Raw genomic sequence first — 144,179 nt, forward strand, 5'->3', positions numbered from 1 at the left:
AACCTTCCCCAGTCAAGTTAATTCATTGCACATGAAGATATACTACTATGCGGCATAGTAGTTTGAGGGCTGGATTGTGGCTTGGGAAATCCAGAGTCTAGAGTCCACTGAATTGCAGAACATATCTTGGGCCAAGGAGTCTCAGCCCAAACTATCTCACAATGTTGCTCTGGACATAATGTGGGGAGGAGAGCCACCTCCTGCAGCTCACTAGAGGAAAGGTAGGAAAGAGATCTAAAAAGTAAACAAATAGAACAGAATATTGTTTCTTACAGTATATGATTCAGAAATGGATTAAGTCATATCCTCATACTAATTTAAATCTTGCAGAGCCCTTAGGCTAAAAGGCATACTATTGAAGAAGAGGAAGTGTACCTTGATCATCTTAATTTTTAGTAACTTCTGTTACTGTAATCTCTGTCCTTATTTGAATTTACTGTAGTATGATCCATCACAACATTCTTTGGCACTGAACTGCCCAAATCAGAATATATAGTATAAACTATCTGTAGCCCAGATTCTTGGAATCTGAGTGAACGATTGGTCCCATATTTGCCCTTCAGCTCTTTGTACATCCCCTGTAATCACCTGATTCTTACTGCCAGTGGAGACAGGAAGCTGATCTCAGTGTACCACTGGTGTGACCCAGTTATTATGGCATGCTATATTATCCATTTCCTTTCCCATGGATCGGAGCATATGGCATGATATCCTGCATGCCCTGATGTGGCTCAGTGTGTGGCTGTATACAATCCGCTACTAATAAAACCTAGAAGACTACAACAATTCATAGATGCACACACCACTTACTAGGCAGTAAACTGTGCTGAATTCAGGAGGACTCACTTCTTGTCAGACATGATAGGATTGCATTGTAAATGAATTTTTTTCAGGTTTATTAGATAGGTTATGAACAAGAAATGATGAAAGCAAAATGCAACTATAGTGAATATCAAAGGATGTAAGCTGACTGTTCTAGTGCTATTTTTCTGTTGTTTAAGTGTTTAGGTTTGCTTCTTTTAATGTTTTGTGTTAAAGAACTGAAGTTTCCATGGACTGATACCTGTCTTAGATGCCTTAACATTTTTACATTGAGTAGAAGAATATGAATATTTAAATAAAATATCTCACCCCAAAAGTCTTTAATAGCTGGACGGGCTTTACATATAATATGTTCATTATGACACTAAGACCTAGGATTCCAAGTGATTCATTTTCAAACATGCAGTTTTGCTACTCCTACTTTATGATTCTGTGAAATCTGTTTTGCCTTATTCTTCAAGATGGCATTTAGTTGCCCAGTTAAAGATAACAGTGGCAAGCACCAAAACTTTACTCATGTGCTGGCTTTAAAAATTGTTCTTAGCTTATTCTAATGTTGCCTAATTAATTTTTTAAAAAATAATTAAAATAATACAGTGGCCAAAACCCTGTTGCTTATCAAATTGCACTGTAGTAAGCCTATTGAATCAATGAGGATTTGGCGAGTCAACCCCTCCAGAAGATCCATTGATTCAAATGGCCTTACTTTAGCTGCAATTTCCTGTGACAGATCAGTGACTATTAGATTAATAATAGCACTTTGAAATAAATTGTATATATCTAGTTCTTTGAAGTTATGATGCTTTAGATCAAGAAACAAGAAGAAAGAAGACTGAAGCCCATGTGGGAACTACTTAGCTCTCAAGGGTGATTCCACCACTTACAGTGCTTGGATTTTCAGTTCTGTACATATACTGTAGGTCTCGTAGGCTGAATGCTATCAAATCATGAAACATTGGGCATATTTAAAACATCTTTTAGTGCAGAATAAAAGGAAATATACCACTAAGCCTGAGTCAAAGGGTTGAAAGCGCAAAGGTTGCAATGCTGGGCACACATACTTAAAGAGTAATATCTGCTGAATTTAGTGAGTCATATATCTTTATAGGCTGGACCAGCACAAAATCTCTTGGCAAGAGAATTACTGGTGCTCTTTCCTCTCTCCCTCATGTGGCAACATTCCAGTAAGGGAGAGATGGAGAGAGGAGGCAGGCAGCAGGGAAGGCCCACTTTGCTGCCTTGCCACTTTGATGCAGCCACATCTCTGCCAGGTACTTCAATAACGCCTGCCTCAAAGAGGGACCTTCGCAGCAAAGGCAATTTATTCTGATCACCTCTCCTACAACGTTTTGGCCTAGAGGATCCCTCAGAGCCAGGCATTATTCAGGTAGTCATTCAAGAAATGGCCCTCCCATGGAGGCAAGGCAGCAAAGAAAGGACTTTCTGGCTTGGGTGCTTGTTGACTGAGGGGATGATGAGTGAGGGGCAGTAGTGGCTCTGCTGTCACTAAAGCACACTGCTGTTTAAGGCAGCCACCTCACTGGGGGATATGGCAGGTACACAGAAGATTGGATTACATACCTTATAAACTCAAATCCCCAAGGTCATCCAGCTACCATAGTACGTACTTTAGAGGAGGCAAAGAACTGATCAGAATGGGGACAGTTGAAGTCCCCATGTAAATCAGTCTGAATGTAGAATGGTAGATAAATAAAATAACTAAACAATATCGGATATTGACCGTCTTACGATGGTACTAACTCATTTTATTCCATTTAAGAAATGTTGTTGTTGTTGTTGTTTAGTCCTTTATTCATGTCCGACTCTTCGTGACCCCATGGACCAGAGCACACCAGGCCCTCCTGTCTTCCACTTCCTCCCAGAGTTGGGTCAAATTCATGTTGGTAGCTTCGATGACACTGTCCAACCATCTCATCCTCTGTCGTCCCCTTCTCCTCTTGCCTTCACACTTTCCTAACATCAGGGTCTTTTCCAGGGAGTCTTATCAGATGGCCAAAGTATTGGAGCCTCAGCTTCAGGATCTGTCTTTCCAGTAAGCACTCACGGTTGATTTCCTTCAAAATGGATACGTTTGTTCTCCTCGCAGCCTCCTCCAGCACCACAATTCAAAAGCACCAGTTCTTCTGTTGTCAGCTTTCTTCATGGTCCAGCTCTCACTTCCATACATCACTACTGGAAAAACCATAGCTTTGACTATGTGGACTTTTGTCGGTAAGGTGATATCTCTGCTTTTTAAGATGCTGTCAAGGTTTGTCATCTCTTCCCTCCCAAGAAGTAGGTATCTTTTAATTTGTGGCTGCTGTCTCCATCTGCAGTGATCATGGCGCCCAAGAAAGTAAAATCTGTCACTGCCTCCATATCTTCCCCTTCTATTTGCCAGGAAGTGATGGGACCAGTGGCCGTGATCTTAGTTTTTTTTGATGTTGAGCTTCAGACCATTTTTTGCACTCTCCTCTTTCACTCTCATTACAAGGTTCTTTAATTTCTCCTCACTTTCTGCCATCAGAGTGGTGTCTTCTGCATATCTGAGGTTGTTGATATTTCTTCCGGCAATCTTAATTCCGGTTTGGGATTCCTCCAGTCCGGCCTTTCGCATGATGTATTCTGCATATAAGTTAAGTAAGCAGGGAGACAATATACAGCCTTGCCGTGCTCCTTTCCCAATTTTGAACCAATCAGTTGTTCCATATCCAGTTCTAACTGTTGCTTCCTGTTCGACGTATAGGTTTCTCAGGAGATAGATAAAGTGGTCAGGCACTCCCATTTCTTTAAGGACTTGCCGTAGTTTGCTGTGGTCCACACAGTCAAAAGATTTTGCATAGTCAATGAAACAGAAGTAAATGTTTTTCTGGAACTCTCTGGGTTTCTCTATAATCCAGCACATGTTAGCAATTTGGTCTCTAGTTCCTCTGCCCCATTGAAATCCAGCTTGTACTTCTGGGAGTTCTTGGTCCACATGCTGCTGAAGCCTACCTTGTAAGATTTGGAGCATAACCTTGCAAGTGTGTGGAATGAGTGCAATTGTACGGTACAGTGGACCCTCGACTTATAGATGGCTCAACTTACAGACTTTTCGAGTTACAGACTTCTCTGGCTACAAAATTTAGGTTCGACTTGCAGCCGGAGAATGGACCTACAGGCCAGAAAAAAAGCAAAATGGAACAAAAATCGAACAAAAATGGCCGGTTATGGGATTAATCGGTTTTCAATGCATTTTAGGTCAATGGAGACTCGACCTACAGACTTTTCGACCTGCAGCCACCATTCCAATACGGATTAATTCTGTAAGTAAAGGGTCCACTTGTAGTTGGAGCATTCTTTGGCACTGCCCTTCTTTGGGATTGGGATGCAGACTGATCTTTTCCAGTCCTCTGGCCACTATTGCATTTTCCAAACTTGCTTCCATATTGAATGTAGCACTTTAACAGTGTCATCTTTTAAGATTTTAAATAGTTCCACTGGAATGCCATCACCTCCAGTGGCCTTGTTGTTAGCCATGCTTTCTAAGGCCCACTTGACTTCACTCTCTAGGATGTCTGGCTCAAAGTCAGCAACCACACTATCTGGGTTGTCCGGGACATCCAGATATTTCTGGTATAACTCTTCTGTGTATCCTTGCCACCTCTTCTTGATATCTTCTGCTTCTGTTAGGTCCCTACCATTTTTGTCTTTTATCATGTCCATCTTTGCACAAAATGTTCCTTTAATATCTCCAATTTTCCTTTTCTATTATTTTCCTCTATTACTTTGCATTGTTCATTTAAGAAGGCCCTCTTGTCTCTCCTTGCTATTCTTTGGAAGTCTGCATTCAATTTTCTGTAACTTTCCCTATCCCCCTTGCATTTTGTTTCCCTTCTCTTCTCTGCTATTTGTAAGGCCTCGTTGGACCGCCACTTTGCTTTCTTGCATTTCCTTTTCTTTGGGATGGTTTTTGTTGCTGCCTCCTGTACAATGTTACGAGCCTCTATCCAAAGTTCTTCAGGCACTCTGTCCACCAAATCTAGTTCCTTAATGAAAGAAATAGACTTGAGGAAATTTACCTTTTGAACTATAATTTGCTCTGATTCTGGATTCTGGGAGCCACAATCCAAAAAAGTGACTTTGCCAAGGTCCAGAGTGGGCAGGCAGGCAGGCAGGATGAATTGCCTCTGTAGCCTCATTATCTGTTCCAGCACCCTGCTGGACCAAGTGTAAACTCCCCTAAAATGGGTGCCATTGTGCAGAAGCCAGGATCAAGTGCAAGCCCTACCATCAGCAGGAGTGAAACCTCAGGCAAACAGATTTATTTTAAGTCCTCATCTCTGGAGGAGAGCTTTGTGGGTACTCTGGTCCACCAGAAAGACAAGCAGGTGGGTCCCTAAAGTAAATCATGCCTGAAATATCTCCAGAGGCAAAATTGATGAAATTGAAGTTGTCATCCTTTGGGCACATAATAAAAAGTAAGGATACTCTGTAAAAGACATCAATGCTAAAAGAAAGAAAGAAAGAAAGAAAGAAAGAAAGAAAGAAAGAAAGAAAGAAAGAAAGAAAGAAAGAAAGAAAGAAAGAAAGAAAGAAAGAAAGAAAGAAAGAAAGAAAGAAAGAAAGAAAGAAAGAAAGAAAGAAAGTTGAATACAGCAAGACTTCAGCTATGAAGACTAATTATGAGCTGGATTGACACCCTCCCCCCAAGGGAAGCCACAGCCTTGAGTTAATGAGAGCTGAGCAGGACTGCTGAGGGCAGGACATTTTGCAGGTCACTCATTCGCAGGGCTGCCATAACTCAGAGGCAGGTTGACTGCACATAACAACAACATAGCTATACTTTGCAACTCTATAGTCACAAGCAGTACATTAATGGATGGAAGTTTTGCAGGAGTCCTGGAGGAAAGGAATATATTGCTGGATAATGGCTCTTCAGGGTTTTAGTCAGGTTTCTTTTCTGTGCCGTATCTAGAAATTCCTATTGCTCTCCCATCTAAGAACTGATCAAGCCCAACTCAGCTTAGGTTCCAAAAACTGATAAGATCAGTATATTCAAGATGAAGCAATTATATTGAGCATCACTTCCTCTTCTCCCACTAATAATCCTTTCCCTAAAACAAGCAAGGTAGAGCTGGATAGTTCTTGGTTTTGCTTGCTGGACACAACTCAAAATCCAGTAGCACTAGTTATTTAACGTGTTGATGTAGCTCTCAGTCAAACTGTTAGTCATCATAGCTGTCTGTGGTGAAGGATTATCCTGACTGGAATAAACAGCTCTGCATGGTGTGTGTGCTGCATCTTCATCACACAATCAAATGAAATCCACTCTTCATTACATCCTGCTTCCTGCTATTCATTTTTGTTTCAATCCTGGAAAATCTGGATGGAAGATCTTCCCCTCAACCAGCCCCCAAACCATTAATATCAATTTCCACCCCTCCTACAGTTGCTGAACTCTCACCCTTCCAGAATCCTACTCCCACATAATGCCTTTTCAAGCAGTCTAAGCTATCATTACTACTTTTCACTCTGGGGAACTCCCATTAATATGTTAAAGAAAGAAACCTTTCCCTGGGGAGGTTTTTACATACTGACTCCTCTGGGCAAAGCATAAACTAATTGCGTCTGGGAAACTATCAAATGTGGTACATCTTCTGTGAATAATTCCTTGAGATAACCACATTCGAACAATCCCAGACTAGGAGGCCCTAAGTGAGACTAGTACATAATATTGTACTCAATGATAAAAGAGCACATGTGAATTTGGACTTCAGCTATGAAGAGCAAAACCAGACAACTTTGACTTAAAATAAAACTTGCTTTCGTGTTTCTCTAATTTTGTCTGTACGGAACCTTGTCAGACTTTACTGCCTTGAATTTACATATCAAATGAATTTACCACTGCCTTATGCCAGAGAAGAAGCCTTCATGTAGGGTCAGAGAGTGTTTGAATTTCTGGGTGTTTGGAATTATGACTCCCACCCTCCCTTACTACTAACATGTAGGATGGGACTGATGGAGAGTTGTAGATTCAAACATCTGGACAGCCAACACCTTTGCCTTAAGTTTTCTTTAATGTAAAGCAAGAATGAGCAAACATTCTCCATATGTTCTTGTGCTACAACTCCAAGTCAGCTTAGTCAGCGCAGCCTGTGGTGAGGCAAGCCAGGAGTTGCAGTACCAAAAAATAGGTTCTAGAGTATGTACTCTGTTCATTTCTTTCATAAAATTTCTGCTCATGAATTTTTTTCCACCTCTTTTGGGATCTCCCTTTTCCTCTAGACAGCTATAAGCTTTTACAAGAATGAGGGGGCATTAATGCTTGCTCTGTACCAAATATACACTGTACTTCTGTGTGGATCACAAATATATATGGGAACAGTACATTCCTTGCACGAAGGCATATTCTTGAGCTAGTTTCCAAGAGAAACTCGTGGGCTGCTGGAAAGGAAATCTGCACACATACAGATCACAAATCTGTAGGGACATGAGAACAGAGAATGCAACATTTGCCATGGAAAATCTCTTCACATCCCATCCCACACTGTCTTTCCAGCACCCACCATACATCCAAAGCAGCATGATCAGTTAATTCAGTTTGGTACAATGCTAGAGGGGCTTTTTTCACAGAAGGAAAAAAGACGTTGTGATGCAAAGATAAATGCCAATCCAAATGATTAATGATAATCCTTGAAGCCAACTCAGTCTTGGAGTTTTGACTAGTGAATAAGCAGAATTCATTTCTCCAGCCAGCTTCTCCTCTGTATTTGCATAGACCATGCTCGTATCCCCAATCTCTGATCTCATGCACTTGTTCCTTTTATATAAAACTCAGCTCATCCTGCACTTAAGTACCTGTGCTGAAAATTGAGGACTTCTGGTCAGGAGCTAGTCTGACAGGAGGGCCTTTGTTCTGAAAGGATGGATGCTGGTGAACTCAGCCCCATTCCTACTTCTTCCCCAAAGTGATCTATTAGTAGTCCCTCCAGAAAATCATAACTCCCACCAGTCCTTATGCTCTAAGTGAGCAGACAGGAGCCAAGTGGCACGCCTCCAGTGGGTACTTGTTTATCAAGCATTGCAGGACAAGCATAAGGTTCAGCTTTGGAAATCCTTTCTTCAGTTTTTAAGAAGGGTTGGGTTCTCTGTGATTCATACCTGTGGGATGTGATTAAATGAAGAGAACTCTTACGTTGGAATGCAAAATATGTCTTCAGCAGCATACTAGGCAAGGCGTATCAATTCTGAGTGTTTGTGCAGTGTGTTACACAGCTACATTCATTTTGAAGAGTATATTGGATTTTACCTGATGAGCAATTATGAGGAGCAAGGAGTATGACTGCAATTTTCTTTTGTCTTTGTATGGATTTTTTCCTGCTGTCATGATGGCTTGTCCCAAAATTGCTCCTATGCTAGATGCTTGGTTTCATTTCAGTTCAGCCTCTACCAACAATCCAACCACCTCCCATCCCTTTTCCATCTAGCTCCATCCTGAAATATCCATCTGGCTCTCTTTCACTCGAGGATACAGCCTCTGGCGCTATTCCTCTGTGATAACTTGAACAGATACCTTTTGAGTCTCTTCTTTTCCAATAAATATATTATCTGATACCCAGACAGTGTAATGTGATTATCTGATACCCAGACATTGTAAAATACAGCCATAAACAAACAAAACCTGCACATCAGGGTTGGCAAAGCACAACCAATGATTGGGATTGCAACGTCTGGCTTTCCATGTCATCGGCTATATTATGTAGGGCCGATTAGAGTTGTCACCTAACATCTGGAGGGTTTTGAGATGCATACCACTGCATAACACTTTCTTCTTTTCCCTATATTGCATAACAGAGAAGCTATTTGTCTAAATGGTCTTAATGTGAAACAAATTAGATTACAGACAGTAGTATTTCTTCCTCTCTTAATATTAGCAGAGGGCTTATTCAACAACCATTTCCCATCTTTCTTTCCTCCAAAAACCCTAAATGCTTTGCTTTGCAAGGCATATGTAAGCAAAGTGAAGAGATGTTGGGAAAAAAGAGCTGAAACACATTGGAAACAGGGTTTCATGCAACAGAGCATCATTTTTTACATGATGTCAGCCACATCCAGAGTCAGGCAGAGAAATGAGAAAAAGACAAAGTGGGAGAGGAACAGGGAGAAGAAGAAAAGGAGAATGGTCTTCATTCTCTGAAAAGCCCCCAAGGTAGCGCTAGCAATTCTATTTTTCTATGCAGTGTGGCAGGGTTTGCTAGAAAGAGGAAGTGAGCAACAGGAATAATATAATATCCTGCCACAGCTGAGGTGACTCCTCTCCCTACTGTTAAGCCATATGTCTATATTTGAATTTATTGACCACTAGCCAAGTTGCCTTGAGGATTCCAAGACCTTTCCTCCAAAATGTAAATATTCCAAAATTTAGTACACGATCCAGATTATATTATTTGCAGTCTTGTTCATACTTTGCAGCAAGTATCAATATATTTCCTTTGGCCTTCTTTCAAAATGTAAATGTGTTGCATTTAGCTCTTGAGCATAAAAGAACATAGTTGAGACTTCTTTCTCAATAGCAACGGCTAGGAGTGCTGTGCACTGGGTTCCATGGGGCAGAAACACTCCAAATTCATATAAACTTCTTGAGGATTAACAATCCAATTCTTTTTAGTTACACAAACGTGTACCTGAGTTCAGACAGTTAATCTGAAAGACATATTCTTCTAGGCCTTTTGATTATTTTGTGCTACCAAGCAATAGAGACATTGAGAACTGGTTGAAAAGCAGCAATATAGCTAAGTAAGTTTTTATTTCCTTTTTGAAAGGCCTTTTTTGAGGATCAGTGTTTCAGCCCCTACAGCCGGGATTATTTCCAAAATTTTAAAAAAGCAGATGGGCCCAACCATTCTCTTCCAAGATAAGCAAAATAAGTATTTTTGATTTATATGTTAATTTAAATCTGAGGACATTTGGGCTTGCCTATTTTGGAAGCAGGGAGGGGAACAGTTTAACTTTAAAAAAAAGAAGTTGAAAAACCCTTGTCCACACTTCCTCAAATTTAGCACAGAGCAAGACTACAACTGTTCAAAAGTTGGTGCAGATCTGAAGTCCAGTGGAAAAGTTATATATACATGGGCTGCCCCCATTTTTACAATTGTCTTATAGAATGTTCATTTGCTCTGCCAGAACAAGCTAAAGAATGGACAAAAGCCATGGGAAAACATGTTATGTGCCTTCAAGCCATGCCCCAGCTATAATGACTCTAATAGGGTTTTCAAGGTGAGAGATTTGAGGAGTGGTTTTACCAGTGCCAATCCCCCTGGAGTTTCCATTGCCAAATAGGGACTGAGGGTGTAACTATATAGGAAGGAAAATTTGAGTGGATCTGCTGTGAAGTTGTACTCAGATTTCCCTGAGTGAATTCACTTCAGCTGACCACACAGGAGAGAAGCAAGGAAAATAGCACTCAGCCTTCTTTGCAGCTTGTTAAAATAGCTCTGTTACGTTAGCTCTGCTCTGCTTTAGCTCTCCAGATTTGCAGGAGGCATGTTTAGTGCAAGCTGGAAACAAGGTTAACTAATAACCTCCTCCACTCTCTCTCTCTCTCTCTGCCAATTCCTTACCCCTAACTGTCCTAGCACTACAACAGCAAGCCAAGAGAGAGAGAGAGAGAGAGAGAGACCTGGGCACTTGGCTTGGGGAGGAGAACATTCAAACAGCAATTATTTTCTCCTCTGCTCTGCCTCTCTCATTTCTGTGCAGCTGCATGGAATGTCTTGAAAAATAATGGCTACAAAATCCTCCACAACAGCTCAAATGATCACACTGCCCGAACTGATGTGAATGCATTCAATTCCAAAAAAAAAAAAATAATAATAATCAAAGCTGTAGCAGTGGAGGAAAAGTCCTATAGATTGGGGAAACAAAACTGATCATCCCAGTTCTGGAGCATTATTTGTTGATATTATCACCCCCTCAAACCCAGGTCTCCTGAATCCTAGTCTGTCACTCTATCCACTATACCAGTGGTCCCCAACCTTTTTCAGTCTGCAGACTGGCTGGGGAAGGCGGGGCACTCCCCACGCTCACGAGCATGTGCGAACAAGTGTGTGCTATTTCTCGCACAGGCATCCACATGCTCATGCACATGTGCAAATGGTGGCACAGTGCTTGACTGGGTGTGCATGCTCATGCACAAACGGCAGTGCTTGCATGGGCATGCTAGACTGTGTGCACAGCCACAAACAGGCTGTGTAGGGGTGAGTGTGTGCGGGGGCAGCGGGAGGTCTGTCTCGGTGGTCCGGTCCAGCTCAGGCTACGGATTGGCACCGGGCCATGGACCGGGGGTTGGGGACCTCTGCACTATACCACCGTGGGTACCTGGTGGGAAAACATGGCAAGGTTATACCTAGAAGATGGGGATATGTAGAAAGCCCTGGCTACTTGAATAAGGCAGGATGACTGTACAGAAAAAAACTTTTGAAGTGTCCACAGTGATCAAAATTCAAACATCTGTAATATCCATAGTAATTCTGTAGATGTCACTTCTCCTATTCTCATAGCCTACAGACTAAAAAGGTCACAGGTGCTCCCCCCCCCCCTTACATAGCTATTGAAAGCAAAGGAACTCTCTCTCTTAGGAAGAAATACCTCAGCATCAAATGGGGGTGGGAGGTGGGGAAGAATGGGGAATTTCCTATATCTATCAGGGTATTTTTCTTATGCAGTTTTTCTCTTTATGAAAAATCACCTCCCTTTTCACTTTTCAGTTTCGCAATCTTTTAGAAGTGAAACTTATTGAGTCATGTCAAAGAGAAAACATCTGTTACAACCCTGGCCCACCAATCTCTCTATATCTTCACTACACCCTTAAATCAACCCTTGAGTTGGAAAACAATACCCTAACTTTCTACAATATTTAATAAGAAAATAAGGTCATTTCCTAGAAACATAGTGTTGTTGATTTTCCCTCGAGTATAAACTTATAATAAGATTTGAGTTTCCTGATTTTAAAGGCTTAATGGATGGCTTTTAACTGAGAGTTTAGGGTGCAAGCCCAAACAGAACTTAGGAAAGTTACTTTTTTGTACTACAACTCCCAAAGTACTCTTTGTCATGATACTGGCCACCAGAAAGAGGATCCACTAACCATTTAGCCACACTACCCTGACTTGTATGGGTGCTTTCCAGAAGGGTCCAGTGTGCTAACGGTTGGGAAAAAGCTTGCAGTCTGGCTCCCTCCCACCACTTCTGAGCCTGGTTGCAACTTTAATGCTTCAGGGAGAGACGGGGAAATTACAAGTTTGTTGCTTGTGACTGCAAATCAATCCTGCAAAGTAGAAATGCCAAAACACCCACAAAGTACAGTACTCAAAATCCCGAGTGCAAGGCATCTTTTTCAGTAGTACTATCCCCTTGTTCTTCCAGAGTGACCACACAGCTGGAAAACAATTATTATTTATTGAAGGTATTTCAAAAAGACATAAGTGTTCAAAAGCCAATTTAAATCTTCCAAAAAGGATCAAAATGATGTGAAGCAAATCCATAATAAATCCAAAAAGCAAAACTATTTAGGACTAGACAATTTTGAGTAAGACCCACAGAAAATAATAAAGCTCCATCTACACTTACAATGTGATAAAGTTGTAGCATAGTTCCAGTACCTGTGCAGAGATTGGCAGAATAGCAGACAAAGATTACATTCTCCTGTGAGGTGAAGCTAAGGAAGCAGCAGCTTGGCAAAGGCCTGCTTGACCAAAGCCTGAGAGCTCTATCCTTCAGCTTTTACTTATATCCCATCATCAGCTCTTTTAAATGTTTCAATCCTTTCCACAATCATGTTGCTTTCCTCACCAAAACTTCTTGTTGGTAACTTTTACAAAAGTAACTTGTTTTACATATCTCCTCCTGCCCTCAAACAAATCAGGTGCTAACAATTAAGATACTGTGTGATACCATGGGGACAGGCTTCATAAAGCTTTCTCTGGCCTTGAAACTTTCAGATGATATTCCAAACAATTCTCTTCATTCCAGTATGCTTCTCCCCTTTCCCATCTGGCCAATTCTGTTACCAGGCACACATTTTTACAGACGATGGGGAATGAATTAACCCTCTCTTTGCCAGGCCCATCACATCCTTCACTTACAGTAAGTGCTTTCTGAGTTCACCCCATTTGATTGCTCTGTGATGAAACTGTACATTCCAGCCTTGAATGGCATGAATTTGGGTGCATAATCACCACCCAGGTAAGTGAATCACAGCTGTTGAGAGATGCAAAAGCAGAAAGTCTTCTCAGAAAGCTAATGGGAAGTGCCACACTTAGAGGAAGATGGAGCCTATGTGGGTACCTAATAAGATGCTTGCCCACAAATATCTGACTAAGCCATTACAAAAAAAAAATCTCCATTCCATAAATAATTTCTTGGAACACAGAAAACGATGGCAGTGGTGCTATATATCTCATTAAATTGGAGAAATAGCCAAAGACAGAAATGTAAATCATGGTAAACATTGTCAGACAATCAAGCTGCACATCATTGCTTAAGAGTGGCAAATGTTAGATCGGATGCGAGCAAAGTACTGTCCTCCAGATGTTGATGGGCTGCATCTCCCAGCACTCCTCACTGATGGAAATCCAGCATCATCTGGAGGTTTGCCCACCCCTGGGTTAGACCTCCAGCACTGGTGACTGGAGGACCAAAATTCATTCCTTGTATTTCCAGTTTTTTTCAAAACATTGTATTTTAAAATTATGGCCAAAATCTATTGCATAGTTACACTTATGGAAGAGAAATGGTGTAATTCATAGTAGCAAATTGCTGCTAATTAATGAGCTCTCGCTTGGATCCCTGGTTGTATGTCAAACTGTGCAACTGGCACTCAAAGAGGAAGCAAAAAAAGGAGTATTTAATTAGCAGCCATCTGCCACTATAAATTACACCGTTTCCCTCTCACCAATATCATTACACAACAGCATTATGGCCCATAAGTGCAGGGGGGGGGAGGGAGAAGAAAAGATAGAAAGAAGGAATTCCACCGCATACAAACATCCATTAGGTGTATACATTGACATAACTGTAGCATTCAAAGTGGTAGCTGTGTTTCCTATTTTACCTAAATATGAAATACTACAATAATTATGTTGTCATCTGCTGTCAGTTTCCAGAACCAAGTTCTTTCCCAACCACAGTGACCCTTACAATACAAGCTCCAAAGGTAACGTCTGTGATTCATACATTGTTTATGCTGTTGTTTTTTGTACCCTGGGGTTCCATTAGCCACTAATCATTTGTACTGTTTACAGAACAAAACTTTAAAAGAAAAGAACTGAATACCAAACACGGGTCTTAAGTCATTACTAGTTGTGAAATGCCACAATGATGCACAGTTTGGACTTTAGCCTAACAACCACCACTGTCTCTTTATCTTACAGCCATCCATGAATGTTTTGCCATGTAGTCTCTGTACTATCAGTCTTATGTGTGAAGAGGTGGACTTGTTCCATGAAAGCTCACCTTAAAATATAGCAGTTAAATCTTTAACTTGCCACAACATTTTTGTCTTTATTTTTATACTTTTACTTTGTCTTTCACATTGACATGTCACCTACCTGCCCTTCAAACAAAAATAGATTGATGGGAGCTGCTGTCAGTCAAATAGACATTCATAACTAAAGTAATAAAATTTTCTGACCTTTGAATGATGTTGAACATTTATCTTTCCAGCCTTGGAATACAGCTTTTTACTACCATGAGAACATGTAGGATTTAATCACACTGTCAACTTCCTGTGAACTTTCCATTCAAAGAAATAGTAAAAAAAAAATGTATATACATCTAAAAGATTCAAAAGACTTCATCAGCAGAAAATTGTTATGTGTAATCAAGTCACTTCTGACTTATGGTGATGCTAATAGGCTCTTTGAAGTACGTGAGACACCCAAGGGGTAGTTTACCTTCCTCATTTCATGGTGAGCTTCCATGGTCAAATGGGGACATGAATCCTGGCCTTCTGAGTCCTCGTCAGATATTCTCTTCACTGTACTACACTGACTCCTAATATAAAATCCATATACGGTTAGTTACAATGAGCCAGTAGGTAACAGAACCTCTGATAACAGGGCTGAGAAATACTTCTTCATGATTTCTTCTATTAGGCATGACTAAGACAAGATAGCTGAATTACAAGCTATGAGAAAGTTCAGCTCATTCATTTGGGTTTGAATAGAGATAATAGTTTTCTGTGCCACTCCCAGTACAGCTGTTAATCAGTGCAGCATTGCCAGACTGATGGTGTTACCATCTATGGTTGTTGTCCTAAAGTTTCCCAGTGCTCGTTTTTTTTAAAAAAATATATATATGCAAGTTCTAATTGAATTGGCACGATGGGTACTTTTTATTTTCATTTCCCTCTAACTCTGTTGTTTAAAACTCCATGGTTCTGCCGCCACCATCACGCTTGTGCGTTCATGTCAAATCTTCAGCCACCTGAAAAAGTGGCTTTGTACTCCAGTAATAAATAGCTTATGCTATAATAGGAAGCCTTTCAAGTGCTATAAGTCTCTTTCTATATAACTCTTAAGTCTGCTTCATATATTACTCTCACGGATGTTGATATAACATAAGAAAGTCCCAGGCAAGGCAAGCTCATAATTTCCTCTCCTTCATTACCAACTGTCAGATATCAGAAGGGAAATCATCCAGGAACTACAATACATTACAGCTTTTACACAGTTGACAACTTTGTGAGAAGGAAGAGTCTGAGGGCTGCTTCCTGCCATAGTTCAGGCATCCTGAATGTTTGCACAAGACTTTCCTGTGCTAACAGATGAGATTTAATATAATACTTGAAACAAGCAAAGTGATATTGAAATAAAATAAAATAAAAGCAGGGATGCAGCATGGTATGGACTGTAGATAGAGTGATGGACTGGGACTCAGGAGACCTCGGTTTGAATCCCCACTCAGCCATAGGAACTTATGGGGGGATAGAACTGATAAAACTACCAATTAATTCTCACTTACCTTGAAAACCCTGTTAGATTCACAACAAGTTGGTTCTGACTTACAGCACAAATCTCTCTCTCTCTCTTTGTCCTAGGACTTTGCCCAGTATCTCCCTTTATAGACCAGGTGTCACATGGGGCTCCTAAAGAGCTTTGAAACTGTCTTCTCCTGCTGGAGTTCATGCATGAAAGCCAGACATGTCATTTCAAATGCGCTTGCAATAAAGTTTTAAATCAGTTAATGGCTGACAGGAAGGTGGATTTACAATCCCTTTGCAGCCTCTCATTTTAATAACCACTAACAAATGGTTTCTGTTCAAAGTGTATCTTGAGTCCTTCCTTCCACCATCTCCCCCCATAAAACTGCATTTTGGGACAAGGTTTGCTTTTAAATTTTAACTTCTACTCTTTGAGAGGAAAGGCTAAGCTCTGAGTAACATTGTGTGTAGAAGGAATGTTTAGCTTGGGATTTTCCTTAAGCGCAGACAATGCATGAATTATGAAAGATATGAGACCAGATGATCGGGAAATGTCATCTTTTGTTGATTCTACGTGCATTCAAATGCTTATGTCCCCAAAATGGAAAACATCTTCTGTACAGTAGTTTTAACCACTCCTGCAGGTAGCCAAAAACCTCATCTACATCCTTCCTCCATATCCCCAAACGTTTTGAAGACATCTGTTTGTTTCTTCATTCATGTGTGTGCATCCTGCAAAATATCACAGAGACAAAACTGACATGAATGCTGGTTTACCTCAGGCACAAGGATGGGATGGGTGGATGGACAGCTCATGCAGAAAAGCATCCTAGGATGGGGCAGCAGCTGCCTTTGATTCTCCCTGAAGGGCACTTTGGGCCCAGAAATGCCATAGGGGAGTAGTGGAGGGCCTTCCTCTGAATGAGCTGGAGATGCATGTGGTGGGGATTTTCTCCAATTGAGAAAAGCAGAAACACTGGATTGTGGTACTACACATTAACTGAAGTGGGAGATTTCCAAACACCACTTAAAGGTCTTGAAAATGCAGAGGTGATTTCCACCAAACATATCTACACTTCCAGTAAGTACTTACGTCATACATAATAAATCCAGTATTTGGGGATGACTGATACCCTGTTTCCTTAAAAATAAGACCTAACCTGCAAATAAGCCCTAGTATGATTTTTCAGGATGGTCATAATATAAGCCCTACCCCCAAAATGAGCCCCAGTTAAGTGAAACCCAGCCCTCCACCATTGTGCAGCAACCAGAAGATGGCATGACTGTATTTGAATAAGGTACATGGTTGCACATGAAAAAAAAATCCCCTGAAAATAAGCCCTAATGCATTAAGACCCTGTCTTATTTTCGGAGAAGCATGGTACAGTATGTGTCTTTATATTAATTTAAACAGTTGTTTTGTTTTCTGTTTATTTCTATGGAGGCACAAAATGTTTTATCCTGCATTAGATTTATAACTGATCTGTTTTTGCTATCTAGAGGAAAATTTGAAATGTATTTAAATTACTCCTAAAGGAAGAAAAAACACAGAACTTTTCTGCACACAATTATTCCCCGAGGCGAACAGTTATCCTACTTCCCCTCAGCCCCCCCCCACCTCTTGCCACCGCCACCACTATCATCATATTTCCTCCCCGTTCATTACTGAGTGGACGGAAACAAATGATGGTCGAGTGCGTGTGAGGAGGGCTTTCTGATGACTCGAGAATTTTTGAGGCGTTCTTCAACTTCCTTCGCTTGAAGAAGTCTGACTAACGCTTCTCTTAAGCACTGCCTCCGCCTTTGCCTCTTCCTGGGGGAAGGAATCACCTCTACAGCTATACATACACACACAGTCGCGGCCGCGGTTTAGGACAAGAGGCGTGTCTACTACGGAATGTGAGCGTGACGTCAGTCGCCTTATATGGACACGGTCGCGCGGCTCTAGCTTTTCATTCAGATAAATTGCTGCTGCTTGTAAGCGGAATCCCCTGCTTGAGAGTCCCAGGGAGGGAAATGCCGAGGCCAGGAGCGCCGTAAACTCAGCCAGGAGGGGAATTAAGGAGCCTGGGCGGCAGCCCCTCCGGCTGCGTTTAAAAACCAGGGGTGCCTCTTGGCAATCCTCGGCAGCTGAATCGGTGGCTTTTCGAGGCCACTTGCGAGGAGCCGCCTCTGGGCTCGGAGGGAGCGGGCGAAGATGAAGGTAACCTCTCTCGCCTCCCGTCAGCTCAAGCAGCTGCTCCGTAAGGAGCCCGCCCGGTGCCTGGTGCTGGATTGCCGGCCGTACCTCGCCTACTCGGCCTCTTGCCTCGGAGGATCCCTCAACGTGAACCTCAACTCCGTGGTGATCCGCCGCGCCCACGGGCGCCCCGTGCCGCTCCATTTCGTGGTGCCCGACGAGACAGCTCGCGGGCGGCTGCTCTTGCCGCCGCCGGCTTGTCCGGAGGGAAGCGGCGGCGAAGAAGGAGGGGACCGGGACGGGGACGGGGTCTCGCCTCGGCTTCTGAAGGCGGTGGTCGTCCTGGACCAAAACACTCGCCACTGGCGGAAGCTGAAGAAGGACAGCACGGCTCAGATCGTGGTGAACACACTGCTGGCCAGCCTGCCGGAGACCGGAGCCAAAGTCTGCTTCCTGAAAGGTGAGAAGCCGGCGGCCGCGGCGGAGGCCGAGAGACCCGGGCTGGGAAGGAAATGGGAAGGGGAGGCCAGGACGCAAGAGGGAGGGAAGGAAGGAAGGAAGGAGGGAGAGCGCTCGGCCGGGGGGAAGCGCCAGCCTTCGACCTGAGGGCGCACCTTCGTGACCTTCCTGCTAGTCCCCTCCGGGAAAGAGAGACCCTGAGTCGGGCTGCTTCTCTCTGAGGGGAACAGGAAAAGCCCGATCCTTTGCAGTTCCTCCTTGATAATGTCCATCACTCTGGACCCTTGAGGGGGAGCACACGGGGCGAGAGAGGAGAGCGGAGGCGAGCAGCCACTCCGAAGTCCCTCCTTATCTTTATAAAGTGGGATCCGTCGACAGAAGCATTCTTCCGTTGAGGATCCTTGCTTGCTGATCCTTCCTGATCCTCGGCGCGTTTTCCTCGTTGTCCCTCGGCTAGAAATCTGGAGACCCAACTGCCGGGTTGAAAACGCGACCGCGTTCCGATCGAGCGGGTGGTTTGGGCCGCGTTGAATAAGTAACGCAAGTTTGTAGACGTTTTCCGGACCTTGGGCTGAGGCGGTGTTTTCTTCTCCCAGTCATCTATAATGTACGTGTCTTGTATATATACGTATATACAACTGGTAATGGATGTTAAAGCTGGGAAGAGGAGACTCAGCCTTGCTATAGTTAGTTGAGAATGGGCGGCTAAGCAGATTCGCCTTTTTTGGTAGACAACCCCCCCCCCGCGCGCCATCCAGAAAGAAAAAGAAAAGCGTCGATAACTGCCCAATAAAAGCGATGACCGGCAAGAAATTTAACGCCACGTAAAGGACATGCCGTAATATTTCACATATTCTTTGAAAATTACGCCCATCACAAATAATAGGAGAGGGGGACTGCACGACTCAATCGCGAGAAGTATTAACACGGGATTAAAAAACAGATTCTGGGCTGGTTTCGATCAGGAAGTTACGGTTTTCTAAAGAGAAGACTGTGGGCTGTTCCAGTTGGGTTGAGTGGAAAAATAAAGTAAAGCTTTGATACGAATGTGAACCTCAGTTAATTCTGAGAAGCCGCATTTCACTCTTGGTGTGCAATCTGGAGATTTGCGATACCGTTCGCCACGTAGCGGTGAGACGAAAGTGGTGGGGGGTAGGAGTGAAGGAGAAAAGATACCAGGATACCTCCACTCCCCGGTAAAAACAGCTTTCCCTGTAAAAACCCAGCAGTGCCCCCTATAGGGATGTTCCCTGTAAATTGCTAACGTAGGTAGCTTTGTAATGTTGTACACACCAGCCTCATTCCTGCATGAGTTACTAGTGCATTTGAAGTAATGAGTAAATAATTGCCTCTTTGTGTATGTGGCCTAGCAGAATACTTTCATTAGGAGCAAATTGAAGCCTAAGTTGATTTTACGAAAGATATGATGTGACTACATGCGTTGTTATGCAGTAAATAATTGGAGAGGCTGCTTTGCATTCCCACCCACCTACCCACCTGCAACTCCTGGCTGGAATATGCCCAGTCCCAGTGCATTCTGCATATCTTACCTGTACGGCTTTAAAGAACTTCTGTAAAACAGGATCACACAGATGCAGATAGAGATTCAGCACTTCATGGCTACCTAACTCAGATAATGGGTGGGAAATAGGATGGGAGCATATAATAATGGTGCTCTCCCCTTTAGGAGGAAACAGGTTGCATGCTCACGAGGTGGAACTGTTTGTTTAATTCATTGCAAAGCTCACTACCAGTCTAAAGTGTACCTGTTCCCAGCCTTGATTCAGATTGGGTTATTATGTATCTTTGGCTGTAGCTCTTCAACACAGTGTTTAACTCTTCTGGGTGCTATTTCGTCTCCTGTGGTTGCCCCTTCTTGATTCTGCCTTGAAGGAACTGCGTCACAAACAGCCCGCTTCTGTCCTCTTGGCTCACCACACGAGTATGGTGTGATGGCTGCTTCTGATTCATATTTTATCAAACCACACACCCCCCCATGCACAGCTTTCTGTGTGTTCCCCCAACCTGCATTTATAGATCTACATCCTGAGCCACTGATAGCAGGCTAACTTGGGAAGAATAATAATACCTGGCTTGAAAGTGTTAGTTGTTGTTTGGCCTAGTAGACATGTGCTGTCACTGTGAGAGATCATGTGTATGTATTTTGGTCTAGTCTGAAGGCAATTAATGCTGTATATCTAAAAATATAATATGGTATTACAGCCACAGGCTGTTTGTATCATCTAGCAACACTGATGAACTGTATTTCAGTCACCAACTATGACTGATCTTCACACTCTGACTATGTTATTTAGTTCTGCCTGAATGTTCACTATAAAATAATGGAAGAATCTTGGAGTTTATCCCAAGGGTTTTTTGTCTGTGTGGGAAAGTGAGAGAAAACTGACCATTGAAAGGAAAGAAATTCTTAAGTGGGGTTGGTCTCAGGCAATCATCATGTGATAAAGGCATGTGAGTCAGAATTCATGTCAACTAACAGCTACTAGGAGCACAATTCATCTCTTCAGGGAATTGCTCTTACTGATGAGTGACATGATGCTTGTTGGATTCATGGTCTTCCCCCATCCCCTCCTAAGCTTGAAGCTTTCCAGCATCTGTTAATTCAGTCTCTGATTTGCACTCATAGCGGTACAACATGTTTTGTTTTGACATATTGGCCTATAAAATGTCTATGGGACTGATGTTGATCTGTGGTCAGAAGCCTTCCTTCCCTATAGGCTTTTCTGTAGGTTTTATGCACACATTGACATGTATTGACCACAAGATAGTTTCCTTCCATGTCTCATAGACATGGCTGGCTGGACAGCTCATTGAGTTGGATACTTGGCTACAAAGCCAGATGTCAGGAGTTCGCCTCTGTGCTTCAGGGTGAAAACCTAGCCTTTGTCGCCTGGTGCAAGCTACCCTATCCCAGAAGAAGGGAATAGTAGGCCTCTTCTGCATACTCTGTATCTAGGAAGGTGTTGCCGTCCGTTGTAATCAACTTGATGGCATATTTTTAAAAAAGTCACGGGTACACCTGTGATACATGTTGGAGTGAAAATGCTATCAAATAGCAGCATACCCTTATGAGGGTAAGATATTTACTCTGAAATAAGCAATACTTTCCCATAAGAGAAGCTGCCCAAGTGTCTTTTTTTTCTGCTGCCGCTTTGCTAGGCCTAGAATTGTTATTATTAGCTATGAAAATGAAGCATCTTCCTCTGAAAAGCAGACACATGAGATGAGTAATGTAGTAAGAACAAAAAATAATAGCAGCATTCAGCTAGTGGCAGAGAACAAGACAAAACTGGGGATTTGATTTTTTTTTAAAGTGACTCATCTAAAGAATTGCCTGTAAAGCTCCTTATTCCTAAAGCTCCAGGTTGCTAGTTACCTGTTCAGCACAGATGCCATGTATGAGAGACATGAGTTGGTCTTTTTTCTGGGAAAACATGGATGTTTACAACTGATTGGACAGTTAAACTATATTTTTTAAAACCTCTGTTTTCTGAGAATTGTCAGGAGGAAAAAGGGATGCGACATGAAATGTAGAAGAGAGAGAGCAAGAGAAAAACATAGCTGGCTGTTCATTGGAAATTGTTTTGGGGTTGTTGCTTTTTTTTTAATTCTACAGAGGTTCCGTGATTCCATTTTGATTGTGTAAGTGCTCCAGAATGAGCTCTCACCTGAGATTTGCTGGGTCTTCTATTAGCCTATCAAGTTGTGGGGATGACTTAAAACATAAAGCATTGCTTTTATATGATGGAGTTACCCCATGGTCTCCTCATCTCAAGTTTATGAGCTTTACCAAATAATGTGTCTATTCATTCTGCAATGGGCTTGTGTATTAGCTTCTAGCAAAGACAAGCTGGAATTTAAAAGACAGCTATCTGGACCTTCTGCATTGTGGCTGCATCAAATATTGTCTGTTAAACAGCCTTACAGGAAGCTCATGAAACCTATACTAACTTCTCCTTGGGTATGATTCCTTGGGTGGAGAGTCAGACAGTCAAACTACCCAGCACAATTATTTTTATTTGGAAGGTATAGCAATAAGGCGCTTACGCTGACAAAGCTGTTTATGAACCAATTATAGTCAATCATATTCACAGTTTATGATTAGAGGTTTTGCAACTTATGTGAATATTCTTCATTTCAGTGCTATGTAAAAACAAAGAACACAGACATATGCTTTGTTTGTGTTGCATTGTGCATATTTTCCGGTTCTAGTCTGCAGAGTTCTGAGCTACAACAGCATGTATTTTCACCAACTGTGCCATAAGCTTTGCAAATCTTTTCTTTTATAGTGCAAAACCACTCATCTGGGGCTATTTAGCAGACTGAGCCCATCATAGAATTTCATTAACTTTCACAACTCTTAATGAATCCATTTCATTTGCCAGAAGGCAAGGGAATGGAAGTTAGATTAATCAATACACAACAGCCTCTCTGGATGTGCATTTTCTTAAATTTATATAAACATGAAGCTCTCCAATTTTTAAAAATCACAGAATAAATTATCTTTAGGCTTAGTCCTTTGGAACTGATCCATGTCATTTCCATTTGCAAAGAATTGTAACCACTTTGATGAACTCTTAAATGTGAGACATTTGTCTTCTGCTCTTTTTCTTTAACTGCTCTGTTATCATTCTGGCAGAGCTTTCCTTTTTTTATGCAGCTTCTCATGCAATGAACATTACCATGGTCTCAAAAATTAATTAGTGATCTGGTGCAAATGAGTGGCTTCCTCACCCCCTGTGCTCTGCTAATTTGTATTTCTTTGTCTGCTTCCTTCTTTCTCCAGGAGGTTATGAAACCTTCTATTCACAGTATCCTGAGTTCTGCGTGGATGCAAAACCTGTATCCCAGGAGAGGAGTGAAACAGAGAGAAGCAGCAACAGCCTCTGTGAGAAGCCGAGCATCCACCACAAACCAGCATATGATCAGGTGTGTTTAGGGGAAGATATGACTAATCCCACCCACACGCTGCCTCCTTGTGGGCTCTTCCTGTCATCATCCTGTTCATAACTGACTAGTTTGCTCTCTCATTCATGTCTGGCAATGTGACAAATGGAGTCAATCTGCACTTTTGCTACCTTTCAAGTAAGGGGTGGGGGGTGAGATGCACTTTTGTCAACTGGTGTGGCCTTAAGTGACTAAAGAGAAGAAGAGGGAGGAAATTGAAACCACATACACCAATAGCAACAGGGTATCTTTGCAGTTTTATTTCCTTGATTACATACTGTACACACATCTGAGAAACAGGTTATGAATCAGCAATGGGAAGCTTTGGCCTTCCATATGATGTTAGACTGTAACTCCCAGCGCCCCTAGCCAGGACAATCAACCATGAGGCAGCATGGGATTTGTAGTCCAAAACATTTAGAGTACTATAGTTGTCTGTCCCTGTTGTGTAAAAGGTGGGTGGTGTTTGGCCCTGCTTTTCTGGGTGCTGAAAATATAGCTGTGAAGGTTTCTGGGTGGCTCTTTTCTCATCTTCTACAGGAGCTGAGACTACCTTCCAAAATTTTTTTTTGGGGGGGGGGAGAGGCAAGAAAAGGTAAATCTTGTCAGGCGTCACAGGTTGCTGAGAGTTTCCCGGAAGGTAGTTGTGGGTCTGATGCAGCATGGCCGTGGGTCCTTTATGCTGGTAGCGCTTTGGGATACAAAGCCAGCTTGAAGTCAGAGCAGGCTCTGTGCAAACATATGGCAGCTGCTTCCCTGCATTTTTTAATTAGGAAGGGATAAAAGTGGTATCGTGCCAAGCCTGGTAATACGTTTATGTTTTTCCTTCAAACTGAACTTCAAATGAGAAGCACCTCCTAACATGATTCTTAGAAGCAGGTTCCTCCCCACCCTATATTTTAGTTGCATTTTAATGTTATAGAAGGGAATGAAGAATAGTGACCCTCTGGGGGTGGGTGGAGGGGATGGGGAAATATGTGGATGGAATAGCCGTGTCTTCACCCCTTGCAAATATCGATTAGGAATCTTTTGTTTTCTGTAAGGAGTTTTCTGCTCCAGCAATGTGACTAGAGCCTGTTGCTTCCTTGCACTAAAGGTTCCAGAATCCTTTGACCATGCAGGCCAACAGCAGTGGCAGCTGAGGGATTGTGGAAGCTGCATTCCAAAAGGGCAACTTTTTCAAGCTCTTGGTTTAATGGATGGATGAGTGGTGGTGGATCAGTGCTGTTGGTCAGAGTCCCTTTGGCCCTCATCTCTTTTTTTGCATGCAGCCCTCTTGCTCATGTCAAGAACAGTGGGATAGGCGTAGGAGGCAAAGTTGCTATTGTGCCGAAACTACCCGCAGTCGCTCTGAACTCCCACAACAGAAACTGCTGCATCTTACAAAGTACTTCCTGTCTGAGTGCATCAGTGTCTGGAAATGCTCCAAAATAGTTCACATAGGTCAGCTACAGTTTTTTTTTTCTGCCGAGAGTCCCTTAGCTTGAGGAAAAGAGAAGAACCAAGACAACCTCCCTATAATGATGCTGTCCTTTGCTTTCTAGGGTGGCCCAGTGGAGATTCTCCCTTTCTTGTACCTTGGCAGTGCCTACCATGCTTCCAAGTGTGAGTTCCTTGCCAACCTGAACATCACTGCCCTCTTGAATGTCTCCAGGAAAAGCTCAGAGCCCTGTACAGACCAATACAGCTATAAATGGATTCCGGTGGAGGACAGCCACACTGCTGACATCAGCTCCCACTTCCAGGAAGCCATTGAATTTATTGGTAGGTTTGGTTTCTCTGAAAGATGATATCATTTGGAATTTTCAGAATTGTTGGCTATTCAAGAGCAATCTCTCTGAAATAAATAGTAACAATAACAATGACCATTGAGATAATCATTAGGCATATCCCCAGAAATACATCTAGCTCTGATCAGAGGGGAAAAAAATTTCAATGCCTGCCTCAAATTTCCCTTTAGAAAGAGACTGTCTCTGTCTCTGTAATGGATCTTTTTAAAAAAATGGCACTTAAAACCTTCCTCCTCAGGTACATAATTTTGTCATTTCTGCTCTATTACAGAAGTGACTTTAAGCTGTCTGGTTAGGGCTGCAATTTGTATCCACCTGCCTAGACATAAGAATCACTGTATCCAGTGAAGCATATTTCTGAGCAGAGAATTAGTGGATTATACTGTAAATGCCTATTCAAGCAGCACTATATTCTAAACCCCTTGCAGCTTCTTTACTTTAAAATTTGGGAGTCTGATAAATTAGATTTCCTGAATCTGGTGCTCATTGCATGTTTAGACTACAAATCCCATCAACCCTAAACAATTTGGCCAATAGTCAGGGATTATAGGAGATGTAGCATAAAATATCTTTAGGGAACCAGTTTGGGGTTGGGAGAAGGCTACCACAGCTGCTTCAAGAAACAATTTTTAATGCAACAGTCACATAATACAATGTAAAAGTATATGAGCAAGAACAGAATACAGTTTGGCCTATACATTTAATAAGTATGCTTCAGAATCAGGCAAAAACTGAGAATTCATTTCTCAGGCCAGCCAAAGCAGAGCAAATTCTATTTTTAATCCATGCATTTTGCACAAGGAGCTTATTTTCAGCAATTTCTCTTTAATTTTATAACAATAATTGATTTGTGTGAGTAACCTTGGGGCCTCCTGTTGTGTAAAATGGTAGTTCTGCCTGAGCCATTTATAGTCTGACTTACGTCCAACCACCACTTACCAAGGGTTATAATCAGACATTTAAGGCTGGTTTATTGTGCACTTTCTCGTGGAAACCCCAGGAACCCACAACTTGACATCATTGCTGAAACTCCTATACTGAGTGTCTACTCAAAGAGCCCACAGGGTGGGAACAAAAGCATCACCTTTCCTGCTCTTTGCTAACTAGGAAAATAGGCACATCTCATCTAGTTGGAGAAAATATGAAGCATACCCACGCTTTTTATTACAACACTGTAATATTTATTAAAATAATCCAACTGTGTGTTCTGTTCTTTTGTGGCACCACAATACTTGTCTTACTACACAATTCTTGACGCTATGTGGTTAGATGAGGGGAAGGAAATACTCTCCTCATTGATTACATAGCCATTAAGCTTTGTTATTTGAATATATTGACAAAATTGACATTTATTTTCAGGCACTCTGAAATTGCTTCTCCCATCTCTGAAACACCTTTCTATCATATCTCCCCTCCCTTGTATACCCTTATGAAATGAATTGTGAAATAAGATTTGGGAAATGGGTTTTCATGAGATGTGCTATTATTAGAGATGTCCACCTGAAGTGACAGCAAACTCCTTCACTGTGTTGTTTATTTATTTCTCTCCCTAGACTGTACCAGACGGGCAGGGGGCAAAATCTTGGTGCATTGCGAAGCTGGGATTTCTCGCTCTCCCACGATCTGCATGGCTTATCTGATGAAAATGCGGAAGTTCCGCCTGGAGGAGGCTTTTGATTACATCAAGCAGCGGAGAAGCCTGATCTCGCCAAACTTTGGCTTCATGGGCCAGCTGCTACAATATGAGGCAGAAATATTGTCTTCGACTCCAAGCCCTCCCGTCACCTCTTGCAAAAGGGATGCTGTGTCCTTCTTTGCAGAAGAGCTGACTCGGAGCAAAAGCTTTGAAGGCTCTTGTTTTGCTTTTCCTACCTCAGTTTTGAATTCTGTGCCCATTCACTCACCTGTCCATCAGCTAAAGCTGAATCCAATTCCTGCAACATCATCCTGCTGGACTCTCCTAGGATCAAGAGACAATACAGTCCCATGACCCCAGAAAACAAAGACTGAGAAGGAGACATTTCATATCCACGCAATACAGAGGGCCTCAGAAATTTCATCTAAACTGAAATGCAGGATAACATTGACATGGAGTCATGATTTGATGCATTTCAATGGGGGCTATCTATGCACTTTGAAATTGTTCTTTTGTGTTGAGCCCACCTAACTCCTGCTTTTAGTTCAAATTACCCTAAAATTCATTATGGGTAAAAACATATTTTTACAGACACTGGCTAGATCAAGCTTTTCAAAAGAGTGAATGACTTTAGTACCAAAAAAAAGTACACCCTGAGCTTTGTAACATGACTTCTGGAATATTTGTGCATTCACTACTGTACCTCCAGGCCGTGTTGGAGCAGAGAGAACCATGTTAAAAGAGGTCACTCACTCAGACCTTTCTGACTGCTTCGTGCTTTCCCATCCCACTTCTCTCTTAATTATAGCCTTGTTTTAAAGTGTAAGCAATAAACAGCTGTGTCAGGAAAGCAGAGCTGTAATAAGAAGCACAATTTTACAAAAGAAGCAAACCCTGACATCTTTGGTGGTGATGAAAACTTGAACACTTGCTTTTTCCTGTTTGTGTGGGTTCTTTTCCAAATGTCCTGTGCTGGAGGGGTACAAGCAGGTTGGACAGTGGGAGAAGAAACCCTCTCTTGCTCACATCCACCAGTCCTCCGTTCCTTATAGCTGTACAACTGGAGTCAGGGTTTGAGGTCACCCTTCCCAAGAAGCCTCAGGTGCATTATTTTCTGGGTTGGGTAATAGAAGTACAGACAGCAGGCTAGAGGAGACATGCCTAGTATTGCAAGGTTGTAACCCTGTAGGGAAAGGGTGGGGAAACCATAGCCTTTGATGTTTTGGACTGCAAGCCCCATACTTCTTTACCATCTGATATGTTGTCTGCAACTTCTGAGAGGCAAAGTCCAAAATAAATAGAGGACCAAAGATCCCACCCCTTGTCATGGGACTCCGCTTATCCAACTGAATCTCACTTGCATTTCCAGATGTCCTTTATTTCACATCTCATTCTTTAAAAAATCATTTTGGTCCTATCCAGTTGCAATGGGTTGCAACATATTTAGTTAGAGGAGATCCATCCAAATCAGTGGGACTTTAGTTAGTCATTGGTTACTATGTTCCTTTAGTTTGAATGGATCACAAAGGTAAATGTGACTAAATCTGGAGTCAACCCATTACAGTAGTTTCATATGTTTCCTCAATCCATAGGATACTCGACAACTATGTCAAACTTGACCCAGATGCTTAAAACACAGATTATAGCACAGGTATAGATCCATTGCACATTTTAATAGAGCCATACGTAGGATATGCCTTTGAGTCAGCAGGCCACAAAAAATAAGCAGAAGGTGCTGCATATCATATGTGTGAGTAATATTTGCAGCGGACTGCAGCCTTGGGCCTCTGTTGGGAAGATGACAGCTTCTTTCTAGACAACATGCTTTCACTAAGAACAGGACCTGTAAATGAAGAGCAATTGGTTATACAAAAGAAGGTAATTAAATTCTTCCCCAAGGGAAATTAATTTACCTGAGTCCTTGCAGTTTGAATTGTGTGGGGGAAAATGAACTTAAAATTTAAAGTGTGTGTGGGGGAGATAATTGCAAATAATGCATCTCCCGTAGGAAGTGTTATCAATGATGTCTATATGATGTGGTCTTGTTGAGCAACATGTGGTTTGCTGATCCATGTGTTGATCTCTTCCATGTCATCTTTCTAAATGTGGAATAATTTATTTCCTAATCAATGGGGAACATATTTCTTTTTCTTACTGTAGATTGGTGTATCTAGTTCGTGTGTCTGTAGGTAGATTTTATGTGCTGCTGCTGTTCTGCCACAATTTATTTTCCTAAATATGAGAAATGGCAATAATTGCCTTGAAAACTTGTGAATGTGAAAACTTTTTTTAAAAAATAAAGTTGTAAAATAATTGAAGAGTGCATTCGGTGGATTAATTCAGTGGATAAGACTTGTAAAAATTTCTCATCAAGGTTCAGGATGCTACTTATGTAAAACTGCTAATATCTCTGCTGAACTGAAACAAAGCAAGAGGGCAAATCCAGAGCTGTGCTGGTGATAAGGATGAAACTGTCTTCTCTTTCTCTGGTCCCTGGTGCCATAAAACCAGCTCTGGAGGGCTTACTATCCTTCAAGAGATGGTTTGGGATGTTTCTTTGTTTGTTTAGCCTGCCTTTCTCCTTATGAAGGATCCAAGGTAGTTTGCATCATTAAAAAAGACAATATTTAAAGTTAAAAACAGTCATTATACAAATAATGTTTTAGAACAATTAAATATGTTAAACATGGCAAAAAATTTAAATCAATAGTAAGGGCACATTTGAAAGCAACAAGACACAACAATCCATTAAAAAAAAACTCTTCTCAGACTGCCAGTCAATAATGGAAAGCCTGCCTGAAGAGAAAAGTCTTCATCTGCTTGCGGAAGGACAGCAACGATGGTGCAAGCCTGGCCCCCTATGAGAGGGGTTCCAGAGTCTAGGAGCAGCAACAGAACCTCTGCCATGTCCTACCTAGCACACCTGTGAGGGTAATGGGACTAAGAGAAAGGTGTCTCCTGGTGATCCTTACACCTGGGCAGGCTCATAATAGGGGACACAGTCCTTGAGATATCTTGGACATAAACCTCCAGAGCAGAGAGTGGATCCTTACCCACAGATTCTCCTGGATTCTGCTGGTGGAAGTCCACTGTTGCACTATAACAAACAAATGGCAAATACGTTTAATTTGTTAGGACTCCTGAACCAGGAAGGAGGTGTCGTAACCTTCAAAGCAACACATAGCAGTCTCAAAGCTCTAATTGTAACTTTAAGAAGAAGAGATGGTTAGCGGCTATTATGCCACTTTGAAGCTGGCTTCAGAACAAATGATACGTTGGATTTTGTGGCTTCTATTGCATTTTCTTGAAAAAGGCAGGGAACTGACTATATGGGTAAGAAGTTTATTTCTTAATATGACCCATATTTCACTATGCTGCCCCTTTATGGATCACCAGCTGGAGCTGCGTGTTTTCTGCTACTTCAACTGGGCCAAATTAGGCACAAGGCCATTAGAAAATTAACCACCATGTGCCAAAGTGCTTAAAGATGGTACCTGGGAACTTTCCTTTCTTCTTTTGTTTGTATTAATAATTTTTTTTAAAAAAATTTGGCATTATAGGGATATAATTCTATGATTTGACTTTGGCAGAGAAGTATTATACCATTGGCAAAATAGCAGTTTTAATACTTACAATAAAAGAAAAAAAGATATTAAAACCTCTTCCAAATCACCCTCTGATCACCCACTTGCTAAAACAGTGGTGCTTGGAAATGGTGGAAATTCATAAATCCATAAGAACATAAGAAGAGCCCTGCTGGAACAGGCCAAGGGCCCATCTAGTCCAGCTTCCTGTATCACACAGTGGCCCCACCAGATGCCTCTGGGAGCAAATGAGACAATTAGATACTTGTCTCCTGATACCCCTCCCCTGCATCTGGTATTTTGAGCTACCTTCCTTTTAAGCCTGGAGGTGATACATGCCCCTCATGGCTTAGAACCTGCAAAGGACTTTTTCCTACAGAAATCTGCCCATCCACTTTTAAAGGCATCTAGGCCAGATGCCATCACCACATCCTGTGGCAAGGAGTTCCACAGACTAACAACACACTGGGTAAAGAAATATTTTCTTTTGTCTGTTCTCACTCTCCCAACACTCAATTTGAGTGGATGTCCCCTGGTTCTAGTATTACGTGAGAAGGAAAAGAGCTTCTCTCTATACACTTTATCCATCCCCTGCATAGTTTTATATGTCTCAATCATGTCCCCCCTCAGGTGCCTTTTCTCTAAAGAGCCTCAAACGCTGTAGCCTTTCCTCATAAGGGAGATGCCCCAAACCAAGTCATTATTTGAGTCGTTCTCTTCTGCACTTTTTCCAGTTCCACTATGTCTTTTTTGTGGTGCGGGGGCCAGAAATGTATGCAATAGTCCAGGTGCGGCCTTACCAGTGTTTTCTACAGTGGCATTATATTGGCTGTTTTATTTTCAGTCCTCTTTTTAATGATCCCTAGCATGGAATTGGCCTTCTTCACTACCACCGCACACTGGGTTGACACTTTCATCGAGCTGTCCACCAGCATACCAAGATCTCTTTCCTGATCCATCATGGACAGCTCAGAACCCATTAGCTGATGACTAAAGTTTTGATTTTTTTGCCCCAATGTGCATTACGTTACATTTTCTTATATTGAATCACATTTACCATCTTGCCACCCATTTTCCCAGTTTGGAGAGATCCTTCTGAAGCTCTTCAAAATCCCTTCTGGTCTTCACCACCCAGAAAAGTTTTGTGTCATCTGCAAACTTGGCTACCTCACTGCTTATCCCTGTTTCCAGGTCATTTATGAACAGGTTGAAAAGCACCAGTCCCAGGACAGATCCCTGGGGCACACTGCTCTTCACCTCTCTTCATTGTGAAAATTGTCCATTGACTCTCTCTTTCCTGGTTCTCAACCAATTCTCAATCCATAAGAGGACCTGCCCTCTTATCCGCTGACTGTTGCATTTATTAAGATATAGCTCTATAACACTCATTTAAGTGGTATTTTGCCAGGAAATGTTTTGGCATTACAGTACATAAAGTTTGACTTAAATAACTACAGTGTTTCCCTGAAAATAAGACAGGGTCTTATATTAATTTTTGCTCCAAAAACGCATTAGGGCTTATTTTTAGGGGATGCTTTTTTAATGTACAATCTACGTTATTCAAATACAGTCATGCCATATTCTTCTGGTTATTGCACAATGGTGGAGGGCCAGCTTTCACTTAACTAGGGTTTATTTTTGGGGTAGGGATTATATTACGAGCATCCTGAAAAATCATACTAGGGCTTATTTTCAGGTTAGGTCTTATTTTTAGGGAAACAGGGTAAGTGGGCGATTAAAAAATGTTACCTAGTACAAAGAATGCAGGGAATGTGTGTTGAGCTATGATAGGAAAAAATGCTCTGCAAGTCATTACTGACATCAAAATCATGTTCCTTAGAAAGGTAGAAGAGCACTATTAAAGCCACGGGGTACAGAGAATATGGTGGGAAAAGTACAATGCCCCCAAGAGCGAAGAAGGCATGTAGCAGTTCTAATTGTAGCTTAGACTGGAAAACAAATGATTTATTAAAGTCACAAACTGACTAGGAGTACCCAGAATCAATATCAAGAATTTAGGACCTTGCTCCTTGTTGGAATATCTCTCCCAGAAATAACTTGCTCCTTTCAATCCATATTGCTAAAAGTGGCCACACCAAGGAAGGCCAAAAAGGCAATGACAAAAAGGCCTTTTCGGCCATGGCCCCAAGTCTCTGGATATGCCAGGCTGCTTCCCTCTTTATGTTCAGGGAATCGGTAAAAACAGAATTATTCAAAGTTGCCTCCAACAACTGATCCTCCAAGATGATGTGATTTTTTTAAAATTTTCCTTTCCTTTCTTTCTTTTGTATGAATGTTACAATTTACAGTCGTGTGTTGCCATACTGTTTGAATGTATGTTATTGTGTGATGAATTGTGGGGTTTAGGTTTAACCTGTAAACTGCCCAGAGTAATGCTTGCACTAATAAGGTGGAATATATTGAGCAGTGTGTTTTTTTGGTATGGAAAATGCCTTCATTTATTTTTTTAAAAAAACTGTCCCACTGTCATTTTTGTATGAGTTTCTGTGACTACCTATGCCATCAAAGAGTAATGCTCTATGCCAGAAGCAGTGCTAGGCTTAGGTGAAATCTCAGAGCACAAGAGGAACAGTAGTGGTGACTGACACCTTTTTTTCCTCATTTCTTAAAAGATAAAGCCACATCCTTTCAACTCTGATCTAGGGACATCCTGACATTTAAGGTACTGATGAGATCCAAGATGTCTCGTCAATATCACATGAGAACAGAATGTGTGCCTAGAGCACTTCCTATTTTTTTCTGCAATACACAAACATTCCACTTTAGCTAAACTCATATGAGAAGCAAACCCTTCCTGCAGATCTTGTGGCATCTTAAGCACTAGCAAATATTTAAGGCAACACAAAACTCCCTCCTGCTTTTGCTGGAAAAAAAATATGCCTCTACCCTTCTTATACAACATAGCAGGCCAGAATGGATGTCTATAATTCAAACCTTATTTTAGCCATAGATGCAGCCAGTGGCCTTGGAGAAATCACATAAAAAGGGCTCCCTGGAGATAGAAACTTGAAAAGTTTCATTTTTCAAGTTTACCCTGAACAAGCACTGGGTATCTTGCAGAAAATGCTAAGACTTAGACAGAAGAACAGGGATGGCGTGAGGAATAATAATATGTGGAATGTACATAGAGATCTATAGGTGTGAAATAGAAATGGGCACAAATTAAAAAATGAATTTGTTCAACAATTTCTAATTCATCAATTCATATTCATACAAATTAATGCCCCCAATGAACACAAATCAATGAATTTTTAGCAATTTTTGAGTTGTTTATTCATTTGGCTATCACACACACACACACACACACACACACACACACAGAGAGAGAGAGAGAGAGAGAGAGAGAGAGGCACCTAGAGTCACCAAAATTGCCAAGAGGTTTTCTCTGATTCTCCTCTACAATATCTCCAAGATTGGTAAAGACTGAGTTTCAGACATCCGAGTTATACAGTCACAATCTGGGTCCCCACAAGAAAATGCCCTTTAACAATTGGCTTGGGAAAATTCAATCTTCACCAAACCTGGAGAGATTCCAGAGAAGAATCATTAGAAGCTTCTCTGTGATTTTGGTGCCTCTAGGTGCCTGCTAGGGGACTTTCCTGGGGGGCAGGCTCCTTGTGGGTGCATAACTCAGATGTCTGAAAGCCAAACTTCACCAAACTTCTGGGCTTGTAGAGGCGAGTCGGGGAAAGCTTTTCTGCCAGTTTGGTGTCTCTGAGTGCTTGGGGGCTGTTTTACAGGGTTTTAAATTAAAAAACAAATTGGCAAATCGATTCATCAGAAAAACTGTAAATTCACAATTCATAAACCTTGATGAATCACGAACCAAAACTAATCACCATTATTCTAATTCGTGCCCATCTCTAGTGTGAAACCATTGTACAAACATCACCATATATGTAGGGTATGTGGAAGCATTTTTAAAACATCAGTGACGCAATAGCCATGTAACCTTAGATGGCTAATGAATGGAACTGAGGGGGTGCTAAACGAGTAGAGTAAGGCACCAGTCTTATGTAGACCACAATCCCCAAACATTTGTAATATTGTATATTGTAGTGGCAATCTAGAAAATACCTCTGACTGAAAATCAGTAGCTTCCCCAAGGCCACTGACTGTATTTCTGTCTGTTGGTGGCCCTGGGGAACTGCAGCCATCCTGCTTTATCAAGGACAAGTTAGGCCTATCAATGTTCCTTTTTCTGCCTTCTTTTTATAGCATAATACTGGGGGTGGGGAGGAGATGACAACTCATTCTTTCTCCATTCCCCACAGCACATAAGTGAAGGAAGATAGAATTTGGGCAGAGGAGGTGTTACCATTACCCGCATGCACTTCACTTCTCTGACATTTTGTGCTCTCGCTGCCAGCTTCCATGGAAGCATGAGTAAATTCTCTAAATAAGGAACATGAATATGGTTTGGAATAAGGGTTGAGTCATCTGAGCGAATCAAAATGAGACGGCACAGGTAACGGGGGACTTGACGGCAGCATCCCATTTTGTTTTATGCCTGCATTTTTAAAATAATGGAGCCATTCTGCTATGGCTCTTTCAGCTTACCAAGAATATACTTAGCTATTCATAATGTATTAGAAGTATGAGATAAATTCCATTTTCCATTACCAGTAATGATGTGGTTGTCTGCCTTGTCTGCAGCCTGATGTACGCACAAAATGAGCAGATACTTCGCAATAGCTGCTATAAATTGGCTCCCTGGACACAATTTTCACCATGTGTCATGATCAGGAGAGTTTGCAGTGTACAAAAAACACATGTTTTAGATCAGGGGTGGGTGAAGTGCAGCCCTCCAGACGTCATTTGTGTTGATCAGATCCTAATAGCCCTAATCAATACAGCCAGTGCTAAGGAATGCTTGGAGTTTGTAGTTCAGCTATGTCTGCACTGCTGCACTTTACTCACCTCCCTTTTAAATCCACCTGTTTGCCAAAATAACATTTTTCATGTGAATATCTAGTTTTCTGTTTCCAAAGGCACTGGGCTATTTATTTTTCTATTTTAAAAAAATCAGCTGCAGTGTGTTAATTACTTCATTAAAAGAGTTCATTGCTTTTCCGCCCATGTTTTGCTGTGTTAGATGCTCTCAAAAAGTACACGACTTGTTCCAGGAGAGCTTTTCTACTGCCATCTCCCATGAGTTTGCACGGCTGAGCAAGCTAGGTCTTGTGAGCTCTAGCTGGACCATATTACACTGGCTTTCTGCCCATGAGAGCCCTAAAAGTGATGCAAACTATAAAAATCATTCTTTAAAGATAGATTAAAAGACCATGTTGAGAAATCAAGCAATGCAAAATATAAACATTGTTAAGTAACAACTATAAAAGTCATCTTTAGCCCCAATTTCACATGCCAACAAGCACAGAGAATAATTTTCAGGGCTGTTCTTTCATTTGAGCATCTTTAAACTGCAAGCCTATACTGATCTCAGGGAAACCTCAAAGAATTCCATAGGACTTATTTTTGTGCACTGCAAGTGATCTTTGGTATAGTATATATTTAAATGTCTCAAACGTGACTATGCATCATGTGACCAGGGAAAAAAAAAGCAATGAAATGGGGAGATAACTAGAGAACATTCCCCTCATGTGATCAGGGTCTCAGAGAAAGAAGAACGGGTAAAATTGCTTGAAACAGAAGATTAGGCACTGGCATCCTATGGTTGAGATCCACAGACATTCCCCTCGCCCATTGTCCTGGTGACCTTTTTTATATACACCAATGAGCCAGAAGCTTACTTTGAAAAATTTCCTAAGTTCCTGTCCACTTCCTGGCAGTCTATCTCTTTCTTCTCCCACTCCTTTTAGCAATTTCTCTAAGTCATCTCAGGCAAACATGTGGCTCAAAGAACAAAAAAAAACAAAAACGTAATAAATGCTCTTCCCAATTGTGTGGAGTAATCAGAACTGCCAGAAGCCCACTTGATGACTGCCAAAGCAGGCAGAACACGCTGTCTTCTTTCTTCACTAGGACTCCCCCCCCCCCCTGGCAAGTTGTTGAAGCATATCCCTCTGCACACGCTCTGCTGAAGACCAGAACACCAGCTGCTCTTCATGACTGGATTTCATAAGCTGAACCATGTCAACTCTTGAGTGCTCCGTAGCACAGTCACTTTTTACCTCCCACCTGGGGCTGCCATTGTTTACTTAACAGCAGAGTAGCTAACAACGTGCTCTGCATAGTCTATTAAGCCATTACAGGAAGTGCCTGGCACTTTTCTCATTTGAAACACACTATGTGTCACAAGGGATTGGAGAAGTCAGCCCACAACTTGCAAGTGTGTTGCTTCACACAGAGTGCAGGTTTATACCATATATAAAATGGAGTTGATGTGAGCTGAAGGGCTAATATGAATAAATAAAAGCCACTGCGCAGAAGCAGACATTGTGGGAAATGCATGTCTATTGGTAAGATGAAAAGAGAATTGCTTGTGTTGCTCGGTAGTCATACTAGATGATGTGAACATGTAGCAATGGGTGATGGTTATTTTACATGCATTGGCTGTTAAGTGTGCATACGTCCCAGGAACAGAACATTCATACTCACCAGGCAACAGGTGAATGACCATGAAGGTGGTTATTCACCAATGAGAAGGGGAGAGACTGCCCAACAAAGAAGAATTAAAGTGAATGAATAAAGACCAAGGAATCATAAAGCACAGAGGGTGCAGAAAGTTAAAATGCATAATGAGAAACAGAAAGTACAGACGTTGGGAGACTAACATGCAAAATCTTGAGTTGGCTGCTGTCCCCCGTAATGATATAATAGCAAATATGTCTAATGGATATTTATTAAGCCCATGCTTTATGCCACATACATTAACCACAACATTTGTTTTATACCATCTAAGCCTGATGAACAGTTCAGTTAGAACTTGGAAGCTTGCCTTATTTGTAAATTTTCAGCAAGTCCATTAAGGTACTGGATCACTACAATTAGCTGGAACTGTGTATCATTATGAACAGCTTCTCAAAGCAAAATAGCCTAAAGGTAAATGTTGCCCTAGATATTTAGTCCAGTCATGTCCAACTCTAGGGTGCGGTGCTCATCTCCAAGCCATACAGCGAGCGTTTTTGTCCAAAGACAGTTTCCGTGGTTACGTGGCCAGCACGACTAGACACGGAACACCGTTACCTTCCCACCGAGGTGGTACCTATTTATCTACTCACATTTACATGTTTTCAAACTGCTAGGTCGGCAGGAGCTGGGACAAGCAACGGGAGCTCCCTCCATCACGTGGATTCAGTCTTACGACTGCTTGGTCTTCTGATCTTGCAGCACAGAGACTTCTGCGGTTTAACCCGCAGCGCCACCATGTCCCACAAAATAGCCTAGGAGTCCTAAAAAGAGGTGAGGACTCATAGGGAGGAGAGGAGGACTGCAATTTCAAATATAATAAATGGACATCCATGTGGGAGAATGCAAGAGGAGGGGTCCTACCCCTCAAATCCTAACAGTATTCATTATGTTACTATATACAGACACATTGTGCTGCTGTACCACACTCACATGCCACTATATAGCAGCTCACCACCTCCTCTAGCTAGAAAAATTCCCGCAGACACTTCTGAATACAGTAAATCCATCCATTTTCAAGCTTTCTGTTTATTTAGTGATGAATTACTTAGGATCCAGCAGATAAAATTGGGTCATTATGTCAAAGATTAAATAGTAGAACACAAGTGGAGCACTAAGAGGCAAACTTCATAATTCACATTTCAAGATTCTGAACCTTCATACAAAACCATGCAGTTCTGTTTACACTTGCCACTTTTGTCTCTGCTTTAATAGCTGGCATATAGGGCAAGTCCCAGACCATGTGCAGGAACTTCCAAAGTAAACCTAATTCTGTTCTCAAAAGGTATGTAAATTGAGCATATTTGCATAGTTAAATCACAGAATAATCTGATAACAGCTTCACCTATCTACTATCTTGCTGAGAGCCATGACCAGCTGTCTTTAAATATCCTGTACCCCACTGGAATTTAACCAACTAAAAATAAATTAGCCTTTGTCATGTAAAGACCTGCAGTAATCTGGGATTTGACAGGATGCAGAAATCGTGTTTTTTTTTTGCAGGTACTGTAGATACATTCAGATAGCAAAACAATAGATGGAGCTACACAGCTGAGAGATAGAAACTGGAGAATCTGAAAGAAAGGCTCAGACTATGATATGGTATGTATACTGGTTCCTGAATCTTCACAAGAAATTAACTAGAGTTTTTAGCCTACTGTTTGGTTTGCTGCAGGAATGGGCTGGTCCGCTCGTAAAGGCAGTCAGTGATCAGATGTCTTTGTTGGAGATGCCCAGGCTGCTCCTCCTCCCCGAGCTGTCCTATGTGTACTTTTCTGAGTCCCTGCACTTTTTTTGGTGCAGGTAGCATTGTTCTGGTTTGGACTGGTTCCAGCTCACGTGATTGCTCTGTTTCTTGGCTGAGGGGCAGGGAAAGTGATTCCCCCCCCCCCCCCGTATAAAGGACTATGGATGTGCTGCATCAATTATGGTTTTTTTTTTCCTTTGCCTCGTCTCAAACAGCCAGTTGATACACCACTCAGTCAAATCCATAACAGCAGATTCAGCTGCAAGTAATTTCTCGAGTGGCCCTTAAAGAGAAGGTAAAGAGCAGATAGTCCATATACAGTTTTTTAAAAATCACAAAATCACCTCCCCTGCCCCTCTAGCCAAGCAGAGGAAGGGATTAATTTGTCAATGTCCTGAAGTGGCTTATTTACTAAACCATTTCCTTATCTTGGAAGGTATGATTTCTGTGTGAACCATCAGGCATGATTAGATCACTCTAATCAAGCCTGACTGTTCCAAAGCTGCCCACACTAGCTCCCAACTGCTACTGTAGCCACACTCTGACACCCTGGAAAGAAAACCATTAAAAAGTGGTGATTGTCAGCTGTGCATAGCTGTCTATCTATATTTACAATTTGGCAAGCATAAGACTTGGAACTTTTTGATGCAATCAATTCAAATTAAAGCCCTCTCAATTCACATGGAACATCTAGAGGAGAGCTTTCTGGGATGTTTGCCTTATCATAATGCATTCTGCTCTATCAAACTTTGCTCAGTTAAATCACTCTTAGGACTACTGCATGTTTGATATCAGGAAACACTTCAAAATATCAAGGCAAAGCAAAAAACAAAAGCAAAATGTGCTACTTATATACTGCACTATCGCACTTAAAGCACTCTCTGGGTGGTTTACAGTTTAATTATGCAGGCTACACATTATCCCTCCTCCCAATTTATTTATTTATTTATTTATTTATTTGTTTGTTTGTTTGTTTGTTTTATTTTATTTTATTTATATCCCGCCTATCTGGTCGGTTAAGACCACTCTAGGCGGCTGGTTACTCAATTATCAACCTTGATAGGATGGAAGTCTGAAGGGCTAGGCTACAATCCTGTGTCCAGTTCTCTGGAATAAATATTATTGAGATTAATTGTGATTGGGTTCTTGTTTCAAATTTAGCAGTTCCTCTTCCTTAACACAATTAATCACAGGATATCTTTAACAGAACCTTTACTATCTTCAGGAGGGGAAGGGTGTACAATACTTCTGTAGGTCCAACGGGATTGTTTAACATAGGTAAACCAGTCTACAACATAGATACTGTAATCCCATCTGGGTTGTCTTCTTCTTCTACGCGGTGACATACCAAACTTTTCTCAATCATTCGGCTTTCTCAAAGGGGCGCTCCTCACCACGCATATGGCCCCATGGCCTGGGTGACGCGACCATTCTCCTTCACGTGGAGTCTCTCCAGGGGGAATAGGTTCTGGACGCACCACCTTCCTCCAACGACCTTTCCCCCTCGGTTAAACATAGACCGTCCATTCTAACAGGTCTAACTCTCCTAGTTGCACCTCAATGCCCGTCGCTCCATGCTCACAGGGGGTCCTGCTGCCCCTATTACTATCCCTCTCTTCTCTCATGGGGAATGAGAATACATAGGGTCCTTCTCCCTTGTCAGGTTGTTCTCTCTCCTTCTCACCCTCTTCTTCTCTCGGCTCTCATCACTCTTCTGACCCCCAACTCTTCTTCTTTCCCGCCTTTTCATCCCACTCTGTCGTAATTAAGAATCCTTCAATTATTGGCTGCTCTCCTCCCTCCTTTTCCTTAACCTGTCCTCCCTCTAAAGATATCCTCTGTACCCCCATGGATAGGGTATTTAACTGACATGATAGAGGGGACGGCTCACTTCCCAGAACGACTGCTTTAATTGGTTCCTCTTCACATCAATGCACTTTACTTCTGCCTAGAAATGTATCAGATTGTGCTGGTAACTGCCAAGCAGAGTTCCAGATAGATAAGGCAAGGAACTATACTGTGTGAAGTTTGCTATATGCACCCTGGCCAAGAGGTGATCACTTGACCAGGAGGACAATAGAAGAATGGCCAGCTATTGTTGTTCTAAAAGAAGTTCCAAACATTACATAAAATTCTGCACAAAGCAAGCTTGACATAAGGCCATGTTCCTGTACTTTACTCAGGGCTTGTCAAGAGGGAGCATTTATTTTAGTAAAAGTACCCCCTTCATTACTGATGGTTGAGATGATGACAGGCTTGATCTGATTCATGCCTTCTGTGCTCTTTTGTTCTTCCTGAACAAGGTGGCTTAGTTTGTTCTGAGGTTTGTTCTGGGGGTAGGGGCATGGGGATTAGCACTTCCTACAGATAATTCATTTCAGCATCAAAACTCTGTATTGGAAATTTTTAATTAGCAATTTAAAAAAGCACACTCTTTTATGATTTCATCAAAAGAAATAACAAAGCTCCATAAGAGAAAAAGGATTTTTAGCTAGGGCTTCCAATATCACCCAAAGACAGATGGTTTCCAGATATATGGCTCTTTAAAATTCAGTGTAGACACAAATTCTGGTGATTCCTGTGACCAACCAGGACTGACTGGGGGTGAGGGCAGAACTCTTGCCCCCTCTGGTCAAGCCCTCAGTTAGAAATGCAAGAGGATGATCTGGACTATTGTGTTGTGAAATACTTTATAAATTACTTTGAATCTTGAAGGTTTAGATCAAAGATAGTTGATTTAGTAAAAAATTTAGTAAACTTTAGTTTTAAATGGTTATATATTTTAACTAACTACTGAAAAGCTTTAAAAAATTACATTTAAATTGGAGGATATGTTTTTACTAAGAAAGTTTAAATTGCTAGTTAAGTTTGTTGGATGCCTGCACTAAAAGCCTTAAACCTTAGAACAGTGGTTCCCAACCTTGGGTAGCTCAGGTTTTCTTGGACTTCAACTCCAGGAAACCCATCTGGTGGTGAAGACTTTTGGAAATTGCAATCCAAGAAACCTGGGTTACACAAGGTTGGAAACAACTGCCTTAAAACAAATTTACACAAAAAAAGTAGGAATATCCCATCTAACTTAAAATCCATCATCTCCTCTTATTTTTCAGATTTATTTATTTATTTATTTATTTATTTATTTATTTATTTATTTATTTATTTATTTATTTATTTATTTATTTATTTATTTATTTATTTATTTATTTATATCCCGCCCATCTGGTCTGGTCACCAATAGGATTCCAGTTAAGATTTTTTTTAAATATGCTTTTTAAATGATAGTTTTGTAACAGCAATAATGGGACTCTAGGGGGGAAATGCTGATCTGAAAATTAAAAGCATTTATGTGAAATGTGAAACTGAAGTTTAAAAAATAATCCAATAGGTAGTGCAATCCAAATAAGATGTACCAAATGTAGTGGGCTCGGAATGGGCAGAAATCTCTCGTGCCAACACAAATGCCGTTGCCATGAGCAGAATTCTCTTTCGGTCAGCTGATCTCAGATTTGCTAGAACAACTGACCTTACCAGCACAACTGCTATGCTGGCTGAGGTAGTCTAGCAGAAGAGCCAAAAAGGGATTTAAGAAGGAAAAGACTGGGGTAATGTCAGATCCAAACACTTCTCAGTTCAGGCTCACAGTCACTCTGCCAGCAAAAGTTAGGCCATGCTCAGAGTAATCTAAAGCGGGGGTCCCCAACCCCTGGTCTGCAGCCGGGTGCCACACACACACATGCACAGTGGGCTTGTTGCACTTGCGGAGGGGCGTGCCAAACTCGCGCTCACAATGAGTGAGCGTGCCTTCTTGCAACCTTCAGGAAAAGAAAGGACGCAAGAGGCACACAAAGTTATTTACTGACAGTATTACAATCATTACATGTCTTAATGCCTTAGTGACTGAACTCTGTGCAATTCAGATTTGCAGTATGTATTGGCAGGGTGTAGAAATTTAGCAGCTTAGAAACCTCTAACTACACAGCAAAAAGGTTCAGAGATCTACAGAGCAGAATTAACTTCAAGTCTCCCCACAGCTGTTGTTGTTGTTTAGTCGTTAAGTCATATCCAGCTCTTCATGACCCCATGGACCAGAGCAGGTCAGACCCTCCTGTCTTCCACTGCCTCTCGGAGTTGGGTCAAATTCATGTTGGTAGCTTTGATGACACTGTCCAACCATCTCGTTCTCTGTCATCCCCTTCTCCTCTTGCCCTCACAATTTCCCAACATCAGGGTCTTTTCCAGGGAGTCTTCTCTTCTCATGAGATGGCCAAAGTATTGGAGTCTCAGCTTCAGGATCTGTCCTTCCAGTGAGCACTCAGGGTTGATTTCCTTCAAACACAGTAGACCACAGTAGATGGTCTCCCCACAGTAGACTATCTTTTATCAATTAGTTATCCTCCACCAGCACTTACCATCTCAATAACTCACTCACACTGGTAAGAGAAAAGAATAACATGTTCCACTTACTCACAGTTCTTCATAGATCAGAAACAAACTGCATTCTGTAGAAAAATATTAATTGGGCATATGAACAGAGCTTAACTAATTAACTAACTTCATGACTGACTCACTGCATGGTTACACTCTGACTGACTATAGATGACTCATTACATTGCTAACTAACAGAACACTTCTGACTGACTTCTGACAGAAAAAAGAATGGGGAAAAGGAGCATTGAGTGGAGAGGCGAGACTCTCTTCAGATCTGAGGCGGAGAGGAAACAATTGCCACTGGTAGACAAATTGACATTCACCCCAGTCCAGAAAGATCCTTCTCAGCCAAAAACCTTTTAAAAGGCAACATACAAGGGTTCAGTAATTCGAACAGTATGCCCATGTGGAGAATTAGATACTTCCAGGTTTTCTTTGAACATCCTTAAAAGCATCAGTATGAGAGAAATAGCTACATAAGATTGAATCCTGCAAAAAGACTTAATGAACAACAGAGTTCCAATCACATATGGCTTGTTAACACTCAAATAAAAAAGAGAAAGGATTTTTTAAAAAAATGTTACAAAGAAACAGTAACAATCAGAAGTTTTCCAATTAGTCCTGACACTTGATAAAGTCTAAAAAAATACTTTCAGCAACTCATGCATTAAAGCCAAGCTTCACTCTTCAGCAAGCATATCAAACAAGAGCATAGGTCACCCTCTGGATATTTGGAAAACACATTTAGAAGGGAGACACAACAGACGTGGGCTAAATAATTATTTTGATCTCTGGAGATTCAAGATGGAGACTGTGGGAGGAAGAGAAGCATCCAGCCAATAAGGGGGAGAGTAGGCGTTACCTTGGGTGACCTAATATTCCTTAACCATCCTCTAATAATGACCCAACCAGGTGGACCAGAAGTGAGAGCAGGAGAAATCTTCTAAGGGGTTCCTTTGAGAAATGATTAACAAAACAAAGAAATTCCAAAATCCATATTGAAATAAAACCTTTTAAAATAAAAACAATTATTAGCTGTCAAGTCAATTCTGATTAATGGTGACCCTCCTAGGGTTTTCAAATACTCAGAAGTGGTTTCTCTGTCCCTTGTTCTGGTGGCCATCTAGGACCATGCAGATTGCCCTCCCCTCCCCCAAAAAACAGCATACATATTAGATTGTCACCAAGATCATGGAGACAGGGGTCCTTGTGCAGAAATGGGGGGGGTGGAGTAAGACTGAAACGGGTTTGGCAATGCCAGTCCTACCATTTGGCAAAATAAGGCACCTAAGGTGACAGATGGTGGTGGGTACAACAAAAAAGTATCTCATGACAAACAGGGATAAATCTGTCTAGGTATTATTCATCTGTTAATAGCTGAGAGAAAACACACACACACACACACACACACACACACACACACACACACACACACACACACACACACACACACACACACACACACACACACACACACACACACACACACACACACACACACAGAGCAAGTGGCTGAAATTTGGAAACATTATTTACAACTGTTCAGGTGGCAATGCTCTGGGATGCCCAGCTTGTAAATCTTCCAACAAAATGTGATTCTGGGAAACTAACAAGTCTCATCCTGGTGCTTGAGGCTTAAAGCCATTTAATTCTTGAACCGACTTGCTCTCTGTTTTATATTTTTCCTCAATACGTACAGGCAGGTAGCAAGGCAACAGAAATACCACTTTGCCTTAAAGCAGCATGGGAGAGTGAAGAACATATTTGTTACAAATGCATCTCAATGTGGAATGTGAGAAAAAAGTAAACCTACTGCATTTGGGTTTTCAGGTGCATGGGTACATTGAGGAGGTACATTGAGGTACCTCAATGTATCTGCTGGCAGGTACATTGAGGATTCTTCCAGCAGCAGAAGGAATCAATTGCCTTCTGGTTAATTAATACCATGAGTCTCAATCCCTAAGTATGTATGGATTTTGTACAGAATTTATACCAGCTCAAAATAGTTACAAGCATCCATCATACAACTTGTTGGAGCTGCTACTGCTTCCCCCTCCTCCATGCCTGAGGTAGGACATTACGTCACTATCTTGACTTCGGATGTGGCAGCTCTACATAATGAGTTTGTATCACATCAAAACTAGTCTCCATGGCCCTTCAGCTAATACATTTTTCTTGTTCTCCCATGTCTTTTCCAATTTATTTTCCATTGAATGGCCAGTTGTAGCAATCTTAACTTTTCATCTTTCATTATAGAACAAGTATTATTGCTTCCTATCTTCCATGTATTTTATTTATTTATTTGTCTTTATCCATTCTCCTTAGTATTTCTTCACTGGTCATTCTCTTGATCTAGGAATTTTTTGCTAATTAACAAATATGTGATCATTGGTATTTTCCAACAAACATCCTCCATTCAAACAGAAACCAAGGGAAGGGAATCTAATGAGGATTGATAGCGTGGCGGGAGAAGGATTTTTAACCTTTTGCTGTTGCCATGTTTCAACCAAGTCTCCATAGGTTAGATCAGATCAAGCAACCATGAAATATTGTGCATATAGGAAATTACTGGGGTTTTACAGTAATGTTACAGTAGTTTGAGACTGAGCTTGTGTCTGTATAAAATGGAATATGCACCTCTTTCCATTTCAATCAGGATTTGGAAGCAGAAAGATAAAGCAAAGGTCACTTACACTTTCTCCCTCTGTGAAAAGTGCAAAGAGGCCCCATCAAAGCAGTCAAGCCGGTAACAACAGAATGGCCTACAGATCACTGCAAAAATTATTGAGTCCCTCCAGGAAGGCATGGTTCCCCCTGCCCTCAAGGAGACACTCATTAGGCCAATTCAAAAGAAATCTAATTTGGCAGCAGACAAAATTGTTAATTATAGGCCCGTCACCAATGTTTGTTTCTTGAGTAAAGTGGTCAAGAGGGTGGTGGCCAATCAGCTCCAGGCACTCCTGGAGGAAACTGATGCCCTTGATCCATTCCAGTCAGGCTTCAGGCCACGGCATGGTACGGAAACAGCACTGGCCGCCCTGCAGGATGACCTCCTGAGGGAGGCCGACAGGGGCAATATGTCCTCCTTGGTCCTCCTTGATATCTCAGTGGCCTTTGATACCATCGACCACGGTATCCTCCTGGGGCAGCTCTCCAAGCTGGGGATCGGTGGCCTCGCATTAGTGTGGCTCCGTTCCTTCTTGGGGGACCATCCCCAGAGAGTGCAGCTTGGTGAGATGACTTCCACCCCATGGATCCTAAATTGTGGAGTTCCGCAGGGGTTGACCATCTTGCCAATGCTATTTAATATTTATATGAGGCCATTGGGTTAGATCATCTGGAGCTGTGGGGCTCTACCTCTCCTTTTCTCCAACTGCAGTGGATGCTGCTCTGTCCCTTGAACACTGCTTGGGGACTGTTCTGGGGTGTATGAGGGCAAATGGACTGATGTTGAATCCGGACAAGATGGAAATCTTGCGCGTGGTTGGCCCTGGTGTCAGCAGATTGGGAAACTCCCATTCTTATGGGGGAGTGACTCCTCCCACAAAGAATGAAGTTTGCAGCTTGGGCATCTGTCTGGACTCGGATCTCACCATGGAAATCCAGGTGACATCTGTGGTCCTGGCAGCTCATTTCCAGCTTTGGAGGATTGCCCAGCTGTGTCCCTATCTAGATGCAAGAGGACTCATGACTTTGATTCATGCACTCGTAATCTCAAGAATAGACTAGTGCAGTGCTCTCTCCGTGGGCTACCCTTGAGGTTTATGCAGAGAATTCAACTGGTCCACAATTCGGCAGCCAGATTAATAACTGGGGTGAAGAAATTTCAGCACATCTCCCCCATTTTGGCTGCCCTTCATTGGCTACCAGTTTGTTTCCACATTGACTTCAAGATTATGATAATAACATTCACAGCTCTAAACAGTTTAGGACCTCGGTACCTAGCAGAACGCCTGCTTCCAGTCAGATCTGTCCATGATACCCGTTCTTCACAGGCAGGGTGGTTGAGGGCCTTGACCCCAGAGGAGATCCAGAGAGAAAGAACAAGAAACTGGGCCTTCTCGGTGGTTGTCCGCCACCTGTGGAACAACCTGTCCATGGAGATCCGCCTGGCACCCTCTCTGGATGGGTTTAAATGAGTATTGAAGACTTGGCTCTTCTGCCAGGCTCTCCTGATTATTAAGTTTTTTATATCTCATCTTCCCTTTCATCATCCTTTTTATCATCTTCATAGCCATCTGTTTTAATTTATCCTATTAGTTATGGTATCTGTCAAATGTTTGTATTTTCTTATTTTTATCATGTTTTGATATTGTGTTGTTTGTCTTGTTGTTAGCCACCCAGAGTGGCCTAGTTGCCAGATGGTGCAGGATATAAATCCAATAAACAAACAAACACATCATTTCGAAGTCAAAGTGTTTCAGTTCTAGCAGTGTTGATTATCACCAACCACTAATCTTTGCAGTTTCTTGTATCCACAAAATGCATCAGTTCTGGATCATGCAATGGTTGGTTGATTTGATACAAGAGAACAACCAAAGTCTTATACAATGTGTAGGTAACTCAGACTGACATAGTACGGACCAGACAGACTAATAGGTCTAACTAAGAGCAGTACTTAAATTATGCAGGGAAAAATCAGGGGAGCTCTTAGTGAAAGTTATGGACCTTACTACAACTCCATCCTGCCTTCACTGTCACCCCTTCCCACAATATTCCAGAGAGTCTCCTAACCCTCCACAATAGATTTTATAAGGCTAGATAGACTAGGGGATGTATGGGGAAGAAGCCTTAATAAAGACGGTCTCCTCTCCTGTTCCATCAGTGGAAATGCTACACTGTATGAAAAGGCAAAAGGAGCAGTTCCGTCGATGGAACCAACACAGTACATAGTTATTGCTGAACAGACACAGAAATGTCCTATGCTCAGAACAGCTTTTGAAAGCCAGACATGTGTTGTATGAATCAGTGATGATGAGCAGATCTGAAAATTTCAGCAGACTATGTTTAAAGACAAGCGTTTGGGGCTTGTACTTATACAACTATAGAGAATAAACCTTCCTCCTCTTCTTCCTTTTTCCTCCCTTCTCTCTAGATTTCATCAGCACAGAGGCTTGTCAAACATTTTTCAATGGCACCACATTGAAAATGATTCACCCCTGAGATTTTAGAGGAGACACACACTGCTACTGTACATCTCTGGGCAGGACATGAGGATTGGGAACTATTAATAAAAATCCTCTGGATTTCCAACTGCCACTGGTTGGTCGATTTACAGTTCTCATCAGCAAAGACGCCCACAGTACCTGGAAGTGTGCCTCAGCTTCCCAGGGAGAATTTACTGACTTTCCACCAATCCCGCCTCCACCTCCCATCCTGCATAATGTCTTGTGATAATTCTTTTCCCAGACACAGTTCATAAACAAACCTCATGTTGCCTGAGATGTCTTCTACTGAAATTCTGTACAAGGAAGTGGTGTAGAGTTCTACCAGACCTCCAACATGATTCCAGCCTCCTTCCCACAAGCTTTACTGCAACGACTCTGTCATTATGCAGCATCAACAATCTTTTGCAGAGTCTAACCATCTCCTCCTAGGTCCTTTGATGAAAGATGACAGGAAGGGGCAGAAGGAAAATATCAACTTCAGATCACTAGTTAGTGTGTCACATCCATGTTCAGATGGCTATTAGCTCTCTCTTCCACATCTGGAGTGGTTTTTTTAAACTTGTAGTTTAACATGTCTGGTACAGTACAAACATATTCTTTGCAGCTGTATCATTATTCTCTTGAAGATAAAGGATATTCAGTCTCAAACCAGGGGATCAGAGAATGCTGAGCATGCTTAAAGATAATTACCAGGCACAGTTTTCAAAGGGGACCCTGTTTCAGTGGCCGTCCATGTCTCATGCAAATGTGCTAAACTAGTGGGAAAATGGAACAAACATGAATATAAGCCTACGTGGTCTCAGACCTCTTATGTCTAAACCACCCCACTTCCTGCATTCCCTTTTACTTAATTGTTTTTTCCTAATTGTGGTTCTTGTGATGTAATCTTATTGCTGTATTTCATTCACATACAGAAGCACACATCTAACATTTATCTTCTCTCCCATCTTCTGTGCCACCACCATTTTCTGTTTTATAACTCCATTACTGATACATGGGGGGATGGGGAGAATGAAACATAATTGTTTGTCAAAGAGATGGCAAAATCATTCAAGGATTATTGTATAAACAGTTTTACATTTTATGGATAGCCCCTGGAGTCTGCCCCTGTTGTCCTGATGCTAAACACACTTGCTAGGACATAAGAGAGGGGAATGGAGAGGTGATGGCAATATTTGAATAACTCGAATGAAGTCCATGAAAACCTCTGCCAAATAATCCTTGCTTTTAAGATGCCACAAGACTCTTTTGGTTTTATTGCAAGCAATCATTTCTGGAGAGAAAGAAATCTAAGGTAATAGAATGAACCTGTATATCATAAATATATGTTGTTGCTTTTTAATAGGAAGGAAAGAAGGATGCTGCAGCTATTAGTTCTGGAGTGCCAACCATGATTATGATTGATTGGGTCGTGAACATTATTCATTCATCACCGCTTAAAAGAAACCATTGTTTGACCCATCATCAAATGTCCCCAGTTAGCGTCAGACAATCTTAAGAATTTCCATCCAATCGCTAACATACCAGTCCTGGGCAAGGTTATCAAGAGGGTGGTAGTGAATCAGCTGCAGTCATACCTGGAGGAGCAGGATTGCTTGACCCATTCCAGTCTGGACTCAGGCCGCAACGGGGTACTGAGACAACATTGGTCACACTGCAGGATAACCTTTTAAAGGAGGCTGACAGGAGCAGATGCACCCTGTTGGTACTCCTAGATTTCTCTGAAGCTTTTGATACCACCGACCACAGTATCCTCCTGGACAGGCTCTCAGAGTTTGGGATTGGGGGCTTAGCACTGAGCTGGCTCAGATTCTTCCTTGAGGACTGTGTCCAGAGAGTTCAGCTAGAGGAGGAGGTGTCGACACCTTGGACCCTTTGGTGTGGCATTCCTCAGGGATTGGTACTATTCCCAATGCTGTTTAATATCTATGTTAAGCCTTTGGGGGAGATTATCAGGATCTCTCCATTACTACCTCTGCAGTGGATGCTGTCCAGCTGCTGGAGCATTGCCTAGTTGCATTACTGGAATGGACCCCTCCTTATGGACTTTTAGGAAGCAATTACATTGCTTTTCAGGGAGGCTTTCCACACCAACCCCAGCTGACCACCTCCTCCCCCTCTTTTTTTCTTTTCCCTCTTCTTCTTCTCTCCCCTCTCTTCCTCCATGCACTCTGGAATTGGTGCCATCTTTTTTTGTTTAGGGTTATTGCTATTGGTTTTAATATTTCTATTTTATTTTTGTTTTCTAGTTGATGAGTTAAATAAATGTCGTGTCACTGCCACCAGTTGATTACATCAACATTGTTTATTCTTAATGATAAGAGGTCCAAGCAATGTGTTATTTTAAAAAGAACCAAATATAAGTTGTTTATTATTACAGGCGATGAAGGTACAGTTGATGTTGTTAACACTTAACAAATCATCCTATTTCATACACCCTCAACCGGCAACCCTCTTTCTCCTCCCCAACTCCATATTCTCTGGGTAGAGTGGGCGGCATATAAATTAAATAAATAAATAAATATTCCCAAATCATCCTTTTCTCTCCCCCTCCTGCAGAGACTCTTATATCTGGTGACTCCACCTCTCCAGCACTCTCATTGGTACATGCAGATAGCTCATTAATATTAATATTCATGACCTGGGCAGACACCACATTAAGCACATGGGCCATGCTCTAATCTGGATTGAGATAACTAGGCAAGGAAATGTTTAGACTCGCCCTTCCCCAACAGCTGCTATTATTGATAACTGGGGGGGGAGGGTTAAACATTGTTCAGTCCTTTTTAAAAAAGAACGTTGGAGACTGAGTCTAGGATTCTTCTGTCCTGTGCAATTGAGCTCCTTCCCACACTATCTACTCGACTTCATGCTGAGTTTGCATGAAGAAGTTTGGTCTCAACTCTCCTCAAGTCATCATGACCTGGGCTGGATGACCTGGGCTGGTTGTTGTCCCTTGGCCCTATTGATTTCACTGTATTACTATGAGGATAACATGGCAGAACCTCATAAATGGCACTGTGTTCTCTTTGGTATTAAATATGTTGCTGTTATTATGAGCTGTCAAGTCGTCCTCAACATGACTTATGGCGACCTCACGAATGAGCAATCTCCAGAGTGTCCTGTCCTCAACAGCCCTGCTCAGCTCTTGCAAACTCAAGCCTGTGGCTTCCTTTAGGCCAGGGAATGAATTCATCTCATATTTGGTCTTCCTCTTTTCTTATTGCCTTTAACCTTTTCCAACATTACTGTCCTTTCCAGAGAATCCTATATTCTTTTGATGTAGAACAACCTACCTCAGTTTCAACATTTTTGCCTCCAGAGATAGTTCAGACTTGATTTGACAGCTTTCACACCCAAACATGGTGACTGGAAATATGACAGTGTGAATGATCTTGGTGACACATCTTTATGATAGTTTCTAGTTCCTTCATTGCTACCCTTCCTAGTCTCAGTCTTCTTCTGATTTCTTGGTTGCAGTCTCCATTTCAATTGATGGTTAAAATCTCTGACTATGCCAATTATTTCATTGTTAACATTAAAGTTGTGTAGTTCTTCTGCATTCATGATTTATTAAATATAATAAATAAAATGTGCTTCAGTCTACATAATATAACAGGTTATGTATGTTTGATTAAAACATTTATAGGCCAACTCTATATATTCTCTGGGCAGCTTCTCTTACTGGTGAAGTTTTGCTATCACAACAGGAATGTGACTCACACAGCTCTCATTTTGCTTTTAATTATATATTCTATCATAATAATATTATGCCCCCCCTTCTTGTGTTGTTCAAAGTATAGTGAATGGTATATGATCCAGAAACCTTACCGAAGCCAAGCAGATCCAAATATATCCAGTTTGAACCTTCAAATATACATAGGTACGTATGTATATAGAGTGAGCCTCATAAATCAAAGCTGGAGAACATTTTTCAATCCAAAGACTGAATTCCATTTCAGATAAGTTTGTGATGAGTGGATGAAATCCAAGGCAAAGGGTTCAGATAAAAACTATTTTAACCTACACTATTTTCATGCCAGTATGTACTGTATGCCTTAGCAGAGGCGTTTCAACCTTTATAATAAGAATAAGGTGGCGGCGGCGGGGATGTCCTATGAAACAATTAAATAATGGTGTCATTAGGAACATGGTATGGGGAACTTCAGAAAACTGAATCAGAGCTTCAGCAGGCCAGAGCATGAAATTCTGTACCTGTTATATATCTAGCAGAGAAAAAAAATATTGCAATATAATTTTAGCAGAAAAATTAATATATGGCAGTGACAATATTTGTGCATGGAATAAATATCCTGCTACTGCTGCTACAACTAGCTAACATATAATCACCTTAGATATTGTGTATTACAAAGGCGGAAGAAGTCCAAATAGTTAGGTGAAGACTTTTGAAGCCAAACTTGACCATATACTATTTTATTCTTTTAAACTGAACAAGGGCACAGAGAGTTCCATGTACTCACCTGTTAAATAAACAAAGCTAATCTCTAGAATGAAAGGAAAAGAATCTTTGATATGATGTTATAAGCTCTTTTTGGCCCATTGTGGGGAGAGGCAGTACCTCAATAGCAGTGCACTCATATATCTTTAGTTAAAGACATTAGGTAGCAGGTGGCTTCTATATGAGATCCTGGGAAGCTGTTGCTAATTGGCTTAGGCAGTACTGGGCTAAATGGATAAACAGTTCCACTGTACTTGGTATTAAGAGACAGTCCTGTTCCATGTTGTAAAAAAGGGTGGAGACTGCCACTTGCTGAAGGACTAGCACTACCTCTTATACATATCTTTCGACACAAGGCATGGTGAACCAGTGGCTCTCCAACTGTTGTTAAACTTCATCTCCCAATGAAGAGGACTGCAATTCAACAATATCTGAAGGGCCAAAAACTCTCTGTTCCTGACGTACTCTGAGATTCTGTGACTCTCCAGATTATAGCTAACAACTGGCTATGATGGATGGGAGCTTTAAGTTCAGTAACATCTAAAACAGCACAGGTTCCTCCATTCCATGGTAGATCTTGGCAAATCCAAGTAAAGTATGAATAAAAATTTACCAGTGCAAGGCTTTCAGAAAGAATGGGAAACAATAACTCTTGTACTGACCTATACTAAAACAAAGCAGCGTAAAGCTCAGAAAGCAAGATTTTATTGGGAAGCTTTTCTAATAGCAAACCATAAGTAGGAATGCCACACACTCCTCTACCTTCTCATATGAGAAGCCTGTGCCAAGCAAAAACAAAATCAACACATGATTTCCCTCTTCCTGAAATGTGATAATGGGAGAGCTTCAAATAATTAATCTCCCACTTGGCATACAAGTTCTTAAAGTCATAAGAGCCTACAGAATTCTAAAATGCCTGCCAACAGCAAATCTTTTTTTTTAAAGGTCACACGTATGTGGCTTAAACAGTGCTTACTTAATTAAAGATTTTTAATGGGCTTGCTGCTTTCTTCTGGGCATTGTACATGTGTTTAAGTATTACAACCACCTGGAGGTTTGGGGACTGGGTGAGATTAAAATATAAAGAAATATATATATGTTCCCAGCATAAACTGTTTCTTCAGGTATTATTAATTACTACTGCAATTTTTAAAGAGTGTAAAGAGCACCTTGTGATGTAGGAATGCTGATAATAAAGAGAAATAATTGGCCAGTATCTACAGTTCACACTCGAGAGGCAGGAACCAAGCAATTACATTCTGAACAAATGTGTGTTAATAGGATAAGGGGAAATTGGAAAAATTCTATTATACATACAAATTGATTTTTATAATAATTACATTTCTTACACAAGATACTGTAAGACTGAAAGTCCTATTTGCTCTTGAAAATTTTATTCCCCAGTTGGTACATGTTGTACCTGAAACTATAATTTACAGACACTAGAAATAACAATTACCTCATTATCTTTTGGGATTATTATCTGACTTTTATAGCACTTCGCATGTTATCTTTTCAGTATACTACTTCCAAGCAGTCAGCTTCAGTTTCTCATTGGCCAAACAAGAAAATTTGAGTCCTCTAAAGATTGACAAATGTGGTATTTTACAATATCTTCTATCTATATCTATTCTCCATTGACATGCCATATATCCAGCTATTATCTAAGGTCCTCAACCTTTTTGACACCACAGACCGGTTGGGAGAGGAGGGGGTACATGTGCGGGGAAGGCGGGGCATCCCCTACGCTCAAGATCACGCACAAAGGGGCAGGGGGCACTTGCATAGGCATGCTCACACAAATGTGCAAAGGGGCAGGGGGCGCTCGTGCAGGACCAGACTGGCCATGGAATGGCACCAGGCCGCAGACTGGGGGTTGGGAACTCCTGATCTAAACCACTGTCAAACGTGTCATCTGCATCATTCGTTAAGTAATCAGAGCTCAGGAAAACTGCATTTTTAAAGGACAAATACCAGAATCCCTAAGATGACATGGGTGAATCTAGTAGTTGTTTAGAACTTTGCTACAGCTACTTCCTGGCTGCTCTTCCAACCAACACCTTATTAGCTCATTCTCTCCACAGACCCTTTGATTTAATAGACTCAATACTCATGAGTATTCCATGGAAGCACCCTAGCTAGGTCAGGCTCATGTCACGAACATACCAAGTGGTTGCAGTCTATGGTCAGTAAGGTTTCAAACGCTAGTCATACTATACAACACTGTGAGGCAACTCTCTCAGGCAGCAGATTTTGGTGTTATGAAAGGGAAGGAAACTATTGAATTTGATGCTTCTTTATTTCACTGCCAGGGAAAGTGAAAGAGAGTAGGGTATTATTGTTTTTTTTTTCCTTAAATACCAAAATAATATGACTGGGTTTATCTATTCTATACCTTTACGTAAAGAAATGATGTGTGTTACTATTTGGTACTTTCCTCTGGTGAACCTTGAAAGTGGCTAAACACTCTGCTCCCCCCCACTTTGGGGGGGGGGCTTTTTGTGGATTTTAACTAATGTTGAATCTGTTATTCAACATCATGAGTCATCTCTCTATGCCACCGGTACTTCCAGATGGAGGCCTACTACTATTACACTCAAAAATACATTTATTTTATCTATTTATTTAAATTATTTTTACTCTACCTTTCTCCTTTAAAAAGATCCAATGTGGCTCACATCATTAAAAGACAATATTTAAAGGCTAAAAACGGTAAGTATACAAATATTTGAAAAAGAAGCAAACAAATATATTAAAAATGGTAAACAAAAGCAACACCAAAAATACATTCAAAAACAACAGGGCACAACAATCCATTAAAAAACCTTTTCAGGCAGCCAGTCACTAAAGAAGTCTGCCTGAAAAGTATTTGTCTGCCTGTGGAAGAACAGAAAAGGTGGGGCCAGCTGGCTTCCCACGGGGGGGGGGGAGTTTCAGAGTCTGTGAACAGTCCCTTGTCCCCACCAAACATACCTGTGAAGGTGGTGGGACCAAGAGAAGGGCTTCCCCAATTATCTTAACACCCAGCCAAGTTCATAAAGGGCGATGTGGTCTTTTAGATAGCTTGGACTCAAACTGTTTAGGGATTTATAGGTTAAAACTGGCACTTTGAATTTTGCCCAGAAATGGTTCTGCAGCCAGTGGAGCAGCTGTAATAAGGTGGTTATATGATCCTTCTTATCAGTCCCAGTTAACAGTTTGGCTGCAGTGTTCTGGAGCTGCTGAAGTTTCCAAACTCTCTTCAAAGGCAGCCTCATGTAGTGTGTGTTACACTAATCCAACCAGGATGTAACTTAGGCAGCTGTCACTGTGACCAGATCAGACCTCTCCAGAAACTGGCACAACTGGTGTGCTAATTTTAACTGTTCAAATGCACTCTTGTTGACAACCAAAACTTGGGCATCCAGGCTCAGAAATGAACCCAGGCGCACCCCCAAGCTGCCCGCCTGAGCTTTCAGAGGAAGTGTAACCCTATCCAGCACAGGCTGCATCCCTATTCATTGCTCTGCCTTTCAACTGACCACGAGCACCTCCGTCTTGTCAAGTCCATTACGGAGACCAGACACTGATCCAGGGCTGAAACAGCTTTCTTGGACTGAGATGGAAAAGAGAAGAACCTGGGTGTCACCTGCATACTGCTGAGACCAAAACTGCTGCTACCGTATGGCACCTCCCTCTCTCACGCCGCGCAAACGCCCTCTACCTGCTTGCCAACAGCAACAAACGCACAGTAATAACTTGCTCACCTTTGATGATTCCGAAAATCTGCCGATTACGCTGGGAAGCATTCCTACTATAAGCTAAATGACACTTTTTGAAAGCGGACACGTACGAAACGTATCATGTAACTAGTTATTTTGTCTTAATATATTTATTTTTGAACTTTTTTTGCAAATATAGGAGATAGGAACTGTTCCACAGGAACTGTTTAATTCATGAAACAATGAAGGGATGCGGTGGTTGTTCCTGTCCTCTGAAGACGGCGGCCACAGAGACTGGCGAAACGTTAGGAAGAACAACCTTCAGAACATGGCCAAAGAGCCCGAAAAACCTACAACCATCAGATCCCAGCCATGAAAGCCTTCGAGAATACAATGAAGGGATGGCTCCCCCGCCACCTCTGCTTCCCCCCTCAAGGCCCACAAGATTTTTTTTCCTACACCTGGAATCCTTGGGAAGCCAGCAAGCTTGCTGGCATTTCCCTCTTACGTACGGATGACGCTGTTTTAGCTACGAAAGCTCCCCACTCGAGGAATTATTTCAAAATGGTGCCCAGCGCCCTCTCGAGGTGCCTCCCCCCTTAATTCTCCAGCCTCTTTATTACCCACAGGCATCTACGGCTCTCCGTTCGCTCCTTCCTATTGGCTGCGCTTGCCTTGGCGCCCAACTCTGTTAATGTCGGACTGAACCAAATTCTTACAAGAGGGGGGAGGGAGAATGCCTTTTAGTCCATAATGTGTGCTTTTTAAAAATGTGGGCTAATGCTATCTCAACAATGTGGAAAAGAACGCTCGGCTTCTGCTGTGTCTCCTTGAGGTTCTAGGTTTTCTGCGCCTTCCCCATCTCAGTTGCTCAGTGGTATGTTCCGCGGCGAACTGGAACCCTGTGGGGGGGGGGGAGAAGAGGCTTTGCAGCCATTTTGTGTGTGGTCGGGAGTGGGTGGGCGCCGTGCTGTGAAGAGGAGCTGCCGCCACCATGTATATCAAACAGGTATACGGGGGCTGGGCGGTGTATCTTCTTTGTTGTGGGGGAGCGACTTTTTCCAAGGGGGGGGAGAAGGTTCGTTCTTCGTTGGGAGGGGGGGGGTCAAGCGTCTGGGCTGGGGGCCGGAAGGGAAGAAGGGGCAACCTCGTTTCGCTTTCCCGTAAGGAGTGGTGGGTCAAGAAGAGGTGGCGCGTCTGCGTGGATGGGTGGCTTTTGTGGCGCTGAGGGTGAGGATGGCACCGTCGGTCTTCGGAGGGTCTCTCTCTCTCCACGGTATGGCCGGGCCTGTTCCAGGGGGTGCAGCTGCTCCTGCCTCGGCTGTGTCTCCTGCTGCTCTGAGTGGGGCCAGGGGCCCGTAGAAGTGGCGCCTCTTGCTCAGTTTCTGCGATGACAGGAGGAGGAGGAGAAGGGACGGAGAGGAGAGCAGGTGATTCGCCCGGTCCCTCGGAGGCGGGCCTTTTGAGCCTACGTCCTGGAAGGATTGGCGGGGAAAGAAGGAAACACAAGGGTACTTACAACCCCCCCCTTTCCTGGGAAAGATCTTGTGGAGCCACTGGTCGTGAACTGGAATAGAGACGGCCTTGTGCTCCTCAGAATCAGTTGGATGACGGACCGTTCAATAGTTAGATTTACATCTTTTCCCCAGCTTTCAGCTCTCCTATCGTTATAACCGTTGCAACAGAACTAGTGTGATAGAGTCAGTGTGTGTGGCTGGCCTAATAAGATCACCCAAGGAGTTTCATAGCTTAAGGAAGACTTGAACTTGGTTTTCTATCCTCCTGTCAGGCTTCTCTGATACAGCCCAAAGGAGGCCATGCTGTTTTCTTAAAGGTATTATTTCAGGCCTCTTTTTCAGAAGTAGGAGATGAAGGGGCAAGGCTTCCAATAGAAATAGGCTGTACCAATTTAGATTCCAGAGGAGGGTTGTGGGATTGAATGCCCCTACCCAAATTTCCTGCACAGAAATTACTAATTATGAGGGGAAATGGCTTTATTTTAGTTGTCTTGATATGTTAATTTTCTCTATGAAACGTTTTTGAGAGATGGAGGAAGATTCAATAATATCATACTTCACTTGTACTCTATTACAGTAGTGCACTGGTTCTTAACCTTGGGTTACTCAGGAGTTTTGGACTGCAACTCCCAGAAGCCTTCACCACCAACTGTGCTGGCTGGGGTTTCTGGGAGTTGCAGTTCAAAAACATCCAAGTAACAAAGGTTAAGAACCACTGCAGTAGTGTATTCCAAAAACTTGGTTCGCCACCTCATGTTACTTTTTGAGAACTGAGTCTACAGTCATTGATATGCTTTCCAAGGTTTGCATCCCATTGAAGACATTGAGACATAGGACCTGTCTAGATGGGTATATAGATAGCTATTTGGATCGCTTTTGGTATGATTTGATTTAAATCAAGTTACAACATCTGCACATATTTTAACTTAGAGCATTCCATCCCTACCCTTTTTAGAGCTATCTTGCTCCTTTCTAGTACAGTGGTGCCTCACATAGCGATCACTCCGTATAGCGATGAAATCGCTTTGCAGTGGACTTTTTGCCATCGCAAGAGCAATCGCTTTGTGATGGCCCCTATGGGGAAATTTCACTTTGCGATGATCGGAGAGAAGCGATCATCGCAAAGCACCCATTTTCGGCCAGCTGATCGGCGGTTCCAAAATGGCCGCCGGGTAAACAGAATGGCCGCCTGCTGTTTGCCTCACTTTAAAGGCACTGAAAATGGCCGCCGCAATGGAGGATTTTCGCATAAGGTTGGTTTTTAAGCACATAGGAACGCATTAAATGCATTTTAATGCGTTTCTATGGGATTTTTAAAATTGCTTAGCAATGAAATCACTTAGCAGTGATTTTTGCTGCACCGATTAACATCGCTAAGCAAGGCACCACTGTACAGTGTTAGAGTTCTGTGTTTTTTTTTCTGTGTGTGCTTCAGTACACTCCTAATTATCCTGTTGTGTAGCCCATGGAGATGTTTTTTCCACACTAAGATAAAGCTATGTTATCAGATGACAACCTTGTGTGACATATTGGGTGGGTTGTGGCATTGAAAGAGATGATGGAGAACTCTCTCCTGCATTTTCATCTACTGTACTATTTTAAATGTTAAAAAATATATTCCTATTGGTGCAGCACTATTCTAGATAAATTGGTGGTATTATGAAGATTATATATTCCTCCCTTTTTTGCCATAGGATGGAAGTCAATTCCAATTCAGTTCCACAGCCAGTTCTACCCACACATAGACAGAGTTACTGAACAATTATTTCCTCCTTCCCTACCTTGCCTCTTTTTTTCTGTTGATTCGCTCACCTACCGCCCAACCCCAAGATAGATCATTTTTGGGAAAGAAGGAAGAGGAATTAATCTGTAAACAAACAAGTAAGAATATATGTCTATTCCTTGCAATAAATAGCAGCCCTCCAAAATTTTTATTTTAAGTCAAAGCTTCATATCAAATCTTTTTTGTGTTACACATTAATCTACCATGGTTCTAATACAAATGGAAAACCATTAAAGACAATGCAATCTATTGTAACTAAATTTAACATTTAAAGCTTCAGACTACTACAGTGATCAAAACCTTTTCTATAAAACAAAATTGAAATATACTGAACAGTCTGAGTACAGATTGAACATCAACAATTTGAACAGTAATTTTGCAAAATGCATCATAATTCATGCATAAGAAATGATTCCATAATGGGATCACCATGATCCACCTCATATCTATCATGCTTTCCTCTTACTTTCAAGTAACACACATAGGAGTTGATTCATCTCTGGTCATATATGATTTTAAACTACAGTGGTGCCTTTCAAGACGAAAATAATGTGTTCCGCGAGACCTGCCGTCTTGCGAAATTTTCATCTTGCGAGGTGAGTTTTCCCATAGGAATGCATTGAAATTTAATTGTGTTCCTATGGGGAAAAAACTCTGAAAAAGTGACTTACAAGGTACGGAGCTGGGGAGGCACCATCGGAGGACTGGCGGGATCCCCTGCAACTGCAGTCGCCATTTTCAGAGGCTCCCCGGTGGCCCTCTGATGGTGCTGGGCAAGACTTCCCCAGCACCATTTTTTAACTTCCCGCCCTTTTCCCATTCAGAGGCTTGCTGAGCACCATCAGAGGCAAGCCTCCGAACAGAAAAGGGCAGTAAGTTAAAAAATGGTGCTGGAGAAGTCTTCAGAGGTTTTCCTAGCTCCATCAGAGGACTGCTGGGGGAGCTTTGAAAGCGGTGATCGTGGTTGTGGGGGACCCCCGCCAGTCCTCCAATGGTGCTTCCCCAGCTCCCTAACCGGTGACTTTTTCAGAGTTTTTTCCCCCAAAGGAACACATTAATTAAATTTCAGTGCATTCCTTTGGGAAAAAGTACCTCATAAGATGAAAATATCTTCGTTTTGCGGGGCACCAAAAAAGTCGTAAGATGCTTTCGTCTTGCGAGTTTTTCGTTGCCTGAAGCATTTGTGAGGTACCACTGTATGGGCATTATGAACTTTTGGCTGAAGTCCAGTTCCAGACATTTTTATATAAGCAATTCACAGCAATACTTTTTCTTCATCACAAAATGACCTCCCCCCATTGTTTGGAGCTTATTTTGTTTCAGTGAACTGAGGGCCAGCACTTGATTGCGCACATTGAAATTATGGTGTCTTGCATAGGAACCACAATTGATAGACATTTTGGACCCATCTATCTGTCTGGATGTGTTTCACGTTTCTGCTGGCATAGCTCTCCATCGCTGGCCTGCTAGAGAAGAATGGGTTTTTCCTGCCTCTCTTCTACAACATCAAACTTGATGAATTGCATTCCTCTATCTTGCCATCCCCCTCTTGTTGTTTTTAAAAGTCTTCCTACCTTTAAAGTGAGAACAATCCGTTAGATACATTGCCGTGAATGAAAGGATTGCTCAAGTGAGAGATAAAATACATCACACTAAATATAAGAAAATTTTAAGTGGGAACCACACTGCTTCTTGGTAGGAAAGCAATCAGAAACCTAGACAACATCATAAAAAACAGAGACATCACCTTGCCAACAAAGGTCTGCATAGTCAAAGCTATGGTTTTTCCAGTAGCAATATATGGAAGCGAGAGCTGGACCATAAAGCTGACCACCGAAAAATTGATGCTTTTGAATTGTGCTGGAGGAGACTCTTGAGAGTCCTCTGGACTGCAAAGAGAACAAACCTATCAATTTTGAAGGAAATCAACCCTGAGTGCTCACTGGAAGGACAGAGCCTAAAACTGAGGCTCCAATGCTTTGGCCATCTCATGAGAAGAGAAGACTCCTGGAAAAGACCCTGATGTTAGGAAAGTGTGAAGGCAAGAGGAGAAGGGGACGACAGAGGACGAGGTGGTTGGACAGTGTCATCGAAGCGACCAACATGAATTTGACCCAACTCCGGGAGGCAGTGGAAGACAGGAGGGCCTGCCGTGCTCTGGTCCATGGGGTCATGAAGAGTCTTAATGACTAAACAACAACAAACTGTCAGTGCCATTTTAACAATTAGTCAAGTTTAACATCCTCTTCCCAGTTTGTTATCATAGTTTCCAACTTGAGTTAGAATTTCTTTATAGTATACGTATACTGAAAGTGTTCTAATGTCCCTTGTTTTCCCATTCTGTCTGAACTGGGAATACAACAGTATGTTTAAAGGTGTAAAAATTATTTATTTGGGTTATGGGATCCTGAATGTGTGATCCTTATTTTTATACTTTCCCACTAAGATCGTGATGACTATGCCATTCTTATTCTCACATTTTTAATTTTCACAATAGTAAGCTTTTTTTCTGTGGAAGATTTAGTTTGCATGTTCTGTATGGTAGAGTTGACATGCATCTAGAATCTTTGATTTACTTTTACAGTGCCAGTGTTTTATATAGCTATACTTAGGAAAGCCAGGGATTGGAGCTGGTGCCTGTCAGAATCAATAAGGGTTTCTTTATTAGTTTTTCTTGCTTCTTGGGAGGTTAAGGAATGTTTGAAGCTATCAAATATTGTATTTTACTTACATTAAGCAAAAGCATTTTACAGTTTTTGTATAAAAATGACATGGGTATATCAAACCTTATGAAAGTGGTCTTCCATATGAATCCACATTGTTTTTACTTGTCCAAGTTATCATGAGGAAGATACAGCTCTTGTAATAAAGCACATGTTTGGAAGGTCCCAGATTCCTGCTTTCCTGACTGGGATTGAGAGATCCCATAAGGATATTAGATGGCCACTGCTAGTTAGTGTAAGCTGTACTGAGCAGATTGAATCAAGGCTCTAATTTGGTTTAGGTCAGCGTATTGTATTCTTGCTAGCCTGCATGTTCATATACTGTATACCCATCTTCCTTATTTGTGGTACAAATAAGGAACATGGATATACAGTGGGGATCTGACAGGAGAAAAAATAAACTCTCTTCCTGTTTACAGAAGATTCCCTAGCCAGTCTATAGGTGATTCTTTCTTGTGACAGACTACTAGACTGTTTACAACTGTTTGCATCCTTTCTTAAGGATTTCTGGGAATATTTGCTTTGGCAGCAAAATTCAAAACAAGGCAAATAATTAATGTCATAAAGTTTTAGATTCAGCAATACGTTATAATGTTTTCCATTCACTTTGATAGAACACACTTCTAAGTGGACTCAGATTCTCTGAGTGAAGGTGCAGTTTTTAGTAGGAAATCTATGGTTAATAAAAACCAGTCAACATGTACATTCCAGAAAAATATAACTAATGGAATTATGTTGCTTAAGAGGTGTGTGTCAAAGTAGATAATATATGGATCCATTTAAAAATATAATAGTAATTGCTAATTATTAGCTGACATCCTTTTGCTGTAAATTACATTCCATAAGGTTGATGATGTCAGCATTTTTTAAAGCTAAAAGATTTCTAATTTCTCTTCTGAGTTTCCCATAGAATTGCTTTCATTGCCAGGAAGCATGGAAGCAGTGGGATAGGAAGAGTAAGTCTTTAACTACAGAAAACTGCTGACACTGGGATGACTTTACCAACACCAGCTCCTGTTCCATAGCCCTTTATGGCTTCACAGTGGTGAAGGGGATTCCATGATATCCCTGAGACCATCAGGAGAGAAATCAGAAATGTTTTAGTTTTGAAAAATACTTGTGGCTGATGGCATTCTTACGTGGCATTACTTATGCAGTGTAACATAACTCCTGGATTTATCTCAGAGCCTAGATGCTTGAATTTCAGCAATGGCCAGGAGTGAGTGTCTTTGCAGGATTAAACTAGTACAACAGCTGTGTCTGTTCCTGGAAAGGTCTGATCTGGCTATAATGACACGTTCCCTAGATACATTCCAGCTGGATTACTGTAACTCGCTCTATGTGGGGCTGCCTTTGAAAAGTGCTCAGAAACATCATTGGGTCCAAAATGCAGCAGCCAGACTGATAACTAGGACTGGCTAAAGGGATCATATAACCCCCTTGTTACAACAGCTCCTCTGGCTGTCGATCCATTTCGGGGCACAGTTCAAAATGTTGGTTATAGCTTATAAAGCCCTAAATGACTTGGGTCCAAGCTGTCTCAAGGTCTGTGCCTCTCGTTATGAGCCCACTTGGATGCTGGGGTCATCAGGGGAAGTCTTTCTGTCCCACTACCTTTGCAGGTGCATTGAAGGGACACAGGGCTTCTCTGTTGCTGCTCATAGACTTTCGGACTCTCTCCCATAGGAGGTCAGGCTTGCCCCATCTTAGCTGCCCTTCTGCAAGCAGGCAAAGACATTTCTCTTCAGGGAAGTTTTCCCTCATTAACTGGCTGTCTGAATTGGGGATTTAAATGCATGGTTGTACTTTACTAGTTTGAATGTATTTTGGTGTTGCTTTTGTTTACCATTTTTAGTGTGGTATTTGATCCATTTTAGTATTGCATACTTATTGTTTTTAGCATCTAATATTGTATTTTAATGATGTAAACCACCTTTGATCATTTTAAAGGAGAAAGGTGGGGTAAAAAAATTAAATAAACATTTCACTCATTGTTTGGTGGCAGTATGCTGTATTTGTTGGAGAGTGTTCTCAAGAGCTGTCAGAATTTCACAGTCATTCTTTCCTGTTGTGTTTTTTTTTTATTACCTGGGTTCTTCTCAGCACATATAAAGAGATGTAATTAGTCCCTTCCTCTCTGTTCTCACTTTCTTCATATGGAGAGTAATGTGTCTGGAGAGGAAAAACTTGCTATCCTGCAGCCTGTAAATAGCTGGCAGCTGATAGCAACTGGCAGAGCTGGAGAGATTACAGCCAATTGGGGCTTGTCTTTCCAAGTAATATTTTCAGCAACCAAACAGGGTAAAGGAACAAGTCATTTAGTTATTCCGTTTATCAGGTATGATCTTACCATTCTTTCGAGCACTGGTTGTACTTTTCCAAGGTACAGTGTTGCAGGTTTATGGATCACAACAAGATGACACATAAAGTCTTGCTCCTAACCACCCTCACTAGAGTAGTGCTGTCCCTATTAGACCTTGGAAAAGAGGTTTTATTTTTTTGACTACAACTCCTAAAATCCTTCTGTCAGTATAACCAATAGCTTTTTGAAGCTCTGAGCATTTTATAATGAGACAAAGGTTGCTAATTTGGTAGTTAAGTGCTTGTAGCTTTGCTGGCATTGTGACTGAGGCAAAGTCGTGTGCCAGCTTTTACCAGTATGACAAACAACTGCCTAATCCTACCAACACCTGTGCATGGTTTCCTCTGTGTTATGCTAGTTTGGGTTAAGTCATGGTGTTTACTTTACTATTTGCACTCCATGACCAAGTCCAGTGGAAAAGACTGATTGGGGATGCACGAACACAGAACAATGAATTGCTTGTAGTTTTGTAATGCAGTGCATGTGTGAAAGTCTCACAGCTCTGTTGGGATTTTTCCAAAGATGAGTATCATCGTATTATAATTTGCTACAGCGCATTAGGTTTTTCCGTGGTGTGCCATTTTAAAAAAATCTGGATTCTCTTCCCCATCTATATTCCATATCTTGAAAGTTTGTGTTTTTTTAAAGTGCAGCTGTAAGATAATTGGCAATAAAAAGACTTAAGTAATAACATGCTCCAAAATAATGCAATTTTTTAACAAAGTGTGAAGAGCTATTTAACAGTGATATAATTCAGAAGGAAGTCCCATTGATTTAATTGGTATTCTTAGGTAAGATTATGTCCATACTTGTTAGTGAGGATGCTGCTTTAACAAGGCAGAACGTATTCCAACTAAATTTAGTATGACTGCATTATAAGAGACTACTGTATAGTAAAATTACCAGTAATTTTGTGTACTGGTACAGTAAATTCTTAGATTAGACCCCTTGCCAGAAAAATTCAAATACTAAAATTGTTGTGTGTGTATTAATTAAGGGTATTGTTAACGTGCAGAACCAACTGCATATTATTTTTTAGAACATGCTGATTGAATATGTGTTGACCTAAATGTGAAGGGGGAAAAAAGCTTTTGTTACAGATGTATCTTAATCAACAACAAAAATTACAAAGATTTGTGTACTGCACTGTGAGGAACATGATATATTGAGTAGAAGCAAACACTTGTTTTAATTCCTTCTGAGCAAATCAGTATTGTCTGGTTTAACCTCACTTACAGGGATCTAGGAGTTATTATTCATATATAATAAAGCATAGGGTTTTTTAAAACATTGTACAAAGATGAGAAAGGTTATAATCTTAATTTTCAGGCTTAAAAATCATGGTCTGGCAGCAAAGACAAAAGGCAAATCCAGTAATTAATTTTTCATAAAGTTATGTAAACATTTTAAAGGGCATTGTTGGTTAATGGAGATATGGAGGGATATCATGGTGGAAAATATGCACTCCCTATGTTTTACACCTAGCTGCTGGTATGGGTGTTCCACCTGCTGTTGCGGTGTTCCCTGGCCATTTTTACTCAATATTGTGCTATTAGAAAATACAGAAATGTTTTCTGCTTCAAACACTAGTTCTAAAATCCGAAAATTATGATGTATCATCAGCTACTTAAATAAATAAGTTAATTGAAGGATTGTGTAAACTCAAAATTGTTTATTTCAGGTGATCATCCAGGGGTTTCGAAGCTACAGAGATCAGACTATAGTAGACCCCTTCAGTTCAAAGCATAATGTCATTGGTAAGTTTGTCTGACATAAAATCTGTGATGTTAAATACAGTACCATAGAATCATAGAATAGTGATGTTGGAAGGGCCATCAGGGCCATCCCTGTTCCATGCAGGAATACAAATCAAAGGGTAGCTGCCAAGTAGATGTCTAAGTTTCTCTTGAATGCCTCCAGGGGCAATTGGTTCCACCTTTCAAGGCAATTGGTTCCACTGCCTTACTGCTCTTAACAGTTAGGATGTTTTTCCTGATATTCATAGAAATCTGGCTATAATGAAATGTATATTATTTAAGTAAATATTTTAATAGCCATGATGAAAATATAGACACTTCAAAACACTGGGAATTGTTTGTTCCTTTGATGTACAGTACTCAATAGTTTTTCCTTAAGGTTGTATAATCCTGTGGCTGTTTGTTTCCCTTGGAGTTTCATAAGGGAATTTCCCCAATGTACCTATGTGCCTCCTCAAAAATTGTTACAAATAGAGTCTTCTACACCTTACTTCTCATTCTGTCTTCCCTCCTGTTCTCTCACATAGTTGTAACTCAGAATGTCTTTGTATCCTTACCAGAAGTTAAGGCAGACTCATAGAAATGTTAAGGAGTAGAGATGGGGGCATTCGTATACAAATATCCCCTCATAGCTGGACTTAATGAGGGGCTGTGGCAGGCCTATCCACTCACGCATCTGAGGGTTAGCGACTCAGCAGCAGTTCAGGGAGACTCATCCTCCCTCCCACTGCCTGAAGTGGCCAGGCGAGCAGGAAGAGGGCAGAGGATGAGTGAGGCTGCCACCACTGCCAGACGTGTGAGTGGACAGGCCAGCCGCAGGGGCTGGCCCCTCATTAAGTCCAGCTGCACGGAGGTATTCATATACTAATACCCCCGTCTCTATTAAGGAGTATCCAAGGCTCTCTATTAAGGGAGTATCCAAGACCATAAAGCTGACCACCGAAGAATTGATGGTTTTGAATTGTTGTGACACCTTGCATTTGTTACTAACTTACACTGTCAGGGTTAGAGTGGTAACAAGTTCGAGGGCAGAGTTACATGAACTTTAGTGTTACCTTGTTATCTGGGAAGAATATGAGAAGAGGTGGTAAAATTATCAAATTGAGAATTGGAGAAGGTCATCATAGAGAATATTTTATTAAAAAATAAATTTTCATAAACAAAATAAAACTGTCACTATAGTTTTCCATTTGTTTATACAGTACTCTGTTATTCAGTTTCAATGAGAAGTTAACTATCAAAAGAAAAATAAAACAGACCAAAAGAAGGGAATGAATAGGTTCCTCCTTTCTTTCCATCCTCCCGTGCAGGAGAGGAAGTGCACAGTGTTGTAGTTGTGCAGGTAGATCAGTGCAAAGCACCTTGTTCTTCTCCCTGTGGTAAACTATTCACTTGATGGCTCATGGTACTGGATCCTACTACAGATAGAGTAGATAGTTCTTGAGGCAGTCTGACCTATTTTCATTGATACATTTTTTCTCTCTGTATATTTAAGATAAAACTCCCAGTTTAAAAACATTTCATTCATGAAATCATGTATAATTCTATATGTAATGCATATAATTTTCACTATTTATTTTTAGTGGGTAGAAATGGTTCCGGGAAAAGCAACTTTTTCTATGGTAAGTGAAAGCTTAAACATAATAGTCAAATATGATGGTTTACTGCCTGAAATTTTTATTTCTGTTCTTGATACAAACTTTTCCTAGATCAATATAATAGAAAAATAAAAGTGTATGAGTGTGGAGTTTCATAATATCTAATAATATCTCATAATATCTGCCCCTCAGTTGCAACAGTTTATTGCATTGCATATCTGAAAGAAAGAAATGAGCAGACAGTTCTTAGACTTTCTTCTATGATAATAATACCTATTTTATAAAATCAGTAGCTTCCCTGCTATGACAGCACATTTTTTCTTCAACTCTTCTCCAGTTTTTAATAGTACAGAATAGTAATTTCTAAACGGTGTGCCATAATGGAGCTGCTAATGTTCCACGACTAAAATTTATCGGTGGGTTCAAGTTACTGGCCCACAGAGGGAGCTAATGCTTCAATAAAGCAAAAACCTGCTTCGGGGCATATGATGCACCCAGAGGGTGAACCCACTCAACCCTTCCCCTCAATAGAAAAGTTGTCAGTGAATAAGCAGAGATTATTTCCTTTTACCCATGCAACCCCCTATGCAGCCTCAAAAGCTTTTTCTAGAAAGCTGGCTGCTATCTAGGGGAACCTTCAGGGTTGATGAGCGGCTAAACTTGTACTACAGCTAAATGTTTAAATACTGTGTTTTTCTGTGTATAAGATACTACTTTTGTCTAAAATCTTTAGACTAGAAATTGAGGGTTTTCTTATACACAGAAGCAAGCAGAGGAGAGAGAAAAATGGCCCGTACCTTGCCTCTGTAAACAGGCTTCCTCCAATCAGAAGGCTTAGCTTCCTACAGTCAGGAGACTTAGCTTCCTCCAAACACGAGCCTTATGGAACTGACGTCAGCTGATGCTGAATGAACCAATTGGAACACACCTTGTTGGAAGTGGAGCATGCATTCGCTGCTCAGATACAACAGGGATGTGTTTCTGAACCCAGAGGCAGAATACTCAAAGCTAAGTTAAGATTTTTTAATTTTGGGTTGGGGGTGCATCTAATTAGAAATTTCATGAAGAAATTTTTGCTTTAAGTAAAGCATAATTACAACAATCTTTGTTTCTTTGATCCTTTAAAAACTGTATTGAGGGATTATAGTCAATATAATTTAACTGAATTTTAAAACTTGGCAAATAAATCTTACTGTGTTTTCTTCATTACAGCAATTCAGTTTGTTCTCAGTGATGAATTCAGTCACCTTCGTCCTGAGCAAAGGCTGGCTTTGTTGCATGTAAGTGAAGATAGTATGTTTATATAGGCATATTGGTTGAAAATCTTAAAAAACCTGAGAAGAAATGTAATAGGTAAAAGTTCCTCTTGACAATTGTCCAGTCGTGTCCAACTCTAGGGGCAGTGGTCATCCCCGTTTCCAAGCTGTAGAGCCAGCGTTTGTCCGTAGACAGTTTCCATGGCCACGTGGCCAACGTGACTAGACATGGAAAGCTGTTACTCCCCACCATAGTGGTACATATTTATCTACTCGCATTTTACATGCTTTTGAACTGCTAAAAAATCCAATAAAATCCAAGGTTTTATTTAGGATTTGAATTGGCAGTGTTTCTGGAGACAGAAATGAAAACTAGATGGGAGGCATTGGCTTGCTGCAGCTTTAGGAAGCCACTTTCCTCTGTGTTCTGCTCCCCGGCTAGGGAAATATGAAAGCCACCCACATTATCTCTGAAAGCTATCCTGTATTCACACATCTTCATCCATCCCATTCCCACACAAACCTGTCTATATAGTCTATTTTCTTCTTTCCATTACTTTCGTCTCCCTTCTCCTCCTTTTCACTCATTGTCTCCTTTCCCCAACTGTTTTCGTTCCTGGTCAATGCCTCCCATGCAGATCTTAAGGATTTTTAAACATAGCTCTTTTTGTAACTGATTACTTGCCTCTCTGTGTCAGGTTTTGAAGGGGTTGTTGTAGTCCATGAAGAGGGCTGTCTTCTCAGCTGTGCATACCTCTCCTTCCTCTTCCAGTCATGCTCTTGTTCATGAAACCTCGACTTTGAAAAAGCCTTCTTTGGCATAAGTGGAAGTTTCTGTAAAAGTCTGGTTGTTGCATGGACCAGGACAAAGGAGCCATGGTCTATAGGGGAAGACTTATAAATGGAGATTGCCTGTTCTGTCATTGAGTCAGCAGACCTCTTGTTTTGGGAACTTTAAATGGTTTCTCAGGAAAATCCATCTAGTCCTGGTCTTTCTTTATTAGAAGAACCTATTTTAGAATGCTAACGCAGAAACCTGTTGTAATTGTTTATTATCATTAACTGTAAGTTGACCCTGCCTGCTGTGAATCATCCAGATTTCTATTGGAAAATTCCAGACTGTAGTTTGCACTCCACTGACTTAAATTAAATTCCATAATGAAATAGTTAGCGTTTTCTTTCCCAATGATATAAAGATTTTTTTTATATCATACAAATAATTTAGCAAGCTTAAGTAATCTATTGAAATAGTCTGCCCACAGAGATCTGCCTGGTTCCCTCACAGGGTGTTTTTAAGAGCAAATTTAAGACCTTGCTCTTTAAGCAGGCTTTCCCTCCTCTCATCACCTAATGACTGCCATTTTGAATTATATTGTCACACTTGTTTTTATTTTATTATATTGCTTTTACTTTTATGTCTTATTGCTTAGTAGAGTTCGGTCTAGATGGGTGTGGCACATATGTATGTATGAATGCATGATTGATTGATTGATTGATTAAAATGAATAAATAAATAAATATAAATACTTTCTAAGATACTGTACAGTCTGGGATATTTTATGAAATTGCAGCTTAAACATTTAGATTAATGTAAAACACATTCTGGGTGGTTTACAGAGTGTAAGATGAAGCATTTAGATTAATTAAAAAATCTGGTTTGGGGATGCAAAATATATAACTATCCTAAAAGTGCCCATGTACTTTGGATGGGTGGGACTGGTGAGTTTTTAAAAAATGTTTTTGAAAGTAAATGACGTTACAGGATATCGCGTGCCAAGAAATCCAAGGATTATATCACTGTGCATGTTGAAGGCTATGCTAGAGAATGGTGATATACAAATTGTTGTTATACTACTTACAACTACATTGCCCAGTTCAATCAGAATAAAAAGAGCTCAACAATAGTTGAATGGGTAAGGAAGGTGTGGGAAATCATCCTGATGTTTATATTTACCTATTTTAAAGGAGAATAAAATTGTTGGCAGAATATAAACTGGAATGGTGGAGATAGTGAAAATCATTTCCCCTTAGTTTATTCATCTTGATATAAACATATTCTAGTTTATTGCTTGCCTTACCTAAAAGCATATATATATAATTACTTTGCTCTGTTCTTTGTATTTTTTGCACATATATTTCTGGATTAATGGCTATTGTTGTGTATTTATATAATTAAAATATGTATTGTAATACTTGTGCTGAATTTGTTACCCTTTAGAATTTGGTACTGTTAATGTGTTTTTAATCCATTGACTTAATTGAAAATAAAACTGTATATTTTTTGAAAAAATGGATTAATACAACAAACTTGGTCTTTCTTAGGAAGGCACAGGTCCTCGTGTTATTTCTGCTTTTGTGGAAATTATTTTTGACAACTCAGACAACAGATTACCAGTAAGTTAAGTACATAAACATTTCATTTTCGTGCACCTTGCTGTGGTTTGCTTTAAATCCAGGTTGGAAAAAGTGTAGCCCAGACTGCTTGCGGCTCTCCTGAGTCTAGCTGCTGCACACCAACTCACACTTGGTGTAATTTTGCCATATTTTCCTCATTCATTCCTGTTTTAAGCTGAGAGACACTTTTTCCAAAACTGAAATGCTCGGAACAGTTCCGAGTAGTCAGAGAAATTGCTGAAATTGCTCCCTGCGGTCACTAGAGATTGTGAGAGGACTTTTTTACTTAAAAATATAATAATGAAAAAATGCATTGAGGATTGTGGGGGTGACAGATTTGGTCCAATCCTTCAAGTTTCTGGGGATGGGTGTATATGGCTCCTAGACCTCTGGGAGATGCCTACCACTGCTTTAAACTGAGGGGAAGATATTACAGTGAGGTCTCGACCTACGGAATTAATCCGTATTTAAACGGGGTCGGTAGGTCGAAAAGTCATCAAGTCGAAAATGCATTCGCCATAGGAATGCATTGAAAACCATTTAATCTGTACCTGGCCCAAGAACCCCCCCTCCCAAATTACTAAAAATTAATAAAATTAATAAAAATTAAACTTACCTTTCTGAAGCCTTCCAGGGGTCTCCCGTCGCCACCATTGCTGCTGCCCGAGGCCTCCGAGGGCTTCTCCGCCGCTGCCAGAGGCCTCTCGGAGGTCCCACGCTGCCGCCATTGCCGCTGCTGGAGGCTTCTCGGAGGTGTGTCCCCCCCCCCGCCAACGCAGGCTTTCCCAGGGTGGACTGGGCCTTCCGGGGGAGGGCTTCCTCTGGTAGGCCTGGTCTACTCCCTGGGAAAGCCTGCGTCAGCGGGGGGAACCTCCAGAGGCCTTCCCCGCCACCATGGGAGGCCTCTTGGAGGTCCCCCCCGCCACCGATAGTGCTTTGGAGGCACTATTGGTGCCGGGGGGGAACCTCCAAGAGGCCTCCCATGGTTGCGGGGAAGGCCTCTGGAGGTCCCCCGCCGACCAGGCCTACTGGGGGAAGCCCTCCCCCGGTACGCCCAGTCCACCCTGGGAAAGCCTGCATCGGCGGGGGGCGGGAACCTCCAAGAGGCCTCCGGCAGCAGCAATGGCGGCAGTGTGGGACCTCCAAGAGGCCTCCGGCAGCGGCGGAGAAGCCCTCGGAGGTCTCATGCAGTGGCGATGGTGGCAATGGGAAACCCCTGGAAGGCTTCAGAAAGGAAAGTTTAATTTTTTTGTGCGGGGGTTTCTTGGGCGAGGTATAGATTAAATGGTTTTCAATGCATTCCTATGGGAATGAGTCCAGGAGTCCGAGCATGGCCGGGATCGCCTGCCCCGGCTTGGCTCCCAGCAGCAGCAACGGGGGACCTCCGGATGCTTTCCAAAGCCCTGGAAGGCATCCGGAGGTCCCCCGCCACTGCTACTGCTGGGAGCCTTCAGAGCTCTCAAAGGGCTTTCCCCCCCGACGTTGCCTTTTTGCCTTCGGAGGTCTCAAACGGCTTCCTTCGATGTCGGAGGGGGAAGCCCTTTGAAGACCCCCAAAGGCTCCCCGCAGCGGCGGCGTCTGGGGCGACCTCTGGATGCTTTCCAGGGCTTCTCCACCTGGAAGGCATCCGGAGGTCCCCCCGCTACCGCTGCTGGGAGCCGCGTCAGGCAATCCCAGCCATGCTCGGACTTCCCAGCCATGCCCAGCACATCTCCCAGCACCGGCAGTGGCGGCAGCAGGGGACCTCCGGATGCCTTCCAGGGCTTCTCCGCCACCATGGGAGGCATCTCGGAGGTCCCCCGCTACCGCCGATAGTGGCTCCGAAGCACTATTGGCATTGGGTGGGAGCTCTTGAGATGCCTCCCATGGTGGCGGAGAAGCCCTGGAAGGCATCCAGAGGCACAGCCTACGGACTGGAAGGGGGAGGCGGGGAAAGCGCCAAATTTGAACTTGGCGCTTTCCCTGCCTCCCCCTTCTGGTCCGTAGGTCGATTCTCCAGCCGTTAAGTCGAAGTGAAACTTTGCGGCCGGAGAACTACGTAGGTCAAAAAGTACGTAAGTGGACCCGACCGTAAGTTGAGAATCCACTGTATTATCCAAGTTATCATTTGTGTCCAAATCATTAAGTCTCTGCTATTATGTTTTCTTGAGATTGATAAGGAAGAAGTATCTCTTCGCAGAGTCATTGGAGCAAAAAAGGACCAGTATTTCCTAGACAAGAAAATGGTGACGTAAGTGCTTGGCTGTTTTCTTCTGTTATCAAACCTAATTTAACAAATGTCTAACTGATACCTGAGTTATTTTCTGCTGGATCTTGAAAATCATGGAATTCAGTTTTCATCCCCCCCCCCAAAAAAAAAGTTGAATGCTTTGTCTCTCATGTTTTTGTTCATGTGACTTCAAACACTGCATAATGTATTTTTAAAGAACAGAAAAAAGAAAAAAACAATCTGATTATCTTCTGAATTTCCGCCAGCATTTGTTTTAGTTCATTTGTTGTAGAGCACTCGGACTTATTTGTAGCCATGCTTGGGGAAAACAATTGTTATAACTGTTTAGAAATTGTAAGAGACATTCATAATTACCTTCTGGCAGGTCCCTAATGACCGGCCATATGTAGTGGGGGTAATAGGATCTGAGGTGGTGATAAGGATCTGAGGGCTGCCCATAGTGGCAGTGGAAAAGGCATATTAAGGATTTTTGGTGACAGGCTTTGGATCCACTCCACGCACAACCTTCTTTATTCCCCCTACACAGTCCCAGAATCAGGGAAGAAAAATATGCCAATCCTGGAGCTGATATTCTCGCACCCCAGAATATCACTCTTAATTGGGCCCAATAGAAGGGAAGCATAAGGCAAAAATAGGCTCTGTAAAGGAAGATGTTGATAGAAGGCTGTTCTCACTTCCATCCTCCTAATGAGAGTTCAGCATCACTTTGGAGTTGGTGGTTCCGCTACTGTATTTTCTACTTTCACATGCCCAGTAGGATTGCTATCCTAGATTGTAATTGTAAACGGATTTACAGATTATTTTAGAACTTGTTATTTTTTCCAGTTTTGCAGAAACAGTTTCTGTCGTGCTAAAAAGCAGAAACTTTAAATAAAGATTCATATTAAGACATTGCATTTAAAAATATTCTTTGTTAAAGAATTGGTTTCATTTATAGTGGTCATGTCCAAGGATAAATATCTATTGGGGAACAAAAAAAGAAAGAATTGTAAAGGTCACAGAAAGCCAAATACCGGTATTTTGCATAGGACATGGTGGTCTCCTGTATAAAGATATAAACAGCATGTTCAGTTGGTGTTACAATTAACTGACAATAGTTCTACCCTAGATTTCAGGGAGTTGTTTTTCCAGGTTCTACACCAATGGTTTACTAAGTTTGAGGCCCAGTAAAAATGAGAACAACTGAGTAATAATGTGGTCATGAGATATTTCTGCTGTTTATATAGACCAGGGGTGTCCAACCTTTCACCTTCCCTGGGCCACATTAGAAGATGATACCTGAACATCCAATTGGTCAAAACAAACAGGAATTTCCACTAATGACACAGAAGCAGGAATGTGTTTTTTTCATGAGTTAACTAAAGAACGAGGAAGATACTGTATGTAGTTTTGTCAAGTAGAACGGGAATGTTCAAAACTTGAATTTAGCAGGGGTGTCGAGATATTTATAATGGACCCACAGAGATGGGGGCAGCCAGCCAGCCAATCGGTCAGAATAGAGTCGAAGTGGGGGCGGGTGATGGGCTCTTCTTCTCTGCGCCTCTCTGCCTCCCTTTCACACCTTTTCCAATCCTCTGGGGATCCATAGGTCACTTCTTCAAAATGTCATTCTATACAACACTGTGTGTGTGTGTGTGTGTGTGTGTGAGAGAGAGAGAGAGAGAGAGAGAGAGAGAGAGAGAGAGATCAGGAAAAAAGAGGCCAAACGGCACTGGAAGCAAAATGGATGGTGAAAAAAAAAGTTAACAAAGCCTCAGTTTAAAAAAGGATGGCTCTCTTCTCCCCCCAAAAAAAGGAATCCAAAAGGCCCCATGGCTATGCGTGGGGGAGAAATCTGTTGGTGTGGCGGTGTCACCTGGAGAGTCGGTCTGGAGGTGGAAAAAGGAGGGGGGGGCAGGGAAGACAGAGGTGGGGAGAGAATAAAGTGGGGGAAGAGACTCAGTCCCTGCCTCTCCTTCCCTTTGGAACCCCTCCCCGAAGGAAGGAAAGCCAAAAAAGAAAAGGGGGGTCCTCCTTTTTCCACCCCCCAGTCAGATCATGAGCCCTCATGGAAGAAAGAGGGGGAGGGGGAGGAAAATGGGGAGTCCTTCTTTCCTTCCACGGGGAACAACCCAGGGTCCCTAGGGAGTTGGGTGGCCCTAATGTTCATTTTTTGAAATCCCCTCCAACCCACACAAACTCACACACACTCTCCTAATGAACTCGCCCACCTCCTTCCAGATCCTCCGGCGGGAAACGGCCAGGAAGACCATAGAGTTTGGGGAGAGAGAAAGAGGACAGCAGGCGCCCAGCTTCCGCTTCTACTCAAGGATGATTTACACCAGTGGGGCTTGGGGGAGGGAAGGGGGGAACAGAGACAGATAGAAAGGTAGGGATGTGTGTGTGTGCGCGTGCGATTCAGTGAGTGAGTGAGAGGATTTGAGCTCCATAGCGTGCAGAAATATTCCCCCCACACGTCTCTTTCACAGGCAGACACAGTGTCTGTGTGTCTCTGTGTGTGAGATACACAGAGTGTGTGTTGGAGGGGAGACCGTGTCTGTGTGAAAGAGATAGTGTGTCTGTGTGTGAGAGTGTGTCTGTGTCTGCCTGTGAAAGAGACGTTTGGGGGGGGAGTCTTTCTGCACGCTACGGAGCTCAAATCCTCCGCGCTGTGCCAACCTCGCCCAAAGACAGAAAAGGTGGGAAGCAACAGAAGGGGACAAGTGGTTGCCGAAATGCCCTTCTCGGGTGTCAGGCGGCGCTTTGGGCTTCTTTTCCCTGCTGAGAAAGCAGTCATGCGCCTGGAGAGGCCGCCCTCCCTCGGAGCAGCGAAGCCCACCAAGCCTTGGCTGTTGCGCCTCTCAGACTAGGAGGACAGATGTGCAACCCAAGTAAACGAGCAGCCGCTGCCTGTTGCCCTTGGCTACACAAGCAGTTTCGGCGGGGTGGGTGCGTTGCTATGTGTACTGTGGGGGGGCAGCCCCCTCGCATCATCCATTGCAAAACTCCGCCAGGGCGCTCCCAGCACCACTTCCTGGTCTCAGACGTGACTGAACCATAGAGCTACGGAAGGAATTTCTTAAAAAATAAAAATTTGTACTGGGCCGCATTACGAGCCGACCTGGGCTGCATGTGGCCCGCGGGCCGCGGGTTGGACAAGCCGGATAAAGACCCTTACATATACAGTGGTGTCTCGCACAACGAGTGCACCGTAGAGCGACGAATCTGCACAACGGGGCCGTTCTGCACACCGACGGCCTCTATGGCTCAAAATCACAGAGCGAAGGTCGGTAAGCGGTTCGCTTACCGACCTTCGCTTTGCGACCCGCCGATCAGCTGTTCGGCGGGTCCAAAATGGCCGCCGGAAGCCCCAAACTGGCCGCGCGCAGCGTTTTCGCGCACTCATTAAGCGAGGGGAGGGCGTGAAAATGGCTGCCGGCCATTGCGAAACATCGCTGTACGGTGAGTAAATCAGCCGATTGGAACACATTAAACTAAGTTTAATGCATTCCAATGGCTTTTTTCTTTCCGTACAGCGATGTTTCACACAGCGAGGGTTAATCCGGAACAGATTAACCCTTGCTGTGCGAGGCACCACTGTATGTACAGGGACTAAATAGCAAGAACCTTAAAGTGCTATTCTCTACAAAAACTAAAACAAACTCATTTTCATGTCTAGATATAAGGGAACCTGACTGTCTTTTTTTCCCTCAGCAATGTTGTTTATTTTTATTTCATACTGTTAAAAGATTTATTGTTTGAAAATATACTTCTAGGAAGAATGATGTGATGAATCTTCTTGAAAGTGCTGGTTTTTCTCGCAGCAACCCTTACTACATTGTTAAACAAGGAAAGGTAAGAAGAGCTGGGGTTTTTATGCATTAAAATATCGATAATTTTAATGTGATGTCAGCAACAAACAAATTTTAATTTATGCTGCACTTTAAGCAGATATTAACCGTGTAATGATTGGTTGTTCACAATAAAGTAAGAAGTCCCCATGAAATCTGATAAGTGCATAACTTTCCTTGCTAGTGTGCTCCATTGCTCTACCCTTTCCCTTCGGTTTATCTTAAAATAAGGATATTGACAATTTGAGTGTTGGAGCAGATAAAAATGGAATGTATCAAATCTTCTCTGAAGGATATTCGCCAGTTCAATAACAATTTCAGATGAAGTAAATTGCAAAAAATTGATAGGATTAAGTAAACCATACAGAATTGTTGTTAAACATATACAATGGTGCCTCGCACAACGATTGCTTCATACAACGATGAATTCACACAGCGATGGGTTTTTTTGAGGAATTTCCCCCATCGTTTAACGATGTTCTCTATGGGGGAATTTCACTTAACGATGTCCCTTTTTGCTCATTTAAAAGTGTCTTAAAATGTTTGAAACCTGTTTTAAATGCTTCGATTCCATAGTGCACCTTGTGAAACATGTGCAAACTTAATTTGGTTTTGTTCTGAGTCTTCATTAATTTTTGGTGATTTTTTTATTTTCCCCATTTAAATCAATTGAATGGACAGTTCAATACATTCCAATGAGAGAAAATTCAAAAAATCACTAAAAATTAAGGACGACTCAGAACAACACCAAATTAAGTTTGCATAGGGTTCAGGAGGTGGGCTAACAATTGCAAGCATTTAAAACCTGTTCCAAACACTGTAAGGCACTTTTACAGGAGTGAAAAAGGACTTCGCAAAGCCATTGAAATGTATTGAGTCGGCTTCAATACATTCCAATGGAGGAAACGTTTCACTCAACGATGTTTCCTATGGGTTTTTTCACTTAAAGACGGCAATCTGTTCCAATTGGAACGGATTAACCAGTTTCCAATTCATTCCTATGGGAAATGGTGTTTCACAGAACGATGTTTCACACAACGTTGATTTTTTTGGAACCAATTAACATCGTTGTGTGAGGCACCAATGTACCTTGGTTATAGTTAATGAAAAGCTTGAATCTAAGAGTTTGCTGTACACAAATGCTTAGTATTAAAGTATTGATAGTCCAGCACAGTTGGATGGCACTGCTGATACATTCTGCTTCACAGTAAAAATATCAGAGCACTTATTTTTTTTAAACAGTTATGAAAAACTTAAGCCTATTGTCCTCCACAATTTATTGGGTTCAAACTCCCATCAACTTTGCTCTGCATGACCAGTGGGCAAGAATGTCGGGACCTGCAATTCAGCAACATCTGATTTACCCAACCCTGTTCTATAGAGGCTGTATATATTATTTGTACATCTTTACTGCGTTCCGTGTTTAGTCGCACTGGCCACATGACCACGGAAACTGTCTATGGACAAAACGCTGGCTCTGTGGCTTGGGGACGGGAATGAGCACCGCGCCCTAGAGTTGGACATGACTAGACTAAATGTCAAGGGGAACCTTTACCTTTTTACTGTGTTTTATTGTGTTTCCTGTTCACTTTTCATGTATAAACAGAAGGATGGCAATTGTTACATTTTCTGCTTCTTTATTAGATCAATCAGATGGCCACAGCTCCTGACTCTCAGAGATTAAAACTGTTGAGGGAAGTAGCTGGTACTAGAGTATATGATGAACGTAAAGAAGAAAGTATCTCTTTAATGAAAGAAACAGGTAACAGTAGTTATTATTCTAATAATTATTAGAATTATAGGGCCCTTCACTAACAGCAGCAGTTTGCTTCTAATTAAAGTGTTCCTTTTTCAGTTTGGGGTATGCACAACTTGTGTATAACAAGATCAAGTTGTGCGTACTTTGAAATTCAGAAAGGAACTCTTTAATTAGCAGCCATCTGCTGCAGGTGATATTCCTGCAGTGCCAACAAGCACGTGCTGACTCGTGTATTTTAAATTTGTTGGGTTTTTTAATAAATACATTAAGTTACAAAACAGCAATACTCCAGTATAGTATGGAAATTCTTACTCTTGTGTAGAATTTACATGCATTGATATGTAGAACCTTTTTAGATGGAGTAACCAAGTTTACACATTTGAGCCTGTAAAGCAGTAATGTTGATCATTTGTTCTGGGTGCAGATATATGAACTAAGCTACCATCTTAAACTGTGTGCTGGAACTTTTCTTTATTATAAGATAGAGCTGCATTCTGTGTCAGGCAGAAAAACCACACTAAGGAAGTAGTTACCTTGTAGCTGTAGGCTCAATCCTTGTTGTGGGATGGAGGTCAGGCATCTGTTTTTCCCATATTCAAGATATTTTTAGGCCACTTTCCCAAACACAGCTCCCCACAGTGTTTACAGTCCTATAAAATAAAGAATGACAACTGTTTCACTATCTTGTTGGCTAGTGTTAATCTGTTGAGTGCTGTCTGCCTGTGACAGGCAGGGCTGAAGCTGGCAGTGAATAAGTCAAAAATATGTGAACCTACCACTTCAGTCTCTCTATCTTTTTGTCCTCTGTTTCTTTCTGTTCCTCTCTAATCTAATCAGCAGGTTTCTAGAATACAGCCAGATGCTCTTGTAAAGGAGCAGTTTAATTACTTGCAGTATAGTTAAGGCCAAGGGCTGCAGGCTAACCACTCCTCACTTTCTGCCATCAGAGTGGTATCATCTGCATATCGGAGGTTGTTGATGATATTTCTTCTGGCAATCTTAATTCCATTTTGGGATTTGTCGAGTCCTGCATTTCGCATGATGTTTTCTGCATATAAGTTAAATAAGCAGGGAGACAATATACAGCCTTGTCGTACTCCTTTCCCAATTTTGAACCAATCAGTTGTTCCATATCCAGTTCTAACTGTTGCTTCCTGTCCCACATATAGATTTTTCAGGAAATAGATAAGGTGGTCAGCCACTCCCATTTCTTTAAGAACTTGCCATAGTTTGTTGTGGTCCACACAGTCAAAGGCTTTTGCATAGTCAATGAAGCAGAAGTAGATGTCTTTCTGGAACTCTTTGGCTTTCTCCATAATCCAGTGCATGTTAGCAGTTTGGTCTCTAGTTCTCTGCCCCTTCGAAATCCAGCTTGTACTTCTGGGAGTTCTCAGTCCACATGCTGCTGAAGCCTACCTTGGATGATTTTGAGCATAACCTTGCTAGGGTGTGAAAGGAGTGCAGTTGTACGGTAGTGGAGCATTCTTTGGCACTGCCCTTCTTTGGGATTGGAATGTAGACTGATCTTTTCCAATCCTCTGGCCACTGCTGAGTTTTCCAAACTTGCTGGCAGATTGAATGTAGCACCTTAACAGCATCATCTTTTAAGATTTTAAATAGTTCAACTGGAATGCCTTCACCTCCACTGGCCTTGTTGTTAGCCAAGCTTTCTCAGGCCCACTTGACTTCACTCTCCAGGATGTCTGGCTCAAGGTCAGCAACAACATCATCTGGGTTGTCTGGGACGTTCCAGATCTTTCTGGTATAATTCCTCTGTGTATTCTTGCCACCTCTTCTTGTTGCCTTCTGCTTCTGTGAAGTCTTTCCTTTTTTTTTTTTTTTTTTTTTTTTTTTTTTTTTTTTGGACTTATATACCGCCCCATAGCGCTACAAGCACTCTCCGGCGGTTTACAGTTTTTAATTATACAGGCTACACATTTGCCCCCCCCCCCAGCAAGCTGGGTACTCATTTTACCCGCCTCGGAAGGATGGAAGGCTGAGTCAACCTTGAGCCGGCTACCTGGGATTTGAACCCCAGGCTGTAAGCACAGTTTTAGCTGCAATACAGCATTTTAACCACTGCGCCACGAGGCTCTTTTTGTCCTTTACCATGTCCATCTTTGCACAAAATGTTCCTTTAATATCTCCAGTTTTCTTGAACAGATCTCTGGTTTTCCCCTTTCTATTATTTTCCTCTATTTCTTTGCACTGTTCATTTAAGAAGGCCCTCTTGTCTCTCCTTGCTGTTCTTTGGAAGTTTGCATTTGTTTCTTTTCTCTGCTATTTCTAAGGCCTCGTTGGACAGCCACTTTGCTTTCTTGAATTTCCTTTTCTTTGGGATGATTTTCGTTGTTGTTTCCTGTACAATGTTACGAGCCTCCATCCATAGTTCTTCAGACACTCTGTCCACCAAATCTAGTTCCTTAAATCTGTTCTTCACTTCCACCGTGTATTCATAAGGTATTTGGTCTAGATTATACCTGACTAGCCCAGTGGCTTTTCCTACCTTCAGTTTAAGCTTCAGTTTTGCTATAAGAAGCTGATGATCAGATCCATAGTCAGCTCTAGGTCTTGTTTTTGCTGACTATATAGAGCTTCTCCATCTTTGGCTGCAGAGAACATGATCAATCTGATTTCAGTATTGCCCATTTGGTGATGTCTATGTGTAGAGTTGCCTCTCGTGTTGTTGGAAAAGAGTGTTTGTGATGACCAGCTTGTTCTCTTGACAAAACTGTTAGCCTTTGCCCTGCTTCGTTTTGAACTTCAAGGCCAAACTTACCTGTTGTTCCTTTTATCTCTTGACTCCTTACTTTAGCATTCCAGTCCCCTATAATGAGAAGAACATGTTTCTTTGGCATCAGTTCTAGAAGGTGTTGTAAGTTTTCATAGAATTGGTTAATTTCAGCCTCTTCAGCATTGGTGGTTGGTGCATAAACTTTGGATGACTGTGATGTTGAAAGGTCTGCCTTGGATTTGTATTGAAATCATTCTATCATTTTTAGATTGTATCCTAGTACAGCTTTTCCCACTCTTTTGTTTACTATGAGTGCTACTCCATTACTTCTATGGGATTCTTGGCAACAGTAGTAGATAGGATAATCGTCTGAATTGAATTTGCCCATTCCCTTCCATTTTAGTTCACTAACACCCTGGATGTCAATGTTTATTCTTGCCATTTCCTGTTTGACCACATCCAGCTTACCAAGGTTCATAGATCTTATATTCCAGGTTCCTATGCAGTATTTTTCTTTGCAGCATTGGACTTTCCTTTCACTTCTAGGCACGTCCACAGCTGAGCGTCCTTTCAGCTTTGGCCCAACTACTTCATTAGCTCTGGAGCTATTTATCCTTGTCCTCCACTCTTTCTCAATAGCATGTTGGATGCCTTCCGACCTGAGAGGCTCCTCTTCCAGCATCCTATATTTTAGCCTTTTGTTTCTGGTCATGGAATTTTTTCAGCAAAGATACTGGAGTGGCTTACTAGTTCCTGCTCCAGGTGGATCGCATTTAGTCAGAACTCTCCACTATGATCTGTCCGTCTTGGGTGTCCCTGCACGGCATAGCCCATAGCTTCTCTGAATTACTCAAGCCCCTTCGCCACGATAAGGCAGCAATCCATAACGGGGTCTTGGATGATACCCCACCACAAAATAACAGACATACTCCAATGAATATGATTAAGTGAATATGATTAAGATTAAATAAACATGATTTTTTTCTTTATATTTGTTATGTTTGTATGTTGTAAGCCGCCTGGAGTGGTCGAAATGACCAGATAGATGGGGTATAAATAGAATGAATGAATGAATGAATGAATGAATGAATGAATAAGTGTTTCTATTTACATTCAGTTCGAATGATAATAACTATTGATTTTTGTTAATTTTGAAAATGAAAAAATCATGTTGCTTTTTGGTTGGTTTTTTTACATAAGCATTGAAAACAACAATAAACTGTGTGTATTGGTTTCTCTAGATAAGTGCATTGGTTGAAAACACTTCTAGAATCTGGTTACTTGCAGGGAGGGGTCTACTTGATGATAGGTTAAGGAGATATTGCCTGTACAAATTAGTTTTAACTCTTTTTACTTCTTTGTAGTAATTTGATCATTAACCTTCTTTTAAATAATATTTAAAGAGGGAAAAAGGGAGAAGATAAACGAGTTGCTGAAGTATATTGAAGAACGATTGCATACTTTGGAAGAGGAAAAAGAAGAACTAGCTCAATATCAAAAGTGGGATAAAATGAGGCGAGCGCTGGAATACACTATTTATAACCAGGAACTGAATGAAACTCGTGCTAAACTTGATGAGGTAAGCCATTTTTTTTGAAATTCCCACTAATTACTGTTTCTTTGTTCCATTATTTATTCTGTATATTATAGTTCAGAAGTGTAAAAAGGTTATTTAAAAACTACTGATTGAATTACATATTTTAGCTTTCTGCCAAACGAGAAACAAGTGGAGAAAAATCAAGACAATTAAGAGATGCACAGCAGGATGCAAGAGATAAAATGGAGGTAAGATTCATGTTATTCAAATAGTTCTCATCTTAAAAATAGTTGCTACTATTGTACTATGGCCTTAATTCATGTTTGGTTACAGGCAAGAAAGTATTGTCTTCACTGGTAACCTAAGACTAGGTGGGACGGAGAATTGTTTTTATTATTATATTTAATGTATGCATCCTATTGCATTTCCATCTATATCATGAACCATGAATGGAGGTCACATTGGAAGATATAACTCTGATTTTTAATCATTTATGTAAATATCCTCAGCATGCTCACTGTTACTAAGGAATAATAATAACTGCATACTGTCAAGTTGAGTCTGACTTCTGGTGACCCTTTTCAGGGTTTTCCAGGTAGAGAGTACGTGGAAGTGGTTTACTGTTCCCTTCTTCTGGAGGCATCCTGAGACTGTAACTTGACCAAAGCCATGCAGGCTGGCTTTTCTTCCGGGAGGTGCAGTAGGGAGTCGAATTCCCAGCTTCTGGCTCCACTGCCAGATACCTAAATCACTGCCCATCCAGCCAGCTGACTATTATTAGTTAAGAAAAATTGTTCTTTTTAAAAATAGTGTGCCACTTGCTGCATTTCTTCAGTCTTTTCTTGATGTGTTTCATTTTTGTGTAGGAAATTGAACGGCAAGTCCGTGAACTGAAAACCAAGATCTCAGCAATGAAAGAAGAAAAGGAGCAGCTCAGTGCTGAAAGGCAAGAACAGATAAAACAGAGGACTAAACTAGAACTTAAAGCAAAAGACTTACAAGATGAACTGGCTGGAAATAGTGAACAAAGGGTAAGGGCATAGAACTAATTGTAAATAATGTAATTGTAGTCTGCAGGGTCTCAGAGTACTTCTGTAAAAGTCAGAATTGCATGCATTGTTTCAAAGATAGGTAAGTTGTAAATGATAGGACAAAACTATTACTGAATATGTAATTTCTAGTACTCTAGTTAATTCTTTCTCACAAAAAGTTTGCTAGTAAAATGTTGAACTCAGTGGTTCCAAACTTTTTTGAGTTGTGACCCTCCCTTTTATAATAGCCAAGTAACCTGTGACACACCACCACCATATTTGCATAAAAAGGCCTTTTTAATTGGGTAAAGTAATCCCTTCTCAGAAAGTAGAGGTTTCTTTGTCCTCCAAAGGGCCAGTTTACTCTCATACATATGCATATAGTATGTGGTAACTTTCATATCCCACTATGAAAGGTAAAGGAAGAAATTATTTGACAAGGGCTATAATACATATAAGATGACCCACAACCCCTCAGAAAAGACTTTGCCAACCCCCTGGGGGTCACAACCCCCAGGTTGGAAAACACTGGTTTAACATTGTTGACCTTAATAATATGTTTATTTTCAGAAAAGACTGTTGAAAGAGAGGCAGAAACTTCTTGAGAAAATTGAAGAAAAACAGAAAGAACTGGCAGAAACCGAACCCAAGTTCAACAGTGTGAAAGAAAAAGAAGAGCGAGGAATTGCCAGGTTGGTGTGGTGGTTAGCGACCCTGATGTCTGCTGTGAAATGGAACTACTCAGTGAGAAATGTTCTTATGTATCCAGGCATCTCTATTTTGAAGAAACTGGGAGAGATCTATGTGGCAGGCAATTTGGTAGTCCAGAAGCCAATTTTCTGTTCTCAGAATCTCCTGGGGCCAAAAACTGAGGAGAACAAAAATGATTTTGAGAAATGTTTGGGGGAGTTATGTTTTTGCTTTGATACATGTTAAACAAAAAATACGTATATATGAGAGAGAAGAGGAAAGGGGAAGAGAAATAGTACTTTAGAAAAGGTTAATTGCACTTCCTAGAGGTTTCCAGGACCATTGAGGCAACATTCCTTTCTGGGCAAAATTTTAGAGGGCATGACAGTTGGGATTAAGAGAGAAAGGGGGAGTTAAGCATTTATAAGAAGAAAACCATCCCTTTAGAGGAGATAGTCAGTATGGTGTAATGGACAGAAGTGTCAGATTAGAACTCAGGAGCTCTGGGTAGTGGGAAAGGTAACCAACCCATTGAACATTTTACATACTTCAAAACTCTTATTAGGATCACCATAATTTGAAAGCAACTTGGCATCATATAATTATGGCAAATACAGAAAGGCAGTAGAAAGTATAGAAGTTGTGCTTTTCCAAAACAGGTGTCTTTCAGATATATTGAATTATAGTTCCCACTGTGTTCAGCCGTTGTGCTGCCTGTGCTGGCTGGAGGAGTGATTGCAGCTGTAGCCCAATACGCTTGAAGGGCACCAAGTTGAAAGGGGTTATTCAAGAGTTGTGTTAAGTATATTGCTCAAAATTTTGTCCTCACCGCATTGTGGGGCTTGTTTGATTAGTAGGAAACTTGTGAAAACATTCTCAAGTTTTAATTTTTTAAAAAGTGAAATATGAGGGTCTCTTGAAAAGGTTCCTTCATTCTGTGATGCAGAACTAATTCATATTGATTGGTTACATCATATGTTCATAACATGTCAATTTAAAACAATTATAGTCTTATTTTCTTTCTTCAAACAGACTGGCACAGGCTACCCAGGAAAGAACAGATCTTTATGCAAAGCAAGGTCGAGGAAGTCAGTTTACTTCTAAAGAAGAAAGAGATAAATGGATTAAAAAAGAACTCAAATCCCTAGATCAAGCTATCAATGACAAAAAACGGCAGATAGCAGCTATACACAAGGATTTAGAAGATACAGAAGCTAACAAAGAGAAGAACCTGGAGCAGTACAGTGTAAGAATTTGAGCTTGTAATATTTGATTCAGGCTTAGTTTATACACATGTAATTAATTTTTTTGCTCTTCCGTTCAATAATACATTGGGTTATTCATATGCATATTGAGATTCATTCAATGGTATATAGAAGGTGAGTTCCCTTATTTTTTGAATCTGAGGTGTGGGAAGAGCCTTGGAATGTGGAGTGGATATCTTGTTTTGTGAGTGGGGCAAAGGGAGACAATTTGGCAGAAAAGACTTTCATGAATGGAGTGTTGGCAGGTGCATGATTTGTGTAGAAAAAGAGTGGGAAATCATTTTGTGCTAGCTTTGTTCACACTTAATTGGATGTAATCTGATGTCTTGAAGGCTCTGTAATTTTGTTATTAAAATTTTGGGGATGTAATTGAGTTGTAATTATGTAGCCCACAACCGCTTTTCTGGATATTCTTGGAAGATAGATTTTAACTGTGGGAATCAAAAGTGGAATATGTTTGTAGTCCTGTGAAATTACTCTCCGTGCAGTGGGACTAGGATTCCACTGTTAATTCTGCCCCATGTGAGGTTCATGCAATGGTTTCTGGTGCTGTGTATATATTTTAATGTCATAGTTGAATAAGGGCTCCTAAAGTTTCAGAAGTTTGTATGGATTGAGCCGTTGCCCACAGAACTTCATTCAGCATGTAGAAGGCATATATTGAGTTGAGATTGACAACATGTTCCCAAGCCCCACACTGCATATAGAGAAAAATTTCAGCAGAAGTGCAAATATGAGTGTAGTTAAGTGTTATAATTTATTTCTTCTATTTATCTCTACTGAAGACAACCAAATATAAACTGTATTTTTTGCTCCATAAGACCCTCTCCCCCCCCCAAATAGAGGGGGGGAAAGTATGTCCGTCTTATGGAACGAATGCAGTAAAAAAGGGGTTCAACCACCACTGCCCAGAAGCCCCCCCACTGCCATGCTGGGAGACCTCTGAACTAGCACCAGAGACTGCTTGCTGTTTGGACCTCACCATTCTGCACTGCTGGCTTTCTAGTATCTGCTTCCTGGAGCCCACCTGGAAAACCAGCAAGGCCAACAGGCCTCTGGCAGCAGGCAGTGAAAACAGCCAAGGACAGGGGAAAAACCAGGGGAAACCACAAACACAGTCCCCCACTTAGGCAATTGATTTTCCCATATTTGGGGAAATCACAGGGGTCAGCATACCCAAAGTGCAATAGATGAGCCTCACCCTGGGAAAACCACTTTGATGATCATGGTATCTCCCCTGCCAGATATGAGTTGGAATGGCCTCTGAACCTCCTGCCCCTTTCTGTGCCCTGTCCCCCAAAGGCATGGTGACCCCCCAGCTGCAACTCCTGATCAGAACAGGGCTGCACAGCCCCAGTCCCGAAAGAGGCCAAGAGAGCTACTCAATGTTTTGGGGTGCCCCACAGGACCCCCATCAGGGGCTGGATGTTCCTCCCACAATCCTCCAGTGCACAGATATTAGCATACCTAATATGCGGGGAAGGCAGGGAAAGTGGGGAAATTCAAACTTTCAGTTAGTGAAGAGGCTGGTTGTCGGCTTCCTTGCTAGTCCAAGCAGTTAGAGAGCTGGGAGAGAGACCTGGGACTGCCTGGTATTGTCATTTTAAAATGTAAAATTTAGTTTAAAAGCTGTTTGTTTGGGGTTAGTGCTTGGGTGAAAAGGTGCTCCGTTTGAGTTGAAACCTGCTTGTGTAGAAGCGTGCATACTTGCTTTAAAAGCTGCCTAGGAAGCGTTCAGACCAGCGCCGATCAGCTGTTAGGTGAGGAGAGGGGAGGGGAAAGGAGCAGGAGCGGAGAAGAGCACAAAATGGCTGCCTGCTGCCTGCTGGCTTTTAGCTGTTTAGGGCTCTTTTTTGGCTGTTCTGGGGTCTACCAAGGCACTGTGAAGAGCAAGGCTCAGTCTACAGTACCTGGTAAGTGACTTTATTTTAAGTTTTTTAAAGTTTCTGACCTTTTTCTCCCCCATAAAAATGCATTAATTAATTTTCAATGCATTTCTATGGGAAATTTGGATTCAACTTGCAAACTTTTCAACTAGTTCTGGGCATCTAATAGAGAATGTATTTCCAAAGGGTGTTGCAGCAAGGAAACTAACTGTGCCTCGTGACTTCTAACTGGATTACAGTACCTGCTTCCTGATTTCAGCTACTATAATTTGTATTCAGTTTTTTTGGCTCATCAAGAACATTGTTCATGGCTTTGTGTGGCCTAACCTGTTGTGCCTTGCATGCTATAAACGTTCAATTTTGTCAGAAAATGGAGATTTGGTCTTATGCTGAGCATGTGTTACTGCTGGTGAATGGGATCAGGTTAAGCTTTGTGTTGCTGTTCTTTTGCATAACCTAAAGTAAATAAGGAAAACCAGCTGTTAAATAGTTTAATTCCACTATTTATCCTCCACACAACTAAAAGGGACCTCTCAATGCAGTGCCAAATCAGACAAACCATTTCTGACTTAATATAGGCTTGAGCTGTAGCTGGGCAGAGTTGCACAACAATCTCATCTGTCATTGAGACATTTCTATAAGCATGGGGAGGAGGTGGATGAAAGGAAATGTAAAATATAGGTAGAGTGGTATAGGTCATATCACTGGCTGATAATGGTCTATATTAATGACACTGTTCACTTTATATGGTTCAAATGTTATTCTGTTATAGTTTATTAAATATTTTATTACACTATTTGGTTCAGAATATATTTTCCCTGTGTTCCTCCTCTAAAAATTAGGTGCATCTTAAGGTAAGGTGCGTCTTATGGAGTAAAAAATACGGTACATGGTTTGCTTGTTTCTGTTTGATATGTTATGCAGAATCTGCAAAGAAATGTTTTTTCTTTTAATTCTAAACATTTTCACCAAATTTATGTTACTTGATGTTAGCAGTGTACTTTAAATTCAGTACAAATGATGACATATTGAGTTTTTAATGCTTTTTAAATATGCTTTAGAAATTGGACCAGGATCTTAATGAAGTGAAAGCCCGTGTAGAAGAACTGGACAGGAAATACTATGAAGTGAAAAACAAAAAAGATGAACTACAGAGTGAGAGAAAGTTAGTAGTTTTGTTGATTTTTTAAATATGTTTTATAAATAGTGTGCAAACTTGAGCTGTTCTTCTGCTTTGTTCCTTCTTTCATTTGATAAAGGGGAACAAGCCAGAAAGACACATTAAGGAAGATTAATGACTTCTAGAGAAGTCAGGCTATGAAATCACAGTTTGTCATTAACTTCATATACCAGACTTTCAGTGACTATTGAACAACTGTTTTTTCTGGTCAGATGTTATAGAAAACCACAGTTAACTGGCTCTCTGCCTTGTTTCCTCACATAAATAGAGGTGCACAAAAGGATGTACTCAAAGATCATTCATAGTTTGTTTATTAAGATGAAACAATACCATTAGAATATGGCCAGAGTGTAGGCTCTGCCAATACAGTGGTGCCTTGCAAGACGAATTTAATTCCTTCCGCAGTTAATGTTGTCTTGCGAAAAATTCATCTTGCGAAACGCGTTTTCCCGTAGGAATGCATTGAAATCTAATTAATGCGTTCCTATGGGCAAAAAAAGTCAGAACAAAAATTTGGTTTACAAAGGGTTTATTAGGTGCTCTTTAAAGCCATACATATTGTGCAGATGATTTCAAACATTTCGATCAAAAAACTTTAACTTTTTAAACATCATAGAAAAACATTTAAAAATCAGCAAACATGAGGCAAGAACAAAAAAACGGAAAACATTCGTCTTGCGAAGCACGGCCATAGGAACAGTCATCTTGCGAGTCATCAACCCCATTGCCAAAACCATTCGTCTTGCGAGTTTTTTGTCCTGCAAGGTATTTGTCTTGCAAGGCACCACTGTATTGTTCATGGGATATAGCAATTGAAGCTTTTACTTTTGTATGTTCTTATCCATGGATGATATCTTAGTCTTTCACTTGAATGCCTTTAAAACTATAGGGTTTTTTTCCCAAAATACTCTTAATTTCTTCAAACTTTTTTTGTTTATATCAAAATATTTTCAGAAAGTGACAGAACTGGGCACTAAAGGATACAAGGGAAAAACTAGAGAATGTCAACTACGCCTAGGAATATAAAAATATAGGGAATTGTATGATTCACAGACCGTGCGGATGTTTGACATAAAGTACACACCTTCATAGATCTTACTCTGGAATCTTGACAGTGAATGTTGTAATAGAAAAAATGTCATTCATAGACCTTTTTTAAAAAAACCTCTGAATCACTTTGAGATACTGTAGAGCAGCGGTCCCCAACCATTTTGGGATTGTGGACCAGTTGGGGGGGGCTCTGTGGGGGGGCAGGGGTGCACTCGCGCGCATGTGCGTGAGCGTGACACACACCCTGCGCAAGCGCTACACGCCCCCTGTGTTGGCGGGGGTGGAGATCCATCTCTGTGGCGCAGTTCTGGCAAGCCCACGGACCGGCACTGGCCACAGACCAGGGGTTCGGGACCCCTGCTGTAGAGTATGTATGAGGGTTACAGAGAGAACTGATATACAGAATTCATTTTGAAATGCCTCTAGACCAGCCTTTGATGCCTTCTGGATGGATTGGACTATAACTCCCACTATATTTAACCAACATGGGCAACTACCATAATTACTTGCCAGCATAGTTCAGCGGTCATGCTGTCTGGGATGATGAGAGAGATAGTCCAACACATCTAAAGGCATTTGGCTGGGAACGATTGCTTTAGAATTTAACTTCACTGTTGGAAGTTAGATAAATGAATTGGAAATGTTTCCATTTGGTGTCATGTTGTAGGCTTATTGCTTGCTTTTATGCTGCCTCTGTTTGAAGATGAATCTGCTAATATGGAAATACAATATTTTTCAGTTACTTGTGGAGAGAGGAGAATGCAGAACAGCAGGCTCTTGCAGCTAAACGAGAAGACTTGGAAAAGAAACAACAGCTTCTAAGAGCGGCAACAGGAAAGGTGAGACTGCTAATCTATTATTAATTACTGTCAAAATTATCCTGGGTCAGAAAGGCCCACATTAACCATTTAATCACTATCGTGATTGTCCTGTTGTGGATAAAATCCAGGAAAGCCAAATGTGCTGATGGCTGGAGAAAATCTTCCTGACTGGTATTCTACCAACAGCTTAGCTCACTCTGACTAAGCAGTACTTCCAGGGAGTTACCAAAAATCCCCAAGGTTAAGTTGTTTGACTCTTGCGCCAACCCTGCCATGTAGGAATGCAAAAAAAAAAAACCTCACAAAACATAAGGCACAGATACTTCTCCCTCTTCTCTCAGCTTGACCTAGATACAAACTTTTAAGCCTTATTTTCTCAGAGCAACAGAAACCATGATCAGTTGTTTTCCCAATCTCTTGACGATTACTAAGGAATGTATTCTATCAAATATTTTTGCATGTGTGCTCCAACTATATAAGCTGTCACAGGTTCACTACTGGGTGAACCACCAGTTGGTACCTTACCATATCATTGTGGCAGCTTTTGCAGTTGTAGCTCCTGGAATTTTTTTAATGGCCTTCTGCAGTCACCAGACATTTGTTATGTAAATATTGCTGCTTTGTGTTTAGGCTTCTGTTGTCTTACAGATTAGCTTGTGTGAATAAGTAATATGTATATATACTGCTGTATGTTTTATCATACTCACTGACAATTTTGTAACAATGTTATGAACAGCAAATCTGAACATGAACTATCTTACGTGGGGAGATTCTTAAAAGCATTTGAGGAATGATGAAAGACTTTGAATGTTTTTACAATCCATAGAAGAACATGTTATATTGTCTAATTTTGACAGGCTATTCTAAATGGCATTGACAGCATAAACAAAGTTTTGGAGCATTTTCGTCGCAAAGGCATTAACCAGCATGTTTTGAATGGTTATCATGGAATAGTAATGAACAACTTTGAGTGTGAACCTGCTTTCTACACATGTGTAGAAGTTACTGCAGGAAACAGGTATGATTCTCATTAATATTTTTTTTCCTTTTACAAATGTACATTGTTATAATGTATCTAAAATAAATTGCTTGAAAGCACTTAATTAACAAACTAAACTTATTTTTAAAGTTATAAACCTTCACTTGCATAACTTTATCTTCTTTAATTTTGGAACTGGCACTGTCATAATTATAATAAAAACTATGCCTTAATTATGATAAAGCCCTTGATAGACTCTCTTTTTTTGTTAGGCTGTTTTATCATATTGTAGATTCTGATGAGGTTAGTACTAAAATATTAATGGAGTTCAATAAGATGAATCTTCCTGGAGAAGTCACTTTTCTGCCTTTGAACAAACTGGATGTTAGAGATACTGCATATCCTGAAACAAATGTGAGTGTTTTCCTTTTTTCAAAAATAGTTGATTACGCTGAAGGATATATTTATAATTGTTTCAGTGCTTTGGCAGTGGCAAATAGGAGATGAAAAGCTTTGTGTATGTCTGTGTTTATTCCAGTGTGTTGTAACACTAGATATTCTTCAGCTATTTTAATTTCCTTTGATTTAGGGAAATCTTGATCTGTGTTTTTGCAATCAAGAAAATTAGTGTTATACCTCTTAGTTATTTGTATTTTTGGTAGCAGAAGTATGGGTCCTGTGCCCTTTTAAGCCTTTAAATTTTATATCTGAGGATAGCTACAGTACTGATGTGGTTTTGTTTAACTACTTTATTTTATTTTGTGCTTTACTTTCAGGATGCTATTCCTATGATCAGTAAACTAAGATATAATCCAAGATTTGATAAAGCCTTCAAACACGTTTTTGGAAAGACCCTCATATGTCGCAGTATGGAAGTGTCTACACAGCTGGCCAGAGCTTTTACTATGGACTGTATTACTTTGGAAGGTATGACTTCAGTGTCATTTTATTTATAAAAGGCTGGAAAAGGAATTTCAAGTTTGCTTTGGTTCTAATGTGAACAATGATCCTTAGTTCACACAGAAATATAGGCCAGATTTAAGAGAGAAGATTTCAACTTCCTTTCAGCTTGAGCATAGGGTGCTTAAGCAAAGTTTAACATGGAGTACAGACATGAGTTCTAATGAGCTGCACTTGTTTTGTGCCAGTTCTCTACATAAACAGACTTATTCAGCTAATATAAAGCTAGACCATTAAAATATAACTGTTCAGTGTTTAGACTAAAATGCATTCAGTACTGAAAATCTGCTCCTTAAATATTAAGATGATTTTAAAAACACAGAGACAAGATGGAGGTTACCAATGGTACACATTAGGTGCTTCATTCCACCAAGAAACAGTCTTGTTTCTTGTGAAAATATGGTGCAAATCCTGCAATATGTTTGGTAAATTATTCCAAGAGGCATATTCTGTGGGAGTGCAAAGTTGTCTAACTTCTATTCTTAATTTTAATGTTTCAGGTGATCAAGTGAGCCACCGAGGTGCTTTAACTGGGGGCTATTATGACACACGAAAGTCTCGACTTGAACTCCAGAAAGATGTTAGAAAAGCAGAAGAAGAACTAGGAGAACTTGAAGCAAAGCTTAATGAAAATTTACGCAGAAATATTGAAAATATCCTTCAGAGGGTTTTTCCACTGATGTGGGTGTGAATGGGTTACTTTGCTTATTCATAAAATACTATTTCTATGAAATCTATGCTGTCTAAAAATAGATGACTGTGCTACCGTATGCTGTCATCACAGGCCAAGATCATACCATGTGAACTCTGCATTGTTGGGTCTTTTCTGCTTTCTGGATAGGATGGCTACAAATGCTATCTCTTCTCTGTTTTCTTTTTCAACATATCAGAAAAAGAATCTGGGGTGTGTTTCTGCTTTCATTCATGATTTGTTGGGAGACATCCAAACAAGAGAAAAGGAAGTACATACAGTTGGGTGATGCAAGCAGAAGCAGCTGGCCAGCGTGCACCATCATATTGTTTATATCCGATAAGCCATCCTTCTTTGACTTACTATGCTGTGCAGACAGAGTCATAGTTTGGGAAAGTCAGGGATGTAGGGATATTCTGTTGCTAAATTCTCTCAACCAGGGAGAATAAAAAGAAGAACCCAGACTGGAGGTATTCACTGCAGGTAGCTTTTCACCAGAGGTACACGATGAATAAGGAACAAATAATAGTAGCATTGTATTCTTGAAGGCTTTCACGGCCAGGATTCAGTGGTTGTTGTAGGTTTTTCAGACTGTCTGGCTGTGTTCTTGAGGTTTTTCTTCCTAACGTTTCGCCAGTCTCTGTGGCCGGCATCTTCAGAGGACAAAGATCTGAAGATGCCGGCCACAGAGACTGACGAAACATTAGGAAGAAAAACCTCAAGAACATGGCCAGACAACTTGAAAAACCTACAACAACCAATAGTAGCATTGGTATTAGCTGACAGCTGCTAAAGTTATAAGTTTTATGGACAAAATATTTTATTGCTCAGTCACGTCCATTAAGTTACATCTTGGTGTACATTGCATTGAATTGGGGGGGGATATTCATTGTTATGCAATCATTTTTCAAGTACAGTAGGTGATCAGGTTGTTTCTGTGTAACTTCTAGTGATGTTTCATTTATAGCACGTTCTAAATATTTCTGCCTAGAGATGCTGTATTGTATAAGAAATGCTTTATGTGAAGGGAGTGAAATATTTATAAAGGAACTCAAATATTTGCAATCCTTATAGTACATTAATTTAACATCATTCATAATTATGATTGGTGGAATTTTTCCTTAGCCCATTGCATGGATTAATAATGAAATTGATCAACTCATGAATCAAATGCAGCAGATTGAAACCCAACAAAGAAAATTCAAAGCTTCAAGAGACAGCATTTTGTCAGAGATGAAAATGCTGAAAGAAAAGAGACAACAATCTGAGAAAACATTCATGCCTAAGGTATGAAATATGCTAGACTGTGTGGAACTGAATAGGCACGTGTTCTGCTTTTATTCTACTGAATATTCAGGGTAAATTAACCTAGCATATATTTATTTTAGATTTGATGCCTATGGATATGTAATATAAGTAAATAATTTTATTTTTAAAGCCAGTGAGGAAAAATTTGAAAATTGATATGATGACATATGTCAGTTTTATGTTCTCTGCAATTTCCTAAAGTACAGTTCTGTACTTGTTTACATGACATAAACCCCATTTAACAGAGTGGGACTTCTGTATAGAAATGCATAGAGTTTCACTCTTAGTCTATGTGATAATCAAGGAATTGGGATAGATTACTTCTGTTTACTGCTTTCGTGCCTTTTTTTTAAGTTGCTGGTCATGGGCTAAAGAGTGAGATGAGCTAAAAGGCCTTTTTATGAATGCTATCTCAGAATATTTATAACCTAATAGAAATTTACTGTTTCATTTTACTGACTTTAATCTTACTTAGCAACGCAGTTTACAAAGTTTAGAGGCCAGTTTACATGCCATGGAGTCAACACGAGAGTCATTAAAAGCAGAACTGGGAACAGACTTGTTGTCTCAACTCAGCTTAGAGGACCAGAAGCGGGTGGATGCACTTAACGATGAAATCCGACAGCTACAACAAGTAAGTGCAGCATTTAATAAAGCATTTAATAACACTTTTTTATGAAAGAAAATGAGTTCAGAAGTGGTACATATATGCAGAAGGGGGAATCATACTCACAGCAGGTATTTTTCAGTAATGAAAGAAGTCTCCCGTCTCTCCTTTAAAATTTCTGACTTCCAGATAATCCCTGTCATTGCATGGTACCTTTGAGATGGCAGAATGAAAGCTTTCATCACCGAAAATGTCCCCCTGCTAGTAATATGATCTAGTTACAACAGGTTTTGGTAAAATCTCTTCTGCTGGTGACATCATCACCCTTCTATAAGTGTAGCTATGCCAGCAGGATTTTAGCCAGTAAACACTGGCTGTACTGTACTGTGAACACAGCCAATCAACTGCATTACAGTCATATTAGCTCTTATTGTCTTTACAGGATTGTTCATATATAAGAAATCTTTTTCCTAAAGAGTGAACATGGAACCGATAAGAAAAGAGAAGTGCTTAATTTGAGAGATATAAATAGTATATAATATATGTTGCAATATTGTTTTGTCACAGTTATGTCCCTGTGTCTTCTTAGAACTGTTGCTTTCTGGGCACCTCAAGAGATAAACCCATTTGTAATACAGTTACTTCATTCTTGAATGTGTACATGAAGCATTTTGTGTACAGAGTAAGAGAAATCCCAAAACATTTTCAGTTTACATGATTGTATTATATTTTTGAGCATCCAATACTATAGGTAAAACCTCTCACCATAGATAAATAAAAAAAAGCTCTAAACGGTTTGGGGCCTCGGTATCTGGCAGAAGGCCTCCTTCCAGCTAGATCTGCCTGTATTGTAAGATCCTCTCAGGCTGGGCAGTTGAGAGTTTTTATCCCAAGAGAGGCCCGGAAAATGACAACTAGAAATCTGGCCTTCTGGGCAGTTGCTCCGAAACTGTGGAATAGTCCCTCACTCAAAATGTGCCTAGCCCTTTCACTGGGAACTTTCAAAAGACTACTAAAACCATGGCTGTTTGTACCGACCTTCCCGGACTTTAGAACAGCGCTGCTTTTAACAATTATACCTTCAACCCCTCTGCCATGCCTTTTTATTATTTTAAATATTTTATCTGTTGTTGTATTTTGTTTTAAGTTGTTACTTGGTTAATCTTTGTATTGTTGTTTTATAATTTTGGAACCTGTAAACCTCCCAGAATGGGCTTAGTAGCCAGATGGGAGTTATAAAAATGAAATAAATAAATAATAAAATAGAGATATCATAGAACCATAGAAAAGTGAAGTTGGAAGGGACCTACAAGGCCATCAAGTCCAAACCCCTGCTCAATGTAGGAATACAATCAAAGCACATCTGCCAGGTGATTATCCAAGTTTTTCTTGAATGCCTCCAGTGTTGGAGCACTCACCAGCTCCCGGGGTATCTGGTTCCACTGTCATACTGCTCTAACAGTTAGAAAGTTTTTCCTGATATTCAACTGAAATTTGGCTTTCTTTAACTTGAGCCCATTGTTGTGTGTCCTGCACTCTGGGATGATTGAGAACAGATCTTGTCCCTCCTCTGTATGACAGTCTTTCAAATATTTGAAAAGTGCTATCAGAAGTGCTCAGCCTTCTTTTCTCAAGGTAAACATGGCCAATTCTTTCAGCCTTTCCTCATAAAGCTTGGTTTCCAGCCCTCTGATCATCATTGTCGCCCTCCTCTGAACTTGTTCCAATTTGTTAGCATTCTTCTTGAAATGTGGTATCCAGAACTGGACACAATACTCAAGGTGAGGCCTAACCAGTGTTGAATAGAGGGGGACTAGCACCTCGCGGGATTTGGAAACTATACTTCTATTAATGCAGCCTAAAATAGCATTTGCCTTTTTTGTAGCCACATCACACTGTTGGCTCATATTTAGCTTCTGATCTATGACAATTCCAAGATCCTTCTCACTCGTAGTTTTGCTGAGCCAGGTATCTACCATCTTGTAACTGTGCATTTGGTTTCTTTATCTGAGGTGCAGTACTATGCACTAGTCCTTGTTGAATTTCATTCTGTTGCTTTCTGCCCAGTGAGCCATCCTATCAAGGTGATTTTGAATTTTGTTTCTGTCTTCTAGGGAATTAGCTATTCCGCCCAATTTTGTATCATCTGCAAATTTGATAAGCATTCCCTGCACTCTCTCATTCAAGTCATTAATAAAGATATTGAAGAGCACTGGGCCTAGGACTGAGCCTTAGGATACCCCACGTGATCTCCTCCCAGTTAGAGAAGGACCCATTAATCGTCACCCTCTGAGTACAATTCTGTAGCCAACTGTGTATCCACCTGACAGTTGATCTATCCAGCCCACACGTAGTTAGCTTGCTAATAAGGATATTATGGGGCACTTATTCAAAAGCTTTGCTGAAGTCAAGATATACTACATCTACAGCATTCCCTCTGTCTATCCGGGAGGTGACCTGATCAAAAAGCTAGATCAAATTACTTTGGCAGGATTTGTTCTTGACAAATCCGTGTTGGCTTCTAGTTATTACTGCATTATTTTCTAGGTGCTTGCACAATGACCACTTTACAATCTGTTCCAGAATTATGCCTGGGATTGATGTCAGACAGACTGGCCTGTAGTTCCCAGGTTCCTCTTTTCTGCCCTTTTTGAAAATAGTGACAACATTAGTCCTCCTCCAGTCCTCTAGCACCTCCCCTGTTTCCCATGATTTTGAGAAATAATGGATGGCGGTTCCGCAGTGTTCATATTCATCAAAGCTTGAAAAGCCCACAGAATACAGAAACTGAATTGATATTTCTTGCTTTGTAGGAAAACAGACAACTTTTGAATGAAAGAATCAAGCTTGAAGGTATCATCACACGAGTTGAAACATATCTCAATGAAAATTTGAGGAAACGCTTAGACCAAGTTGAACAAGTAAGGAGTTTTAGTTCAGGTACATTATTTTAAAATGTTGCTTTTAGCATATTGATGAACTTCTGCTTTGCAGGAATAAGGGAACATGTTCTGGACAATACTACGTAATTGTATATGTGGGGGTGCTGACAAGTATTGGCCTTACCCCAAAAAATTCGAGCTAGGAAGCTGTAACTGCCACACTATTCTACATATTTCCCCAGGAAGTCAATGCACTTGGGACATCTGTCCTGCAGCTTCTTAAATCCCTGCAAATAAAATTTTTCCAGCTGCTGGTGTAACTTCATTTGCAGCATTAGTTGCCTCCAGAACACTCCCAAACTGTTGTCCCTTTAGGTGTTTTTTGAGTTTGGGGGAACAGATGATAGTCCAAATGAGCCAAGTCGGGAGAATAGGGTGAATGGAGCATCACTTGAAAGACTAAGGAGGTCAGTTTTACCATTGTTTCACCTGCAGTGTGTGACAAGGCGTCATGCAACAGGATGACACGTTTGGAGAGGTCTCCTTGACATTTTTCCTTGATGTTTTGCCTCAACTTTGTCAATAAAGCACAGTAATATTTTGCATTGATGGTTGAACCCTGTTGGAGGTAGTCCACCAGCAGAACTCCCTTCTTATCCCCCCAAAAAAGTTGCCATTTGCTTCTGCATTGACCTTTGCACTTGGAACTTCTTTGGCCTGGGGGAACCAATGTGCCTCCATTCCTTAGACTGTTCATTTGTCTCAGGATCATAACAGTAGATCCATGTCTCATCACCAGTTACTAGTTTGCCCAGAAAATCTGACTCATTTCTTGCAAAATGTTCCAAAACAGCTACTGATGACCTCACACATTTCCTCTTTTGTTCATTTGTCAAAAGATTGGGGATCTACTTTGCTGCCAGCTTTCTCATTTTCAAGTCGTTGTGAATAATGGCACCAACTCTCTCACGCGATATTCCCAGATATGTAGCAATACTTTTGGCTGATATTCGGCGGGTCTCCATGATCATGTCATGGATGCCTTTCACATTTGCAGGCACAGAGACCGAAACAGGCCTTGTACTGGGTTTCTCACTTTCAACACCGAAGTGGACAGTTTTAAAACTGACAACCCAACGTTTAACTGTTGCATATGAAGGGCCACTGTCAGCCATAGTTTGTGACATTTCATCATGGATCTGCTTTGCACCTTGGATAAACAGGAGCTTGATTATGGTCCTATGCTCTTCCTCATTGAACATTTCTGGAAGTGCTGTCATATTCACGAATATAGACAAATTGGCCAATACACGCTGCAATTTACAGCTTCCTGTCTGATTTTTTCTGGGTAGGGCTCAATACTTGTCAGCACTCCCTTATAACAGTACAGCAGCTGATGTTCATGTGTGGATGTTGACAACTTTAGATAGTTCTGTGTGTTCTGTATTTACTGGTACCTTCCAATGCGTATGAAGCTAGTAGTAGCATTTTAATTTTACAGTGCAGTTTTGTATGGATTGCTCCATTGTAAGCCATATAAGCCAGCAGCTTTAATAGGCAGAATTGTATTAAGTAGTTACACCAGTGTAAATGCAACAACATAATTCACAATGGTGAATTTTTGGTAGTGAATGATTTGCCACTTTTACCCCTCATTGATGAGGGATACAGTTGCTTGTTAATTAGTGGCAGTGAATAATTGCAGTTTACACTATTGCACTCATGCCAGTGTGACTATCCAACAAAATTTTGACCATTATAATTTTAATTTGCTGTTTGTTGGTTGTAATTCATGCTTCATAGCAACATAAACGGAATAGATTAAACCCAAAAACCTCTGACTGAGTGACAGAAAGATGGTTAAATTGTTATTAGTATCTAGTCTGCCATAAAATATCTACATTAAAGTTATACAATACTTTTGGAAAGGAAAGTTAGTTAAATGGTATTTTCCCTAACATTTTTGCTCTACTAAATTCAAGTTTGTCACTTGAACTGCATTGAATGTGATTTGAAATAAAATTTCTGTCTCTCAGATCTCTCTTAGCAGATCTGTGATTGCTGAATCATATAGGGAAATCACTGTTACAGTCCTCAAATGTTAAGTATATGCACATGAACTAAGTGATTTATCAGGAAATGCTCTTACGCTTCTCAAAATGTTCTAACAATTTTCTTTTTCCTCAGGAATTTAACAATATTAAATAGTACAGTGGGGTCTCGACTTACGAACTTAATCCGTATTGGAAGGCAGTTCTCAGGTCGAAAATTTTGTAAGTCGAATCTGCATTTCCCATAGGAATGCATTGAAAACCATTTAATCCGTATCTGCTCTTTTCGTCCATAGAAACTAATGGGAAGCTGTTATTCCGCCTTCTGCCACTAGAGGGGGATATTTTTTCTTTTTTTCCTTTTAACCTAACATGACTTAGCTTTTTAAAAAAGGAAAAAAAAGAGTTCGTAACTCGAATCTAAGTTCGAGTCCATATATTCCTATGAGAGCGGTTCGTAAGTCGAAACGTTCGTATGTCGAGCCATTCGTAAGTCGAGACCCCACTGTAGTTATAGTCCGTACATGATCTGTTCTTTCCTAGTATAAGTCATTTCCTTCTGGATCAGTCTGGAAACATTGTGTTATGAAAATCATTAGACCAATAAATTGTAAAAATATAGCATATCACAATTTCTGTATCGCCAAACTGGGGTGGGGGGAGGAAGTGCAAGGATTGTGTTGTGCAGTATAGTTTATACTGTTGCTTTGCTTCAGCTGAACCTAAATGTTAACTTATTGCCCTGTAGGAGCTAAATGAACTGAGAGAGACTGAAGGTGGCACTGTCTTAACAGCCACTACATCTGAGCTTGAAGCAATCAACAAGCGAGTAAAAGATACACTGGCACGATCAGATGGTTGGTAGTATTCTTGTGTTTACTTGTAGATAATGTTTTTCTTGAACATGCTGTAAAGGCATATAAACTTTGAAAGGAGGGTTGGGATGGGGAGCTTCAACCAAAAAGATTAACTGATCAAATGATGTTTTAGGCACAGTTTTAAATAGTTAGAAATTATTCAAAGGAAATAGTATAAATAGAACTTGGGATGTGTGCCTGACCATAGTAGCTACTTTGTGGAAAGGTCCAGAACTTAGAACTCTTCTTAATTTCGTGGTGGATTCCTTTGGTTTTGCCCAAATTTTGCGGGTATAATTATCTACCTTGCTGAACTTGACATCTCTAAGATCTCTTCCATTCTTTGTAGTAGCTTCCCTTCCTGCTTCACATTCAGGATAGGTTACTTGACCTGTTCTTCATGGACATTACCATTCTTCAGTGTATTTTATTTTCAGTTAAATTATTTATCATATATACAAACACATGTACATTTTTATTTTACTTGTTGGGTTTTATATGTAATCCCTTTTTAATGCTTTTTTTTTTACTTGTTCTGTTTTATACATCATCCCTTCCCTACTACTTACTTTTCCTTCTGTACTTATTTCTATACAATAGATTTAGACAATTCAATTGACAAAACAGAAGCAGGGATCAAAGAACTGCAGAAGAGTATGGAACGTTGGAAGAACATGGAGAAAGAGCACATGGATGCTATTAATCATGACACAAAAGAGCTTGAGAAGATGACTAACAGGCAAGGCATGCTTCTGAAGAAGAAGGAAGAGTGTATGAAAAAAATCAGAGAATTGGGCTCACTTCCCCAGGAAGCTTTTGAAAAATACCAGACACTGAGCTTAAAACAGGTAATACAGATTTACAGTGTTCTACCAAAGTAATTAATATTAGTTCATAAAATACTCTGACAGATGGTCTTAACTTTTTTTATCCAGCTGTTTCGTAAACTGGAGCAATGCAACACGGAACTGAAAAAATATAGTCACGTCAATAAAAAAGCCCTAGATCAATTTGTGAACTTTTCAGAGCAGAAAGAAAAGTTAATAAAACGTCAAGAAGAGTTGGACAGGGGCTACAAATCCATCATGGAGTTGATGAATGTCCTTGAACTCAGAAAATATGAAGCTATCCAGCTGACTTTCAAACAGGTATTATTTGCAACCATTTATAATTGTTAAATGGTTATTATTTAAGATGGAAGTAATACCATCACAAATTTTTAGCTTTTTGTTTGGTCACTGATTTTCAAGACATTACCAATTATTCCCACCATGGTAAGTTAAGAAAGCTGTAGAAATATTTGCTGATGTAAGACGTGACAGATTTAGAAAATACGGTGGTGCCTCGCTTAGCGATCGCTCCGTTGAGCGATGAAATCGCTTTGCGATGGACTTTTGGCCATCGCTGGAGTGATTGCTTAGCTATGGCCCCTATGGCTAAAATTCGCTATGCGATGATTGCGGGGAAGCGATCATGGCAAAACGAACTTTTTAAAACAGCTGATCGGTGGTTCCAAAATGGCCGCCGCAAAAACAAAATGGCTGCTGCTGTTTTGCCTCGCTTTTGAGGCACCCAAAATGGCCACCGCTATGGAGGAATTTCGCTTTAAGGTAGGTTTTTAGCCCATAGGAACGTATTAAACACATTTTAATACGTTCCTATGGGCTTTTTAATATCGCTTAGCGATTACTTCACTTAGCGATGTTTTTTCCGGAATGGATTAACATCGCTAAGTGAGGCACCACTGCAATTGGGGATTTGTAATTATTTTAAAATACTGTATTATGCTACTTTCACACTGGTGACATTTCACTAACAATTGTGAGTTGCATATTTGATCAGATAGATTATTTTTAGAATGAACATTTATGGCAATGTTTTAACAAAATATTGTTTAAATTCCTGTAAAATTATTCTTACAAAACTTAATTTGAATCCTGCATTCTCAAGGTGTCAAAGAACTTCAGTGAGGTGTTTCAGAAACTGGTGCCTGGAGGAAAGGCCACACTTGTGATGAAAAAGGGTGATGTGGAAGGCAGTCAATCTCAAGATGAAGGTGAAGGCAGTGCTGAGAGTGAAAAAGGATCAGGATCTCAGAGCAGTGTCCCATCTGTGGACCAGTTCACCGGAGTTGGCATTAGGGTAAAGGAATATTACCTCATTTTGCCCTCTGTAGACCACTGATTATTTTTCACATGCAGTATGTTATGATAATACTTCAGAAGTAGCAATAACTACCTTTTCTGTTGTTTCTTCAGGTTTCATTTACAGGCAAACAAGGTGAAATGAGAGAGATGCAGCAGCTTTCTGGTGGACAGAAGTCACTAGTAGCCCTAGCCTTGATTTTTGCTATCCAAAAATGTGACCCGGCTCCTTTTTACCTTTTTGATGAAATTGATCAGGCCCTGGATGCTCAACACCGAAAAGCTGTATCAGGTACAGGTGTTTTATTTTTAGTAATGAAAGTTGTTCAGTGATAGCTGTAAGAGGATATAGTAGCAGATGTTGTGGTGCTGCATTGAAGAGCTGTTCCTTGTATGCCACTTCTGTTCATATGTAGTCCAAAGAAGTTAATATAACTGCCCCTGATGTTCTAGCCCCGGATACGTTCAATTCAGGTTTGAATAACTTTGTTTATGCCGGAATAGAAGACAGTGGAATGTAATATATTGTGCTTACTGATCCCATTTCTGGCCTTAATCAAAACATGGAGTTGTAGAGCCAAATTTGCATTCTGAAGCAGACACCTGAATTACCAAAAGATAGTCTTCAAAAACAGATGTTTCCAAGAGTCACCAAGTATAGTCTATCTATTCTATAATATACCATAAATTGTATTACAGATACATAGGCAAGGCTCTTAATTGTGCATTTAATGGAGAAGACTAAAGGGTTTTCTGTTCGTTTTTACTGATGGACAAATAACGAAATCTGGTGTCTGGATGTAGTTCAGAGCAAGGTAGATTTGCCACTGGAAGCTTGTTTTGCAATTTATAAACTGTGTTTGTAGAAAAGTTAACTCACCATAACTGGCTCCTGAATAGAATCTCCAAATATGGGAATGTTTAGTCTTACAAAAAGAAGGTTAATGGGGGACATGATAGTTATGTTTAAATATTTGAAGGGATGTCATGTCGAGGAAGGGACAGGTTTGTTTTGCACAGCTCCAGCCAGTAGGACAAGGAGCAATGGTTTCAAACTACAGGAAAAGAGATTCTACCTGAATCTCAGGAAGAACTTCCTGATAGAGCTGGTCGGCAGTGGAATATGCTGCCTCGGAGTGTGGTGGAGTCTCCTTCTTTTGAGGTTTTTAAGCACAGGCTGGATGGCCATCTGTCAGGAGTTCTTTGATGGAATTCCTGCATAGCAGGGGGTTGGGCTTGATGGCCCCTATGGTCTCTTCCAACTCTGTGATTCTATGATTCTGTAAAATATAATAGCTATATTGAACCCAGTTCTGTTATTTGTATTGATAGACAAAGGTTGCCCAGTGTATAAATCCCAGAAATTCAAAATTGTTTTTGGGAAAAATAACTCAGAGTAAGAAATTAAAATGATCCTGACTACTACCAAAACCTGTTAAATAAATAAATATGACACAATGAAATAATATCTGGAAATTGTTTCCACTTCCTGTTTTTAATATCACATGTATTACATTGTCTTCATTCATTGGTTATTTTTTATTACATTTTTCACATAATATTCCTTGTCACAGAGAAGAGTCTTGGCCAAATTTGCATTCTGAAGCAGCCACCTCAATTACTAAAAGTGGCAAAAGCCTGTGCAAAGTTGGAATCCTCATTTCTTCAAAGTTGTGAAATCGCTCTTTTCAATTATAATGCAGTAAATTTAATATTCAGGGTCTATAACCTTGACCATACTTGGAATGTGTGTTTTGGTATTGTTAGGTTATTAACTAAAGTGCCAAATACAGAGTTCATAAGAAATTCCTTTGACCTGTTGGTGTGATTAGTATGATGCTGCAGCTTGAATTATGGTGATATAGTTATCAACTAAGAAAAGAACAGAAGCACCAGGCTGGAGAGAGTGCCACTGTTACAGAAGTTTCTGTCAACCTTAAATCATACTGAGTGGCAAATGCAGTCATGATATGTGGTATATTTTCCAGCATAGAAAAAGAGCAGTGCAGTAACCAAGAAAAGGCATTATTTATTTTCTGGTAGTTTCCCAGTTCTGTATTGCTGTATATATGCATTGTACAACTTTCCTTGGAGAATTCTGACCAAGTCAAACTCCAATTCACAACACAAAAATTTGTCATGTTATGACCACTTCCTGAGTAGACAAGTCTTACTTATATTTTAATGGCATTTTTATGTTTATAATTAAACTGAAAGCAGCTGTATTTTACCTGTCACTCACCAGAAAAAAATCTACATCATTACCATTTCTGTTGCCTATACATCAGAGTTCATTAAGAGATGTATTTTCTTTTCAGATATGATTATGGAATTAGCAGAACATGCTCAGTTCATCACTACAACTTTCAGGCCTGAACTGCTTGAATCTGCTGACAAGTTTTATGGTGTAAAATTCAGAAACAAGGTTTGTTTTTATAACATATGAGACAGAATACTGTTGTTGGCAGATCAGATGTGCTGCCAGATCAGAGGAATCAGAAGTGCTCAAAAAGCTTCTGCTGATTCCAAACCTATTGCAGGTGATGTATTTTTCAGTTTGGATTGCACTGTAACACAGCTGCCTTTATGAAAACTAAAATAAATAGTTTGTATGGAATTTTTTAGACATAGGTTTGCTGTTTCAGCAATTAAAGGTTTCTGGTGACTTGAAAGACTTCTGCTTCGTTAGATTTCAGCATGGCTCAGCTGCCTTTGACTAGGGAAGTAATGAAATGACTAGATGTGCAAGCCCATAAAACTTTAAAGAATTTTAGTACATTGTCCTGCCTCTGGCTGACTTTTCCATATCACAGTCTACTAGCAAGAGAATATATGTATAATTCTTTGGAAATCAATACCCAGAGTATGTTTTGTTACTTGTAAAAATTAATGCCAATCTACTTGGATTACATAATTTATCCAGTTTTGCTTTCTCTATTGCTGCTCACTTTGGGATCACACATACAAGATACTAAAGCCTTGTCCATTGGAAATCTTATTTACGCACCACCTCAGTCTCTAATTAGATACTAGCTCACTACATGTAAGCACATTGTATGCATACGAACTACGTATTAGGCGCAAATGGGCTGTGCGGGGGTGAGTGTGGGGGGGGCAGGAGGTCTGTCTCGGTGGCCCGGTCCAGCTCAGACCATGGACCAGCACCAGGCCATGGACCGGGGGTTGGGGACCTCTGCTGTAGACTTATATTGTTTAGATCGTGATATAGATTTGCTGGAGATGTGGAGAATGTAAAACTTTTAAGTCATCTGCAGACTTCATTAATCACTATACTGTATTCCTCTTGCTGATTTAGGTTAGTCATATTGATGTGATAACAGCGGAAATGGCCAAAGACTTTGTGGAAGATGATACTACTCATGGCTAAGTGAAGAAGATACATCTCTTGCAGAAATGTATAAAATACTTGTGCCAACATGAGGCAGTTGTATAAATCTGAAACATGTTTATTGTTGAAAAACTATTTTAACATAGTTAATAGACCATCTGAAAATGATGCTCTATCATAGATCTTGAAATCCATTTTATGTGTATGGTGTTGTGTTGCTTCAAAAAGACACCTGTTGATTTCATCTTTATACCATGTGCAGTTAGGAAAGTTGTCCTGATTTTTTTTGTAAAGTGTCTTTTGGTTTAAAAGTTTTCTAATGTCAGGTCTTTCTTCCCAGTTATGATTTTTATCATTTATAATGCTTCATCTGATTTTTTAAAATAGCTTCAATAAAACAGTTGGTTTTAATCCTGATATTTAGATATTTGCCTTGTTCTTCAGATCTGCTGTGGTGTCTGGCATTAATTCATGTTTAATGTAGCTTGATTATATGATGGATGGGGAGTAGATCAGTATGTAACAGAATTCATACTGGAGTTTAAGTATCTGCTTTTATTTCATTTGCTTTTATATAACATGAGGGCTTATATTTCTTTCTTATACATCTGAATTTACAATTCTCACTTTAATTTATGTACAACATTGGTTCACAGTTAAATTGATTTTCTGTTTAGTCATTTTTACTTTTATAATGGCCAAAGGAGTAATTTATCTTCAACACTGCCCTCACCTTCCTGCTCTGTCCCTCTCCAGCCCAGCATAGTTGCATGCACATTGCCTGTTCTGTCTAAATAAAACTTATTTTCAATGACCTATGATTTTGATTCCTAGAAAGCATGGAATGGAAGTGGGGAAAAATTTATTGAATTCTCAGTATAACTGACATACATTATGCATGGTTTATGGATTTTTTTATGCAGCATCTGAAGTATTGCAAGAAGGATTTTTCCCAATACACATACCAGCTTGACAGTTGGTTCGGTTATGATTTTTGTGTGACACATATTTTAAGCCAGTTCCATCATTTAATGCATCATGGGAAAGTATTATTCCAAATCTAAAGGTCATTCTATAAAATTTTGAAATATATGCTAGCTCTGTTAGAACAGAGATACAGGAAATACAGAAATTTCAAAGCTGTAGTAGTCATGCTTGCTTTGTAGAATGTAGCACTAAGATATGATATTGCTTTATGGACAAGAGTTTTAATATAATCTAGAGGGAGCTACAACATTTTAAAAGAACTTTTAATTAACACATTTTTAGAATTGCTTATGTTGAGGCGTGTCATGTAAGACAGCACAAGACATACGACTCTATCCAACATGTTGCTGCTGCATAGGTTTGAACTAGGAAAATTTAATTCAAGCACACTTATTTTACTTTTAAACTTTCAGAAAGTAATTTTCTTGTTTGCAGCTTATACAGGTATAGGAGAAGATTATGTATGTCATTGAGAACCTGCACGAAGACTTTATTCTGATGGTTTTCTAACATCATTCCTTGAAAGAGCAAATGAATGCAGAACAGAGTTAATTCTAAGTGGCAGACAAAGTGCAGCACATGGCTAGAAAGCAGGTATTGGGTACCTGTGGCCATCTTGTTGCTATTATCTTCGAGAACTGAAATGAAACAACTTTGTGGAGGCCATAGGTTAAATGCACACTCATGCACTCTTTGATTCTGCCCCCCCCACACACACACAGTGCGGCATAGAAAGATAATCCTGAGACATCTTTGTTATAGGATCATGGTAGAGAAATGTGTGGTTTACCAGATACTATTGTAATCCCTCAAAAATACCCTGATGTTGGTATGAAGTATGAAGGCAAGAGGAGAAGGGGATGTCAGAGGATGAGATGGTTGGACAGTGTCATTGAAGCTACCAATATGAATTTGACCCAACTCCGGGAGGCAGTGGAAGACAGGAGGGCCTGGCATGCTCTGGTCCATGGGGTCACGAAGAGTTGGACACAACTTAATGACTAAACAACAAACAACAATTGTAGTGCAGTTCTTATTAGCCCTGCCTGGTGTAGCCAGTGATGAGGGGTAAGGGAAGTTGCCTGGATAGGCATGTTACTTATCTGTATTGTAAGAGATTTCACCCAGATTCATGCTTCCAGTAATTTATGATTGATGAGAAGACTATTGGGACTTCATCATTAAATATCAAATTTAAATCTGTTGGACCAAGAACCCATGCTGAAATGAGCTTATGTAGGGTGTTGCTTCACAAAGTAGATTTAAGCGCTTTATTTAGAGTATTTAAGTATTCTCAGTTGCCTTTGGGAAGGCCAGCTGGCATTGCCAAAAACAACAGTCATTTTTAACAATATGTTTGCAACAAATGACCACCTGTTCAGTCTCAGAGCATTTTTAAAGACTCATATTTGGGAGATTTAAGGTCTTTTTTCATAACTTCCATTCACACATTAGATTCATTCTTCTGAGCATAGTGCATAATATGCCACTTCCTCCAGGTTTTCTGCATAGCCATGGCTAATGAGATGCAGGTTTACATCCCCCTCACTTCGTGATTTCATTACAGAAATGATTTGCAGGAGCACAGTGGGAGCAAAAATTATTCTGTGGGAATTTGCATTACCTTGATAATCATCTGTACAAAATAATTAACTGGAAAGAGACTTCCTTTAGGACGTAGATACTTCAGCTGTGTTGCATTAGCAGGAAAATAGCTTAGTTTCATACCATTTCCCCCACCCTTGTTAGTAATGTGGAACTGGTAGCTAAGCTATGTAAGATTAGTTTCATGTTTGTGTTTGTCTGGATTCAAATGGACTCTCCAGAATATATTCTTCTCCATTATTGGCAGAGCCAAAGTAGCATCTGGTGCCATTGTAAGATAAAACTTCTTGAAATGCCAGGCCAAGGAGAAAAGCCAAGATTTCATTTAGTGTTCTAGTAAACAAATCTTTTAAAGTGTTTTAAAAATAGGTGTATAGCTGTACTTTCTATTTGCCAGAGAAAATACTTTTTTGAAGAAGCTGATCATTAAGTGTTTTTTTTTAATGGAAACATCTATTTTGACTAAACATTGTTGAAACTACACAGTATGGAATAAACCTTTTGATGATATCCTGTCATTTTACAAGCTGTCAGCATATGGCATCCTTTAGCAGCTGCCGCATGGCTCAGTGCCACTTTCGAATATGGGTACAGAGTGGAGGGCTGGTCCAATGCGTTGTGCTGCCTGAGGCAGACCAACAAATGTTGTAACTATCCATGTTAAAACACTGAGTATCTAAGACTAGTCAAATGATTTTAGTATAAAAGTCAGAAATGTTTTCCCCCAACAGAACTATAATAAACATGACTACATGACTGGCTTCCTTCTGTGGAATTCAGAATCAGTTGTGTGAAGCACCTGCCTCAGGCTGCCTCAGGGCAGGGGCAACTCTGTCAGAATCCATTTCTTTCACAACAGAATAAAAGAAAAGGGCCCCATACTGAACAAGTTAGTTACAGAGACGCCTTTCATATCTGAAGGTGCTGTTTGAAGAGTAGATCCCCTGTTTCTAGAAATTAAAATCTAACTGCTGTTCACTAAATATTATTTGATAGGTGATATGCATTTTTTTTAGCCTGACAGTATTTTGTAGATTGCAGTGTTGACTAGTAATTGATCATGGTAACTTTGAGCTTATATTTGAAGTTTCTTAGTCTCAAAAGAAATAAGAGATGCCTACAAATCTTAAAATATTTCCATTTTAAATGTTCAGTTTTAAATTTCAGATTGAAAGCGCAAATTAAGGTTTGCTTTAATATTTTTCATATTTGTTTAAATTAGAAAAGCAAAACTTGGCATATATTTCATATCTATTTCAGCTCTACTTGTTAACCACCAGATGGTGTCTCTAACCCAATTCATTCACAATTGCAGGCTAAGGCCCTCTGTATTTTGCTTCAAGATCTGCCCAGCTGTTTCATATTAGTCAAATAGCAATATATAAGTGCACGGTGTGATTTCCTTCAGGTTCCATTCTTCCCAAGGCTAATGGACAAAGTGTGAAGTAGTTTATGTTTCTTGAAGCAAGCAGTTGCTTTTAGCCTGCCTACTTATAAGCACAGCGGGTAAGCATCAATTTTCAGTGCTACTGGAAGCTTAACACAGCTGTTTCAAATTACATTTCATACGTAGTAATTATCTGTTTTGTTCTAAAAATTGTTGCAGTCCTTTTTAATCTCTTCTAAATTATTTTATTTCATAATTTATATATGGAATTGACAATGTGATTAATATATGCTTATATATATGTATATATATTAGGATCCTGGTGAAAATCAGGATGGAATTAATTAGAAAGTGCTATATGATACTTGAGACACAGAGACGCCCAATGGTTCCTGGCTTTATAGACGTGTGATCATTTTAGCTCAGGAAACATCACCATGCAGAATGTGATTATTACACTGCATAACTGTGTAGAATTTTGAGTAGCTGTAAGCACTTGATTTGTATTTATGTGAGCCTTTCGAGCCCATTCATTTACATAAGTTATCTAATAGATTTTTATTCTACTGCTGATACATTTATTCATAACAGTTCACAAAAATGTGCAAAACTATATTAGTCATACATGTAAAAATGTGAAGTACTGTATATCTTCATTAAACAGAAAACATTTTCTAGTCTCTGTAATTTGATGAGCTGCAGTAAGTCTTTATGATAGGAAGGTACCAGAAAGTCTTCTCATAATCTTATAGACATCCTACCTTGTTCTGATTTGATTAGTGATTTAAGCATTGGAAGAGCACAAGCCATTTGGACAGTTACTCTTCCATCCATGTTTTTACACCCTCAAAAGGTTTCCAGACCTTGGTCTACTAAGTACATTCCTACAAGTTCTATCCAGAATTATGGCTAGCACCGGATGCAGGAGCAGGAGATTCCCCAGCCTCTGCACATTACAACAAAATGTCCTTCTCTCCCTCCAGCCTTCTAAACTCTGTTCTGGAGGGTCTTCCAGCCCTGCAACATAGGTCCTGTGGGCTATGCAGTAGCTACACAAGGAAAGGGAAAACTGCCCTGTTCTTGAATCTGTTGATAGGTTTGCACAGTTACATCAGAGTAGGTGTACTCTAATTAATAACAGAATGCTGTCAAGTCAATTATATCTGATGTCAACTCTTTACATAAAGAGCTGTGCTGAGCAAGGAGCTGTGCTGCTTGCCCAAGACCATGTAGGTTGGCTCTTCTCTCTGAAGGCACAGTGGGGAACTCTTTGAGCCTCTGACTCTGCTGCTAGATACTTAAATCACTGAGGTCTAAACTTGGCTACATTTGGTGCCATCCTATTGGATCTTAAGATTTCCAGGTAATAAGTCAACCTAATTTCTCTTATATGCCCATCAGAATGAGCACAAGAGACAATGAAGAGTGTTTTGATTTTAAACTACTTAAGTCCTCCCTTGGGGAAGTGGTGACAGTTCAACATATCTGGATGAATTAGCACTGAACAAGCATGAATGTCATCCTGCTATTAAAATACAAAGAACCACAACATGACAGCTGACACAGACAATGGACAATATTTTCAAACAGACGATAATCATGTTGAAATATAGTAGATAATTGCATTCATATACAATAAGGTTTATCTTACTTGATTGAACTGGATGGATTTACTTGACTGTTCCTTGAACTGTGGAAGCACTTGTGCCATGAAAGACCTGTTCACCTTATTTCTCTGCAAAAGTGAAGTGTGTCAGTTTCTGGATATTACTGCATTTGGGTTGTTGCATTTGTTCAAAGCTGAGCACCGCCTAGTAATGTGGATCAGAAAGGAATGATAATCAGCTAGACCTATGTTTCCTGTTTTTCTAGTTGCTCGTATCAGCATCACTTTTCCTACAATGTGCGAAGTCCTGCCTTACATTTATTATTGTAGTTAATCTGTCATTGTAGTACTAGGAAAAGAGGGACTGTTCAAGGTAGTGGGATGAATAGAACTGTGGGCCACATTTTCTAAATATTCATGGGGGCATAAACAGTTTTATCACTGAGATCAGAATCTTGTTCACTGCCACCTGAGCAAATGTACAAAATAGGCTTTATTTAGGGAAATCTGGCTGTCCTGGTTTAGTACTGAATCAGTAGAACTGTCATGACTGATACAAAGCCATTTCTCCCTCCCACTTAGTGCATTCTTCAAAGAATAAATGATTTTCAAGATTGTTGAGTTTAAAGTAAAATAAGGGATAAGAAATGTTTGATTAGAGAAATGTGGAATATGCTTTCTTGGGGAAAAAAGCAGAGTGTGTCAAAGAGGAAGAGGCCATGAATATTACTCATGAGTCAATTTGACCGGTGCATCAAGTGAGGAGCAATGGCAAAAGCAGATCTCATCCAGGAGCAGCTATAAAAACATTGCCTGTTCCTGCTTATAGATGCTTATGCATCCTAATGAACCTCTGTCATTTGTCCCTAAATGGCATCACCAGTTGCGCATCTCTACCAATAATCTAAAATTCCCCTAACATCGTATCAGATCACAATCACAAATATTTAGGTGAGAAAGAAAAAGTTTGAACTACTTCAGGCTATTTAATAGCTTACAAAGTCCTATGGTTGCTGAGAAAACAAGTGCCAGAAATGCCACAGCAGAAAGGCTAAGATTCCAAAACAACAAGGTAGTCATTGTGAGGATGCCTTTCTGCCCTATTCAAGTAGCATAGAAGACAAGCAGGCTCCTCCAGAATAAGACTGACCGTTTTGTTCTAAAGTGATGAAGGCTATGAGTCCATACGCCCTTACTGGAAATATGCAATAAACCAGTATTTGAACTTCTGTGTTTCATTGGGCAACAGCATCAGTGTATATGATCTGCTACACCGTTCTTTATGCTACCAGAGGTTATGTGTCACATTCTTGCTCCCACACTACGACAACAGCATCATTCATTTTATCACCTGGAAGTAATTATAGATTATCTGATAAAGTTTGGCAGCACAAAATGTAATAAGTAGTGAAACAAGCATAGCTGACAAAAATCTGAGTGGAATCAACAGTGTAATTCTCTGCAATTTTTTTCCTGGAAGACGGCTTCCAGTGTAAAGGATAATTCAGGTGCCCATTTTGATAGCAGCTTGGACTTCCCAAGAAGAAAGAGACATGAATGTTTTTCACATTCATAGAAGTACAAGGGAGAAAGCCTTGCTCCTGTTTCCTATCTTAGGAGCCTGGTGGATTCATATATGCACAAGCCTGATGCTGGACAATTTAGGGCTGCAAATAAGGCTTTTAAACCAACTCTAGAAACAAAGTGATGGTCGCGTGCAGTCGATACAGGACTTGCGCAATATGTGCTTGAACAGCTCATTCCAGCTGCCACCACCTTAGCAGTTACATTTAGAACTAGCTGCTATCCTTGAAATACGTATTTTTAAGGACACCCGTTGCATTAATCTAATCTGGATGTTTAAATATTTATAAGTTAACATTTGCTAGTGCATATTAGTAATTTACAGAAAATAAAATAAAATAGTCTAACCTGGCATTAAGCGAACTATTGCTTGCAACCTCCTTAACCTCCATTTCAGATTGGTGTATTACTGAGAGTTGATGATTTATAATCTAGTTTGAGAAGAAAATCCACCTATAATTTGCAAGAAATTACCATTTTCCTGCTTTACAAGCACCCTATATAAAATTTCAAAGTTAAACAACCCTTTCTTTAATGTGGCAGCCATCCTTTCTGCAAACTGAAAAGAAGGATCAATATCTCAATAAAATGAAGGTATACTAAATTTTGTCCAATTGCAGTGCTAGTAGATTGCCCTGATTTATGGCAGATACTTAAATGTCAAGCAGAAATGTAAATTATTTTCAAATATATTTGTATTTTATTACAGAGTATATTATGTATGAATAGAGTAAATGAGTCCTTTAAACTGACTCCATGTTTAAAATATTTATAGACTGTTTATGATGTATATTGCATATAACAAATAATTTTGTTGGAAAACTATAAGAAAACAAAAAATTGCATGAAACTTATGAATTGTAACTGTCCACCTGACTTCACAGAAAAGCACTATAGTGCTAGAGTATGGTTACACTCATGGCTCATTCCTGCCTTTGAGTTTCCCACATGCTGCTGGTTAGGCATTGTGTGAACTGAATGATGGATCCTCCATTGAGCAGGGGACTGTACTCAATGGCCTTCTAGGCCACTTCCAGTTCAATTATTCTGTGATTCTATGTGATCTGATCCAACATAGCTTTCTTTCTTTCTTTCTTTCTTTCTTTCTTTCTTTCTTTCTTTCTTTCTTTCTTTCTTTCTTTCTTTCTTTCTTTCTTTCTTTCTTTCTTTCTTTCCGTCTTTCTTATTTATTTATTTATTTATTTATTTATTTATTTATTTATTTATTTACAGTGGTGCCTCACTTAATGGGCGCCCCATTTAACGACGAATCTGCTTAGCGATGGCTTTTTTGCGATCGTTTTTGCGATCGCATAACAATGTTGCCTATGGGGAAAAACAGGGTTTAATGCGTTCCTATGGGGTTTTTTGCCCCGTATAGCGACGAATCTGGATAGCGACGATTTATCCGGAATGGATTATCGTTGCTATGCGGGGCATCACTGTATTTATTTATTTAACTTATATGCCACCCACTCTACCCAACAGTCTCTGGGCTGCTTACAACAATTCATTTCTGTGTATAATATTGGATGCTCTCTACCCAGACTTCCAAGCTCAGTTCAAAGAGCTGGTCCTAATGTGGTCTCAAACAATTGCAAGCTTTACAGATTATCTGTAGGACCTTTTCATTTGATTTCTCCTGCATGCTGAGCTCTAGCTTGGAGTTGTTTTTGAGTGCCCGCCATTATGGTAAATGAAGCTGACATATACACATAGCAGGACTTGTTTAGCCATGGCATGATACCTATAGACTTCTAGCAGACTTATACTCCTTTTATGATGCCATATGGATGGACCCTGCAGCTCTTCTTATGCACAGCTGCTTTTGAGGATGCATATTCCCCATGTCTTCACTGCAGATACTGTTCTGCTAGGGATGCAGTATACACCCTTCTGCCCTGCCTTGCAGTGAGCAGCAAACCTATTTGGCATGTACAGATAATGAACAGGTATGTATTCCCAATGGGATATGACACTGGGGGAGAGAGTGGTGGTGTGGGTGGTTTTTTTTGGGGGGGGGTCATTGGCATTTGTATTATAGAATATAACAAACCACTGGCCAGAATCCTATTGCTTATGCACACTGATGTAAATGCAATAGCATAAATCACAGCAGCAAAGTTTCTGCCAGTGAAGGAGTCACCACTTGCATTCTTCATTGTAGGCAAAGTCACGAGATGATGATTTCTAGCCAATGTTTTTCTGCCTGTGCTACTATAATGAATGTTAATGTATGTTTCTATGTTAATATAAGTCATCAGGAGGGGATCACTGAGGAACCTGAATCACCTTTAGGCAGACACCAGACAACTCTGTTTCTCTTTGACATCTGAATCAGCGTCGGCTGTGCAGGCTCTGGACCAGTGCCTGAGCACAGTGGTAGGCTGGAGGAGAGCCAATAAACGGAGCTCCAATGCTGGCAAGAAGAAAATATGTGTGTGAGTGGCTCCTGATAATAATTTTTCACTTCTAATGGGTTTGTAAATCAGTTTGCCTCCTCCCTTTCCCCTCTACTATTCAGCCCCGCCATACTTGCCTTATCATGACAGCTTTCAGATGTTTACATCATACAAAGATCTCTTTGGAACTTCATGCTCAATATCTGAAGGTGTAACAGACGTACAGCTACGTGGAGCAGAAAAACAAAAAGCAGGGGAGGGGCAGGACTAATTTATTAGGCCTGATTAGATAGGATGCCGTGCAATTAGAAGTAGAGCTCCTATAAGCAGTAAAGAATGTGAGATTGTCTTTCAGCATTGTTTTGCAGTTTTCTGTGTTCTGCTTTTTTCTTGGTGATTGATCTTTGGAACAAAGTAACAGGCTTCATTTGGATGTTGATTGTGTAAATAAGGCAGCTTTGAAGAATGTGTCTCTAGAGGGTAACATTGATTCCCAATTGTGAAGCTTCCTCTCTCATCTGTTTTCACCCCAGTTGTGAAAACTCACTACATTTCCTGTCTGTTTTTATTTGTTTGTTTACCTTCACAAAGAGTTTGTGTTCATTTATCATGAGACTTGACTCTAGAATGATACAATGCTTCATATGTCAGGGGTAATATGATGTGCATCATATGCTTCTGTGTGCTGTCAACTTGGGCATAATAGCTAATACCTTGGAAGATAGAAGCAAAATGCAAAAAGATCTTTGTAGGCTCAAGCAGTGGGCTGAAACAACAGAATAAAATGTAATAGGGAGAAGTGCAAAGTTCTAAGTCTGGTTTGGGTGGGAAGAACACCAAATGCAGTATTACAGGAGATATTTCACTCAGTAAAATTACTTAGCATGCAGCAGATAAAGTCTACGAAGATTTCTTAACTTGCAACTCACTTTTAACATTTATACAAAACTGCAACAGGATTTCAGCTGTTGTTATTGTACAGTTGCTCTGGCGTGGATACTTTTAAAAGGCCAGTAACAATTAAATACAATATTGTGACTGGCCTGTCATTCAGTGGTATGACAGTGCCTCCCATTCAGGGTTACAGCTCTATAAATATCCATCCAGCTTGGCTATTTCCTAATCAAGTTGTAGGAAAATTGTTTTGGGATAGTTCTGTGAGATAGCTAAAAATGTATGGTAGGGCTCATTAACTTTAATTTTAATGTAATTTTTATTTATTTAATGTTTTAACTTCTACCAAATTTTCCAGTGTGTTTGTTGCTCAAGCAACAGAACCAATAGCACCTCATCTATGAAAGAGAAATTTCTCTGCCTATCATTATTTTTGAGGATGTAAAGGTAAAGGTAAAGGTAAAGGTTCCCCTTGACAATTTTTGTCCAGTCGTGTTCGACTCTAGGGGGCGGTGCTCATCCCCGTTTCCAAGCCATAGAGCCAGCGTTTTGTCCAAAGACAATTTTCCGTGGTCACATGGCCAGTGCGACTTAGACACGGAACGCTGTTACCTTCCCACCGAGGTGGTCCCTATTTATCTACTCGCATTTGCATGCTTTCGAACTGCTAGGTTGGCAGGAGCTGGGACGAGCGACGGGCGCTCACTCCGTCGTGTGGATTCGATCTTACGACTGCTTGGTCTTCTGACCCTGCAGCACAGGCTTCTGTGGTTTAGCCCACAGCGCCACCACGTCCCTTATTTTTGAGGACATGTATCTCTAAATTCTTTTTAGCATATGGTGTATTCAGAGCTTAGTAATGGTACTTTTTTGGCTAAACTTTTGTGTATTTCCAGGCAGCATAGTGTTTCCAAGTTCTGAGTATATCCAAGTCAGTTCATCACTTTCACGGTCCTCCTGAATGAGGCCTGTCCCATGTCATATGCTTGCGAAAGTTCATTTCCGAGTGTGGAGTGCACCACTATCTTCTTTGTTACTATGGATGCAAATAGCTTGTTGCATATGCCTACTTCTAACATGGCCACTGTCCGTAGCTTATTTTATATAGTATGGATGTTTGCTATCCTCTTATACTTGCACTGGTGTCAATGGAGCTTTTAATTCTCTTTTCACATTGACTTTGGAAAAATTAGCAGTTAATATAATACCTATATTTGAGGATCCCAGATAATTGCCTATAACCAAAAATGGACATATGACTCAGTTGCACTCTACATATTTAACATACTGTTAATATACTTCAGCAAGCCTAAGATATTATGCTGATGGAGGCAGAGGACAACATAGCACCCCCTTCTTGGCCCATGTACTTGAACATAGATGAGCGAATTGTGTTTTCCACTCCACCTGAAATGAAAAGTGCATTTAGGGCATGCACAGCTCTGTCTTCCAGTAGAGAGGAACAGACGGCATTCATGACAAACAGAAGGAAATTTATTACTGTTTCACCCCAGTGTTTTCTGCTGGTTGCATTTGCTTCACTTTGCCTAGTGGTAGGGCCAGCCCTGTTGATTAGCGTTATTCTAAACCAGTTATCTGTAAAAGCATGCGCCAATGTGAAGTGGGTCTGCTGTGCTTCCTACATGGCTGCAGGGCTCTAAAAAATTTACTCCGAAAGGGAACTCTGGCTCAGTGTGTAGTGAACAGCATGGGACAGCTTTCATATGACTGGCATAGCTGTCAACAACACTGTTGAAATTTTGCACAGACAGACTAAAAAAAGCCCATTGCTGCCAGAGTTTCAGTTCAAATGGTCTGCCAGTAACTCAGTCTCAGATCTGTCAGTTTCCTTATGAAGCTCCCTAGCAACCAGGAATGCCTTCCAAGTGCACAGCCCATAACTTCAAAGTTTTCCTGTTCTAAGTTAGGAACGATACAGGTGGATCCTATGTGTGGCAAAACAAACAATGGCAAAATGCTTTTGGCTGTTCCCCATGCAAAATGAACTAGCATAAATTGCAGCTGTTGGGAAAGCACAATTAAATTAAGCTCCCGTGTAACTGCCAAATAAAACGCCTGCTCTCCCTACCTCCCCTGCCCAAGACCTGTGCATCCTTAAATATTAATTGTCTACAGAAGTCGATGATTTATTATGATAGATGCAAACAGAAGTCAGTCTCTTTTGTCTGCTGTGATCTGTCCATTCTTCAGATACATTAGAGCCATTGAAGAGGTAACTTCAGGACTCCTGACATTCTTTTCTCGACAGAAAGAAAAGGACAGAGACCTTGGTGTGAGCCCTTGACCTTAGCTGACAGCCCAGCGGCGCCGACAACATGCCAGCAGGGGAGTGGTGGGGGTGGACATAAAAAACAGATGGCCTAATATATCATACACAAGGAATAAATAAAAGCTTCTCTAAGCATTACAAGTGCAGCAATGATTATACAGTCCACAAATATGGAAACCTGCCAAAGAGTTCTAAACACAAAGGATAGTATGGCAAGTGCATAGTAAGCTTCAGAAAGAATAGATGGTAGGAAAGTGTAAATGCAACTCCCTGGAGTTATTGTTCAGTGAATCCACACTAGCACAATATTGACAAGAAAGTCTGTGTTTCTAATCTGAAAACCCTAGACGTAACAATCGGATACTAATTTGAAAATGACATATATGTGTGTGTGTGTGTAATTTCTTATATAATTTATATTTAGTATATATTTAATATACCGTAAATGTGAGCATGTATACATATGTGGAACCATCAATGGGGCTGATAATTGTTAGAAATATTGCTACCTGAGAGGGACCTTTCTGGACTGGTGTGGATGTCAGTCAACTCAGTAGCAGCCAATTGTTCCCTGTCTACCTCAGTTTCTTTCCCCCGCCCTTTCCCCCATCAGCATTCTGTCAGTGGAAAGAGACGAGAAAATATTTTAAGGAAACAAGCAAATAAAGCTCTCATTTTGTAGAAGGAGTAAGTGGCATGTTGGGCAATTTATGTCAATGGACAGGAAAGAAAGGGGGGAAAGTCTGTGGAACTCCATTAGATAGCATTAAGTCACCTCCCATTTATGGTGAACCTCCCAGGATCTACCAGGTATAAAATACTCAGAATTGGTATATCGCTCCCTCCTTCTGATAGTGTTCTGGGACCATGCATCTTGCATAAGATTACATAAGTTGCAGGGCACACAACCCCGTCTACCTGCCAGCCACACATGGTCCAGGTGCTCTTGGCTGGCCCCTCTTCTTGGAGCACAGTGGGATTCCAGCTCCCAGTCCCTGGCACTCCAGGACACTGACCTATCCCAAGCAGGAACACTGAAAACCCTAAAGTCAGTGTCTCGTGTTGAAGGTCCTGCCAGCATAGCAACACCAGACTGTGCCACTATTGCAAGTGCTACAAGTATTGGGGAGGTGAGAGTAGGTTTTATTCATGGAGATCAGTGTGTGCTGAACAGCAACTGTTGCACGTCCAGTGTGATTCAGCATTACTATGCTGGTGGGACCTTTTGCTCATAGGAAACTCAAGAGGCTTTGCCTGTCAACACTGGATTTACTTTTCATGAACATGATCAGGACTGATTCCTGTGTAAACAGAACAGTACTTAAATGTGTGTATTTAAAATATTTTTCTATTACTTATGAAATACTTGTTTGCCACTTTTTATTACAAGTAACAGATGACTTCTGAAACACCATAGAAACATGTCCCTATTTCCTCTTTTTATGAAAGCTGAATCTCACATACTGAAACTTGCTCTTTACACTAAGCAAAGTGCTTTCCATGACTTTATAGACACGTTATATAAAGTATTAGTATATGATATTATGCTGATTCCATGACCTAGAAGGAAAAAAAAAGATTGTTGTTTTCATGTTGTTATCTTTGTTTTAAGTGGTTGTCACCCTTACGGATGTTAGGACATCCTCATTTTGTTTTTACTCTAATTGTTTTCATAGCTCAACAACACCTGTGGTTTCACCATTCAGCTTGTTCAACAGCTAGTAGATCTTCTGAAAGATTTTTGGAAAGGAAACAGAGATGAACTATGCCTCTAATGAAGCAGTAACTCAATGGATAGTGTATTTCTGGAGGATCATCTGAGGACTTGGATATGCTGTAAGACATGAGGCTGAAGGCCAAGTACTTTCAACCCCCTGCAAATGCAATAATCCAGCAGAAATGCTTTCCCTGGTTTGTACCATCTTATTATGGGCTCTGCAACAAGAATAATTAAAAAGGGTAATGGAAAAAACAAGCATGGTGCCACGTGTAATGGGGATTATCAGTACTCATCCAGGAAGCCTAGCTTGTTCTCACATATCTAAAGATATTTCATTTCTAAAATCAACCTTTAAAAAAAGGCAGATGAAATTCTCTGGACAGCTCTTTGCAATAAAACTTTTATAAGCCCAGCAATCCACAAGTCACACTGATTGATGTTGCTATGACAGAGCCGTATTTGCTGGCATGCATTTCCACCTTTCATCCCTTCTAAGGAATTGCCTTAATTAATTTCTCTCTGGTTGCCTTGGGTGCTCCAACCAGTGTAAAAATATTAACTGTGGATGCTGTGTCTACTGGCTAGCATATTAGCGATGTCCTGGGATATTCCATGATAGTTTTCTGAACCTATTTTATGAAGTGTATTTTTCACATATCAGGAAATAGATACTGCTTTGTTATTCTAATTTTTCTAGCAGTTACAAATATTCACTCTTGTTTGAAAACCACATCCAGCCTAAGCACATAATCTTGGAGTTCAGCAGGAACTGTGGCTGTTAGAACTCAGTTTTTTAGCATTTAAAAGGAATTATGGCTGAAATAATTGTTGATCCCTATCTTTATTTAAATCTGGATATGGCCACAGTTTCACTTTTACTCAAAAAGAAATGATTGACCTCTTCTAAATTGGTGCAGAAGACTCTAATCCCCAAACAGCTGGATAATGAGATTTTACACTGAAATGAGATGCTGTAAGTAGCAGAATTAGACAGAGATATGTGTGCCAGTACAAAAGCCATCTGTTTCTTGTCTTTGAAAGTGGCACACTGACTCTGCCATACAGGTGTTTCATATGAAAATGAAATGTCAAGATATCTTTTCATCTTGTAAAATCATTTAGTGAAGTTTGAAATTAGCCTCTCCTCCCTCCCTTTGTATTCTGTGGACTATTATGTGACTATATAGGACTGCAAAGAATAGCCCACCACTGCACTGGAAAGATTTTTGTTTATGCTAACCTTTCCAGAAGGGGTTTATTCATGTGCACTGAGAATTATGTCATGGCATACTTCGTTGCTGATATGCAGTGTGAGGATTATCAGACTCATGTTTTGTTAACCTATAGCAGTTCCAAGCTCCAGTTGGCACACAAATAGTCTGAGGCTCTTGTTGCAAAGTTTTTGAAGCATTAGCGCTTAGTCCTGGGGAATGAAAATAAGCAATATTTCAATATCATGGCTGTGATATATAATAATCACTCTTTAGAGAAGTCTTTTCTGTGTTCTGATGTGAAACCATATCTGCTGCTTTGCAGATCATGCAAAACTTATATTTGGAAAATCTGCATCAGTGAAAGCAACCAAAACACAGCTGAGAGGGAGATAACTCTGGTAACAAAGTAGACACTTTCCCAAAAGCTGCAAAACTCCAGTAAAAGCACCTGTTTCAAGCCCAGAGTGTATTTTATTTGAACTTTAAAACTGATTTGTTAGCAATTGGTTAGTTCTTCTTAGATCATTCTTGCTTTCAAGCAGAGAGAGAGACTCACAAACACATAATAAATCTGGTGTTAAACGTTGTATTGCATGTTTGCACACTACTGATTTTATTGGAATGGACTCTAGTGTAGAGCATGTTGTTGTTGTTGTTGTTGTTTTCCCCATCATACAGACCATACAAGCCTGGTACAAGATGATCAGTGCCTTTTCTCTGCCTTCCTATGAGTGCAACTACATTAACAATTTTACTCTATAGTTTGGTTAGGATTTGACATGGTTAAAATTGAAGCAAAATCCAGTGGCTGCATGATACAAAGTTAAATGAGGGAAGCTCAGTCTTTTTCATTGAGGAATTGTCTCATTTTGTTCAGCCAGCAGAGGGTAGTTTTTTCCCTCCAGCTGGCTTCACTTTACTTTGCTTTCTGCATGTGTGATCACCTATTGCAAATGAAAAGTGACACTCGTGGGGGAGTGGAGTATGCTATTATAGCAGTTCTCATCAACTCTTGTACTCCACTCCTCCACGTTTTATTTTATTATGTTAAGTCAAAGATAGTACTGCATTAGATAAGTGCTATGTGACTTCAGAAAAATAATAAAGCAAAAAGAGGACAGATGTAAGGAGTGGTCCTAGTATAAATTTTCAAATAGATTGTTCTGTTTCTCAAGGTATTTTGTTAATACAGCTTTCTGCCTTTGTGTGTTCGCAGGGGCAGGAAACATACAAATTAGATTCAGAGGAACATTTGAAAAAAGAATCTGTTTTTCCTATAATTCCTTTGTACATTTCCTTTCTTTGGGACTTGATTGTATATTTCCAATCTGTGTGTCACTAATAATATACACTCCTTCCTTCCTTCCTTCCTTCCTTCCTTCCTTCCTTCCTTCCTTCCTTCCTTCCTTCCTTCCTTGCTTGCTTGCTTGCTTGCTTGCTTGCTTGCTTGCTTGCTTCCTTCCTTCCTTCCTTCCTTCCTTCCTTCCTTCCTTCCGCCCGCTTCTATAGCACCCATCTGGCTACTAGCCACTTTGGGCAGTTTACATGTCAGACAAATAAAATATACACTATACCAACAATAAACATAATAATCAAAATCAAAATAAAGATAAAACAACCAACAGTTTAAGTAAAATAGTTAAAATAATATAAAATAATACAATATAGGGCAAGACAGCAGGATTGATAGTATAAATGTTGAGACCACTCACTGTAATTAGGAATTGTAATTAAGATGTTGCAAGGTCCAGGAAGGTCTGCCGGAAAAGCAACGTTTTTAACAGTCATTTAAAAATTCCCAGTGAAGGGGCCAGGCGGATTTTGGGTGGGAGCTTGTTCCAGAGCTGAGGAGCAACCGCCGAGAAGGCCCGGTTTCTGGTTCTCTCTTTCCAGGCCTTTCTTGGGTCAAAACTCTCAACTGCCTGGCCTGGGAAGATCAGATGGGATGGGCAGATCTCATTGGGAGGAAGCTTTCTGTCAGGTATCAAGGCCCTAAACTGTTTAGGGCTTTATAAGTTAACATAATCACCTTGAAGCTGGCATGAAAACAGACCGGTAACCAGTGCAGGGTGACCAGGGTGGGATAAATGTGTTGATGCTTCTTAACATCACTCAGTAATCTAGCCCTAGTGCTCTGGACCTTCTGAAGTTTCCATAACAGCCTCATGGGCAGCCCTATGTAGAAAGCATTGCAGTAGTCTATTCTCAAGACTAGGAGTGCATGAACCAGCATGGTGAGAGACCCAGTGTCAAGTTAGGGATGCAGCTTGGCAATCCACCTTAGGGGGAAGTAGGCAGAATGGACCACGGATGCTACCTGAGGTTCCATTGACAGTGCTGGGTTCAATAGTACACCCAAGCTGCGAACCTAATCCTTAGCAGAGAGAGTAGCCCCCCAAAGGAGAGGGAGGCACCCAATCCACAAACACTAGGGACACCCACCTACAGAATCTCCATCCTGCCCAGGTTCACTCTCAGTCTATTATCCCTCATCCACAGCAGCACGGCATCCAGGCAGTGATCAAGGGTTGGGACAGCATCCTCTGCAGAAGGGTGGAAAGAGAGATAGAGCTAGGTGTCATCCATGTATTGGTGACTGTGGCATTCACCCTTATGGCCCCTGCTTATTTTGTCCTCACAAAGGCTCCCGTCATTTTTCTTCTCGCTGCCACCACTTTGTTGCCCACCCAGAGCCCCTGTTTAATCTCCCTTAAACATAGGTTCACCCTCTGGATGCTTTTCCACATTACACGCTGCCACCAGGTATTATTCACCTAATACCAATTATGTATTTCAGATACGTGTGTTGCCAAGTATAACAGGTTTATTGAACTTTTGAGTTTGAGAATCAGAGGTTTAAATTACAGATGTTCTTTTATTGTCATGTAAATCACGGTGGGTAAATCACAGATGCTTGGTATCGTTCATTAAATAGGATTTGTTTATGCATTGGTTTGATGGTACTTTTATTCAGAACAACAATATACGTACTTTTACTAATTATCTATTCTCTATTACTTATAACTCTTTCTCCATTCTCTTTGTCATTCCAACTGTCCAATATATATATTAAACTTCTCAATCTACTCTCCTAACTCCCCCTCTCCAAATCTCTATCTTCTGCCTCTCTCTAACTCCTGTCATCTTCCTTCTCTAACTCTTAACTGTCATTTTTCACTCAACTGTCCCTTTTTACCCCGCCCCTCCTGCCCTATCATTGGCTCCTCCCTTTGGAGCTTTCTTGATGGACAGGCAGGAGTGCCGTCATGTGTTGCCATTTCACCACAGTGACACAAAGCTCCAAAGCTCCTGACAACCTCCCCCAGGGGCCTCATATAGATATTAAACAGCTTTGGGGAGATAATCGACCCCTGAGGGACTCCACAGTCAAGGGTCCAAGTGATGGACATCATCTTGCCAAGCCCTTACTCTCTGATGATGATCCTCGAGGAAGGATCAGAGCCAGGCCAAGGCCAGGCCACCAATCCACAATTCAGAGAGCTGCCCCAGGAGAACATCATGGTTGATGGTATCGAAGGTCTCTGATAGGCCAAAGAGGACCAGCAAGGACATTTTGCCCCTGTCAGTCTCCCTCAAAGGTCATCTTGCAGGACGACCAATGCTGTCTCCATGCCATGGCACAGCCTGAAGCAAGACTGGAATGGATCAAGGACATCGGTCTCCTCCAGGAGTGCCTGAAGCTGATCAGCCACCACTCTCTCCATTAGCTTGTTGAGGAAGGGAACATTGGCGACAGGTCAATAATTGTTTATTTCGTCCACTGGCAAGTTATGCTTTTTATGGACAGGTTTGAGAAGTGTCTCCTGGAGGGCTCAGGGAACCTTGGCCTTGAGGAGAACCCATTAATAATATCCATAGCCCTTTCTGTTGTTACTGGCCTGTACGTTTTTATGAGCCTGGCCCGGCAAGGATCTAGGTAGCGGTGGCCCTACAGCACTCAAGCACCCTGTCCATCTCTGCCGATGTCACAGGCTGAAAACATGTTAAACTCATCGGGCAATGCAGTGCAGTGGACGTTTTGGCTCGATCTACTGGAGAAGCAGGATGGTCAAGGTTCTGGCGGATGGCATCCACTTTATGTTGGTCACAGGAGATATTACTGGGAGTCCTGTCACTATGACCAATCCCAGATAACTTGTGTACTGTACAAAAGAGTTCGGCCTGACAGTTTTGAGCTTTGCTTATCCAGCTATGTTCTCTTAGTGGCTTTCACCTTAATTAAGTAGATGTTCGACACAGTTTTTGCAGCTTTTAGATTAGATTCTGTCAGAGCCCATCTCCAGATGCTCTCCAGCCTCCTCCTATTCTGCCTCATTGCCCGCAGCTGTTGGTTATACCAGGGGGATAGGCGGACTTGTCAGTGGAGGGGGGGTTTAGGTGCAATCGTGTTGACAGCCCTGGTAGCTGCAGCATACCATCCTTCTACCAGAACCTCAAAAAGAGCGCCACCAGCTCAGCCGGTATCCCCTGCATTGCAGCTTGGAAACCAATTGGATCAAATAGCCTGCGGGGCTGGACCATCTTAATGGGTCCCTGCTCCACACAGGGAGGGAGTGCCACTGAGAGGCTGCATTTTATCAGGTGGTGATCTGGCAATGACAAAGGGACATGTTGATCTTAATTCAGCTGCCAGTCCCATCTAGAGATATACTGTAGTATGTGGTATTGTGTATTTAATGCAGTATGATTTTAAACAAAAAAAAATCACATTAAATTACTCAGCTGCAGCAAACCCACTGAAACAGCTTCTGACCAACGACTGAACAGTAGATCAATTGTTAGGTAAATCCCACTGTCACGAACCCCATGTGGCCCCTGCTTGTTTCACCAAACTAAGAGCTCATGCTACTTGTCTTTCAGCTGTGACCAGCCGATTACATCAACATTGCTGTTGTTTAATCGTTAAGTTGTAATGAAGAGCAGATGAAAACATATTTCATAAAAGAATAGTGATGTTAATATTTCAGAATAACTATTGTTGTTTAGTTGTTAAGTCGTGTTCAACTCTTCGTGACCCCATGGACCAGAGCATGCCAGGCCCTCCTGTCTTCCACTGCCTCCCGAAGTTTGGTTGAATTCATGCTGGTAGCTTCGGTGACACTGTCCAACCATCTCGTCCTTTGTCACCCCTTCTCCTCTTGCCCTCACACTTTCCCAACATCAGGGTCTTTTACAGGGAGTCTTCTCATCAGATGGCCAAAGAATTCGAGCCTCAGCTTCAGAATCTGTCCTTTGAGTGAGCACTCAGGTTTGATTTCCTTCAAAATGAATAGGTTTGTTCTCTTTGCAGTCCAGCAGACTTTCAAGAGTCTCCTCCAGCACCACAATTCAAAAGCAGCAGTTCTTTGGCGGTCATCCTTCCTTCATGATCCAGCTCTCACTTTCATACACCACTACTGGAAAAACCATAGCTTTGACTATGCAGATCTTTGTCAGCAAGGTGATGTCTCTGCTTTTTAAGATGCTGTCTAGGTTTGTCATTGCTTTCCTCCCAAGAAGCAGGCATCTTTTAATTTCATGGCTGCTGTCACCATCTGCAGTGATTCCATAAGTACAAATATGCATTGGGGGCTATGGATTATAAATTTGTAATATAAAGTTCAAATTGGTTCCACATCTGAGTTATTTGATTTTTTGGAAGACAACAGAGAAATATAAGCATTGATAATCAAATAAGCGCTAGACCTGATAACAAGTAAGGCGGCCATAGCAATTTTGTGACAGGGTGGCAGCCATTTAACCCTAGCTTCCAAAGCAGTAGAGAACATTAGAGCCATCCCTGATTTTGGGAGACCCTTTCCACTGCTAGGAACTGCATAGCTGTTAAGAAACAAATAGCCATTCAAACTAATATTATCAGTGCTCCAGGTTTCCTGTACTGCAATTATATTGTGTAATCTTAAATAATCGAGTATTCCTGGGTCAGTCTGTCTGGAGGCCCAACCGGCTATGTTCCATGAAAGGATTTTCAATAAGCAGGTCCTTGGAGTTGGGGCTGTCTTTTGGGCTTCAATCTTAACATCTAAGTATTCGACAACATTTCCATGCAGATGGGTTATCTGGGACATCCAGCTAGGTTTCATGGTGCTGGTGTTTAAGCACCCTGGCTCGTTGCAACAACTATTTGGTCAGTACATAAAGTTCCAGGTGGGTCTACCCTCGTAGCTGCTATAATCCCACCCAGTCTTATGATAGTACCAAGTCAATGATTGTACAACACATTAAAGACATGGATCTCCAGTATTCACTAGCTTGTGCAGACAGGACCTGCTCACCAATGTACTTTGGTTTAAATTTTAACTTCCCCAAGTTAGCAAATTATATCAAATCACATTACCAATTAATAACACAGTTGGTGGCTAAGTTTTTATTCACAGTTTTAAGAATTCGCAAAATGTTATATTAAGACAACTACATGACTCATGTTTTATGCTGCTGATATGTGTTAACAACTTATTTATTCTGTATATCTTATATAATGTGCTTATTTTTGTATTTTCGGGTCTATGACCATATAATAATAAACTAACTAATTACTTTTACATTATTTTAAGTTACTTTCAATTAATTTCATTTTGCTTTGGGGTATGTGTACTGATGTTAAATTTAGATTTTTGTATAACTATTATGTTTAATGTTTTTAAATTGTTGTCTGTTGTGTTACTATGTTGCAAACTGCCCAGAGTGGCTTTGGTAGCCAGATGGGAGGTATAGCAGTCAAATAAATAAATAATGAAACGTAATACTCTACTTCTGGTCCAGTTGTGAATTCCTTTGCTGGCAGGGCTGGCCATTAGTAATTTAGCCTCTACTAATTTAGACCTTGAAATCATTTTGCCAAGGCATCGAAAGTTAGCAGTCTATGGGCTTGGCTGGGATTACTGACCCCAGACTAATGTTGTTTGATGTACATTATATCCAGACAAAGGCTAGATACTTCCGTGAACAGAATAAATGAATAACCAGACACATAAAACATTGTAAGCAGCAATAAGAACATTAAGCCAACTTGCGCCTGGTGTGGAATACAAATTACATATTTATGGTGCCCCTGGAGATACCTGGCAGGCCATTTTGGAAGCAGAACTCTGCGCCCAATGCAGAACTGGGTCTATAGGCAGGTCAGTTGCTATTACAACAACCAATTTCCATACTAATTATACATTTTAATATTATATTTGGTAATAGTTGATACTGTTATGCAATATCAATATAGTATTATTGCGGTTTTAACTGTAAATGTGGCTCTCCAAATTTCCAATTGTAAAGGCTGTCTTGTGACAGCATATATTAATTAAAGTGATTTATACAAATCCTCCTGTACCATCTTGGAAATTTTGTCATCATCAAAGGAGCAGGAAGCATGTCATGAGTATTTTGTTTCTCCTGTGATTATCCAGTAAAAGTAAATCACTATGGATCTCATTTCACAGCCATCTCATTGTTTAAATAGCTAGGAATTGTGATATGCAAAAGTCATTCTAGAAATCCAGTTTGGCTATTAAATGTATACTTTATAATGAGTATAAAATGCTTTAAACAACAATATTTAACAATTTTACTGTACAATAAGCATATTCTTCTTGTTTGCCCCACCTCTGTTGTGTTCTCTTTCTCTGTTGCCTTCCCTATGCCTTAGTTCAGATGGTCAGATCTCTTGTGGATTCGTTCCCTTGAAACTTGAGTAGCATCATGCATACTGATGATAGATAAATAAAAAATAATGCCTGAAATATATTAAGAAATCACAACTAGATTAGGCACATGAAATCAGTAAGTATCTGGTAGGTCAACTCTTCTGTAAGCTCCATTGATTAAACTGACCTGTTCTAGTTGTGACTTTCAGGTAACATTTAAAACACTACAACTATGAATACCATCCTGTGAACGGAAACATAGAATAAAGGTTCTGTCAAAATAATGATACATTATTAACATGAAACCATGAAAATATCATAATTTAGAACAATGACAGAACTAACTGCTGTAGCGGACAGTAGGTCTCAACTGGAACGACATGGCTGTTAAAGAGGCCAAGAGGCAGACTAAGTGGCTTGGATTGGATGACACAATAAGCCAGGGATGCATAGTAACCCTAGTTTGCTGTAAACAAGCCACTGGCAGAGAGAACAGAATTTCTGTACCCTAGTTCTGGGCAGTTTGATTTGTACAATAGCAATAATAATTAGTAACATTAATATAAATTAGTCCAGACTTTCCCATATTATGCAAATCAAACACCTGCATTCTTTTGCTAACCTATGTTTCAGTCATGACATCATATTTATAGCAACTACTGATCTAAAAGAGCGAGCGTAGTATAATGATTAATAGTGAGTCCAAGAGGAAGAACCATGTTCAAATCCCAGATTAGTCACAAAGCCTACTTGATGTCCTGGGCCAATCTCTCAACCAAACCTACCTTACAGGATTACTTTCAGCATAATGGGAAGAGGAGAACCGTGTAATCGAGCTGTGTACATTGCTCTCAACAAAGGACAGCATCTGGTTTTACACATGGGCTTTTGATGATATTCTCATGAGATGACTGTTGATTTGCCATTAGTTTTTATTGATGACAAAGAAAGCCCTACAGATCCCTGAGAATACCATAGGAATCCCTGAAGACTGAGGCGTTATACATAGGAAAAATGCAGGGGAAAGTCAGGACAAATTGCAGAAATCAGGGGAAGACATAAAATGCTATTTCCTTTGGAAATCAAGCTAAAATATTTTATTATAACTAGAACATAACCTTAACAATTTTGCCGGACATATATACATAGACATAGAGATGTACATGTGCATATAATTGTGTGTTGCAAGTCAATTCAGACTTATGGTGACCCTTTTCAAGATTTTGTCTGTAGAGAGTAGTCAGAAGTGGCTTACTGTTCCCTTCTTCTGAGGGCATTCTGGGACTGTGCAACTTGCCCAAGGCTGCATAGGCTGACTCTTCTGCGATATACAATGGGGAATTGAACTTCCAACCTCTGGCTCTGCAGTCATATACTGTACTTAACTCACTGAACTATCCTGCTAGGATGTGTATACACATACATACACACAGACATAGAAAAGGAAGTGCCAGTTTAATGCAGTACCTCCTTTCTAAACCCCCCCCCCATGCACTATTAGCTATAGTTTTGCTTTATGCTATGGGCTACACTATATTTAGGAATGACATTCATAGCAGAGCTTAAAATTTTACTTTTTGGACTACACTATCCAAACTGCAGAAGCCTGTGCTTCAGGGTCAGAAGACCAGCAGTCGTAAGATTGAATCCACGCGACGGAGTGAGCTCCTGTCACTTTGTCCCACCTCCTTGCCAACCTAGCAGTTCGAAAGCATGTAAATGCGAGTAGATAAATAGGTACCATCTCAGTGGGAAGGTAAAACGGTGTTCCCTAGTCATGCTGGCCACGTGACAAGGGAAACTGTCTTTGGACAAGCGCTGGCTCTACAGCTTGAAAACGGGATGAGCACTGCCCCCTAGAGTCGGACACGACTGGACTAAAAATGTCAAGGGGTACCTTTAACTTTACCTTTATCCAAAATCCCTCAGCTGGAATCATCATTGGTCATGTTGGAGTGTGAACATTAAAATTTAAGCCATAGAATTAATATTGACTCAGATCCAAATTTAGTTATGCTTAGAGATAAACCCACTGAAAGTGGGATTTTAGTCATTAATAACTTTTCTTGTTGATGCCAGTAGGTCTACTCCGAGCATGAGTAAATCTGAATCCAATCCATTATCCCAATGTCTGGACATTTATTTTCCTTATCTTTAGTGAAGCATTCTTTCAACACTATGGGCTCAAAGCAACAGAGTGGGTTAATTTCCCAGCATTACATGTCAATTTAACATGTTTTTTTCCTTTCTAAGAGGTGATGAAATACGTGGATAAAGAGGCAGGTTAATATTTTGAATATAAGTTTTTTTTATTTACTTTTTCATAAATTTAATAATGGTGGGTTTTAGGAACACTATTCTTAAACTCTGCAATAGTCTGAGTTCTAATAGAGGCTTATCAAGATGTGTTTTGATTCACTTGGATAGGCACTAACCATAAGAAGGCAAAAGCAAAAACTCCCTCTTTTAAAAAATGAATGCTGTTTCTTCTTGAAATATTTATGCCATGTTGTCCTTTCAGTGAAGGATAACACCTTTAGCTTCAAACCTGCAGAGTCTAGTTTACTATGGACAGAATCCTACTTTTGTGTGTGTGTGTGTGCAAAGGTTGCATAACTTGCCCAAGTTAATTGTAGCTAAGGTAATGGGAGCATGTCTCACTTGTGGGCCTGGTCACACACCCAGTTGAACCAACTGAGATGTGCCTTGGCAATTAATCAATTAGTGGAATTAACTGCAGCAAGTTATGCAAGGACCACATATCTCTTTATAAGCCTGCTCAAGCATTAAGATAGTGGAGGCCTTTCTCTTGGTCCCACCACCTTCACAGGTGTATTTGATGGGGACAAGGGAGAGGGCTTTTTCTGTCACTGCTCCCAGAGTTTGGACCCCCCTCCCACAGGTGCCAGACTGGTCCCATCTTTGCCAGGTAAGCTTTCATCTTCTCCATAGTAGCCACCCTCTATCAGATATTAGATTATGCAGTCATGTTTGAACAACAGAGAGAGAGATTAGCAGTGGATACTATATTGAATAGCCTCAAGACTTTTTGTTTTGGAAAATATATGATATTTCTTGGGAAAACAAAATGATAAAGAGGTGAGATTTCTGATGGAAAAATGCAGGGATTGTGGAAACTAATAATGAGCAGATTTTGAGAATGCATTTGTTCTATAGGTCTTTAAATACAGTGGTGCCTCACTTAGCGATGTTAATCCATGCGGCAAAAATCGCCGCTAAGCGATTTCATCACTAAGCGAAATTAAAAAGCCCATAGAAACGCATTAAAATGCCATTAATGCGTTCCTATGGGCTTAAAAACTAACCTTAAGTGAAAATCCTCCATAGGGGTGGCCATTTTCAGTGCCTCTAAAGCAAGGCAACACAGTGGGTGACCATTTTGTTTACCCGGCAGCCATTTTTGAACCACCGATCAGCTGGCCGAAAATGGGGGCTTTGCAATGATCACTTCCCTGCGATCATCGCAAAGTGAATTTCCCCCATAGGGACCATCGCTAAGCGATTGCAAAAACATTGTCGCAAAGTGATTTCTTCGTTAAATGGAGCGATCGCTATGCGAGGCACCACTGTACACCATATTAGAATGTGGGAAGTATTTCTGAAGCAGAATAACCGTCTGAGACAACTGATTTTAACAGTATTAGATTATACAATGATAATACAGTGGTGCCCTGCATAGCGACGATAATCCGTTCTGGATTAATCGTCGCCATGAGGAAACATCGCTAAACGGAATGGAAAAAGCCATAGGAACGCATTAAACTTTGTTTAATGCATTCCTATGGGGCCCAAACTCACCGTTCAGCGAAGTTCCTCCATAGCGCTGCCATTTTCGCGCCCTTGGTAAGTGAGGGCAGGGCGCGAAAACACTTGCGGTGGCCATTTTGGGCACCCGGCAGCCATTTTGGAACCGCCAATCAGCTGTTCTAGGAACATTGCAATGCGAAGATGGGTAAGTGAAATGCTTACCGATCATCGCAATGCAATGTTTTACCCATTAAAACATCGCAATGCGATCACATTAGCGATCTAAAAAAATAGATCGCTATGCGAATTTGTCATTAAACGGTGCGCTCGTTATGCGAGATACCACTGTATTCACAAATTTTGGACAATCTGGGAACTTTGAGAAGAATGAGGTTTATCATCCATCATCCATCTGAGAGTATTACTATATATTGCTAGAAACCAATTGGAGAATTGTGCTGCCATAAGTCAATTGGTGTAAATTTCGGCAATGAATTGCCGCTAGTTGAGAAATTACTTTAGGCATTTGTTGTCACACAATTGGTGTGTGACACCAAGTGCCTATGCTACATTCACAACTAGCTGCCATTCACCACTGATACTTATGCTATTGGACTTAAACCAATGGGCTAGTAAGAGTATAGAATAGTATAGAATTTATTTATTACCGTCAGGTGACTAGCTCATAAAACATATTTATGGCTAAATATACAAAATGCAGTTTAAAAATATACAAACAATTCATAAAACATATTGTGTGGCTAAAATATACAAAATGTAGTTTTAAAATGTACAGTCAGTTCATAAACATATTATGTGGTTAAAATATACAAAATGCAATTTAAAAAGTGTGCAACCAATTCATAAAACATATGGCTAAAACATAAAAGCAATTTAAAAAGGGTACAACAAATAATTGTGTACTGGTTGTAAAATATGAGGAGAATAAAATACAGCATTTTTATAGCTATCCTAGTAAGAGGATTCTGGCCAATGTTACTGCACTTTTCATTAAAGAGCAATTCCATCCTGTTCAACCAAAAAAGGGTCTTCAAACCTTATTTGTGTGAACATTTAGCAATATATTATATACAGTACTTCTCTTTGCCTGATTAAATAATTGAACTGCACAATTACTTGGTGACATACAAAACAAGAAAGGAGAAGAATGACATCTTATAGTTATTGCAAAACTTTTATATCTCTGTCTTTCTTCCACCTGAAAAAGACTCCTAGGGCTAACTCTCTGAAAACAAGAACAGAATTTTCATGAATTTATTTATGGACAATTTAGGTTTGATATACCATGCATATAACTACAGTATATATAATATATAGCAAGAAGGTAAGTACAAGGTCTATTTTTCAGATCAAAGGAAAGCAGTGTAAGAAATCAACTAGTGTTTCTAAGAGCTGAGTCAGACATTTTTAGTTGACTAACAGTTGAAAGTGGGGTGACTCTACCCTGAAGGCTATTGCTCAAAACGACGCAGTTTTGTCTCTGAAGACTGAGGTATATAAGCATGTACCATGGTTCAACAGTGTGCATCTGACCCCAGCTTTTGGGATGAAGTATGCTCCTGGAACATAAAACCATCCTTAACAGAAGGATGTCCCTTACACTATTAGGTAAGTGACATATTTTAGTGAGCATAAGAATTGGGAGCAGTTGGGATAATTTGTTTACATGGCAACCACTACTTGTTTTTTTCTCCAAGTCAACTGCCTAAAAGCTCCTGGTAGGTGGCTGACTTGAAGGTGGTGAAGCTTAGCCACTCCCTTCTCCTATACATTCCGCATAGGGGTATTCTGCTGCCACCGCCACCACCTCAGTAATAAGGACCTTGTCTTTTGAAGCATGTGTCTGGTTGTAGAAGGGCAGCAGAAGAGCTTGGGCCATTTGCAGGACAGTTAAAGTGGTATCAGACTGTTATCATGTATAGTGGAGGTATATCCAAAGCCTCTTGCAACATCTTAAAAATTATCATGTTTATGACATAAGCTTTTGTGGGCCAGAATCTGCTTTATAAGATACATGAAATGTGGTTGGTGAGAGAATTTAAACAGGAGAATCTACCGTATTTTTCCATCTATAAGACACTACTTTTTCCTAAAATCATTATCCTAAAAATTAAGGGGTGTCTTTTACACATAAGTAAGCTGAGATAGCTGAAGAGAGAACAAATCAGCACATACCTTGCCTCTCTAAACACTCTTGCTTCAGCCACAAGGCTTATTTTCCTACAGACAGGAGACTTAGCTTCCTCCAATCACAAGCCTTATGGAACTGATGGCAGCTGATCCTGAACAAACTAATTGAAATACACCTCCTTGGAGGTGGAGCCTGTAGGCTCAAGATTCAACTGAGACAAAATGTCCGACGTTCTGAGCTCAGAGGCTGAATCCTCAAATATAAGTTTTCTTAATTTTGGGGTTAGAAAATTGGGGGGGCATCTTATAAATGGGGTGTGTTATAAACGGAAAAATACGGTAAAAAGGTAAAGGTAAAAGTTCCCCTTGACATTTAGTCCAGTCATGTCCTACTCTAGGGTGCCGTGCTCATCCCTGTCTCCAAGCTGTAGAGCCAGTGTTTATCCGAAGACAGTTTCCGTGGTCATGTGGCCAGTGTGACTAGACACGGAATGCCATTACCTTCCCACTGTGGTGGTACCTATTTATCTACTTGCATTTACATGCTTTCGAACTGCTAGGTTGGCAGGAGCTGGGACAAGCGACGGGAGCTCACTCCATTGCATGGATTTGATCTTACGACTGCTGGTCTTCCGACCTTGCAGCACAGAGGCTCCTGCAGTTTAACCCGTAGCACCACCACATCCCATAAATAACTGTGTTTTTATTTTATTTATTTATATAGTTTTATTTATAAAAAATATACTTGCTTGTAATTAAGAGTTTGAGTGAATGTAGCTACAATATATATATATTAGTTGCATGACGTGTTATCCTAGTTATTGATATATATGCATATGACCAGCAGGAAAGTGTACACATTGAAGTCAGAAATGAAATTATCATAGTAACACAGTCATACTTGTATACATGTGAAATAAGCACAATGGCTCTTCATCATATCAATGACAGATGATAACCCAATCAACACAGAAATGATAGGTTTATGAATATCTGCAGTAAAAGCAGAGTTGGAGAGCGGTAACTTCATCTTAAGGTCTCCCTCTGAAATTCAAGGTGTCCCCTTAAGATCAATAGTAAAATTGTCCTGGTGTTTTGACATGATCTTTCTAAATACTGCCATGTGTAAGGTCACATTTGAGACCACTGATTTTCCCTCCCTCATATGGCCTATTAGTCCTTCATAGAATCTAGAAAGGAATTTCTGGAAGATGAAAGCATCTACTGTATTGGATGATGGGCTGGTAAATGAACATATAACTAACATTAGGTCCTGTTATATGTAAGTGGCTCATGAACAGGCAAGACCTTATCCATTAAATTTTAGGGTGAGGCACACAGATACTTGCCCAAACTTATAAACTGTGTTACTGTAATGTTGTTTCCTAAATAGTCAGGGAACAGACCTGGCATTTGTGTCAGTTACAAGTTACTTGTTCTTTAATGTGTTTTTGGTTAGTTGGCTACCTCAAAAACCTAACACCCAAGTCCAGGATTGGATGCAGATTCTTAAGAATACATTGGAGTGATTTGGCTGAGATCAGTAGATGACAATCAATGAGGATCTTTCTAAGCTGCTGAGCAAATTGGAAATGACAACAAAAATAAGAATGAAAAACCTTTTGCAATGCCCCCAAGAAGGCCTCAGACAGTCTTCTAGCTATAGAGCCAGTTTAGGTGGAGCATGTGGGAAGCTACAGTGGGAACAGGAGATCACCCTCTCCCATTTCTGCTAGAATCTGTCATTGCAATGGAAGTCCACTGCTGGACTTGCATATACATATAACACTATGTGATCAGAGACACAATATGATGAAACACTGTGTAGTCATTACAAACCTTTTTGTCCTGCCATAGCAATTATGTTTGTATCCAATTCTTGTTGTGTACCCCCTTAAGTGAAACACAGAGGTTAGTTGTTACAGGAATAAGAATGGCGGCCCTTCTTAATCTAAGGATCTAACCTGTTGTACTGGGTAGGTGGGGCTCGTCAGCCTTGGAAGGCTGCCCATCTAGGAGAAGGAAAACTCAAATTTCAAACCTCCACTGCCTTGTGACTATATCCACTGATGGAAAAGGCTTCAGGAGTTAACCTCGAGGCAAAATCTGGAGCTGAAGTCCCGGAGGCAGTTCGTGTCATTCTGGCAACTCCTGCGACGTCGCTGGAACCAGTTGTATTGGCTCTTGCCTTTCCACTGGACTATTTCAGCAATGTGGAGAGGGGGGATTTGCTGCTGGGGTAACAGCCTATCCTCCATATTATTCTACCCAGGCTTCGTGCTCTGGAGAGGACACTCATACACAACGCATTACCATGGTGTTTCGAGACTGAAGGATGCCTAAGAAGATCATCTTTTAAGTTGAACTCTTGTAACAGAGATCTTCCCTCATCCAGATCTGTAGCACGAATTTATAACACATTCCATCCTATTATGTAATTGAAAAGTGAAGATTTTACCTCTAGCAGGAAGCAATGGCTCCCAATAGTCTAGAACTGGTGTTCTGAGCCTTTTTTTGCCACTGCAATAAATGCAATATGAAATAAACATAGGCTGAATCAGGATTGTATATGTTGCATAATGAACCTTATAAGGTGTATGTGAAGAATTGTTTCCAGTTTGTGGCCCCCTTCAAAAGTGTCAGGGCCACTCAGAGAATGCCACTGTTGAGAATGACTGGTCCAGCAGTGGTTCCCGACCTTGAGGCCCTAGACATTCTTGGACTAAAATTTCCAAAACCCTTCAACACTAGCAGTGTTGATCAGAATTTCTGGGAGTTGTAGTCCAAGAACATCCTCCGCGGAGATAGAGGCAAAGAAGCACAAATTAATATAAGACCCTGTCTTATTTTCGGGAAGACATGGTATGTTCTTTTTAAGTGTGTTTTAAAAAATTTTTAAATGTTTGGATAACCTTTTAAATTATTATTATATACTTAATTATTTTTATCTTTATTATAATTTTAGCCTAACTTTTTTTTAATCATATGAGCTACCTTGGGTCCCCTCACCAGAAAAATGTGGCTTAGAAATTAAACAACAATAAATATACTATATTTATCATTCTCACATAGACCTTGTTGCTGTTCTCAAGTCCCATTTATTTCAACAAGATAAACAAGTATGTTTAATTAACTTGCAGTCAGTAATATTTTGGATCCAGTTTCATCATTGATACTGTTGATTTGTAAATATGGTGTAGGTCCAGTAAAATCAACTGGAAAAGTTTGAAATCATATTTTCATTCTTCCTGGGGATCAGTAAATCATTAAATAATAAATATAAAGCCTTAAATGGCTTGGGCCCTGGATACCTGAAGGACCGCCTCCTTCCATATGAACCTACCCGGCAATTAAGGTCTAGCCAGGGGACCCTTTTGAAAGAGCCGTCCCTCAAGGAGGTAAGATGGATGGCTTGTAGAGAAAGGGCCTTTTTGGCAGCTGCCCCCAGACTATGGAATGCTCTCTTGACTGAGATTTGTCTGGCGCCAATGCTAATGACATTTCAGTGCCAGGTCAAAACCTTCCTGTTCCGGAAGGCTTTTAATTGAAATAATATCAACTGTGGGTCCTGACGGCAATTTTTAGAGTATATATTTTAATTGCATTTTAATTGTTTGTCTTTTTATTGTATTTTAAATCTTGTAAGCTGCCCAGAGACCTTTGGGTAGTGTGGGCGGCATATGTTAAATAAATAAATAAATAAATAAATAAATAAATAAATAAATAAATAAATAAATAAATAAATAAATAAATAAATAAATAAATAAACAAACAAACAAACAAACAAACAAACAAACAAACAAACAAATAAATAAATAAATAAATAAATAAATAAATAAATAAATAATAAATAAATAAATAAATAAATAAATAAAATTCATATTATGAATTTCCTGTTAAAAACTTTTATCCTCCAGGTATGCAAATCCTCCATGCTTCTTTGTCTGGGCTATTCATTTGCAAATTAAGCTAATTGGCAGCAAGAATATACATAGTGGCAAGTTACTGGTAGGATAAGCGGTTGTTTTTACCTGTTAATGCTTCTGATGACTTGCTAACTGTATTATGAAGTACAAGAGCTGTAACCTGCTTCTACTCCCCACTCCACCCTGCTGTTTTTGCTTTTTGTTTCCTGGGTTCCCTCTTTTTCTGGCAATTTTTTTTTTATTTTTATTTTTTTGGTTTCGGCTTTTATCAGCCTCCAGAAGTTGCAATTCACCTTTTACAAAGATTATAGGGCACCTTTGCACAGTTTAGTAACTATGTGCTGTCAAGAGGATTCTTACAGTGGCCGTTTTCTAGACTAAGTATAAAGTAATCAGAAATGGTACACCACTCCCTCCTGGGGGTGCTTTGGGACTGAATAGTTTGCCAAACTTAAGGGTAGACAAGCTGGCTTCTCTTGGGAAGCAAGTGGGGAATCAAAATCCTAACCTACCACCGCAATGTATCTATTTAACTTCTAGCCATTTTTGAATTCATTTTTGTGTGTCTTCTGGCACTTTGGGTAATCTATCTGGTTCTTAGGTAATTCCCAGACAGAAAAGTATAACCCTGACCTGCCAAAGTTACCTATCCTTGATCCACTGAAATCCTATATCTCCGGCCTCTTGAGGTCCAGAACTCAGGAAGCAGGGCTTATAAATTCAAAGACAGAGGCTTTACACCATTTAAAAAAAGAGTTCCCAACCCCTGACTGATTTCTAATGCTAGACTGTTTGCCTCTTAGCACCTTAATCATTCATCACTACAGGCAAATATCCTACCATATGAAAGGATAGTGAAGAAAAGTGAGTTTAAATATTTAAACATTAGAACTGGGCAGAGCTTGGACAATTTATTTTTCTTTACAAGAGGTGATCCAAAAAGTAACTTTCCCAGGCTCTGCAATTGGGAGAAGTCTGGGATTGGACACTACAGAACAACTTGCTGCCTTGATCTAGATCCTTGGAATTGTCTTTTCTCACTGGATTCTTATGCTGTTAATCCTATACATTTTTCTAGAATTATGATCCATGGGACTTGGTGGTTCTTACTTCTGAGTAGACTTTCATAAGATGGTACTCTAAGAAGTCTAAAACCTGAAACTAGAAGTCAAACCAGAAGGCAAGAATTCTACGTGTGGCTGAGAATTCTCACCACCGCCAAGCTAAGATTCTCAGGATTCTTAGAGGAAGCCATGACAGTGAACCTGGTAGAAACTGGAGGGTTGTCACCCATAGACAATAAGATTGGCAACTCTGTCAAGAGTCGTGTCGCGGCTTGCGCTGCAATAATATGCAGAGTTATCTGATTGAAGACACACACGCGCTCTTCTTCTATAATAAGACACGTGTATTATACAAATATATACAAATATACAAAGTGGCAGCGCTTCGGCGTAGCAGGCAATCAACATACAAACTGGCATAGAGGATAGCAGCAAGTGAAAGAAGGAGAAGATACATTCATGTTCACTCTGTTCACTTATATACAGTTCCACAGCTTCTTCTGTCCAATCACAGGATGCATTACATCATCTTCTCCATGTGGGTGTCACCTCTTCTCCAGACATTGCATCATCCTTTCTTCTTCAGTCACAGTGACTCAGCAGTCACACAGCTGTACATTATGGCAGCTCATTAATGTTCCCTTTAATACATGTTCAGGCCTATAAAATTACAGTACCTTGACAAGTCGCCCACGGCATTAGAGAGTAGCGCAGAATCAGGAGGGGCTTGCCTTGAATTTCTGAAGGGCAAGGGACCCTCCAGAAGATTGGGACAAAGTGAGGTGGGGTGTAATGTCTAGGGTCCAGAAGAGAGGAAAGGAAGAAGATGTAAAACAGAAGAAGGAGGAATCAGAATGGGGACCAGAGAAGGTGGTGAAGGAAGGCACCTGGGGCAGAGGTTATCAATTATCATTATCATTATCAATTTTAAAAAGAGTTCAAAAAGACAAAAATCTGGTGGCACTTCAAAGACTAACTTATTTTTTTTATGTGAGCTTTCATGGACAGGCCCACTGCATCAGACATCAAGGATGTTGAGATTTTGATATAAATATGTATTAAATATAAATGTGTGAGACTCGAGGCGAGAGTGTAAAGGCTCTTGCTAAAGTGTTGTCCTCCCTCAAAAGAGAGCAGGAGGCACAGACAAACCCGCCTACACCACCCATCGAAGCTAAACAGTGGGGAGTTGACACCCGGGAGTTGGAGTGGGAGCTTTTGAAAGTGACAGCGGCCACCCAAACAGCAGGTGAATTGGTGGGAAGAGAGGAAAAGGGGAGGTCTGCCGTGGAGGTGGGAATGGGGGATATAAAAGGACATGTTGACCCGATACTGGGGGGCTGGGAGATGATATGGGTAGAAGACCCATGGACTGGTAAATGGGAAACTGTGAGGGTTCCTTGGGAGGAGGCATACTACCAGAGGAGGAGAGATCTGCCACAGCGTCCTTCCTATTGGGGAGAGTCTGAGGCCCGGGAGTGGCGCAGATGTCTCAGGGAGGAGAAAGAAGCAGTATCCAGAGAAGAGAGAGAACATCGGGCATGGTGTTTAGAGGAAGCCCGGAAGAGGGGCTACTTAGCAGTCCCTGGACCCCTCTATGAGGAGAGGAGAGGAGGATGACTATGGGATGGAGGGCCCCAGATGATGAAACCACGCCGCTTTTAAACCCAGAGACTATGGTTCCAGACTTTGAGGATAGTAACCCGTTTTTGAGGGGACCTTGGGATGAGTTGGTTAACAACCCCTTTCTTAAAGATGTTTGGATGCCCTCGCCGGACCTATTGGCGACGAGAGAGAAGATTGAAACTAAGGTTGCACAACAAGATTTATTGTTAAATGTTCCAATAAAAACTAGTTATGATTTTATAGCAGATGTGTCTCCAGAGTCTCAGTTCGACACTGGGGAGGTAAAATTGAACCCCCACAAAATGTTGTATAGTTGAAAGTAGAATGACTGATTTTCCTGAGTCATTGTACTGATTGTATTCAGGTGTAGTTACCAAGGTTTGAAACTTAATGTTGTACAGCTGTGGTACATGGTGAAACTTTGTGTAACTGAAAATGAAGTATTTTCTGATTGGTCCCAGAACAGTACATAAGTCATGTGTAAAGGGGACATTTTATCTGCTTTAAGTTAGAACACTATTTTCATATGCTATGTGTTGTATCATGTCATG

The 144,179-nt window shown here is 40.6% G+C and overlaps 2 protein-coding genes and 1 pseudogene across 2 annotated transcripts; 2 read left to right on the top strand and 1 right to left on the bottom strand.

Moving 5' to 3' along the window:
• Window positions 1–11,491: 11,491 nt before the first annotated feature.
• Window positions 11,492–29,134, top strand: DUSP5 (dual specificity phosphatase 5). Its single transcript, XM_020779827.3, has 4 exons — window positions 11,492–18,423; window positions 23,230–23,372; window positions 24,935–25,154; window positions 26,734–29,134. Exons 1-4 carry the CDS (start codon window positions 17,982–17,984, stop codon window positions 27,168–27,170), a joined length of 1,242 nt encoding a protein of 413 aa, XP_020635486.3. The 5' UTR covers window positions 11,492–17,981; the 3' UTR covers window positions 27,171–29,134.
• Window positions 29,135–31,011: 1,877 nt separating this feature from the next.
• Window positions 31,012–108,163, top strand: SMC3 (structural maintenance of chromosomes 3). Its single transcript, XM_020779829.3, has 29 exons — window positions 31,012–57,524; window positions 66,582–66,657; window positions 68,241–68,279; window positions 69,468–69,535; window positions 71,834–71,905; window positions 74,056–74,135; window positions 77,891–77,969; window positions 79,610–79,727; window positions 83,862–84,037; window positions 84,163–84,243; window positions 84,862–85,026; window positions 85,597–85,718; window positions 86,749–86,962; window positions 89,929–90,032; window positions 91,837–91,936; window positions 92,776–92,936; window positions 93,170–93,311; window positions 93,674–93,824; window positions 94,358–94,510; window positions 95,684–95,835; window positions 96,332–96,490; window positions 99,277–99,384; window positions 102,145–102,253; window positions 102,854–103,101; window positions 103,189–103,401; window positions 104,204–104,395; window positions 104,512–104,689; window positions 106,716–106,822; window positions 107,714–108,163. The coding sequence occupies exons 1-29, from the start codon at window positions 57,510–57,512 to the stop codon at window positions 107,783–107,785; spliced, it is 3,654 nt and encodes a 1,217-aa protein (XP_020635488.1). The 5' UTR covers window positions 31,012–57,509; the 3' UTR covers window positions 107,786–108,163.
• On the bottom strand, window positions 88,079–88,233 carry LOC140706120 (U1 spliceosomal RNA; annotated as a pseudogene).
• Window positions 108,164–144,179: the final 36,016 nt, after the last annotated feature.

The sequence above is a fragment of the Pogona vitticeps genome, chromosome 3 (assembly GCF_051106095.1).
Source record: "Pogona vitticeps strain Pit_001003342236 chromosome 3, PviZW2.1, whole genome shotgun sequence".
NCBI lineage: Eukaryota > Metazoa > Chordata > Lepidosauria > Squamata > Agamidae > Pogona > Pogona vitticeps.

Excerpts from the sequence above, each read along its gene's own strand:
- DUSP5 (XM_020779827.3), top strand. The coding sequence starts at position 17,982 with ATGAAGGTAACCTCTCTCGCCTCCCGTCAGCTCAAGCAGCTGCTCCGT. Across the intron at positions 18,424-23,229 it reads CAAAGTCTGCTTCCTGAAAG|GAGGTTATGAAACCTTCTAT; the intron begins GTGAGAAGCCGG and ends TTCTTTCTCCAG. Across the intron at positions 23,373-24,934 it reads ACAAACCAGCATATGATCAG|GGTGGCCCAGTGGAGATTCT; the intron begins GTGTGTTTAGGG and ends TTTGCTTTCTAG.
- SMC3 (XM_020779829.3), top strand. Across the intron at positions 66,658-68,240 it reads TTCAAAGCATAATGTCATTG|TGGGTAGAAATGGTTCCGGG; the intron begins GTAAGTTTGTCT and ends ATTTATTTTTAG. Across the intron at positions 95,836-96,331 it reads AGAAAACATTCATGCCTAAG|CAACGCAGTTTACAAAGTTT; the intron begins GTATGAAATATG and ends AATCTTACTTAG.